At 44.3% G+C, this 143,333-nt stretch overlaps 6 protein-coding genes across 15 annotated transcripts; 2 read left to right on the top strand and 4 right to left on the bottom strand.

Annotated features, from left to right (window-relative positions):
- Window positions 1-30,022: 30,022 nt before the first annotated feature.
- On the bottom strand, window positions 30,023-41,250 carry ccr6a (chemokine (C-C motif) receptor 6a). Its single transcript, XM_085432743.1, has 2 exons — window positions 38,298-41,250; window positions 30,023-32,830 (listed from the first exon to the last, which is right to left on the bottom strand). The coding sequence occupies exon 2, from the start codon at window positions 32,778-32,780 to the stop codon at window positions 31,590-31,592; it is 1,191 nt and encodes a 396-aa protein (XP_085288869.1). The 5' UTR covers window positions 32,781-32,830; window positions 38,298-41,250; the 3' UTR covers window positions 30,023-31,589.
- A 55-nt stretch (window positions 41,251-41,305) lies between these two features.
- On the bottom strand, window positions 41,306-83,957 carry cep43 (centrosomal protein 43). Of its 4 annotated transcripts, XM_085432739.1 has the most exons (19): window positions 83,773-83,957; window positions 82,828-82,881; window positions 82,231-82,285; window positions 64,114-64,202; window positions 62,590-62,727; window positions 61,304-61,360; window positions 61,141-61,211; window positions 60,978-61,039; window positions 60,812-60,873; window positions 60,628-60,690; window positions 59,854-59,901; window positions 58,854-59,011; window positions 58,278-58,352; window positions 57,009-57,077; window positions 56,153-56,262; window positions 55,834-55,899; window positions 53,032-53,065; window positions 41,549-41,636; window positions 41,306-41,474 (listed from the first exon to the last, which is right to left on the bottom strand). In XM_085432739.1, the coding sequence occupies exons 1-19, from the start codon at window positions 83,854-83,856 to the stop codon at window positions 41,394-41,396; spliced, it is 1,464 nt and encodes a 487-aa protein (XP_085288865.1). In that variant the 5' UTR covers window positions 83,857-83,957; the 3' UTR covers window positions 41,306-41,393. The 4 variants fall into 4 exon arrangements, with proteins under 4 accessions (XP_085288865.1, XP_085288866.1, XP_085288867.1 ...); XM_085432740.1 differs by lacking the exon at window positions 59,854-59,901; XM_085432741.1 differs by lacking the exon at window positions 58,278-58,352 and having other exon boundaries at window positions 83,773-83,956.
- Window positions 73,675-76,135, bottom strand: LOC146692601 (uncharacterized). Its single transcript, XM_085432744.1, has 2 exons — window positions 75,127-76,135; window positions 73,675-74,238 (listed from the first exon to the last, which is right to left on the bottom strand). The coding sequence occupies exons 1-2, from the start codon at window positions 75,384-75,386 to the stop codon at window positions 73,968-73,970; spliced, it is 531 nt and encodes a 176-aa protein (XP_085288870.1). The 5' UTR covers window positions 75,387-76,135; the 3' UTR covers window positions 73,675-73,967.
- A 635-nt stretch (window positions 83,958-84,592) lies between the features above and the next one.
- On the top strand, window positions 84,593-105,287 carry mboat2b (membrane bound O-acyltransferase domain containing 2b). Of its 2 annotated transcripts, none has more exons than XM_085432737.1 (14): window positions 84,593-84,658; window positions 87,006-87,304; window positions 89,166-89,311; window positions 90,095-90,172; window positions 90,598-90,693; window positions 90,778-90,833; window positions 90,908-90,962; window positions 100,903-101,086; window positions 101,286-101,478; window positions 101,654-101,757; window positions 102,921-102,985; window positions 103,076-103,208; window positions 103,357-103,508; window positions 103,765-105,287. In XM_085432737.1, the coding sequence occupies exons 2-14, from the start codon at window positions 87,215-87,217 to the stop codon at window positions 103,934-103,936; spliced, it is 1,524 nt and encodes a 507-aa protein (XP_085288863.1). In that variant the 5' UTR covers window positions 84,593-84,658; window positions 87,006-87,214; the 3' UTR covers window positions 103,937-105,287. The 2 variants fall into 2 exon arrangements, with proteins under 2 accessions (XP_085288863.1, XP_085288864.1); XM_085432738.1 differs by lacking the exon at window positions 84,593-84,658 and adding an exon at window positions 88,956-89,052 and having other exon boundaries at window positions 87,262-87,304.
- Window positions 105,288-111,103: 5,816 nt separating this feature from the next.
- Window positions 111,104-131,139, top strand: kidins220b (kinase D-interacting substrate 220b). Of its 6 annotated transcripts, XM_085432735.1 has the most exons (30): window positions 111,104-111,141; window positions 112,883-113,038; window positions 113,334-113,432; window positions 113,570-113,668; window positions 113,761-113,859; window positions 113,997-114,098; window positions 114,420-114,518; window positions 114,622-114,819; window positions 114,900-114,998; window positions 115,379-115,477; window positions 115,558-115,656; window positions 116,114-116,291; window positions 119,599-119,763; window positions 119,860-120,039; window positions 120,128-120,293; window positions 120,374-120,525; window positions 120,621-120,910; window positions 121,246-121,386; window positions 121,644-121,881; window positions 122,239-122,330; window positions 122,601-122,745; window positions 122,917-123,079; window positions 123,154-123,332; window positions 123,453-123,688; window positions 124,264-124,389; window positions 124,867-124,896; window positions 126,315-126,452; window positions 126,528-126,626; window positions 128,276-128,506; window positions 128,587-131,139. In XM_085432735.1, the coding sequence occupies exons 2-30, from the start codon at window positions 112,907-112,909 to the stop codon at window positions 129,778-129,780; spliced, it is 5,268 nt and encodes a 1,755-aa protein (XP_085288861.1). In that variant the 5' UTR covers window positions 111,104-111,141; window positions 112,883-112,906; the 3' UTR covers window positions 129,781-131,139. The 6 variants fall into 6 exon arrangements, with proteins under 6 accessions (XP_085288861.1, XP_085288858.1, XP_085288856.1 ...); XM_085432732.1 differs by lacking the exon at window positions 124,867-124,896 and having other exon boundaries at window positions 122,242-122,330; XM_085432730.1 differs by lacking the exon at window positions 124,867-124,896.
- A 5,329-nt stretch (window positions 131,140-136,468) lies between these two features.
- Window positions 136,469-138,499, bottom strand: sox11b (SRY-box transcription factor 11b). Its single transcript, XM_085432729.1, has one exon. The coding sequence runs from the start codon at window positions 138,311-138,313 to the stop codon at window positions 137,057-137,059; it is 1,257 nt and encodes a 418-aa protein (XP_085288855.1). The 5' UTR covers window positions 138,314-138,499; the 3' UTR covers window positions 136,469-137,056.
- Between the last annotated feature and the right edge of the window lie 4,834 nt (window positions 138,500-143,333).

The following is a 143,333-nucleotide window of genomic DNA, read 5'->3' as shown; positions in this document are numbered from 1 at the left end:
TAACCCACTTAACAAACAAACAAACAAACAAAACAGTATGTAAAATCAAAACAGATAAAATCTGAACAGTAGATAAAATCAGTAGTTAATGTAAGTTTTGAAATTTAAGCTTAACTAATTAACAAACAAACAAAACAGTATATAAAATCAAAACAGATAAAATCAGAAATAGATAAGATCAGTAGTTAATGTAAGTTTTGAAATTTAAGCTTAAAAGTTTGGAACAAATTATGGGAAAAAGTAGGAGTTTAATGAGTTTAGAATAAACCTGCAATGATACTTGTCTCTGTGACGCTGAATACTTTATTACTCTTATGATCTATAGTTGGTTGCAAATGTGAAGTTGTTTTAACTTAAAGACTTTTTCTTCTAGGATACAGGCTCTGGGTGGAGCTGGGAGCTAAACAAGCAAAACATTTAATTGCTGACTAATGTTTTTACACAGGGTTACAGCTTGGAGTGAAGCTGCTCCAAGGGACAAACCCTGGAGATTGTTTTAGGGAGACTGTGCAACATTCTTGTACATGTCTCATTGGGGAGTTGACACATGGCGAAAGCCGTGTGGCAAGAGGAGTGTCATTTTTTAATTTGTAGAGACAATATACCCTGATAGCCAGTGTGAGAACTAGTAGAACAGTAAAGTTAAGACTTAGGAAGACAGGCAGGTAGGGATGGGTATTGATAAGATTTTAACGATTCCGATTCCATTTTCGATTCTGTTTAACGATTCGATTCTTTATCGATTCTCTTATCGATTCTTATTTTTAAAAAAGGAGAACACTAAGGTCGATTAGCTTAGAACTTTGTTTTTTATCTTCTCTTTGAACAAGATAGAAATTTAGGAGTAACATGGCCTTACAAACCCAACAGTGAGATCTTAAGAGATCCAGCCTACGGCTCTTCAATGGGGTGTCACAGGGTCCCCAGGAAGAAAAATGTAAATGTAAAATAATAAAATAAATATTCTCCTGTAGCAATAACAAAGTGTAACATAAATTATTCTGTAGCAATTACACAAGAATATCCAGTAATGTCCTGCCTACAATTAAACACATTCACTTACCAAAGTGAAATCGGGGCATCTGCTGTGGCAAATGGGTGCAAGCCTTTGACCACAAACTCAGTCACTGCTCGTTGACATTCGTCTATCCTGGCCTGAAAGGAGATGCTACCGGTAGACTGCAGTGAGAACTGCCAGCATCTGAGCCAGACTCTGTCTGTCTCTCTCGTCATGGTCACCTAAATGCACAGTAATGGCAGGTTTTGTAATAAGGCAGATCGCGCTAACATAATATGCACTGTTAGTTGATTATTTACCTGCCGCATTAACGGGAGAGGACGTGTAAACGTTACCGCTGCTGCTGGGTTGAGATTCACGAGTCCGGAGCGGAATTAACAACACGACATTCATTTAAGGTTATCACGTGTTTTGTGAGCAAATGCTTTTGCATATTCGTAGTGTTTCCTCCCTTAAATGAAATATCTACTTTGCAAGTATTGCAAGTTGCCCTGTTGTCATCCGTTCTCGTAAAGTATAACCAAGCTTTTGAGCATTTGAGCCGCTGGCGCCGTGTTTCCTGCCAGGTAAATGACGCTCCGCAACGTGGTGACGTCATTCGGGGCGACTGGAATCGATAAGGGAATCGTTTGCAAAAATGGCAAACGATTCCAAGGAATTGAAACAGTGGGAACCGGTTCTCAACAAGAACCGGGTTTCGATACCCATCCCTACAGGCAGGACATGGTTAGACTGTATAGAATTAGTTAGGATATACATGAGGACTACTCCAACAGAGAACGGTCTGACTCTTTGAGATTACATATGTTAGAGCATTTAGAGTTCTAGTCTTCTATAGTGATGATAGAAAAGCAGAAGAGAGCATATTAGCAGATTAGATGCTTGAAATGTTTAAAAATAAAGAAGTCTTGAGAACAAATGATCTGCCAGATGATTCTGTTTCTCCGCAGGAGCAGAGTCTGAAGTCTGGAGATTGGATGTTGATAAGGCCATGGAGAGGAAGTGCTGATCCAGTCCGCGATGGAAAGGTCATATCAATGTTTACCTCAAATATTGTATGATAAGTAGGGCTGGGTATCGTCACTGATTTCTAGAATCGATTCAATTCCGATTCACAAGGTCCCGAATCGATTCGATCCACGATTCGATTTAATTCGATTTAATTCGATTTAATTCGATTCGATTCGATTTAAATCTGGGAAATTTTGACAGTCAGAAATATTATAATTCAAATCAGTACATTTACATATTTTTGTATCAATAAAAAGGAAGCTGACACACGCAAGACTTTATCAAAGGTGTGAGCATCACAGCAGATGCCTTTGTGTCAAAGTAGCTGAAGATAAAACACAGAAAAACATGAAGGTGATTTTCCTGGCCTGGGATTTTATAAAAATATTCTGCAGTACATCAAAAATGAAAGAAAACCATTAACCCTTTAAGACCTACCATAGAACCAAGTCCGCCAGAGCTTATATTATATTTTTACATGCTGTGGAGCCATTTTTGGGAGCATTTCAAGTTGCTATACATCAATACAACCATTATAGCCCAGATGTTAATAATATGTATTCATTAAGTGCATAGTAATTACATAAATTGCAAAAAAGTGCAATAAACTACAAAAAAATTGAAAATCGTTTTTGATTTTTTAACATATATTTGTAGTTAGAGAAATTTAAGAGGCTTATCCCTCAAAACTGTAAATACAAAAAAGTTGCACAAAATAGTTTCCCACCACAGGAAATTTATTTTGAGTGTCTTCATAGTTTTATTTTTGAAATACACCAATTTTTATACACTGCAGGAAAAACAAAAATAAATATTATACTGCAAATTTGCAAAAAAGCAGCATATGCATCAAAATAAACTATTTCCAGCAGTGCAATATGAGTCCTAAGCATCCCAGAAACGACACAGAAAGTCATAAAGTCAAAGATAACTTTTAAAAAGAGCAGTATAGGCCCTGAGGCCCTGATCGCAAAAAAGACTACATTTCCGCGAAAATGACGTCACTTCCGGTTTCGGCCAGGTAATGGCGGAAATGCAAAAGTTCGCGCTGACGTCTATTCCAACGTAGGAAGTGTTTTGATCAGCTGATCGGACCGGCAAAGCGTGTTTCTGGAATATTATGTTTTTGTTCCTGCAAGCGCTTTTTATGCAGTTTTTGCAGAGCTTTATGTGGAAGGAAACCGTGACCTAGGACAAGCTGATGGCACAATATGTAAGTAAAAAATTTTTTGCGCTAGCTTACGTGGTTGCAGTGCTACCGGGATTTAAAAATAGTTACGCATAACAGAGCGTTCCCGCTCCGATCGGCTCTAAAGGGTTAATCAGCATATGAACATTACCTCTGAAGTTACAGCGGTTTTATTAGAGACACGGTTAAGCGTTTTGCATTTTGAATAATTTTAAAAAGTTTACATTTGTTCAGTATTGAACAGCAGAAATGAGGTTTTCTTTTCGGAAGAATGTAAAAGGGAAAAAAACAGTGGCTGACAGCGCTGTAAACTACGGTAGACTGGTGCGTAACAAGCAAGCGAATAATGAAGAAAGGGAAACTGTTCTTGAAGTACAGAGAGAGAGGGGGGGGGGGAGGGAGGGAGAGAGAGAGAGCGAGAGAGAGAGAGCTGTGCATCGCGGTGGAAGCAAAACAGTAAAAGTCAGAGTGAATTCATGACGATTTTATGTGAATCGTTTGGATCTTCTTTTGCTGCTGGTTCGGTCAATATTGTTTGGAGAGAGATCTGTCATGATCCTGGGTCGTTGACCCAGCGTTTTGTGTTTCTTTTTGGGTTCATCTTGTGTTTGGTGTTTATTCTGATTCTGTATTAATTCTTTGGGTTGGTTGTCGTGTTTATTATCCCTACCTGTGTCTCCCCTCTGTGCTCCGTTCAGGTCCCTGTGTTTTTGTTGCAAAACAGTCTGGGTGTTTCCGGTTTTACTTTGTAGGTCTGCCTCTCATCATGTCCATTAGTATCAGCTGTGTCCACCCCTGCATGTCATCTCCTCATTACCTAGTGTGTATTTATAGTGTGTGTTGGCTTCTGTTCATCGTCGGATCGTCTGTGTTTCTCGGTGTAACTACGTCTCTCTGCATTGTCCGCTCCCCGTTTCATGCTTAGGTTTGTTATTTAGTTTTCCCAGTCTAGGTTTTTTCAGTTATTCGTCTTGTCTCACTACCTGTTCAGTCGCTCCACTTCTGCAAATAAAACTTCATTCTCATCACCAGTCAACTGCCTGCATTTTGGGTTCTTTTCCTCCTACACCACACGGCTCACGCCGGCAGCCGTGACAGCACGATCCGACCATACTATGGACCCCGCAGGCTCCGCCCGTGAGGAAGATATTCTCCGCGTACAGTGTCTGATGAGCCGAATAACCCGCGCCACGGACCCACGGACAATTTCTGTTGGACTAAACGCTATTAAGGCGATCGTCGAAGGAAATCCTTTCCTTCGTGAGCTTTCCTGCTATGGAGATTTCATGGGAGAATTAAGCCGAGGCCAGGAGGCGTGGCGGGCTCGGGAGCGGTCAGAGCGCGTTGATTCCCGGAAGGCCTCGCTGCAGTCGCAGCCGATGGAGATCTCTGCAACGCAGCAGCAGACTTTACCACGGAGAGCTGTTTCCGTGCCGGTGCCAAGGAATTCTTCAGCCTCCGCGTCCCGCTCTGATCACTACACACCTGCCTCTTTCCTCGCGGCTATGTGGTCAGACGATGAGGAGCCAGCTTCCTTTTCCCCATCACCACTAGCCTCCTCTGTCGTCTTCTCCGCCTCCCGCAAGAAACGGCGTATGCGCCGCCAGCGCTCCTCTCCTCAGCTGGACTCTGAGATTATGACACAGCCAGCTGTGGTGAGTGGTAAAGACTGTCTTTCTGCTTTCTCCGAACTGCAAAGTGTTACCCCAGAGACTGAATCCAAAGTTTCTATGGGCTCAGGATCAGATATCACTGTCTCAGTTAATGCTGAAGCGGCAAAATTAAAGACTGTGGTTTCAGAGACCATTTTTTCCAGTCCCAGGGATTTAAGGGGCTCTCTTCATGCACCCTCTGAATCCAGGGATGCTTTAAAGGGTACGGTTAATACTGACTCCAGGATTGGAGATGCTAGCCCTGTTTTTCAAGGGACTGCGACCCCCTCCGGGGCCTCCCCAGAAGCTGAGCCACCTTCCTCAGCTGATTCTGGACCCCTGGAGGTTAAGGAGCCAGGGCAGGTCGTTCAGGAGCAGTCGCCTTTCCCACTGTTAGCACAGCCGTTAGCTCAGTCTCCAGCATCAGCTGCTCACTTGCCCTTAGCTCAGTTACCAGCTCAGGTTGCAGGTCAGCTATTAGTTCCACCACCTGTTCAGCCATCACCTTCACCTACTCCTCCTGTACATGCAAGCCAACCCATAACGGACAGTTCAACAACTTCTTACTCTAAGCAGAGAGACAAACCCAATAACAATGGAAACATTCCTCAAGAGCTGGCCAGTTCTGAGACTGAGACACACTCCAGGGCCTCCCCAGAGGCTTGGTTTCGGCCCCCAGCTGACTCTGGACCCCTGGAGGTTAAGAAGCCAGCTGAGGACTGCACCGGACTGTCGCTGCCTGAGCTGAGTCACTGCTCAGTGCAGCTGCAGTCTGCTTTATGTTTGCCAGAGGCCCGTGTGCCTGCTGGTTCTGTTGCGTCCCTGCCAGAGGCCCGTGTGCCTGCTGGTTCTGTTGCGTCCCTGCCAGAGGCCCGTGTGCCTGCTGGTTCTGTTGCGTTCCTGCCAGAGGCCCGTGGGCCTGCTGGTTCTGTTCCGTCTCTGCCAGAGGTCTCCGCACCTGCTGGTTCTGTTCTGTGTGTGCCAGGGGCTCCAGTGCCCACTGGTTCTGAGACTGTTTTTTCTGGGGGGCCGGAGGAGCCCGTCCAGCGTCCTGCCTCGTCAGCTGGGGGGCCCGAGGAGCCCGTCCAGCCCCAAGACTCGTCAGCTGGGGGGCCCGAGGAGCCCGTCCAGCCCCAAGACTCGTCAGCTGGAGGGCCCAAGGGGCCCGTCCAGCGTCCTGCCTCGTCAGCTGGAGGGCCCGAGGAGCCCGTCCAGCCGCCAGCTGCAGCCTCATCATCCTCGCCAGCTGCAGCTTCATCCACGCCGCGGGCAGCAGCAGCTTCTTCCACGCCTGCAGCGCTACAGTCTCCGGCTTCCACGCCGTCGCCTGCTGCAGCCTCATCATCCTCGCCAGCTGCAGCCTCCCTGTCTTCACCCACATCGCCTGGTCCAGCTTCAGCCTCCTCATCAGCTGCTGCCTAGCCTGGTCCAGCTTCTGCTTCTGCTTCAGCCTCGCCTGGTCCAGCTTCTGCTTCTGCTTCAGCCTCGCCTGGTCCAGCTTCTGCTTCTGCTTCAGCCTCGCCTGGTCCTGCTTCTGCTTCTGCTTCAGCCTCGCCTGGTCCAGCTTCTGCTTCTGCTTCAGCCTCGCCTGGTCCAGCCTCCGCTTCTGCTTCAGTCTCGCCTGGTCCAGCCTCCACATCCTCATCATCCTCATCAGCCTCGCCTGGTCCAGCCTCCGCATCCTCATCATCCTCATCAGCCTCGCCTGGTCCAGCCTCCGCATCCTCATCATCCTCATCAGCTTCGTCTGGTCCAGCCTCCGCTTCCGCCTCGTCTGGTCCAGCCTCCGCTTCGCCTGGGGCTGCAGGGGCCACGCAGCCTTCAGGTCCCCTACTACCGCCTCCTCATCGTCGGTCATCTGCCGGGCCGCTTGTTGGGCATCTCCGCCACCGTGGACGCCCTCCTGAGCACCCCCCTGAACGCCGCCACTGCCTTCCGCGTGGCCGGCCCCCTTCTCCCATCACTCGCGAACAAGACCCCGAGATACTTGAACTCCTCCACTTGTGGCAGGAACTCATCCCTGACCCGGAGTGGGCACTCCACCCTTTTCCGGCTGAGAACCATGGCCTCAGATTTGGAGGTGCTGATCCTCATTCCCACTGCTTCACACTCGGCTGCGAACCGTTCCAGTGCGAGCTGGAGGCCTTCACCCGATGAAGCCAACAGAACCACATCTTCTGCAAAAATCAGAGATGAGATTCTGAGGCCACCAAAGCGAAAGCCCTCCGCCACTTGGCTGCGCCTAGAAATCCTGTCCATAAAAATTATGAACAGAACCGGAGACAAAGGGCAGCCCTGGCGAAGCCCATCACCCACCGGGAACGAGTCCGACTTATTGCCGGCAATGCGAACCAAGCTCTTGCAACGGTTGTATAGGGATCGAATGGCCCGTAGCAATGGGCCAGACACCCCATATTCCCGCAACACCTCCCACAGGACACCCCGAGGGACACGGTCGAATGCCTTCTCCAAGTCCACAAAACACATGTAGACTGGTTGGGCAAACTCCCATGCACCCTCAAGTATCCTGGAGAGGATAAAGAGCTGGTCCAGTGTTCCTCCTGTATCCGAGGTTCGACTAACGGACGAACTCTCCTTTCCAGCACCCTGGCATAGACTTTCCCAGGGAGGCTGAGGAGTGTGATCCCCCTGTAGTTGGAACACACCCTCCGGTCCCCTTTCTTAAAGATGGGGACCACCACCCCGGTCTGCCAGTCCACAGGTACTGCCCCTGATCTCCACGCAACATTGCAGAGGCGTGTCAACCAGGACAGCCCTACAACGTCCAGAGCCTTCAGGAACTCGGGGCGGACCTCATCAACACCAGGGGCTCTGCCACCAAGGAGTTGTTTAACTGCCTCAGTGACCTCGCCCCCGGAAATTGGCGGGTCATTCCCCTCATCCCCAGACTCTGCTTCCTCCTCGGAAGACGTGTCAGTGGGATTAAGGAGGTCCTCGAAGTATTCCTTCCACCGCCTGACAATTTTCTCAGTCGACGTCAGCAGCGCTCCGCCAGCACTATACACAGTGCAGGTAGAGCACCGCTTTCCCCTCCTGAGACGTCTGACGGTTTGCCAGAATCTCTTCGAGGCAGTCCGAAAGTCTTTTTCCATGGCCTCTCCGAACTCACCCACACCCGAGTTTTTGCTTCAGCCACTGCCCGAGCCGCATTCCGCTTGGCCTGTCGATACCTGTCGGCTGCCTCCGGAGTCCCACAGGCTAACCAAGCCCGATAGGACTCCTTCTTCAGCCTGGTGGCTCCCTTCACCTCTGGTGTCCACCATTTGGTTCAGGGATTACCACCACGGCAGGCACCCACCACCTTGCGGCCGCAGCTCAATGCAGCAGCTTCGGCAATGGAGACTCTGAACATGGTCCATTCGGACTCAATGTCCCCAGTCTCCCTCGGAATGCTGTCGAAGCTCTGCCGGAGGTGTGCGTTGAAGATCTCGCGGACTGGGGCCTCTGCTAGACGTTCCCAGCACACCCTCACTACGCGTTTAGGTGCACCAGGTCTGTCCAGCGTCCTCCCCCGCCACCTGATCCAACTCACCACCAGGTGGTGATCAGTTGACAGCTCAGCCCCTCTCTTTACCCGAGTGTCCAGAACATATGGTCGCAGGTCTGCTGATACGATTACAAAATCGATCATCGACCTACGGCCTAGAGCGTCCTGGTGCCATGTGCACTTATGGACACTCTTATGTTCGAACAGGGTGTTCGTTATGGCCAAACTGTGGTTAGCACAGAAGTCCAATAACAGAGCACCGCTCGGGTTCAGATCAGGGAGGCCGTTCCTCCCAATCACGCCCCTCCAGGTCTCGCTGTCGTTACCCATGTGAGCATTGAAGTCTCCCAGCAGGACAACAGAGTCTCCAGGTGGAGCACCCTCCAGCACCCCCCCCCCCAGGGACTCTAAGAAGGCTGGGTACTCTGAACTGCCACTCGGCGCATAAGCACAGATGACAGTCAGGACCCGTTCCCTGACCCTAAGGCGCAGGGAACAAACCCTCTCGTCCACCGGGAAAAACCCCAACGTACCGGCAGCAAGCCGAGGGGATATTAGGATACCCACCCCAGCCCGCCGCCTCTCACCAGGGACAACTCCAGACTGAGACAGAGTCCAGCCCCTCTCCAGGAGACTGGTTCCAGAGCCCAAGCCATGTGTAGAGGTGAGCCCGACTATATCTAGCCGGTACCTCTCAACCTCACGCACTAACTCAGGCTCCTTCCCCACCAGAGAGGTGACATTCCATGTCCCTATTGCCAGTCTTGGCAGCGGGGGGTCAGTCCGCCAGGGCCTCCGCTCCTGGCCGCCACCCGGCACACAATGCACCCGACCCCTATGGCGCCTCCTGCGGGTGGTGCCCGGCCTCTCGGCCTGGGGCTCGGTCACTCAGGCACAGCTGGCGGCCGGCGGAGCTCACGGGCGCGTCACTGCAACTCCCCCTGGCTTCTGCTCCGCGGCTGCTGAGTGAACCCTCATCTGGGACTCTCCTCAGCTCTTACTGGAACAGTGGCGCGGCTGCCCCTCTGTTGGTCTTCCATGGTTTCTTGTGTTCTGGGGGCCTCTGGATGTCTGGAGTTTTGATCTCCTCCATACCTGCTTCACACCCTGGAGGACGGGGCTGTGGCCCCCCCACACTCCCTAGCAGATCGTTACATGGAGAAACCTTTGGAATGCAAGCATGCTGATCCACACAGGTATGCACACAGGTGTACACATGGGTATTCACAGACGCGGACTACAGCTTTCTTGGCTGCTGCCTCAAAGCACATTGTGCGCTGTCTATCTTGCGTGCTGCACAATATCGTTTATTATTTAGTATCTACTGATATCTACTGCTAGCTAGTTTATTGTGATGGTGCTGTTTTTTTTATTATGTTGCTCTTTGTTGTTTGCTTTCTCTTCTGTTTTTTTTCTCCATACAGGTGACCCAGGTGTTTTGTTTTTTTGTTTGTTTGTTTTTTTCTTTCTTCCCCCCCTTCTCACCGTCTCTTCTCCCCTTTGGTTTTCTTTCTCTCCCTCTCTTCCCATATGGAAAAGAAATAGTAAAAACATATATGATTTACTCATGAAAGTGGCCAATTTCTCATTACTTTCATATTTTTTTTTAGTAAGTATACAAAACATACAAGTTTCATTGTATAATTTTTCAAGGGATCTTATATGTGTTTTCACTCTTGTATGCTTTTCGTACAAGTTTCATACAAGACAGATAAAAACTTTATAAGATTTATATATATCTTTTCCATGTGGGTTTCTTTCATTCTTTCTCCCTGTCCTATCCCCCAGTCATGTCTGTCCCGTTTGTAGCAACTGAAAATAAAATAAATTCATAATTATAATAAAGGTCAATCAAATGGACCAATATGGCAAGGCCATGATGATCCACTTGGTAAAATAAATCCGCTTGGCATCTTTCTTGGCCTTAAGACAACAATTCTGATGGCTAAAGATCCAAAAGGGACACAAAAAAACAAACAAAAACAAAACAAAAAAAACACAGCGCTGTAAACAACGGTAGACTGGTGGGTAATATGCAAATGAATAATGCACAAAACAGATTTGAGACGGGAAACTGTTCCTGTGTGTGGGGGGGCGGGGGGGGGGGAGGGGGAGGAGAGGGAGAGAGAGAGATGAAGTGTGATTTTTTATAAAAGTCAGAGGGAATTCATGACGACATTGATCAAATGTGAAGCGTAGTTTGCTGCTTCTTTTGCTGCTGGCTCGGCGAATTTTGGTTGGAGAGAGTCAAAACCTGCAGCTCAGAATCTAGCGCAAAAAAGACGTAAACACCCGGAACCGACGCATCGGAATCGCTAAGCTCCGACAGTGTGTCCGTGTACAGGCCGTCGGGTGAGAAAGCCGAGAAAGACAAAGCTCTGTGTTTACGTCTTTGTGTGGAATCCGTTAATGAATTGATATCGCTTTATTCAAGCTACTCACCTCTCTCTTCCACCTGCACTTTCAACTGGACCACGGCCAATCAGAGAGGTCCCGCCCCTGACTATCTCTGATTGATTTAGTCCACTATAGGGGCATAATGTGTGTCTGCTGTTGACCAGTTTGGGTTTTTTTTGTTACCCGAATTTATTTATTTTTTTTATTTTTTTTGCGACCAAATTGGTCGCACTCTAGAGCCCTGAGTGTATATTTATTTTTATATATATTCTTATATATATTTTTTGTTTACTTGCACTGCTGTAACTGGAGCCTCGCTGTCTCGTCTCTCTATATCTCTCTATACTGTATGTAGCGGAGATGACAATAAAGTTTACTTTGACTTCAGCAGCAAGCAGGTGCACCGAGGGCTCTCGCGCTCACTTTTCACGTATAGAATTTTGAAAAAAAAACATTGGTGCAAATTATAAGTCTGTATCATAATGTCTGGTGTTTTCGTGTTTGTTTTTATTTTGTTTTATTTTGCGGGTTGGTTATTAGATGCTGCTCCAGCCAGCCAGAGAATCCCCCGCCGCCCCGCCCTCTCGTCTCTGGGCCACAAGCAGCAGGCGCACCTCGCAAATGGAGGGCGCCCTTAGTCCCAGCAAATGGGCGATAGAAAACTGATAAGTGCCTATGCCATTCCCAATATGCGCTGGCATGATGTCAGGGAAGCATGAGTATGAGCTTTTTTTTTTTCTTGCCGATTCCCGTGATGCCGGCTCCCCACCACAATGCCCGTGTCACCCGTATCAAAAAACGCTAATGCAAACACCCATTGTAAAATCCCCCTATGGTGCATCATAAACCCTAAGGCATTGAGTGTGTATGTGTATGTATGTGCACGTGTGTGTCTGTGCGTGTAAATGGGGTTGCATTTGTGTGACTTCCTGCTCCCAAAAGGGTCATCTCCCCCACCCTGTATATGGCTTAACCCCTTTAATGGTCTCACCATACACAAACACAGGTGAGCACATAAAGGGCAGGAAGTAAAACATCCTCACTAAATAAGAAAAAAAAGAACCCTCACATAGGATGTCCCTGTAGTTAAACAGTATAACCTCCCCCACCATTCAACACACTGGGGAGGACAATAGAATCACAAAAATGTTTTTGATCATACAGTTTAAGGCAAGGCTTACAAATTTAAGTACAATAATCAGGGCTGCACATAAGTGGTCCACAGGTGCGCATTCGCTGTCAAAATAAAAGACGCGCACCAGATAAGAAGTTTGTGTACATAAGATTTTCTGGATGAGGACGGACATTTGTTCAGAACTCTTAAAGATGTCGAAGAAGCAAGCTCCGTAAGCAATTACTTTGGTGTTCCTCCACCGCAAAAGAAGCGCAGAAATTCTGAGAATATGCGCTTCTTTTGTGGTTCGGACTCCTTCTGATGTTTCTTCGGAGGTGGGGGAACACCAAACACCTGCGGACCACTTATGTGCAGCCCTGACAATAATGGCAACATTTAACCATTTCAACCTAACAGTAATTTAATAATTGGAGGTGAATTTAATTCAGTATTAGACCCATACTTAGATAAATCCCTCTCCAAAAAGACCACAATGTGTAAAGGTAGCAGCTTATTAGAATGTACATGGATAAAATGAGCATTTGTGATGTCTGGAGAACTTTAAATCCTTCAGGAGGAGAGTACTCTTTCCACTCTTCTGCACATAATGTTTACTCTAGGATTGATTATTTTCTGATAGATGGAAAAATGCTCCCCAGTGTCCATAATGCAACCTATCACAACATCATTATTTCTGATCATTGTCCTGTCACCTGGTCTGTTACACTTGGTAACTTCACTAAAACACATAGGAGCTGGAGATGTGACCCACAATTGCTGAATGATTCAAAATTTCAATAATATAGAAATTCTCAGACCTCTATTTTTTGACATAAACATAAACTACACCTGATTTATTATGGGAACCATTTAAAGCCTATATTTAAAGTATAACATCGTATCAGGCCTCACAGAATAAAAATAATAAACCAGAACAGGTAAAATTAGAAAAAAATTATTCATGATTTGGACACTGACAATGCAAGGGTTCCCTCTTTAGATGAATACAACACTATTTGTGCATTAAAATACAAACTAAATCAGATACTATCCAGTAACATTAATAGAGCGTTCACCTTTGTAAGACAGAAGTATTTTGAATTTGGGGACAAGCTACATAAGCTACTAGCTAGACAGCTAAAGAAGTTAGAAAATGACAGCATGATTCACAAAATTAGATCGTTCAATGGAAACCTTGTCACTTCACACAAAGACATCAATGATAGCTTTAGACAGTTTTATGAATCTCTTTATACTACTCATTCCACTGCCAGGCCTAAAGACATGCAGGACTTTCTAGACAAATGTGACCTCCCTGTGTTGGATCAGGTGGATTGCAAGATCCCTAATGCCAAGATTTCAACTGAAGAAATCTAAATCTATTGGTTTATTAAAAAAATGGTAATGGAACCCCTGGCACAGACAATTCGTACTTATCCTGATATACATGGTTACGACACAACATATACCTCTAATACTATATCGCTCTATGGTGATGACATTTTACTATACATAACAAAACCCCAAACTTCTGTCCCAGCAATTCTCTCTGTTTTTGACAAATTTGGCTTGTAAACGTCAAAATTTGGCTTTTTTGACGTTTACAGGATCAACTGGCCCAGGAATTCGCATGATAAGGTGGGGCCAGGTTTCACAATGAACACACCCGAAACTCTGGCTGATTGGGTCCCACACCCAATTTCACACCTTGGCTCAGGCGATTAGAGGATCATCAGGGGGTCCTTTTGTCCCTCTGTGGGGGGTCACTCCCACTAGGTTTATATCTGGGACTCTCCACCATTTGACCTTAGAACTGAAGAAGCTTCTCGGATGAGAGGTGAAACGTCTTCAAGCAACTTAAAGTCCAGACGCTTTTCTTTGCAAGCTCCTTTGACCATATCTGTGAGTTCAATAAGGATGGTCTTTCTCCTGCAATATCTGCACTTGGTACAAAATATCCCAGTGTTTCATTATTATGCCGTTTATTTGGAATTACAAAACACATAGAATAAAAAAAAGAACATCTCTCTAAACACAGATCTCTTGGAGGACTTGCTCTACCTAATTTTATACATTATTACTAGGCAACAAATTTAAGAATAATTTCTCTCTTGCTGGATGATACAGCCTTACTCCCCAAAGGCCTGCAGATGGGGAATTTGTAAATTAAAAGACTTATATTCAAAGGATACCTTCATGTTGCGGAACCTGCTATACATTTCCCAGAGGTGGGTAGTAACGAGTTACATTTACTCCGTTACTTTTACTTGAGTACATTTGTGAAAAAGAAACGGTACTTTTACTCCGCTGCATAAATTCGACTCGTTAGTTTTTAAAAAATAATTAGTTTAACACATTAGATAACATGCCGCCAGTGGAGTTTCTGGTAACTTTTTTACCAATCAGATGTGGCCATGCAGTCACATGACCAGTTTGAAACTGTGGCAGGCAGAGCCGCCCAAGCGTTTCAAAGTAGCGGACACACAGAAAGAAGAAACACATGAAAACATGGCATAGCCAATTGTCTACGCTAGAGCTGAAGAGGATGAACACCCTTGGCCTCATATACAAAGAATGTTTCGCATAAAAGCAGTAGCCTACAAAAGAACAGCTATGTCTTCAGTGAGAGCTAAAACAAACCAACTTTTCAGTGTGAAAAAAACTCCGCTTGTGTAACTTGAGGAAAGTTTTCTCTAAATATCTTTTTAGCTGTGGTTAGCTGGATGTCAGTCTTATGTTACAGCAGCTGTGTCGAGCTTGATCTGCGAGTCATATTTTCGGCGCTACGTTGTAGTGAGATAAGTTTGTGGGTGTTTTGTGGAGCTTTGGCTGTCCTTTTAACTGCTCACTGGTTAGCTAGCGTAAGCTATAAGCTAACAGCTAGCCTGGTTAATGACGCTAGAGTTCAACGCGCATGCAAACAGCTTGTCTCTACTGCTTTAACTGTTAAAACAGAAGGCAATACTGTGGCTGACAGGGTTTATTATGTGAAACAGCAGCTTGTTTAGTTTAAACAGTCTGCATTAAGCTGGGCAAACACTGCGATTTTTTTCAGTCACGTTATTCAGCTCCTGCTCAAACTGTACAATTGAATCGCAGGGGTTAAAAGTTCATAGGTCACGATGCAGGGTCTCACACTATACGGCCTGATGCTCTGATGCAACTTGAGTGCTCAAACTGTGTGTCCATAACATGAAGCTTATCATACAAAATCTGTCTCTCGCTCTCCCTCTCTATGTCTTACACACACACACACCCTTTGCTAAATTACTAATGAAAAACATTGAGCAGACAGCTGCAATTGAGCAGCAGTGTCCATCCAACTCTTTTCATGGTTGTTGTAGTCGTGACAATTTTGTGAGGCCACATTGAAAAGCCTCGGATACGGAAGCGTGGTACGGAAGTGTAGAGCTGCAACCCAGGCAAAAGAAAAATAGAAAAGTATATTGTTCTAACAATATACTTTTCAAGTTTGTACAATATACTATCATGTTAGTACAATATACCTTTCACGTTTGAACAATATAATATCACGTTATTACAATATACATAATTATCACGTTCGTACAATATAAATATTATATAGGCTACATCGCAGTTCCAGTCACGCTTCCGTCACCGTCTTTCTCGTCTTTTCCCAGAGTAACAGCCAAACAGGAGGATCCATTGGCTAGCACTGCTTAGCCTTGCACGCATTCTTATTTTAAATTTAATCTGGAATTCATTGCAAACTGTTTGTGCGGGTTATGAATGACAGGATTTTGTTTTTCTACAAGAGTTAGTAAAAAACATCTCCAGTGTGATCACATCTTCTTGCCAAACATCTGCAGCTTGACAGTGTATACAGCACTATAATAACCAGACCTAATTCTTTTGAAAACCATACATCTTTCCACAGGTCTCAACTTCATCAGACATCACCTAGACTAAGAGCTGGATGAGGCCAGCACAAACAGCGGCCTAACCGACTAAGATGATGGATCCATGGGGTCAGGAAAGCCAGAAGCAGGGCTGGAGAGGTACCTTTCATGTCCATTCACTGGAGGTGTGGATCTATTGCATGGCGTTCCTCACATCAAGAAGCTGTCGATCAAAATCGACAGCTCTTCATGCATCTGGAGCTTGTGAAGGACTTCTCAGTCATGCAGGACTCCTGTTCACTGCTAAACAGTTACAGCTTCACAGAAAGAACCTCGAGAGCAAACTGCTGCTGAAGCTTAACCATCACCTCACTGAGTGAAGAAATGGCACATTTTTGCTAAATATGCAGAAATAAATGCACACCCATACAATTTATGGTAAACTGAGCTCCCTTGTATGTACATATGTTGAAGATGCCTCATTCTAATGTTTTCTCTGAGGCTGCTGTGCCATTTGGAGCAAAAATGAATACAAAGTTTACAGCATATCTTGTCACTGGAAATTCTTTGCATTGTTTATGTGTTTATATTATTTACTGTAGGTATTGGTTAAAAAAAAATTATGTTGTGAAAAACTGAAATCTGGAAGTTAGAATTGTTGTACCTTGTTTTGTTGATCTTTTTACATATATTCCTGTTGAAAATACAATTTTTTTTTATATTTATTTATTTTTGTTTGTCTGATAGCATTTATTTAAAAAATAAATCAGTTACTCGCTACTTGAGTAGTCTTTTCACCAAGTACTTTTTTAATCTTACTTGAGTAACTTTTCACTTTTACTTGAGTAATAATATTTTAAAGTAATGCTACTCTTACTTGAGTACAATTTTTGGATACTCGACCCACCTCTGATATTTCCATAGGTAAAGCCACAGTTCTTACACAAGATAATATGGTGTTAAAAAGCATGGTCATTATTTGGCACAAAGTCAGGTGCCTGGAAGGATATGATAATTGTTTCTCCCTTCTTACTCCCATTCATGAAAATTCTGACTTCTTACCTGGTCTTTGGGCTGGTTTTGGACTCGGCATCCAATTCTATTTGGGAGAAGAAGTTTAAACTCTTACATAGGCTTTATATTACACCCGAGAAGAGGCACACAATGTTTCCAGCTTTGTGAAATCTCTGAAACAAATGTCAGTCTGCTGTTGGTTCTTTTTTTCCCCCATTGTCTGTGGACCTGTCCTGTTATTCTACAGTTTTGGAGATCACTCATAGACAAGTTATACATCATATTTAATTGCTGACTGCATCTGGGTCCAAGGACTTGCTTGTTAGGACTAAATGATGAGCTACCTGCCAACTTCCACAGAAAAGATCAGTGTAACCCGGATCAGAGTGCAATCTGTTTTACTAGATTTTAGTCATTTCCTACACTCTTCCTGCCATTGAACATTCCATGGTGTCCTGGGTGTGCATTCCTGGAATGCACACCAAGCCTTTGCAGCCTGCTAAAGATCACACATCCTATCACTACACAATTGATTATACACCTCTAAGCATATATGGTTAAATATTTCTAAGCATAAATGACAATCAACAATACAAAACCTAACAACCATCTTTAAGTACAGCTGACTCTGACATTATGTTCATGAACTGTTTATCTTCTACAGACATTTCTGCACGCTCATTACACTGGTTCTCCACAAAATCTTGATTATACTGTTTAACCAGCATTTCTTCTAAACTACTTATAGAAATGCGGTTTACCTGGACAAAACTAGCATCATGCTCATCCTTTTCACTACCCTGATTGAGTGGCCCATTGACAACCCAACCAAGCTGATTTAGCACAGCATAGGGTCCATTACCCTCACTGTTAATGATTCTCCAAGGTTCTAGTGCTTTGGAGAATTTACACCAATAAGCAGCCCAATGCCAGCATTTATCAGTGTCAACTCAACATCTTTTAAGTAAGGCCATTTTCTTAAGTCTTCTTCTTTAGTGACTGGAATAGCCTTTTGAGTGTACACATCAGGCAACCTCAAATACTCATTCTGTTTTAAAGCAGCTACTTCCATACCAAAAAGTTTATAGCTACTTACTGGCCTTTCCTGACCCATAGTCTTTAACATGATTTCCACTTTCTTTCCAGATGCATTTAACTGCATCATCAACGCCTCAGTGCAAAAAGTTGCAGAGCTGCCAGGATCAAGAAAGGCATATGTCTCAACAACCTTCATCCCATTTTCCAACTTCACTTTTACTGGAATAACTGACAAGGCACATTCATTAGCCCCGGCCCCAGTATGGCTACCAAAGTTCAAAGAAACAAGAGCATTTGAGACTAATGATTCTTTACAGACAGCTTTAGTTGCTTGCCACTGCCGTTGTTTTGAGTCTATGTGGAGAACAGTAGGGTGATTTTTATTACAGGTGTGGCACGTCAAACGATGTGGACAAGATTTACTTATATGGCCTCTCTGTAAGCAACCAAAGCATAAACCTTTACTCTTAAGGAATGTCACCGTTTCTTTGTTGGCTTTTAGTTTGAATGAGTCACATACGTCCAAAAAATGATTTTGGTTACAAAACAAGCACCGAGTTTGATCCAACCCTTTATCTTCATGGCTTATTTGAATACGTTCCAGTTTGTGTTTGTCATTGTTCTGTTCTGAAACTACAGCAACAGAAGTAGCAAAGCTACTGCTTTTAGTTTTAAACGGTGCCTTTGAAGCCATCTTTTCTTTTGTGTTTTGACTCTCTCCAAAAACAGGATCTAATGCAGCTCTTGTTTGCTTTTCAAGAAAATCAAGAAGATCTTTAAATCTTGCTCTGCGATTGCACTTTTCTGTTATATCAATGACTATTATTCGCCATTTATCACGAAGTCTAAAAGGCAACTTTGAAACAAGAATCCTCATATTGGTTGAATTTTCCAGCTCATCAAGAAACCCGGCTTCATCCATTGTGTTGAAGCAGCTTCTTAGAAAGAATGTGTAAGCACGTAATGCCTATCCTGCATGTTATCAGTCTTAGTTTCTATTCCTTGCTCAAACGCCTTAAGAAAGGATCTAAAATGCAAAGGATCACCACCAAAAACAGGAATTTCTTCTGCTGGAAGCAGTGACAACCTCTGTTGTTTTACAAGCATCTCAGTAATCTCATTTTTCTTTCTCATGATCTCTGTTAGGGCACTGCTGTGGACATCAACCTGTGAAGAGATTGGCCTTGGGCTTTCCCCTTCTGGCTTAACCTTAGCAGGTGCATGTGTCTCTAGGGGCATTGGCAAAGGTGAATGAACTAAAGGGGCTTTCTTTGTTCTTGAAGCCTTTTTGAACTGTAGCAGCAGGTATGAACTCAGTAGATGTTCCAGAAGGAGCTGTAATCCTGCCTTCTGATTCAACCTCAGGTGAAAATTTGCATTTTTGCATCTTGCCAAAACCAACTTAGTTCTTAGAGCCAATGCTTCTTTTCTTGCTTTTAATTGAACTTCTTCCAGTTCGAGCGCATGTTTTTCTTCCAGTGCGTCCACCTCCACTTTCAAAGCGGCTCTTTCCAACTCAGCTTCCATCAGCGCCATTGAAGCTGCACGCGAGCTTTTACTCCTTAAACTTAAGGCTGCAGTAACATTACTGGGCGCTTTACTAGAGCCCTTGCTGACAGGTTTAGCAACTCGTTCAGAAATCATGTCGCTCATTTCTTACTTGTGAGACACTGTCAGGCTGCGCAATGTCACTGTCATGAGATGCTACCTTTGATTCAACATTAGAGGCTGCAACTTCATCCTTTTGTGGATCACGGTCTGCATTTATCCAAGTGTCGATTTCATGCAGAAATTCTTTAAAACCGATCAGCTTAGGTTCATACCAATCGCTGTGATCTGTTTCCTTTTCATCATCGTTCAGCAATTTTTGAACTGAAGTCTGTAAGTCCATAAACTCTCCCAAGTAATCATTAAATGTTTTCATGTGTTCATCTATGGAAGCTTTTGATTCTCCAGCATCAATGAGAGCATTAATGTCATTTCGTTTTTTTGTCAGAACGCCAAGTTTCGCTCTGCATTTTTTAATCAAATTAAAAAGCTCTCTTTCTTGTTCCTCCATTTTAACCACAAAATTCGTTTCACAAGGTCAAAAAGATAATTGCTTAATATAAATGTTTCAGAATGTGACAGGTGAGACCTGGAGACTTGGGACCGCCCCTGGTGGGCGGAGCGGGTCTTTGCTCCTTTCATAAGCGCAGGTGTGGGCAGTTGGGTATTCCTCTGTAAACCTGAAGCTGCGAGTGCTTGGTCCGAGTTGGGCAAGTTGGTGTTTTTTAACGCCTGTCTATGAAAGTCTGATACGGGTCCTCCCCTAAACTTCTGTTAGAACGGTGGGAAACATTGCTCCCGTGAGAACGGTATATTGGACTTCATCGCCACTGACCCACATTTATTAGGGTGTGACACGAACTTGTGGACAGAGTACCGAGCTGCTGCTTTGCCAGGTGGATTTCTGGCTGCGGGCAAAGGACCCGACACATCAGTGTGTTTTAATTTGTTTTAACCTGGTGTAAGTCGACAGACTGACTGCTGCGGCTGTCGATGGTTTTGGTTTTTTGTTTTAATCTTTTCTGTATCAGTAGGCACCACAGATATTGATTCTTTTAGTATTTTAACCCCTTTTTATATATATATATATATACATACATATATATATATATATATATATATACACACATATATATATTAGGGGTGCAACGATATTCGTATCGATATTGAACCGTTCGATACAGTGCTTTCGGTTCGGTGCGCATATGTATCGAACAATACAACATTTGTAATTTATTTTATCAATTTTCCTTCTGACGATGCTGTCTGTGTTGAGCGCTCAGTGAATCTGTGTTCGACTACTCCGCCTAGGCTGCACTGTCGAGCGCAGATCCACTGAGCGCTCAACACAGACAGCATAGTCAGAAGGAAGAGCGCAGGGCAAGCTAGCGAGACAGAAGTTAAGCTCTACTTGCAACAGGCAAATTGAACCTCATTCAGATCTGGCGTTTGGAATTATTTTGGTTTTCATGTGACGTATGACCCTGAAGGTAAGCGAGTCATGGACTAAAGTAAAACAGTATGTTGGATGTGCCATGCAATGCTCAGTTACATTGGTGTGAACTAGTGTGTTAGCGCAGTTAGCTCGTTAACGTGTTGGCCGTCTAGCCCCATGCACGGAGCGATCGGCGGTAGCTCGTTAACGGAGATTTGCCGTGTTGTGGCGTTAAGGTCATTTCAACGAGATTAACCTGAAAGCACTAGTGGGAACACAACGAATATGACTGCACATTTACGCCGACATCATCCTAGTGCAAAGACAAGTGGAAGCAGACAAAAAAAAGCAAGCATGCTACTAACTTTAGCCGAGTCATTTAGACAGCTGTTAGCACATGATTCTCCTTATGCTGCTGAGAATATACCCCAGAAGAAGCGGATAGTATAGCTTTTATTTTGGAAAGAGCCATTTCTCTGTAATAAACTCTCTTTTCCAAAGATGAGTGATTCCTCAATCAGATACAGGGCTCGCAATATCGCTAGCCCGACGTCCTGGAGCTAGCGATTTTTTTCAGTCGGGCTACCAAAATCTTTCTCTTCCCTGCCCGTCGGGCTATTGTAGGAAAAATATATGTCAATGCTTTTGCATTCTTTCAGAAATGTAGCTGGGTAATTATGTCATTGGCATCGGTGAGCCACTGTCAATATGTGACATATTGAAGTCGCGTTTGAATTTGCGCTTGTTTTTTTGCTTTCACTTTGCAATCGTGCGAACTGTGTATAGAGAGCGACAGCACTGATCTGTGAGTGATGATAATTTGTGCACCAATTCCTCTGACATCGTCTTATTAATCGTTAGCTTACTATGCAAACATGACAAGTGAAATCTCCCGCAGCAAGCTTAAACATGTGAGAGGTTGATCGCGCAGAGAATCGCTGAGCTTATGTGAGTGAGCGTGTAAAAGCATTTCAGTTCTGCTGAGCCAAATAAGACAGGTCAGGGTGAAGAAGTGACAGCCAAAGAAAAGCTTACCACAAAACGGAGAAGTTATGACAAATCAGACTATAAGGCAAAAAGAAAGTGCAGCTTTATGGTTTCATGGACAAAAGAATTTCTGTGGCTGCGATATGATGAGCTAAATAACCAGGGCTGCACATAAGTGGTCCGCAGGTGCGCATTCGCTGTCACAATAAAAAACACGCACAAGGGTTAGGGTTAAATTTAAAAACTGTACTTTTGAGTTAAAATATATATTTATAATTTTAATAAATGACAAATTAAAAATGCATGAACATTTTTTTGTATCGAAAAAATATCGAACCGTGACACCAAAGTATCGAACCGAACCGAACCGTGAATTTTGTGTATCGTTGCACCCCTAATATATATATATATATATATATATATATATACATACATATATATATATATATATATATATATATATATATATATATGTATGTATGTATGTATGTATATATATATATATATATATACATACATATATATATATATATATATACATATATATACTAGGGGTGCAACGATATATACATATATATATATATATATATATATATATATATATATATATATATATACATACATACATACATATATATACATACATATATACATATACAGAAACTGCTGAAACAATGGTTCACCAGGGCAGTGGGGATGTACATTACTACTGGACGCTTGACCTGTTAACCTCTAAACCAGACCAGATAAGCCATAAAATGTTGACCACAGCTGAGGAGAGATTAGCTGAGGGCTATCATAGACAGGTGCCAGATGAAATGCATATCACACTTAGTTTTAAAACTACACCAGGACCTGATGAGGCCTACACTGAAAAAGTAATGAAATTAGGTCCTCAAAGAATTACTGTAAATGCAATATACACTGATGAAAAACAAATGGCAGGATGCAGTGCGATAATTTCTGAAGCAGCTCAACAACGTTTTAAGGGAAAGGTGCCACATGTTTTGTTAAGTGTAGCACAGCTGAGTGAAGAGATTTGGCATTCTTAGTGGAGCAGGGAGAGCACACTGAGTGGCAGCAAGCTGCAGGGGAATGGGAGGCAGATATGCACAACAGTATCTTCCGTAAGAAACTGGGATGGGTGACACATGCAACACCACAGATACACTTACAGGGAAGTGAGAATGAAACAGCAGAATGATATATGGTAGATTTAAATGATCACCCTGAGCTCAAACAGATCCCAGACATTTTGTGGTCAAAAGGGAAGACTGATGTAGGGTTAATGATAACAGCAAACCCAGTAGTAATTACAGCCTAAAACCTCATATAGACCCAGAGTGAAACAATATCCCCTCAAACCAGATGCAGAAGTAGGGATCAAGCCTGTAGTAGAAGACATGATTAAAGCAGGAATACTGGTAGAAGCCCCAAATGCAGCATGTAACATGCTCATTTTTCCAGTTTAAAAAGCAGATTCCCAGTCGTGGTGCCTGGTTCAAGACTTAAGGGCTGTAAATCAAGCTGTAGAGAGTATTGCACCATGTGTCCCAGACCCCCATACCTTGCTAAATCAGATAAAACCAGGCATGACATATTTCACAGTGGTAGATCTGAGTAATGCTTTCTTTTCCATACCAGTGCATGAGAATTCACAAGATTGGTTTGGATTTACACACCAAGGTAAAAAATACACCTACACTAGATTACCACAAGGTTTCTGTGACAGCCCTACCCTTTTTATGCAGGCAATTACTAATTGTTTGTCTGATTTCAAAATACTATCCCATTCACAGATACTAGTTTACGTGGATGATATTTTGATAGCGTCTGACTAAGAACAAAATTGTAAAACCACATCTATGGCGCTGCTGACACATCTAACAAAAACAGGGAATAAAGCGTCACTTTAAAAGTCACAGTGGATACAAAAGGAGGTGAAATTCTTAGGTCACCAGCTCAGTTCAGCAGGGAAAAGCATACACCCAGAGAGGAAAGCAGCTATTAGCAGCTCCTAGGCCAGTGACAAAGAAACACGATGCAGTTTCTAGGATTGTCTAATTATTGTCGTTCCTGGGTGACTAACTTTGCCGAAGTGACTCAACCACTGTTAGATATGGTGTATAGCCAGTCTTTAGCAATGTCAGATAGTCTGAGCTGGAAGCCAGAGGGAGAGCAGGCATTTTGCATGTTGAAACAACTGTCGACAAGTTCGACTGTGTTAGGATTGCCTGATTATAATAAGCCGTTTGTCCAAACAGTTGACTGTAAAGGACGTTTCATGACTTCAATGTTAGCACAAGACAGCGGGGGAAGAATGAAGCCAGTAGCCTACTATTCTAAAAGATTAGATCCAGTTGCTTGCGCTTTGCGTGTGTGAGGTCAGTATGTGCAGCGGCTCAAGCTGTACAATGTTGTGGGGAAATAGTTCTATTTCATCCTTTGACACTGCTAGTTCCATACAAGGTAGATGTTTTACTGCTGCACACTAAAATGACGTTTCTGTCACCTGCAAGACACTTGTCTTTAATGTCACTGCTACTCTCACAACCACACATAACCATAAAGCGGTGCACAACTTTGAATCCGTCAACCCTTCTGCCGACGGAGGATGAGGGCACTCCTCATGAGTGTAGAGAGCACGTGGAGAAGGAGTGTAAACCAAGAAATGACTTAACAGACATGCCACTTGTTGGGGGAAAGGTTTGGTTTGTTGACGGTTCAAGTTTTGCAACAGCAGAGGGACAGACTAAAACAGGTTTTGCTGTAGTAGATAGTGAGAAAGTTATCCGTGTAAGACAGTTAGCATGTTCCATGTCTGCTCAAGCAGCAGAAATAGTAGCTTTAACGGAAGCGTGTAAAGCTGCCAAGAAACAAAATGTGACAATATACACTGATAGCCAATATGCATTTGCTACATTACATTTCTTTGCAGTGCAGTGGGCAAGACGAGGTATGACAACCTTGACAGGGAAACCTGTAGAACATGCCAAGCTCCTGCAAAATTTGCTGGAGGCAGTATTATTGCCCAGCAGAATTGTTGTTTGTAAATGTGCAGCACATGCCCGAGGGAATGATCCAGTCACATTAGGGAATGCTTTTGCAGATAAGATTGCAAAAGAGGCAGCTTTAGGAGCACATGGTGTTCACATTTTAGTAGTACAACACCAGCAGACAATCCCTATTACACAATGGAAGAGACAGGCAGGACATGGGTAGACTGTATAGAATTAGTTAAAATGTATATGAGAATTACTCCGACAGAGAATGGTGTGACACCCTTTGAGATTATATATGGTAGACCATTCAGAAAAAGTCCAGGTACAAAGGGTGCGCGACTTTTAGTGTCGTTTTGGTGTCAAACTTGTGAAGAAACCAACAGATCCTGAACCCAACTTAGCATGGCTGGGTATGTGCTGTTCACCTTCTTGGGCCTGTTGACCCTGTGTGGGCTGACAGGAGCACACTGGGACAAAGGAAACCACACCCAGTACCCACATGGGTTTTCAACAATTACTGGTGGGAGTTTATGAACACAACCGCTTACATAAACAACAAGACTAATTGTTATGTTTGTGCACACATGCCACTGTCTACACATTCTTCTGGGCTATAGCCGTATAGTATCACTGAGAGCGAGACAGTTTGTTTGCTTGTTTTAGCCACACACCCAGGAGGAAAACGTACTTGGAATAGACTATTTATAGTGATAATGGCCCACACATTGTAAATGAAGTGATTGGGTACATGGCAATCTCACCCTAAACTCTGGCTGATTGGGACCCACACCCATTTTCACACCTTGGCTCAGGCGATTAGAGGATCATCAGGGGGTCCTTTTGTCCCTCTTTGGGGGGATACTCCCACTAGGTTTAAATCTGGGACTCCCCACCATTTGACCTTAGAACTGAAGAAGCTTCTCGGATGAGAGGTGAAACGTCTTCAAGCAACTTAAATGGTAAATGGCCTGTATTTATATAGCGCTTTACTAGTCCCTAAGGACCCCAAAGCGCTTTACATATCCAGTCATTCACACACTGGTGATGGCAAGCTACATTGTAACCACAGCCACCCTGGGGCGCACTGACAGAGGCGAGGCTGCCAGACACTGGCGCCACCGGGCCCTCTGACCACCACCAGTAGGCAACGGGTGAAGTGTCTTGCCCAAGGACACAACGACCGAGACTGTCCAAGCCGGGGCTCGAACCGACAACCTTCCGATTACAAGGCGAACTCCCAACTCTTGAGCCACGATCGCCCCGAACTTAAAGAAGTCCAAACGCTTTTCTTTACAAGCTCCTTTGACTACGATGACCTGGATGACTGAGAACCTTCACAGACATACTTGGAATACTGCCAACTTCTCAACTCCCCTGAACCTGAATGGAAAGGTAGAGTCACCAGTAGCTGGTCCTCCTTGCATCGCAAGGAGGAGTATGCAAATTGATAGGTGAAACATGTAGTACGTTTTTACCAGATGGATATACAACTGGAGGAGACATTTATGAAGCACTGCAGAACTTAACCACACTGCAGAAATACATGATGAATCGCACACCGGGAGGAGATGCACCACAAAGCTGGATAGCTTGGTTAATGTCTGGACCATGGAGGCATCTTCTTTTGAAAATGTTAACTCCTGTTTTTGGACTGTTAACATTGATTTACTTATGTATAGGATGCATTTTACTTTGTATAAGATCAATGCTAACTAAAATGATTTCTAATACATTTGTTAACTATGTACTTTTGCAACAATATGAAATAAATGACATGACAGAAGCCTGTGTATAAATGACGCCTGCACTGAAAATGTCAAGCAAGTGGTGTATGGATAAGAATATATTACACAGAAATAATCTGGCATGACAAAACAGGAGGGAAATGTTAGAGTGAATTGTTAAATGTTGAAAATTTTATGCTTACCATCTCTACATTGTTTCACACTGTATGATCAAAGACATCCCTTTGTTTCTGACCCCCTCCCCAGCGTGTTGAATGGTGTGGGAGGCTGTAGTGTTTTATTATAGGCACATCCTATGTGAGGGTTCTGTTTTCTTATTTAGTGAGGATGTTTTACTTCCTGCCCTTTATGACCTCACCTGTGTTTGTGTATGGTTAGACTGTTAAAGAGGGGTTAAGCCACGTACAGGGTGGGAGAGATGACCCTTTTCTGAGCAGGAAGTCACACAAACGCACCCCCAAACACTAACACACACACTCACGAGCACACACACACACAGTGCCTTATCGTTTATAACCATGGGGGGGGGGGGGGGGGGGGTTTACAATGGGTGGTGCTTGTGTGTACTGTAACTGCTTTAAATAAAAAGGCGGCAAGCAGAGACCTGGGTCGGAGTCATCTGCGGTTGGATTCAGAGTGCTTTTCTGAGACACCGACCGGGGTTTCCCTTGCGCAAGTTAAAACCGATCAGTCGCTGTTTGTCTTGCTTTGTTAACGGGAATACGTTTCTGAACCAGCAGGGCTGCTGAAGCGCAGACCCAACAAGAACTGTGCCAGTAAAGCTCAGATATTTTTGTAAAATCCAGTTGGGAGCTATGAGAATGTTGTGTATTGATTTTACTTTTCTTGTTGTTACTTCTAGTGTGGTATAGGTCTTTAAAATGTGCTAACGCTACCAGTGTGATGCTAGCTGCTATGTGCAGGATGGAGGAAAGTATTCAAATACAGGAACTTGTTCTGGTTTTATTGAAGCAGTCAGGTTTTAGTAGAAGCAGCCTATCTCAGGATTCAAAATGTTTGTAAATGAAGTTATATTTGGTTGTTAAAAGGAAAAGTGATAATAAATAGTTATTATCACCATTTGTGTTTATTAAATCTTCATTTAAAAAAAAACACAACTTAACTGCAATCTGAAGTTTGCTGACACCTAGCAGTGAAAATGTTACACATTGTACCATGAAGAGTAGAAAACATCACTTCAAATATACCATACCCGTTTGTATCATTATACTGTGACAGTGGACTGATGAAAATTCATGCCCAGAAACAAATCAGTACATGAAGGTTGTGACTTTAACACTCCTGTGTTGGACAGTCTGTGTTTTTCACTCATGCATCGGTGTAAGGAAGAGGACTCCCTTACTGCATTTATTTATATTGTATTGTCTGTATAGCACTTTAGAGCACACCTTTCACTTTATTAAAAGCACCTTATCAAGCAATTTATGAGCATTGCACTTTAAGCATGGATTTGCACACAAGAAGTTTAAATATTTATTGACTATTTATGGGGAATTTTAAAATCAGTTGGTGGCCTTATTTCAGATCCTGCACAGCTGCTCCTCGTCAAGGAATGTGGTGGTTGTCTGTCAGGAGAGAAGAATGGTGATTGAGATTGTGATTAAGGTTTACCAATAAGGAAAACTAATGCAAATGTGTGTGTGAAATCTAGGGAAAAGTGTTGCAAATAAGTGTTTGTAAGTTAATGATTACTCACCTTTCTTGCCTGTGTCCTCTTCAAGGTGTTTGGGCAAATGTTTCCCCAGGGGTCCAGACACCATTTAAAGGTTCCGGGAGAGACCATTGGTAAAGAGAGTGTGGTGAATCTTTTTGTGCTTGGGTTTCTGGGTTTTTATAATATTGGGTTTGGTGTAACATTAAAGTGTGAAGTATTTATTAATATGTAAATGTGAAAATGTATTTATGTATTTATTTATTCTTATTGATATATTGTATACTGTGGTGGAAGGTTGGGATTTAAGAATTTACCTGAGAGTGGAATAATGGTTAAGTCTGTGACAGCTGAACATATTTAAGGCTGCCAGTTGTCATTAGAGGATGGATTTTTGTGTTGTGAAGAAGCTCGACAAGTTAATTGTTTTAAGGAGAGCCATATAGCAAATAAATACTTTGTTCCACTACACTTGCCTTGGTCTGTCTCACTGTGTTTCCAGCCGCTAAGGGCTGCCCTGTTACAATCGGTCTGATTTAATACGCTCACATATCCACAGTTTGTCCTCAGTGTGGTCATATCATTCATGTGCGTCCTTCTGATTCATGCGTGTGAACTCAAGTCACAGACATGGTTTTATTATTTACCAAAAGGCAGGACAGATGACAGAACACTGACACTGAGACTTCGGTATGTGGAGTCCAGAGGTCCAGTTAGTGAAGAGACACGCTCCAATTTCCACTGTCAGATAGAGGCTAAAACATGCATTGCACACAGTGAATTCACCGCCCAGTGTTACACTGTCAGCAGAGCTGTCAGCAGCAATTTAAGTGTGATATCGTAGCAGAATTAACACTGTCACTCTCCGTCAATGGTCTAATTGGAATATTTCCATTTTTTTTCTTCTCGTTTTTTTTTTCTTTTTTCCCATGTCTTTTTTATGCCGCTCACCCTTGTCCTTGGTTTCTTTCTTCTTATTTTCTTTCACTGCTTCCATCACCTACTTCCAGACTCATCCACAAACAACATCCTTTATTTCGACATATACGTAAAGCATGATCACGGACAGTCATGCGCTCAACGGCAGCACATTTACATCAATCACACAGTGCACACAGATGTATAGGATACACACACTTAAGTCAAGCGTACTCATATTAGTAAATATGCACACACATAATCAGACTCATTTTTTTTCTCTCCTTCTCTCTATTTACGAACAAGTGATGTATTCTCTCCACCTGTCTAAGCGACACACACAGTGGCCTCTATACCTCGGGGAGTGGTGGGGGGAGATAGGCCTCCATAAGGCTATCTCCCCCCACCACTCCCCCTGCCAGTGGCAGACGCCCTCAGACATCGGTGCATTGGTGGTTCTTGGTGTCTGGGGATGGGCGTCCAGGTACACACCGGCTCACTCCTGGTGGCTGCTAGTTGGGGCCTGGAGCCTGGGGCTCACTCGGGGCCCTTTGGGGGGTGGGGTGCCCTCGGCCTCTGGGCCTGGGGCTCGGTCACTCTGGCACAGCTGGCTGCCGGCGGAGCTCACAGGCACGTCACTGCAACACTGCATTATACAATAAAATAATGTGATTAATACATAAGTAAAAGAAATTCCTATACAGCCATAATCCTGTTTTTGTGGAGTCTAATTCTGCAAAGAGTCTGAACATTGAGGTCATGCCGTAACTCAGCTGAGTGCAACAAAGTACTCCTTTAAAAGTATTTTGTTGCACTCCTTTAAAAGGAAATCAGTAAACGTCCTTTAAACACCAGAGCTTTAAATCCCATTAAAGCCACAGAGACGTTAAAATAAAAACTCAGACTCGTAGAAATAGACGAAATAAACTGCATTTATTCTGAAAGGCACAAATCTGACAACTGAGCTGTAATGTTACATTCAAAGGATACATTGGGTGTCATAAAAATAAACCCAGGCACGAACAGTTAAAAAAAAAGAATGAGAGGAATTGCAACAAATAAGAGTTGGATATGAAGAAAAGCAGAGTTTTTGAAATGTTTGAGCCTTGAGACAAAATTAAAACTGAAAACCTGTATTTCATCAGGGCTTAAATGAGGATGTGAAAACCTCTGAAAAGTTTCAATTCTTAATCCTGGAAATCACCTGTGAGCAGATTAGGATTACACATTCACGTCAATGCAGACTACTTGCACAGTTCTGATATAAATGAAATGACAAACAGCAAATTAACATTAAAAAAAAATTCTTAGGTACAAAATTTTAAAAAGGGATTGAAAACATGCCTGTAATGTGGGTGATGGAGCCTATCAGCTGTTATTTGTTGGTAGGTTTTAATGGTCAATGTCCAGTTAGTCTGCTGAGGAACCTTCTAACAGGTCAGGGGTCAGGTTTAGGCTCATCCCTTATATGGATATATTTTACTGTGTGACACACTTACATGACAGAATCACTGTAACATTGATCATCTGGCTGGAACACAACCAAACTCTAAGCCTGACCCCTGACCCTGATGACCAGTACTCCACGCAATGCCAGCCATCTTTTATTAATCTGCATTGATGGGTGGTGGCTGGCAGCGATATGAGTAAAAACAGCTCATTAAAAGTTTTCACAAAGCAATCACAGACATTGTCACCAGACAAGGAGCTAGAAGGTGTTGGTCTGATGACGAGTTTACTACAATGAGCTGATCAGGTGTGTTGGGGATTGGACAATCCCCCTCACTCTTAATTTGAAAATTCATGTGCTCGCTGTCGGGGTTCCTGGTACAGATGGTCCGATTAGAGTGGGTTTAGTTCTGGTTCTGCTCTTGAGGGTCTCTCTAACCAGAAAGTGCAGCAGGTGGAGAACTGGTTCATGAGCAGAACCAGGACCAGGGGGCGTAGTTCAGCTGTGGGAGGAGGGACTCACTGGAGAGGCAGCTGATTATTGCTGCCTATGCAGGTCACATAGCTATTTTACCTGAGCACAGGAATATTTCAGGTGTGCAGGACTACACATCAGAGCCTGTTGCATCCTTTCTGGACCTTCAGAAGACAGGAAACACTCAGCCTGTTGGGAAGTTTCCAGTCGCTATCAGTCTTTTCAGGAACACATCAGTCAGAGAAACTCTTCAAGGTTATTTTTATCCTCGCTTAGAGCTCATCATCTGCAGCTGCAGGAGATGTTGAGCTCTGGGCTTCAATTGTGTAATACAGACAGCAGGAGGCTCTGCAGGAGACTCGTCTTCAGTCAAATGCAGGAGTTGGAATATTTCTCAATTAAAATGATGAAGTACAACAAGATGTGCAGCATGGTGTTAGATCTTTTTATCTTCAAAATATTTCACTCTGGATTAAGAATCTCGTCGGTAAAACAGAAGTGAGTCAGGAGAGGTGAGTTAGAGACTTGGAGCTTCAGAGATCAACACATGGATGTCTTCACATGGTGAAAGAAGCGCCACTGTTGCTGGACCCATCCATCGATCGACGAGAGGAGGACATGTAGAAGTCAGAGGTGACTCTGGAGAAGCGGCGTGGGGCCATGTACTTCTTTCCAAGACACCACAGGTCCCTGAAGATCCTCTTGAAGTGGTTCCTGAAGTTCACCCCTACGAAGGCGTACAGCACTGGGTTCAGGCAGCAGTGCATGTAAGCAATGGTCTGGAACACCGTCTTGGCCATCTCCAACATGTCCGCCTCACCACACGAGACCTCCTGAAACAGGCTGACCGTGTCATACAGCAGCACTATGTTGTAAGGCAGGTGGCAGATGATAAAAACGGCCACAACCACCAGCACCACCCGTACTGCTCTGTGCCGCTGGAAGTTTTTGGCCTTCAGCAGGGTGATGATGATGGCACTGTAGCAGAAGATCATGATGAAGAGTGGCAGAAAAAAACCCACGCTGATCTGGGTGCTGGGGATGCCCACCTTCACCGCAGCGGCTGTTTCTGAGTCTTTAAACTTGAACTCACAAACATGCGTTTGGTTATTAGGATCACTCAAGTGTGATGGCTCGTACCAGTTGTAGAAGTAGAAGCTGGGGACGGACACAAGTATAGCGAAGATCCAGACGATGGTACAGATGACGCGGCTGTATGACAGTGAGCGCAGTCTGAAACTACGCCGAGCCTGGACAATGGCGATGTAGCGGTCAGTGCTGATGCAGGCAAGCAGCAGCATGCCACTGTACAAGTTCACACTATAGGAGCCACGCAGCAGCTTGCAGGCCACCTGCCCCATCGGCCACGACCACTGCTCGTTGTAGACGATGAATGGCAGCGCCAACACGAACAGCAGGTCAGCGATGGCCACGTTGAACAGGTAGATGTCAGTCATGGACTTGGTCCTCTTATAGAAGGCGTAGGTAACAATGACCAGGCTGTTTCCCACAAAGCCCAGGATGCAGATGATAGAGTGGATGTACGGGCCAATCACCTTCGCCGCACTCTGGTTGTTGGGAAATGAACAAAATCCACCGTAATCTAGGTAATCAATGACATTATTGTCATCATTGGACGTCGACATAGGGTATGCTTGGTTTGACATATTTGTGGTGTATGACTGGTTGGACATATTCGTGGTGTATGATTGGTTGGACATATTCGTGGTGTATGATTGGTTGGACATCTCCGTGGGGTATGATCGGTTGGACACCAAATCCTCTGCAGAGTAGATCACTGTAAAGCAAGCAGAGAGAAAACATCAAACTACAGCACATGTGTCTGATGGACTCACAGTGAAACAAAGACAATGGCAAGAGGAAGACCAGAGAACACATGATGAAGAAGCTGTGTGAATGCTATAGCATCTTCAGTTCGCACATTAATCAGCTCTGTATTTTCATAAAAAATTAAATGAAATCCACATGTTATTCAACTACATCTCTGCAAACACTTAACAGCTAAGGGCTGGTTCAGGTGCAGGGTCACCTGAACCAGCCCTAACTACAGGGAGTGCAGAATTATTAGGCAAGTTGTATTTGTGAGGAATAATTTTATTATTGAACAACAACCATGTTCTCAATGAACCCAAAAAACTCATTAATATCAAAGCTGAATGTTTTTGGAAGTAGTTTTTAGTTAGTTTTTAGTTTTAGCTATTTTAGGGGGATATCTGTGTGTGCAGGTGACTATTACTGTGCATAATTATTAGGCAACTTAACAAAAACAAATATATACCCATTTCAATTATTTATTTTTACCAGTGAAACCAATATAACATCTCCACATTCACAAATATACATTTCTGACATTCAAAAACAAAACAAAAACAAATCAGCGACCAATATAGCCACCTTTCTTTGCAAGGACATTCAAAAGCCTGCCATCCATGGATTCTGTCAGTGTTTTGATCTGTTCACCATCAACATTGCGTGCAGCAGCAACCACAGCCTCCCAGACACTGTTCAGAGAGGTGTACTGTTTTCCCTCCTTGTAAATCTCACATTTGATGATGGACCACAGGTTCTCAATGGGGTTCAGATCAGGTGAACAAGGTGGCCATGTCATTAGTTTTTCTTCTTTTATACCCTTTCTTGCCAGCCACGCTGTGGAGTACTTGGACGCGTGTGATGGAGCATTGTCCTGCATGGAAATCATGTTTTTCTTGAAGGATGCAGACTTCTTCCTGTACCACTGCTTGAAGAAGGTGTCTTCCAGAAACCGGCAGTAGGACTGGGAGTTGAGCTTGACTCCATCCTCAACCCGAAAAGGCCCCACAAGCTCATCTTTGATGATACCAGCCCAAACCAGTACTCCACCTCCACCTTGCTGGCGTCTGAGTCGGACTGAAGCTCTCTGCCCTTTACCAATCCAGCAACGGGCCCATCCATCTGGCCCATCAAGACTCACTCTCATTTCATCAGTCCATAAAACCTTAGAAAAACCAGTCTTGAGATATTTCTTGGCCCAGTCTTGACGTTTCAGCTTGTGTGTCTTGTTCAGTGGTGGTCGTCTTTCAGCCTTTCTTACCTTGGCCATGTCTCTGAGTATTGCACACCTTGTGCTTTTGGGCACTCCAGTGATGTTGCAGCTCTGAAATATGGCCAAACTGGTGGCAAGTGGCATCTTGGCAGCTGCACGCTTGACTTTTCTCAGTTCATGGGCAGTTATTTTGCGCCTTGGTTTTTCCACACGCTTCTTGCGACCCTGTTGACTATTTTGAATGAAACGCTTGATTGTTCGATGATCACGCTTCAGAAGCTTTGCAATTTTGAGAGTGATGCATCCCTCTGCAAGATATCTCACTATTTTTGACTTTTCTGAGCCTGTCAAGTCCTTCTTTTGACCCATTTTGCCAAAGGAAAGGACGTTGCCTAATAATTATGCACACCTGATATAGGGTGTTGATGTCATTAGACCACACCCCTTCTCATTACAGAGATGCACATCACCTAATATGCTTAATTGGTAGTAGGCTTTCGAGCCTATACAGCTTGGAGTAAGACAACATGCATGAAGAGGATGATGTGGACAAAATACTCATTTGCCTAATAATTCTGCACTCCCTGTATATGCTTTAGCAAAAAGGAAAATTTGAAGCCTAAGGAAGAACAAGTATTATACAAGTAATAAATGCAAGAACTAGTTTTTCAGCATCACTCTGAGACAGGATATTTCTAATGGTAATGCACAAGAGAATTTAATTCTTCTTCTTGTTTTTCAGCTCCTTTCTCTAGCCATGTGATCATGTGCATTCATCTTCTCCTATCCAAGCATCCTCCTTTGTCACACCAACCCTCTGCATCTCCTCCTTCACTAAATCCATGGACCTCCTCTGAGGTCTTCCTCTTCTCCTCCTGCCTGGGAGCTCCATCTTCATCATCTTTTTTCCAATATATCCAGTCTCCCTCTGCACATGTTCAAACTATCCATCACAGCAAGTCTCACTACTGTTTTCAAACCCACCCTTTAATTCTAGCCTGCTCTTCCTTCTCTCTTTCTCATGCATGTATGATGTGAATAAGTATTGGTCGCAGCATTGAAACCTGTGGGTCTCCATGACTAACACTGTGTGTGATGACAACTCTGTTTTTTGGAGTCTATCAGAGAGAAACGACTCAAACCAGCGCAGTGTTTCTTTTTAACACCAGCGTTTTATTGCAGTGAAACTCTAGGAGCACTAAGATGAGTTCACTGTCCAAGGCTGTGAGACAGTGGAAAGCAGCCTGAGCTGGAAATCCACAGAACTGCCTGTGGATCCCAGACACGTCATCCTAAATTACCAACTCCAAGAACTAAGTGCCACACTATTACCATAACTTTAACCTGAAGCAGGCATGTTTCCGGCTGATGAAACAGCATTTCAAAATACCACAGTGACTCTTCTTATTCATTAATTTAAACACTGTTTTTGGTGACTTTGATGCAAACACAGTGACAAAGCTTCACAGTGGGTGTAAGCTTATTTCTTTGAAACGTCCCATTGTCCACTTGAATGCTCTAAATGTTCCCATTTTCCCATAATCTCCCTCTTAAGAATCTGAAGAATGAGTTTTATCTCATTTTCATGTTGCCGTTGCTGTTCTCTGCATGTGTTATGTTCATGTTCCTGCACTGTGATGTGATCATTGTTGTGTCATTGTAAACTAGGCAGAACTCTGCGAGGCTCCTGGCCCTCGTTTGGGTTCTGAGCTCAATGTGAGGCTGATGGTAAGTGTTGGTTACAGCACAGACTGAGGTGTCTGTCAGTGAGATGTTTTTGGAAACAGCTTCTGAGGAAAGTCTGGATTGATTTGTAAAGAGAAAACAGACAGTGTCAGTCACAGAAAGCTTTGAGATGTTAATGAGTGACACACTTTACAGCCTCCAGATTTCAGCGCTTGCTCTTGATCTGACTCATCCCCGCTGAGCTACGAGTCCTGAAACCTAAACGGGACTTTGACATGTTAAACGTGTGAAAGTGGTGCAGAGACCGGTTACATTGAGCTGCTGCTGCTCGTAAACTCAGATGAAGACATGCTTGTTGCAGTGCCAATGGTGTGCGCGTCACGCCATTTCAGGTGTTTGAGCTTTTGCAGGAAGTTTGCAGAAAAGAGGTCAGAAACAGCGAGTGACCCACTTCGTGCATGCATGGTTTCCCCCCTGGTTACTTCCCCCACAATCCGCAGCCAACAAACACCTACCCCTCTTATGTTCTTCTTCACATATTCACATTTTTACCTTCATATCAAATGGACTGATTCTGATTCTTATATAGCGCTTTTCTACTCTCCCGGAGTACTCAAAGCGCTCTATACAACATGCCACATTCACCCAATCACACCCATTCTCACAAGCACTGACACTAAACTGAGTGCTGTCTAACTACATTTGCACACATTCATATGGATGGATGCATCGGAGAGCGGCAAAGATTAAAGTCGAGCCGAAAGAGCCAGGTGTGTCTAACTGACAGGCTCAGGTGTGTTTTTTTATCGATGTGCTTCCTGTAAATAAGAGAACTTCCTCCTAACCTTTAGCTGCAGTTAGTCATCAATAAATGTCCAAATGTCACTAAATGCTCTATGAATGCAAGGCACGAGTCAAGTTCATTTCATGTTACCAGCTGTAATCACCCAGTGTGAGCAAAAGTAATGAAAAGTAACTTTTATTTATCATCTTTTTAATGTAATTTCATTTTTCATTTTTATTTGATGTATTTTCATTTTTATATCTTTATATTTTTACCTTTGTGTAATTTATTTATTCTGCAGTTTGCTGTATTTTATTGTATTCTTCTTATTTGATTTTTATACCTTTAGTTTTCTTTTAAACTTCATTTTGTTTAATAGTCTGGTTTATTTTGTATTGTCTTCTTTTCTTTATTATAATTCTTTATCATTTGCATAGGTTAAATTAATATAACTGTATTTATTTATTGTGTTTTTAAGCTTTTGTTCTGATTTGGTATAAATAAAAAGTATAAATAAAACTAAACTGAATATAGTCTCATGTAGTCTACAGTTTTTATTTTTATCTTTATTATTTTCTTATGTTAAATTAATGCAATTATATTTATTTGAAAGTCTTGCTTTTATATTTTTATTGTGTTTTTAATTGATTTTTGATTTGACAGGTGTGTTTGTGCCTTAAATAAAGTTCAGTCAGTCCATTAATCACAGGACGGGAAATGTAATAGATTATTTGGAGTATGCGGGCAGGTGTGCTCAATGCTGGCCTGAGATCAGCTGCTGGTTTTCAGGAAGTTAATTCACAAACACCTGAGCAGGTGACAGAAAGACACAAACGAGAAGTGGCCGTTTCCCACCACTCGCACGTCCGATGTTTGGGGCAGCGTGGTGGATGAAATCGTCTGAGGTCTTCTGGACCTTTCGCTTCCCCGCAGGTGACATTTGAAATACAGGAAGTCTGAGGGGACAAATTAGAGCCGAGGGCCCTGGGAGCAGAAGTGCAGAGCAGGAACCCGAGGTGTTTGAGGAACTATTTATTTCTCCTTTAAGATCAGTTTAACCTGCACGACACAGATGCCGCATCGCCGTTCCACCAAGGCTCATGGGAAGATTTCTATTCTGCTTGTGGAGAAATGTGAGCTGGCAGTTCATGACAGCTTGGAGCTTGCCTGGGCTCGCACGTTTATACTTAGAGTCCTTCTGAGAGTAGCCACTCACCCACATTTGGGTAGGCCAGAGGTTATTGAGCGTTTCTGACAAGTGGAAAAGTTCAGGCTCCAGAAAACGTGTTAAATTGATTCTAACGGTTTTTATTTCTTTGTTTTTCAAAGTTTAAAAATCAGATAAAGTATAAACATGATATTTTCTGCTTTGATGTTTCTGTTGACAATCATTAACCTGCATCTGACGGCAACCTCTTCTTCCAGCAAGCACAAACTTTATCCTGCAGTGATTTAACGACAATGTTTCTGAGCTGCAGAGATGCTGCACAGCTGATGGACTCAGTTTCTCTTTGATTAAACTTTGTTCTTGATGCAGTAAAGAGGAATTTACTGTGTGGTTTCTGTGCTCATGCGAGCAGCTGACAGAACGTGCCATTCAGAGGGAAACGTTGTCTTATCGATTCGATCAACAGAAAACGCCTCACTGCACCACACCTGATCTTATCTAAAAAATATCACACATTACATCATTTAACAGAGTTTAACCTCAAACTTTCTCTCATGCTGTATTGAAAAGCAGGAAAAACACACCTGAAGGTTCAAAGTGCCACCTCTGAGCTTCAGCCTCTGTTTCCAGCCTGAAATGTTGACACAGCCTGCAGAGCAATGTGGAGAAGCTGGGGTCTGACCGTTCAAGTCAGCGCTACAGCAAAAACTCCAGTCAGAGAAAACTCACAGGTGTGGCGGTGGATGATGAAGCTGGCTGCTGAGGCCACACAGGTGAAGACAAGGATGAGGAGGGCGATGATGCAGCTGCACAGCATCCAACAAACACTAAGCGCTGCAATTAAAGAGAACTACAAAGCAGTGAGAAACCCCAGTGCGAGCCTTCCTCTTTACCCTGCCCTCTGTGTGTGTGTGTGTGTGTGTGTGTGTGTGTGTGTGTGTGTGTGTGTGTGTGTGCCCGGCTCAGCACACATTACTGTGATGTCAGCTCTTCGTCTCAGCTTCCTCTCACAGTTTGATAAAAGAAATAAAATAAAAGTCAGAATTGTTCCATTTTTCTGCTCAAGGTCTTGTCACTTCGTCTTTACTCACACTGAACTTTATTTATATCTCCTGTGGAGACAGAGCATTATAACATTTGGGGGTCGCTGCTGTAAGATTAAAGGCTGTGTGTGTGTGTGTGTTTGCTGATAAAAATCATTTTTGTATTATCTGTTGTGTCGGTTTCCTGTTGTGGTTCCTCTCGTGCTGTGGGGGGTTAAAAGTGCCATAGCAGCATTACACATGATTTATTGTTTGTAGTTTTGCTTCGCCTCAGATGACTCTCAGACCATCAGTGACGTTCAGACTCTCAGCTTTAATATAGTTCTGCATGGACCGCTCAGCATTACAGACGTGTCAGAAACATGTAGTAACACAGTCTATGGCATCATTACATGTTTAGATTTTCTGTAAAATTACAGTGTAATTATATTTACATACAAACACATGCTGTAAGTAAGCTTTGCCCGTGTATAAACTAAGAACATCATTATAAGCTTGCATAGGCCTGCAGGTTTATTCTTTATTGGGAGGGAGAACAGTCATTACCATGTTCATATCTGTAAAAGAAAAGCTGACCTCCCTCACGCACAGCAGCAGAGTGAATATTCAATAGAGATGTAAAAAGGAAGATTCCCTCCGTAATGCGGCACACACCCTGAGGACAGACCTGCAGAGCCTGGAGAAATAGTTTGTTGCTTTATAAGAAAGCCCTCCTCAAAGCCAGAACATCTTACTATTCATCACTGATTGAAGAAAATAAGAACAACCCGAGGTTTCTCTTCAGCACTGTAGCCAGGCTGACAAAAAGTGAAAAAAAAAATGACTCATAATCATCTCAGATGTAACATTACCTACAACTACTTTCAGTACCATTGATATTCATTTAGAGTCTTTCATTTAGAGGCAGTATCAACAGAATGCATAGCATACATTTTCGCTATGAATATGACACCCAACTTTATCTATCCATGAAGCCAGATAACACACACCAATAAGTTAAACTGCAGTGATGAGTATGTCTTAAAGACATAAAGACCCTGATGGCCGCTAACTTTCTGCTTCTTAATTCAGATAAAACTGAGGTTATTGTACTCGGCCCTGAATATCTTGGAAATATGGTATCTAACCAGATTCTTACTCTTGATGGCATTACCTTGGCCTCCAGTAACACTGTGAGGAACCTTGGAGTCATTTTTGACCAGGACATGTCCTTCAATGAACATATTAAACAAATATGTAAGACTGCGTTCTTCCATTTGTGTAATACCTCTAAAATTAGAAATATCCTGTCTCAGAGTGACGCTGAAAAACTAGTTCATGCATTTATTACTTTTAGGATACTTGTTGTTCCTAGAGTATTTAAAAGTAGAATGGGAGGCAGAGCCTTTTCAGGCCTCTCTTCTGTGGAACCAGCTTCCAGTTTGGGTTTAGGATACAGACACTATCTCTACTTTTAAGATTAGGCTTCATACTTTCCTTTTTGCTAAAGTATATAGTTAGAGCTGGATCAGGTGACCATGAGTTATGTTGCAATAGGTGTGGGATTCCCATGATGCACTGGGTGTTTCTTCTTCTCTCACTATGTGTTAATAGACCTCTCTGCACTGAATCATACTTATTAATCTCTGGCTCTCTTCCACAGCATGTCTTTTATCCTGTTCTCACCCCAATCGTTCGTGGCAGATGGCCGCCCCTACCTGAGCCTGGTTCTGCCCGAGGTTTCTTCCTGTTAAAAGAAAGTTTTTCTTTCCCAGTGTTGCCAAAGTGTACAGGGGGTCATATGATTGTTGGGTTTTTCTCTGTATATGTTACTGTAGGGTCTACCTTACAATATCAAGTGCTGTGAGGCGACTGTTGCTGTGATTTGGTGCTGTATAAATAAAACGGAATCGAAATATTCTGTGGACTGAAGAGACAAAAGCTGAACTTTGTGAAGCATTTGAGTCCTGCGTCAAACTAACAGCATTTCATAAAGACATCACAGCAACAGTCAAACATGGTGGTGGTAGTGTGATGGTCTGCTAACACTGCAGCTTCAGGACAAACCATGAATTCTGCCTTCGACCATTTTCTGGTACAGAGCGGAATTCATGGTTCTGATGGCCATCATCATTTCCTGCCCTAAAGCTTACTGGGTAAAGACTAGTGGGCCAAAATTTGTCCACAGCGATGTTAAACACTCATTGAATAATAATAACAATGGATTGGATTTATATAGCGCTTTTCAAGGCACCCAATGCCACTATTCATTCACTCTCACATTCACATGAATGTGAGAGTTGTAGCCACAGCTGCCCTGGGGCAGATTGACAGAAGCGAGGCTGCCATATCGCGCCATCGGCCCCTCTGGCCAACACCAGTAGGCAGCAGGGTAAAGTGTCTTGCCCAAGGACACAATGACCAGGACGGAGAGCCCGGGGATCGAACCAGCGACCTTCCGGTTACAGATGCGCTTCCCAACCCCCTGAGCAACGGTCATGATAGCACGCACGCACGCACGCACGCACACACACACACACACACACACACTAAAACCCAGGGAGGATGTATTGATTTATGAACACAGAGCTTTATTCTTCACTGAGACTGTACAAGCTTAAATATCAGGATATAAAGAAGAGGTGCATGATGGGAGGCTCAGCTCACGTCCTCCATGTAGTCGGCTCCATGACTCTGACTGAGCTGGGAGATGCTGACGTCCTGAGTGGATTCATCCACCTGTGGACAGAGACAGAAATGAGCCTGAGGCTGCAAGTGGAGCTACAGGTGGAGCTGCAGGGGCATGGTCTCACCTTGTCGCTGTGGTCGGGGCCCTCAATGGAAACCTCCTCGATCTCCTCGCCGATGCTCAGCTCGCTCTTGGAGAACTCAGAGCGGTGACTAAACAAATAGAAGAAAAAAAAGTGAGACAATCCTCCACCTGCTCAGCCTGACCGCAGGACAGATATCACTTTAATGCAAAACATGACAGTGGCTCTGTGGCACTGCGGTCAGCAACACATCTGTCCTCTGTTCCTTCGAGCTGAATCTGAACAGCTGCTGTAAAGGTGTGGAAGGTTTCAACTACTTTCTATTTCTATTTATTTATTTATTTATATAGCACTTTTAATTACAACAGTGGTGTTGACCAAAGTGCTGTACAAACATACAAATTACACAATAAAATAGCAATATCAATTAACATCAATACCAAACAGCTAATAACAAATAAATAAGTAACTAACTCTCATGCAGAATTAAAAGCCAGTGAGTAGAAATGTGTTTTAAGATAGGATTTAAAAAGGTTGAGGGTAGGAACCAGTCTAATGTGGAGAGGCAAATCAATCCTCAATTTAGATGCCACGACTGCAAATGTACAATCACCTCCAAAAACCAACCTCGACCTTGGTGTGCCCAAGAGCAAAATATTATCCGATCTAAGAGTTCTAGGGGGCGTATAAGGCTGCAGTAGGTCTGACAGATACCCTGGGGCCTGTCCATTCAGTGCTTCATAAGTTACCAAGGTTTTTGTTTATTGATTCTAAAACGTACATGGAGCCAGTGAAGCGAGGCAACCACCGGGGAGATATGTTCATTTCTCTTCGTTCGTGTCAAAAGACAAGCAGCAGCATTCTGGAACAGCTGGAGCCTTGAAAGACAAGTCTGACTAATGCCAGAATATAAAGAATTACAGTAGTCCAGTTGGGATAGGATGAAAACATGAATTGCCCGTTCTAGGTTTTTAAAGGACAAAAAAAAGATCTCACCTTGGATAAAAGCCTCAGTTTAAAGAAAGACCGCTGTACAACTAAGATAATCTATTTCTCAAAGGTGAACTTATTGTCAAATATAACCCCCAAATTTTTAGCATGCGATTTGATAAAAGGTTTTAAACTGCGAAAATTAAAATGTGAGGTTCTAGAATTGCAACTTGGTCCAAAAACGATCACTTCAGTTTTATTTTCGTTGAAATTAAGGAAATTAGAGGCCATCCAGGCCTCAACTTCGACGAGACACTGAAATAAAGGTTCTAGCGAGGCAGAACTGTTTCTCTTTAGCTAAAGATAGATCTGAGTGTCGTCAGCATAGGAGTGAAGACTAATGTTACTGTAACTGTCCCTGAGACAGTTAAAATAAAGTTGGTTATTTCATGTTTCTGTGATAGATTCATGCTTAATTTAGTTCTTTTATTTACAAGATAAGATGATAAAAGTGTAACATTAATTAAAAAACATGTCTAAAATATGTGATTACAAAATATGGGTTTGTTAAATATGTAAAGTGCTGTAAAGTTTGTATGAGGTAAAGTTTGTAATTGTCACATGACCAGAGTTTGGTTGAGAGCACAACCATGGCATTGTGGAGCTAGCATGGATACATGGCTACAGATGCATCTACAGCCTCAGCGTTAATGTTATTCTGCATGTGGTCCAAGAGGCGCACACGGTATGGTTTCATGTATATTGTTTGTATAATGTTGCATACGTGTTCTACACTGGTAATGAGAGGACATTTTTTGTGATATCCATTATTGTGCATTTTTCTGTTCTGCTTGCACAAGACTGTTTATGGACACTGATATGAGAGACTGAAAAGCTCAAAACATTTATGTTGTAAACTTTGTGTTTCTTCAGTTTTCACGGTGTCTGAAGACAATAAGAGTGAGAGAGAGAGAGAAATAAATTTCCGAAGACATCAGTATGATGCGTGGCCATTCTTTGTTGGACCCCTGTAGTTACAGTGAAAACGTACCGCCAACGTGGCTGGAAGTTCGACGTTAGAAGCAATGCATGTTCCAGAATAAGAAAAGAAGAAACGTTCTTGACAGCGCAGTGTGTGTGGTTCGAGAACACAGCGGAAAAGAGGCTTGCAAACTTAAAAAGAGGAAACACCATTATTGGCGCTTTGGACGGCAACGACCACGACTTCACCAATAGAGGGCGACATTGACCATCATAAACTACAGCTCTGCAAATCTCTGCCGCTGCACACAGCAAGAACTGTAAAATCCCTGGCGGTCTTCAAGGAAAAGATAACGGCTCTTCAGTCAGCGCCAGGTTGGGCTGTGATATATCCACAACTTCATGGAGAGGTTTGGAGTTTGGAGAGGTCTATTAAAATAATAATTTATTTTGTTTAAGAAAGGTACTGAGTTAAAGGTAACCAACCTGTCATTATAGCCAAAGTGTTCCCTTTTATTTTACAAGTGGTGTTGTTTAAAGTGTTCTAAAAATGTTTAAGAGTTCAACTTAAAAGAAGAATAACAAGGGGTGTAGTTAAGCAAATTGTTGCAAGAATCAGATTGTACTGAGAATTGTATATTTGCCAGGATCGCATGTACATATAGCAACAACTTGTTTATGCAGCAGGTTTGCTGAAACATGTACAATGTCAGTAAACACAGAAAAATCACATATTGAAGAATGCAGAGAACAAATTGATTCCCTTAAGGAAGAGCTAAGTAGATTGAATGAACAATTGAAATTACACACTGATGATGTCGAAAGAGAGAAATTGGAGTTACTCATAGGTGATATTCATGCTAAAATAGAAATCAAGCAGATAATGTTGAAGAAGCCTGCCTCTAATACTTCAAGACTAGAGCCCAGGAAATCCTCAAGGGAGCGAAAGTTAACGCCCAAAATGCTAGAACTTAAGCAACAAGAGTTTTCTCAGAAGGAGAGTAAATTTATCAAACTATATGAAAGCTGGAAAGAACAAGTTAAAGCTACACGTTCCAAACTTAAAGATGAGTGCTCTGACCAGGAATTAGCTGACATGATGGATACTGTCGAAGGGCTAGAGTCACAAGTGAAAAATACATACGAAGATATGAGATCGCAGTCAGCCCCTTCTACTGAGACTAGAAGAAAAATTGATTCCTGCACAGCAGTAACAGCGGACTTGATGAGAATACTTAAAGTACGTATGAGTGAAGTGGGGCAAGAAGAGTTTGATGCTAAGGCAGAAAATGCGAGACTTCACATGGTGCTAGACAGAGAATATGCTCAGTCAATATTTGGGACTACAATCTCCCGACCTTCTGTACGTAGCTGCCGCTCAAGCTGTTTATCGGAGCAGCAAAGCATCAATGTAAAAAAGGCAGAGTGTGCTGCACAGCTTGCCGCGAAGCAGGCCGAGATAGAGATGGAGGAGGCTATTGCTACACAAAGGCAAGAGCTTAAAAGACTAGAAAATCAGCGAGATCTTCAGGAAATAACTGCAAAGCTAAAGGCTTATTCTCAAGCAGATTCAAGTGAAGCCTGTGGAGAAGACAAAAGCGCACACAGTGCGGTAGTCAGTTGTCCTCCATTAGCTCCTGAAGAAATCATACCAGAGCAAACCTACAAGAATAATAACAATGAACAACCAAACAATAATAACAATGAGTCATTGTTAATGCAAGCCTTGCATGACACAATGGTCCTCACCAGACTTCCTGCACCTGAGCCCCCAGTCTTCTCAGGGGACCCACTTAAGTTCTTAGAGTGGAGCACTAGTTTCAAAGCTTTGATAGAGCGGCGATGCACAAATCCAGCTGACAGGTTGTTCTACCTACGCAAATACATCAGTGGAGAAGCACGGTCTGTATTGGAGGGAAGCTTTTACAGAAAGGATGACGAAGCATATGACCAAGCTTGGGAAGCTTTGAATGCTCGGTATGGCCACCCCTTTATAATTCAGCGTGCATTTAGGGAAAAACTGAACAACTGGCCAAAGATTGGTTCAAGAGAGTCACTTAAACTGAGACAATTTAGTGATTTTCTGACAGCCTGCAGCAATGCTATGCCATACATCAAAGAACTGCAGGTGTTAAATGACTGTGAAGAGAATCAAAAATTGCTCCAAAAACTTCCTGACTGGGTGACTTCTCGTTGGAATCGTCGCGTCACAGTGCAGTTACAGCAAAAAGAAGAATATCCAAGCTTCAAACAATTTGCTGATTTTGTTGCACAAGAAGCGGAAGTTGCATGCAATCCTGTAACATCATTTCATGCCTTGAAACACACTGAAGAAAGGTCAGCTAGAGACATAAAGCGTCCAAAAGCTAATGCATACATCACAAATGTGAAAGCATCAGAGAGAACAACCACAGGATACAGGCACATGTATTTGCTGTAGAGAAAGCCATTCTATTCACAAATGCCAGATCTTTGCTAAAATGTCCGTGGAGAACAAAAGAAAGTTCATACTTGACAATAACCTGTGCTTTGGTTGTCTCAGAAGAGGACACAATTCAAAAGACTGTAAGCGCAAGGCGACTTGCGGAGTTTGTAAAAAAACATCATCCAACAGCTCTTCACGAAGACCGTCCAAAGACTCCAGTGAACACATCATCACATAGAATGCAGGCAGAAGAAAACGTATCTGCACTTTCTTGTTGCATGGACAGAGGAGATGGTGGGAGCACATCCATGATCGTGCCTGTGTGGGTTTCTTCAACCACCACTCCAGAGAGAGAGACCTTAGTGTATGCTCTATTAGATACACAGAGTAGCAACACTTTTGTAGATCAAGGGGTATGTGAGGAGATGGGGATGAGTTTAGAGCCAGTGAAGTTAAAGCTAACCACTATGATAGGAAGAGATTCCATTGTTCAGAGCGAAAGAGTTAGTGGGCTCAGAGTTAGAGGGTTTTCCTCCAAAAGCTTTATCAACTTGCCACTTGCCTATACCAGAGACTTCATCCCACTTGAACGTTCACACATTCCCACCTCTGAAACTGCCAAAAGATGGGAACATCTAATCAGAATAGCACAGGAGATGCCTGAGTTAATGGATTGCAAGGTCGGGCTGTTAATAGGCTACGACTGTCCTAGAGCACTGGCACCACGGCAAGTAATCGCGGGAGGTGACGAAGAGCCATATGCAATCAAGACAGACCTGGGCTGGAGCATTGTTGGCAGTTCACAAAAAATGGCAACATCAGCAGAAGTGACAGGCCTGTGCCATCGCTTATCTGTTAAGGAACTTCCACCCTTGACACCAGCCACCATCATCAGAGTGCTTGAGTCAGACTTCAAAGACACAGCTCCTGGAGAAAAGAGCATATCACAAGATGACATACAGTTCATGCAACTGCTAAATGAGAAAATACACCAGAATGCTGATGGGCACCTAGAGATGCCACTTCCCTTTAAGGCACGCCCTCAGCTGCCAGAAAATAAGCGTCTGGCTCTGGTGTGACTTAAGCACCTGAAAGGGAAGTTTGAGAAAAATCCCAAATTTAAGGACGATTATGTAAGGTTCATGGACAATGTCTTCAAGGAAGGTGATGCTGAAAGAGCTGAAGATGATCCCAGAGAAGGAAATATGTGGTATATTCCACATCAAGGCGTCTATCACCCGAGAAAACCGGAAAAAATCAGGGTTGTGTTTGACTGCTCTGCAAAGTACAGTGGCACAGCTCTGAATGATCACCTCTTGACTGGACCTGATCTCATCAACAGTTTGACTGGAGTACTCTGCCGATTTCGCCAACACCCAATTGCAATCATCTGTGATGTAGAGAAGATGTTTCACAGATTTCATGTAAACAGAGAGGACAGAAATTACTTGCGATTCCTGTGGTGGGAAAACGGTGAAACAAACACAGAGCCAAAATAATATCGCATGAAAGTCCATCTTTTCGGGGCCGCATCCTCACCAGGCTGCGCAAATTATGCAATGAAGTATCTTGCGAGCCAAAATGAAAGGGAACATCCCACAGCAGCCAACTTCATCAGAAGTAGTTTCTATGTTGATGATGGGCTAATCAGTGTAAAAACTGTGAATGCAGCCATTGAACTAGTGAGAGATGTGCGGAAGGTGTGTGCAAAGGCAAGACTAAGGCTCCACAAGTTCATATCCAACAATAGAGAAGTCCTGGAGTCAATTCCACATAGTGAACGAGCTAGTGGAGCCCAGGATGTGGACATCAGCCATCATGAACTCCCAGTTCAGACTGTGTTGGGAGTAAGGTGGAGTGTAAGCAGTGACACCTTCTCCTTTAAAGTTGCCCTGGAGGAGAAACCAGTAACACGACGGGGAATTCTGTCCATTATAGCCTCTGTGTTTGACCCATTAGGCTTCTTGGCTCCTTTCCTTCTAATAGGAAAGAAAATTCTACAGGAAATGTGTCTAAAGAGCATTGGATGGGATGAGCCACTGCCTGGTGAATTGAAGCCACAATGGGAGAGTTGGGTCACTGATCTGAAGAACCTGCAGAGACTCCAAATCCCAAGATGCTTTGTACCTGAAAGCCTTGGGAAAGTCCAGAGAATAGAACTCCACCACTTTTCAGATGCGAGCAATCGTGGGTATGGTCAGTGCTCATATGTTCGGGTGATGAGTGAAGACCAAGTGCATTGCTCCCTAGTCATGGGCAAAGCAAGAGTTGCACCCACAAAAGTTGTAACCATACCAAGGCTGGAATTAACAGCAGCAGTGGTGTCCTCAGCAGTCAGCAGAATGCTAAAAGAGGAACTGGAGCTCAAAATTGACCAAGAGTATTTCTGGACTGATTCACAGGTGGTTTTGGGCTACATTAACAACGAAGCTCGCAGATTTCACGTTTTTGTTGCTAATAGAGTGCAAAGAATCAGAGAAGCAATTGATCCTGCACAGTGGCACTATGTTGACACCAATCAAAATCCAGCGGATCACGCTTCCAGAGGCCTCACAGTAGCGGAACTCATCAGTTCAAATTGGCTCATTGGACCTCATTTCCTGTGGGAAAGAGAGCTTGTCACACCAGACTCAACTCCAGACCTTCTGGTAGGTGATCCAGAGGTCAAAACGACACAAATACTACAAACAAAGGTAGTAGAGGACAGGAACTTCTTGGAGAGACTCAAAAGGTTCTCAAAATGGCATACAGCAGTAAATCTAGTTGCTAGGATTCAGCAACTAGCCAAAAGAGCCAATGCAACAAAGGGTATAAATGTGGAAGACAGGAGAAAAGCATCTTCATGTGCTTATAAAATTAGCACAAGAAGATGCTTTCAAGGAGGAAATCCAAGCACTGAACCATGGTAAATTACCACAGAGCCATCCTTTGTTCCAACTTGACCCAATATTGCAAGACGGTGTTCTCAGGGTAGGAGGGCGGTTAAGGAAGGCTTCCTTACCGCTTGACATGAGGCATCCAATAATCCTACCCAAACATGGCATAATTACACACCTGATTTTAGATCAGTGCCATGAGAAAACCCAACATCAAGGCAGAGGACAGACACTTAATGAGCTGAGAGCAAATGGTTTCTGGGTTGTTGGTGGGAGCAAAGTTGTGGCTAATCACATTAAGCAATGTGTTACATGCAGGAGAGCTCGCAGGCCAACAGAAACACAAAGGATGGCTGATTTACCGGCCACTCGTGTTGACCCCTCACCACCATTTTCCTATTGCGGGATGGATTGCTTTGGACCTTTCCATACAAAGCAAAACCGCAAGGACTATAAGAGGTACGGTCTTATATTCTCTTGTTTGTCCTCTAGATCAGTCCACATAGAAATGTTGGAAGATCTCACGACAGATGCCTTCATAAATGCTTTGCGGTGTTTTATAGCTATTCGTGGAGCCATCAGACAAATCAGATCTGATCAAGGAACAAACTTTGTGGGGGCAAAAAATGAACTGACAGAGGCCTTAAAGGAAGTAGATAAGGACAGACTGTCTGCTTACCTGGCCAGGAAACAGTGTGACTTTGTCATGAATGTGCCTGACGCCAGTCACATGGGAGGTGTTTGGGAACGGCAGATAAGGACAGTCAGGGGTGTCTTAACCAAGGTCCTTTCACAGAGTGCTGGAAGATTAGATGATGCTTCTTTGAGAACATTCTTCTATGAAGCCATGGCAATTGTTAATAGCCGTCCTCTCACCACCGACAGCATCAGTGATCCCAAAGCCTTAGAGCCACTCACCCCAAACCATTTACTCACCATGAAAACCTCTGTACCACTGCCTCCACCTGGAAAATTTGTGCCAGAAGATCTGTATGCCAGGAAAAGGTGGCGCAGAGTTCAATATTTGGCAGAGCAATTCTGGAGTAGATGGAGGAATGAGTACCTCTCAAACATCACACTAAGACAACGCTGGCACTCTCCAAGACGAAATGTTAGAATAGGCGACATTGTCATTGTGAAAGACGAAGGAATCCCTCGCAGTGAATGGAAGCTTGGGAGAGTACTGGATGTTTGCAAAGATGAAGATGGTCTGGTTCGGAAAGCCAGAATACAACTAGGAAATAGAAAACTATCGAAAGAGGGTGAAAGGCTCAATAAACCATCCACTCTTGAACGCCCTATACATAAATTAGTGGTCCTAATAGAAAGTAACTAGAATGTTCCAGTGGAACTTCTGTAAGTGTGTATGGGATGGTTAAAGTATTAGGATTGACTTGCAAGTTTGTCACAATTAAGTACTGTTTGGTTCTGTAAATTCCTAGATTTATTCAAATTATTTACAGATTTCATAAATCATAGTAATTTGGTGGGAGTGTAACTGTCCCTGAGACAGTTAAAATAAAGTTGGTTATTTCATGTTTCTGTGATAGATTCATGCTTAATTTAGTTCTTTTATTTACAAGATAAGATGATAAAAGTGTAACATTAATTAAAAAACATGTCTAAAATATGTGATTACAAAATATGGGTTTGTTAAATATGTAAAGTGCTGTAAAGTTTGTATGAGGTAAAGTTTGTAATTGTCACATGACCAGAGTTTGGTTGAGAGCACAACCATGGCATTGTGGAGCTAGCATGGATACATGGCTACAGATGCATCTACAGCCTCAGCGTTAATGTTATTCTGCATGTGGTCCAAGAGGCGCACACGGTATGGTTTCATGTATATTGTTTGTATAATGTTGCATACGTGTTCTACACTGGTAATGAGAGGACATTTTTTGTGATATCCATTATTGTGCATTTTTCTGTTCTGCTTGCACAAGACTGTTTATGGACACTGATATGAGAGACTGAAAAGCTCAAAACATTTATGTTGTAAACTTTGTGTTTCTTCAGTTTTCACGGTGTCTGAAGACAATAAGAGTGAGAGAGAGAGAGAAATAAATTTCCAAAGACATCAGTATGATGCGTGGCCATTCTTTGTTGGACCCCTGTAGTTACAATTACATTTCATGAAAATAAGACCCAGAGGCAACATATAGATAGAGAATAGAATTGGCCCCAGTACACAAACCTGGGGAACACCACAAGTAAAGGGGGCTGTGGAAGAAATAAAATCTCCAACCTTCACTGAGAAAGTCCTATCACAGAGGTATGAGATCTGAACCACTCTAATGGAGTACCTTTGATGCCGCAGTGCTCCAACCGAGAGATTAAGATGTTGTGGTCAACAGTATCAAATGCAGCGGTCAAATCCAAAAGCAAAAGCACAGCTGAGACAGTGGCTATTAAAAGTTCTTAACGATCTTTTACAAGTGCTGTTTCAGTGCTATGAAAAGCTTTAAAACCAGACTGAAACCTCTTGAGAACATTGTGACCATATAGAAAAGATTGCAGCTGAACAAATACAACCTTTTCTAAAATTTTTCACAGAAATGGGAGCTTTGAAATAGGCCCGAAGTTTGCAAGAACAGAGGAATCAAGATTAGGTTTTTTTAAGCACAAGCTGGCACAACACCTGATTTAAGACTATTAAGGCTATTAAAAATGTCAGAACTGACAACCTTTTTTTAAGAAATGTGTTGGAACAACATCATTTGGACAAGATGTCTTTATGCCATTACAAAGTTCTTCCACCTGATCAAAACACACAGGCTCAAACTGATCAAAATCAGATGAATATTGCAAAAATGTCATGTGAAGGCAGGGCGGTCATAAATCGAAGATGTTTTATCTTATTTATAAAAAAAAAAATGCAAAAATCTTTCACAAGTTTGTGTGGAACTATTTATGTGGGAAGCAGGAGAAATATTCAGGGCAGAGTCAATGGTTGAGAAAATAAGCCTGGGGTTGTTGAAGGTATTCTCAATAATACTGGCAAAAAACTTTGATTTTTCTGCTTTTACAATGTCCTGGTATTAGACAGGACATTAGACAGGCTGTCTCTCAGCATCAGGAAAGACACCTGCAACCCATCTTTTTTCCACTTACGTTCAGCCTACCTGCACTCTCATTTGGCTGAATGAAAAAAGTTTTAAACGGGGCAATCTAATCAAGAACAATTTTGCATTTATAATTAAAAGCTGATGCAATCTGCTCTTGACACTTTTTTAAAAGCAATAGAAAATTGTCCTGTTGCAGATGGTTTAAATACAGGGTGTTGGAATAAAAAATGTAGTATGGCAATAGGATAAAAGTATGTCAAACACAACGGGACAGTGGTCAGAAAAAAAAACACGTCACATATTTCCATGTTTGAGACTGGTAGACCTAGAGACAGCACAAGATCCAGAGAGTGACCCTGTTTATGGGTTGGTCCCGACACAAACTGGGTAAAAAAGTCTCTGGCCAGTGGATTTGAAGAACAGCACACATGAATATTAAAATCACCAACAATTAATATTTGGGACATTTCCTACTAAAAAATTTGAAAAGCCTTTGATAAAATCTTTATGGTATTTTGGAGGTCTGTAGACTGCTGTGACAAGTGTCGGTCGAGGATGCCCCACTTCAAACCACAGAAGTTCAAAACTTGAATAAAAGTCAGTTAAAACCTGTTTGGATGCGAGCTTACTTTGTGCAGAAACATTTAAAAATCCCTGAAATCTGGGAGCAGCAAAAACGTTGCAAAAATCACAGCTGTGACGTCAAACACTGATTTAATCCATCATGCACATCAGTGGTTACCATGCAAGAAAAAACACAAACTACTTTTCCTGTCAATGTCTAAACTCTGGTCTAACACGCTTTTATGAAACATAACTTCATTTTGCCACTAGATGGTGCTATGACTGCCGTTAGCTGTGTTCGGGGTTGGACTTTCATCAGACATCTGGAGCAGGCTGGATTTCTCAGTGAAAGATCAAATAAAGTACTAAAGTAAGTACAAACACGATGCCGTAGAAAAAACGCTCTGATGTAATAATAATAATAATAACAATAATAATAATAATACTACTAATAATAATGATGATGATGATGATGATGATGATGATGATGATGATGATGATGATGCGTGGAGCAGATCCAGCAGCACCTTCGAAGTGTGAGTGCTCGACTCACAGATATCACAGGAACATCAGACCCTCTGAATCCTCGTGAATAAAAAGGACGTGAATAAAAAACAAGTGTGTGTGTGTGTGTGTGTGTGTGTGAGTGTGAGAGAGAGAAACTCACACACTGGTACGTACCTGTTGAAGTCGTCGTCGTACTCGACCTCGTCATCTGAGGGAAAAAAGTGAAAACCTCATTAATCGTCTGACTTCATCCAGTTCAGAGTCAGGGTGGTTGAGGACCTATTTGTTTGTTTGCGTTTTATTTATGTTTCTGTCATTGAGCAAGAAGAACATACAGCTAGCTGTATGCGCTGCTGCTGCTCACTTCCTGTTCCTGCGGTGGACACTTGTGTAAACAGGAAGTTGTCAGTACCAGCTAAAGGTGTGCGAGCTCAGGCTCATCTGAACTTCATCAGTAAATTGTTTTTTTAATCTTGCACCTGTATGATGTCACAGAAGGGGGGGGGGGGGGGGCAGTTATCAGGAAAACATTTTGTGAAGGGGAAGGAGCTAAAGCAGTTAGTTTCAGACAGAGTATCAGACAAAGAAAGCAGCATCTGATTGATTAAAGGAGTACACCATGGGACTTCCGTTGACGCCATGATCTAGTCAAGCAGCATAAGGAACGAGCTCCATCCAGATTAATACAATACTCCTAACTACAGTTTTTAAAACTGCAGTTTTTAAAAATGCAATTTCCATTCTAACCAACATGGCATCGTCCCTGAGAGGCAAGGGATCCAGCAAACAGGATCAAAATAAAGATAAAGGCGAGCATTTGACGCAATTAACTCTGTCCTTGAATGCAGATGCTAATGCTACTGCTAGCACTTGGGATGCAGATACGAGGATACTAGCAGAACTAGAGAAGATAAGAAAAGATAACAAAGATGGGCATATGGAAACACAGCAAGCTCTGACAAGACTGGAGGCATCTGTCAAGAATCTGAGAGAAGATATGACAAAGCTGGAAAACAGAACAACGGAGATGGAGGAGCGTATCGGTGACAGCGAAGACTCCACCAGGTGCCATAAACGAGCCCTCCGGTACTTCTTGCATAGAGAAATGGATCTCACTGCACGATGCGAGGACATGCAATATAGACTAAGATTGGAATAGAGCGAGCACACAGAGCCCTCGCCGCTAAGCCCAAGAACCCTGTCAGCACCGCGCTCGCTGGTGGTCAGATTCTGGGACTTCTCTGTGAAAGAGACCATCCTACAACAAGCCTGGGATCAGAAGCGAGTCTTATATATGGGCACACAGATATATTTTGACCATGATTTTTCCCCGGAACTGCAAAAGAGGAGAGCACTGGTACGAGATGCAGTAAAGCAATTAAATCTGAAAAACATAAGAGCCAAGTGTGTGTTTCCAGCAAAACAGAGACTGTTCAAGGATGGTGGTGAGAAGACGTTCTCAAGTTTGATGGATGCCCTGCTGACGCTTCAAGAGCTGGGGATACAAGTGCGAGTCGACCAGACGGAGTGCATGGAAGCGGAGCTATCCCGGTGCCGATGGTCAGCTGAGGGAACTAGGGCAGGTATGACCCTCTCCATTGCAGAAAATGAAAAATGTCTTTATGGAGCACTGAGATATTACTCTTGCCGAGTTCATTTTAGTTTTTCTTGGACATAAATGTTAGGAAAAGGTAACCAAATTTTGCTTGTTCAGTGGATGGAATGTGCACACACAAGTAGATACCAAATCCCCACTTATATAGCCGCAATGAACCGATCTGCGAGCGGGCAACAGTGACGACGTAACACATTGTGTTTTCCCCCCTCGGAGGACTCGTCACCACCCTCCGCCCTGGATACACCGGGGTCTGGATTACTCAGGTTGTTCTGAATTCAGTCGGGTACGTGGAAGCTACTGTTCTTAATGTTCTTTATTTGTTTACTTCTGAATGTTTTTCAGAAGTAAACAAACTCACTCACTCTTATGGGGAGGATTGAATGTATAAGGATGAATATTCTTATTAATTATAAATCACCACTCTTTCACAGATTTCTTAAGACCTTGTTTATAGAAATTTTAATATTATTGAGAATAAAAATAATTCAATTCAATTCAATTTTATTTATACAGCGCCAAATCACAACAGTCGCTTCAAGGCGCTTACAGTCACCTCAAGGCGCTTCCACACCTATTATTCCTATTTCAGAACCAACCCATTTTGATCCCACAGTCTGCATTCAAATTATTACAAAGCATTACATCTAAATTTATTTTGCAGAATAAAGGACCAAGGGTCAGACTCAAAATGTTAATGGAAAAGAAAAAGGGGGCCTCAAATTGCCTAACTTCAGAATGTACTACTGGGCAGCTCAATTAAAATCAATGGCTGCCTGGATTATTCATAATTCAGAAATGCAGTTGGTATCTATGGAAGAGTATTCATTACCAGGTATCTCCCTTCGGAGTCTCCCATTTCTCAACCCACAATCACGGGAAAAAATTTTTTAATAACTAATCCATGGGTCAAGCATACTGTAAAGATTTGGAACCAAGTGTTAAAAATGCTAAAAGGGAATTTGACCATGTCTTGAGCTGTTCCCATAAATGGAAATGTTGAGTTCCTTCCATCATTGTCAGATCGGAGTTTTGAGAGGTGGGCGGAGAAAGAACTGATTACAGTCAATCAGCTGTTTGAAAAGAATACTCTTAAAAGTTTTGCCCAACTAAGGGCTAAATATGCTTTATCCCCAGGGGACCATTAGAGATATTTGTAGTTAACAGACTACATTACCAAACATAAAGATTGGGACAATATTAGAAGAGAACCAATCGGGTTAGAAAAACATTTTATAAAAAGGAGTTTTGACCTTGTTCGGGTGTTTGTCCAGTCATATATTGTTAACGTGTTTTATATATGTTTCATGTACTCTGTGTTATGTGATCTGAACCTGATGCGTGTCAGCCCTGAATCCTACCTAAGTGCAGAGATCCACTTCTGTCACTTGGAGCCTTGAAGCCTCTGTCTTTGTCCTGAGATGCTCCTGCAGAGAAATCACGAGTTCCATTTTATCTGTCAGCACCAACAGCGTGACTGAGACTGCTCCAGATCAAACAGGAAGGTCCACATCACCAGACCACACAACCATCCAACCACACGAACATCCAAACACACAACCATACCAGTTGGAGTCCAGAGAACGGCCATGTTCAGGATCACAATCAGTTTGTTAAAGATCAGGTGACCTCACAGAAACACACTCGACCCAAACTCGCTCCGAGAGAAATCAAACTGACCGTTCCTGCTGAGGTTTGGCTCCGACATGCTGCTTTGTCCTTTTCCTCCTCCTCCTTGACCCTCCAGCGACCCTCCTTGACTCCCCCTGGATCCGGACACCTCCCCCTTCCTGTGAAGAGGAGACCGCAAAGACTGAAGACCCTGACAGACAGTCCAGCAAGTCAAATTAATCAGACACCCCCCACTCCACCCCAGATTAGACATCCTCTCTTCCACCTAACCAGAGCAGACAGCATCAAACAGCAGATTGAACATGGACCAGAAACAGCGAGAGAAGAGGAGGGTTGTAAAGCGGCTGGTCTATCAGCTCCGCCTACAGCTGCACAGTTCAGACTGCTGGTTCCCATGCTGTGGGGCATGGCCCTTCACCAGGTCAGGAGATAAACCTTAGGGGTCGTAATATGAACACTCAGAAATTTTTCGTAGATTTTACATTTTCTGCACAGATCAAACACTCCTGTTAAGTCAGCAAGAGTCTGACTGAAAACCGAAAGGGGTGCACTTGATTTATGACAAAGAGAAGCCAGCAACAGCTTCAAGGCAAAAATAAATATAGAAAACATGGTGTTTAATCAGTTTATCCTGTCTTTATGATTTCTACAGTCATCCCTGAAACTCAAAGCTGACCTATTAATGAAGCCTATAAATCATTTGACTATGTAAGGAGATCCCCTTTCTCTGACATCAGACAGTTCCAGGAATATAAAAACGGTTTATCAAAACACTTTCGTGCTCACGAGAGGAACCAAAATGTCAGAGCAGAGAGGAAAGCCTAGAGGTTTGATGCTGACCTGCTTCACCTGGAAGGATTCATCAGTGGCCAATCACATGAAGAGAGGTGCACCTGCAGCTCACCTGAGCTCAGAGGGATCAGAGAGAGGCTCGTCTCGCTCGCCCTCTGAGTCAGCAGCCAGCACAGACAGGCTAAAGCCAGGAGAAAGAGGAAGAGGAGAAAAGAAGGAAAGAAAGGAGTCAGTGAACATCAAAGTCTGAGCTTCTATTGAGGAGGACGTAATCAGCCATGAAAACTGTTAAACGCCCTCAGAGTCATGAGCAGAGGAGGAAGAGAAGCTTGGAGCTCCCCCGTGACCCACTTTCTCCACAAACGTCAATAAAGTTTTACATCGCCACCATCAAACTGTAATCTGAGCTGAGTACAGCTTAGTCCACGGGACTGGCGTCAACAGGGATGCTAATTTAACTCACGCGTAATGAGGCAGACAGGCGAGCAGCTCCGAGTTTACCTTCCCCAACACGTGACACGAGGCACAGCAGGGCGGGCACAGGTAAGAGCAGGGAGATCTTCGGCAAGTGTTTCTGTGGTCGCTCCGTCAGGCGGTGCTTACACGAGTGTTATTCCTGTATCTCTGTGTCCATCTGTGGGTGTGACGCCCCCTGCTATTAATGGGCAGCAGCGTGCAGAGCCCGTCACGTAGACAGGGAGCAGGGAGATCAATAACATCTGCTCATTGCTGATCGATCACTGATCTAAAAACTGTTTGATCAGACTGACATGGTTTCAGGTGCTGCCCAGACTCCGGCTGCTCCACTTTCATCACAAACGCTAAGCTGAGACCTGCGTCACGCTCTACAGGAGGTCACCCACATAGAGCTTGGCCACACCCACATAAAACAGTCACACACACAAAGACAGCTCGGTCACACCCACAGAGGGCTCAGTCACAGCCACAGAGGGCTCAATCCACACCCAGTCCATCTAGGGAACACCAACACCGTGATCCTGCTCCACATTCAAACCCCAGCTCACAGCTCTGAACGCCTCCTGACAAGCTGTTAGAAACACAGAATCGCTCCCACCATGGAGGAAACTCTCCAGCCAATCATCATCATCCTGGATAAATCTGAATGTTTGCATTCGTCAGTGAAACAGCCCAGAGCACAGAGACACTTCAGTGAAAATCTGCTCATTAAGAACAAATACAAATAAATTATAAATAATAATAATAATAATAATAATAATAATAACAACAACAACAACGATTCTTTACGCAGTCTGTAGTGAAGTGTGTCTGTGTTGGTCTCTGCGCATCTGTTTCACTAAAGTTCTTTAAATAAAGAACGTACAGCTCCTCTGATTGGGCATGATGGGACGTGCACACTCACTCGCTCAGACTTTTGCCTCGTCTCATGGAGGACACGTTGGAGCCAGAGAGACTCTCCTCCAACACAGGGACGGCACTACCGCAGGAGGAGTAGGAGGAGAAGGAGGAGAAGGAGGAGAGGAAGGACAGGGAGCACGTTCAGACACAGCACAGGTGTGAACAGCACAGACAGGTAAAGTTCTATGGTGTTATTTTTGTGCAACTATTTGCCACTATTTCAAAATAGTGGCACAAATATAACCCCATAAAATTCAGGTGTGAGATGAAAGAGAGAAAGCTGGAACAATTTCTTTTAAATGCAGAAAATTCAGTTTTCTATTACAACATGTTTGCATGTATCAAAATGTTCAGATTGTTTGCAACATTTATTTTATTGAAACAATTTGTAGGAAAGAAAATCTTAAAATTATTTTCCTTTTTTGGATTCAGCAAATATTTTCTGGAAATTTTCCTTTTATTTTGGAGGGGAGGGTAAATGTGAGGGGGAAGGATAACTACTGTGGTTTGAAGCTGAAAGGAAATACGTTTGACCCACAAATTCACACTGACTCAGAGGTCAAAGGTCAGCCAAGCTCACCAGCCATAGGTCTTCTGCGGTTTGGGCAAGGGGTCGTCAAAGAAAGAATCTCCTTCATCGAGGTCTTCCTCCTCCTCCAGGTCCAGGTGCTCCCTCTTGTCGGCAGAGATCTCCTCCTTCTGCTGGAAATCTCCTTTACTCAGAGAGCGTTCTGAGTCCTAAGCAGCGACATGACAAGTTCAGATCACACCGTGCACCCCAGACTGGAGGTGAGCAGGTGATGAAGACGCGGTAAAGAGGAAGATGTGGAGGCCGATTAAAGCTGTAGTAACGAGGTCACAGTGTTTCAGAGCAGAAAAGTTAGATTTGATCATAATCAGCTGCAGGTCTCAAACAAAAGCTGATGTTCAGCAGCCGGGAACTTCCTGTATGTTTCACAATACAAGCTTTTAAAGAGGCAGCAACACAAGTTAGAAAAATGTTCACGTCTTCATTCAGAAATAAACAAATCTATTTAATCAGTAAAACTAAAGATGTGTACTCTTTTGCAGCTTTTATTCTTAAAGATGCGAACAGGAAGAAGCCATTTTATCACATAAACACAGAATAAACTAGGTTTATGGTGGCAGTGATAGTGTCTGGTGAATTCAGATGCTGTCGCTCACAGGCTTAGTGTACTGCCCCTCAGCAGGCTTCCTGAAGTCCGCCAATCAAGAGAAATACAGCAGTGAGGGGAAGGAGGTAAAACGTATTTTCCCATAATCGGATAACTGATTATTCTGAACTACGACTGATGCAAAAGTACTCTGGAAAGTTGGGGATGTTTGAATATTAAAAGATTTAAAGTTAGAGCCTTTCATTTTATTTCCTAACCAGAAGAGCTGTGATCATTATAGCTGATGTCTTATGAGATGAACATAAGTCATAACATGAATAGCTTCCTGTTTCTGAGCTGTGACAGAGGAGGCCAGAGAGGAGCGTTAGTCAGAAGTGCTGCTGTTTATGGTGATGGTTAGCAATAGCACAAAGTGAGTCTCTCATCTGCTCCTCATTGTGTTACCTGGGCTGCTGTCTGACTTTGTCCTCTGAGGCCTTTATACCTGGGGATCTGTGCAGGACAGGATAGCAGCTATCAGCTAACAGGCTAACATCAGTGCTACACGGCTATCAGCTAACAGGTTATATCAGCTCTACATGGCTATCAGGATAGTATTACAGCTAAATGGTTATCAGCAGAGCTATCAGGCTAATATCAGCACTACACAGCTATCAGCTAAAAGGCTAACATCAGTGCTAATATCAGCTCTTAACATTACAGCTAAATGGTTATCAGCAGAGCTAACAGGCCATCATCTTCACTACATGGCAGTTAACAAGCTGAAATCAGTGCTAGCATTAACTCAATGCAGCTACCAGCAGAACTAACAGGCTAACATCAGCATCTTCATCTTGGTGCCAGCAGCTGTAACTGTGTTAGAACACAAATTAAACTGTTCTAATTCTATTTTGTGAACTATTTATCCCACAGTTTTCCTTCTATCGTGTACACATGTGCTAAAGTCTGCTGCAACCTGACCTTTAGTGAACTGTTTACTTTTAGGTTTGTTTCTGTATGTGTTTTAAATATTCTTTTAAATATTCTTTCCTTATCCAACTCAATTTTATTTTATTTAGCTAGCACCAAATTACAGCAACTGTCACCTCAAGGCGGTCGCGTTTGGGAAAAAAACAAAAATACAAACCCAGAATCGCTGTGATGTCACCAGCTTTAAATACAGGGAGATGAAGTAAAGCGGAATGACCTTTGACCGGTCAGATGACAGAGCAAACGTACCTTACTGACTTTCTGCTCAGGTAACTGGCTATGAGTCACACCCATATCAGAGTCCTGAAGCACCTGAACAAAGATGAGACCTTGTGAGACTCGGAGTTTCTGAAGAGCATTTTCTCGGATTTATACTCTAAATGTTTCACATTAACTCATAAAATGTGATCAGAAACCAAAAATTGAGTCTCACCACACTCCTGCACTGAGAGAAGAGCCGCCGGTACATCCCGAGGAACTGCTGGAAGTCTATAGCTGTAAACGTATTGATCAAATCAACCAGATCAATCAGACACAGATCAGTCAGAGCGCCATCAGAGTTTCTCATCAGTGTGATTGGTTTAAAATCGTTTTCTTACTTGTAGAGAAGTCTTTGTCTGAGGCTCTGAGCTCATCAGTGACGAACCTCTCCAACAAGTTCCTGTAGATCACACAAACAGATTAACCTTCATCATCATCGTCATCATCCTCAGACTCTTTCCGTGTCCCTCTTCACTGTCTGAAACAGGAAGTAAAACCTACTTGTTCACAGCGGGGAACAAATCAGTAAAGATGTTTTTCAGATTTTCTCTCAGCACTGAGCCGCTGTGGTCCTGCCGGGGGTCAAAGACAAAAGATCAATACTTGCAGCCTGTGGTTGGACAATAGCTGATGACATCACACACAGGTACAGTGTGGGGCTCACCTTGTCGTAAAAGTCAAACTTCTTATTGGCATTTGTGATCTGTTTCTGAGTCAGCTCCTACAACGAGGGGAAGGAAGGAAGTAGTTTATTTGCTGATAAGGATCAGATGTGACACGTGTGAACCTGTGACCTCACGCTAAACCTCTCTGAGCACGCTCAGTGATCAAAGAGCTGAAGCAAGATATTGGCTGAGATTAGATTGCAGCTCACAGAAAACAAACCACAGATTAAACCAAACCGGTGCAAGCAAACACACACACACAAAACACACGCCTTATATATACACACAGACACACATTGAACAGAAACCTTGGGGGGTTAAGGGATAACTCTGGATTATTTAATCTCACACTCAAATTGGCCTCTGAGTGATGCCACGGATGGAAAAATGTTCAGAGACCACGCCCACACCAACCCATAAATGCCCCTAACAGCAGGACGGGTTGACGAACTGACCAATCGAGCTCCAGAAATAGCACGGAGCCCCCCCCCTCCTCTCCACGCTCCTCCTGACTCATCCATCTGTGGCGTCAGTGTTCAGTTGGAAGTGAGTTAAATGAATCATTTTAAGTCAGATTCTCATGTTTGTGTCAGCTAAGCCGTTTCTTTCAGAAGGATCAAACGTGTGCAGCCTAATTTTACATTTTGGTCCATTTCAGTTCTCATAGTCGCTCTGATCTTCTGTATTGTTCTTCATGTTAGCTCCACCTGACTGTCAGGGGTGAAGCCCTGCCCACCTGCTGCTTCAAATAATCCTTACTGATCACCTCATTGTTTACTTGCATGTAACCACCAATGTGATTGGTTAGCTTCTGTCATCCACAGACTTTTTTAGCATTTAAACGAATAAAAGTCCAAATGTCTTCAAACTACACAAAAATTAAACAAACTTGATGTGGATCATACAAAGCTGCCGTGTCAGAGTCCAGAGCTGAACAGAAGACTTCATGCACGTTACTATCAGTACTAGTGTCAGTAGCAGTACTGTAATACCAGTACTGTGGGCTGGTTGCGTGTGCTGCAGAGTTCGGAGCAGAAACTAGGACACCCTGAGATCAACAGGAAACCAAAACCCTCCATCTACTGACATCATGACCCAGAATAACCCACACAGACACACGCACCGGCACACAAACACACCAACACACACACACACACAGTGAAGGAGAAGTCCGCTCATCTTGGGAATGCTCCCTCCTTGGTCTCCCTGCTCTCACACGCACACATTCCATCAATAACTCTTCATCACTTCACTGACATCATCATCCTCAGGAGGTTTGTCTCACCTCAGCCAAGGAGGCCGTTTTGTCCCGGTGGCGCCCCCTCCTGACAAGCTCCAGCAGCAGTGGAGACTTCCTGTTCAGGTCCAAGTCGGAGAGGCCGAGCTCCCTGGAGACCTGATCCCGCCCATCCAGACAGCTCGCCTGGACAAACACAGCAGCAGGAAGCAAATAAAGCTTTATCAATAAAACTAAACCAGAACTCGTCCAGCCGGCACAGGCCTCACGCTCAGCAACAGCATAAACATCCTTTATTGGCTGATACTGGCTTCTTTGTTTAAAAAAAAAAAAAAAAAAAAAACCACACAGACAAAACTTTATTTAAACGCTGAGCAGACATGGAGCGGACACTTAAAGGTCGTGTTGCATTTGTCAGCAATAATGTTTGCATTATTGCAGTCCGTTCACCCTCATCAGTGAGCCATCGGCACCCTTACTCGCTGACAGCGTACAGGTTGAAGTCTGAACTCGCGAGTAGGCTGAATGTATCACCCCTGAGCCTCCCAACGACACCGGCGCTGTCTGCACACCTGTCAGCAGGCCTCCCTTGCCCTGCAGCTTCTCATTGAACCCTTCATCTAAAACAGAAACAAAGTTCTTACTGTTGTCACCATGCAGGGTGGGCGGCGTGAACACGCTAGTTTGCAACTGTGAGAACTTGAAAACAAGGCGACACAGGAGCCTGAAATTGACTCCATCAGTGTATCTACTAAAAATCTCAGAGGAGTTCAAATCTTAGTGTCCTCAGAGGTCAGAGATCAAGTGTTCTGAAAACGACAGCAGGAAGCTCCTGCTGAGTAAAGTCAGGCCTAACAGAGTTTAATCTCAGCATACCAGTAAAATCATCATCATCAGCCGATCTGACAGTCATTACTGTTACCGATGGCTCTCTGCACGTCTAGCTCCATCTGTGCTGGTCCTTGAAACACCTCTGCTGTAAGGTTGTATGAGGGGATGCAGAGGTGGAGGTGCAGCTGGATGCTTCTCTGCTTGGGCCGAGCAGTTTGTTCTAACGTGGGAGAATCGCATCGTCCTCGAGGGTTTGTGAGCTTTCCAGAGTTTGTAACTAAACAGAGAACAGAAACCGTCACACAGTCGAGGGGAAGCCAACCAGTGATCTAAGCTTCAAACCCACAAACCACGAGAAGGAAAATTGAGTCAGTTTGTGGTCGCGAGCGCGCCTCAGCGAGTCCTCGGCTACAGGAGGAGGAAACCGCTCGCTGTGTGGCGTTGAGCTTCAAGTGTTGAACACGGCGTTCAGGAGCTGCTTCGGTCCTTTGTTATTTACACATCATCGCTCACATTTTCTTTCCAGTCACAAGCCGCCATCATCACGCCTCTGATTTATCGATACACTGGAATATGTATTATTATGGATCCTCTACTGATACCACAGCTCTCATAGCTCAAACACTCAAACAGCAAATACAGCTGCACTTTCTTCACAGCTTCATGACACCTGAAAGCAGCATGAGGAGTCAGCGGCAATGACGAGGAGGAAGAGGTGGAGGAGAAGCTTCTGGTACTCACAGAGTTGATCTCTGGCTCGAAGACGGCGAGGCTGAAGTCCAGGTTAAAGACCTGCAGGAAGTCCACGATCAGACTCGCCACCAGACGACCTGCAAGGGCATGATATCATCACTATCACCATAATCAAGATGCATCACAGGGAAAACTTCTCTCTCAGCAGCTGAGATCATCTGATGCTGTGTTCAGAGACAATCTACCAATCCTTATCACTCATCAATCACTTCACGTATTGATTGATTACCTGGCGTGTCACTACTCATGATCTGTAAGACTGATCAAACACTAAAATCTGATTGATGTGACTTTGCTCGCATTGTCCTGACACTAATTTTAATGAAGCTTTTTTCTTCTCATTGTTTAACATCATTTAATTCCTGAAGGCCACAGGAAGCATCAGCATCTCATCACTTATTCACACAATTTAATCCCAAAAGGTGAAAAACATCCTGCTGGAGATGTCCAAACTCTTCACATGCCTCTGAAGCAGGGAACACTGTGATGAGCACTGTGATGTCACTAGGAAACCAGAAAACCATTTTTGGTCAGACGAACACGTCCTGACCTCCAACTCTCTGCTCGGCTTTCACACCACTGAACGTGGTCACTACTCATGCCACAGACCAACCAGGACTCAGCTGCAGGCCTCCAGTTTGACCCCAGTGGTTTAAACGAGCGTATGTCTGTGTGCATGTATGTGTATGTGTGAGCATGTCTGTGGCGTCCTGCTGCTGTGTGTTTGTGTGACACCCTCAAGGGCCAAAGAGATCAAAGCTCTGATCTTCATCATCATCAATGTGACTGCTGCTAAATAAAGGACAGAAAATCACATACCAACAGGAAGTCACATAATGCAGGAGTGACCCAGAATCTCAGGGTGTGAGTTGGAGTTAGCTCTGATTGGTGGATTCCTGTTAATGGAGCACACCTTATAAAAATACTGACACCATGTAAACGTCACAATGAACACCTAAAATCCAGGTGAACTCCTGCTCGTCAACTCTGTCTGCTCCCTGCAGTGGTCTGAGATAAGACCAGCTGACAGCTGTAGCCACAGTGCCCCCCTGTGGGGCACATAGGAGCTGCAACGCCTGCTGACCGAGGTCATTGCAGCCTTAACCTTTGCTGTCACAGCTCCAAAGAACGCCAACTGGTCTGTTCAAGAAAACCGGACTTACCATACACAAAGAAATGTATAACAATCATATCTTGTTGTATAAGGACTGCACTGCTTCAGCCAAATCTACATACTATTCTATGTATTCTATTAAACTATGGTTTAATCAGTTCTAGTGAAGGTAACTCCAGGTCTCTCGTTTCATTGTTTAGTAAAATTACAAAACCTCCGGACTGCTGATTTTTGCAACTCTCATATCTTTTTTCACTCATAAAATCGCTGATATCCACCAACAACTTAAATCTGTAGGAGCTTCTAGCTGTGAAGTAGACTTTCTGTTTTCCTCTTCCCTCCATAGCTGATGTACCAAATCTTACTCAAAAATCAAAATCAACCACTTGTCAGCTCGACCCTCTTCCCACTGTGTTAGTTAAAGCTTGTCTCCCTTCATTGGCTCCTCCTATAACTAGTATTATCCACTCTTCCCTTAACACTGGAATCATTCCTCCATCCCTGAAAACTGCTTCTGTCACTATAATTCTCAAAAAGTCTGGTGCAGATCCCAATAATTTTGATAATCTCCGCCCTATATCAAACCTCCCCTTTATTTTGAAATTTCAGTCTGGTTTCCGCCCCAATCATAGTACAGAAACGGCTTTGTTAAGGATTACTAATGACCTTCTGATGGCAGCTGATTCTGGTCTTTTAACCATCCTCATCCTTCTCGATCTTAGTGCGGCATTTGACACAATTTCTCATGGTATCCTCCTGAGCAGATTAGCATCCATTGGCATTAGTCACACCCCCCTTGCCTGGTTCACCTCATAGCTCTCAGACCGCACTCAGTTTATCCAACTTAAATCACACTCTTCAAGTTTCTTTCCCGTTTCTGCTGGTGTGCCCCAGGATTCAGTATTAGGGCCCTTTTTCATTATCTACATGCTCCCTCTTGGCCAAATATTCCAAAAATATAATATCAATTTTCATTGTTATGCTGATGACACCCAGCTCTGCATTTCCTCCAAACCTAATTCATCCCTTCCACCTACCTCCCTCTTATGGAGATCAGATCATGGTTCTCCTCCAATTTTCTCAAACTTAGCAGTAATAAAACAGTTTTACTCACTGGCACAGCCTCTATCTTAACCAAATCTAACAGTTTCTCCATTAAAAATTCCCCCATCCTTCCTTCCCCGCAGGTAAAGAGTTTGGGTGTCATACTTGACAGTCCTCTCTCATTTCATAACCCGATCTGCATACTTTTCACTTACGTAACATTAACCAGCTTCATCCCATCCTTAGTCAAAGCTGTGTCCCAGATGTAACACAGGCACTTTTATTAACATACAGCGTAGATGTACATTAAAAAATTACTCAAAAATAAATTATCAGCATTTATTAATAGTGCTCCATAAATAAAAGAAAACAATGTTGTTTTTGTGATAACAAAAATCTCACAATTGTGCAATCAAAATGTAAACTAACAGACGCTGAGTATAATAACAAAGAGACAGATTTCACAGCTGCTCTGTTCCCAAGTTCTACAGCGTGACTGAAAGCCTGGAGTTTGAAATCCTCTGTGTAACCGTGTCTTTTAACAGGAGCCATTTGAGGTCCCAATACGCACACAATACGGTAACATTACGTTGAAGCACAGTACGTATTACTCCGCAACAGTGGCGGTCCTAGCCTGTTTGGCGCTCTGGGCGAACACTCCCCACTTTTCTTGTCCATCTTCCATTGGTTTTAATTTTGCACTCCAGTATGAACACCCATCCCTCAACTCGAGGATCACCACAACATAATCTAACACACCTACACCTTAGTTCAGCGTTCCCCAACCTTTTTTGCACCACGGACCGGTTTATGCCCGACAATATTTTCACGGACCGGCCTTTAAGGTGTCGCGGATAAATACAACAACATAAAACTAGCACCGGCACCGAAAAAAAAGAAGATTTATTCATAACACACGTGAAAAGACCCAGGAAAACCAAGTTAACAATAAAAATGATAACAAAATAACGCCAAAAACTGATAAAAACCCTGAAAACCATGCATTTCACACCCGAGCCTCAACTCTCGCGGCCCGGTACCAAACGACTCGGCCCGGGGGTTGGGGACCGCTGCCTTAGTTCACAGATTCACTTTGTCTAGGGTGCATTTCTGAGATTTCACACAACCCAGGATTCAAATCGTGAATAGATAATGGGCTTGGATTTACAACATTATAAATTAAATGTGCTCTATTTGGAAGCAGCAGGGCCCCCTCCCCTTTCGATGGGTTGTGTGTAAGACTTTAAATCATCAAACTGTAAATTTTAAATTGTTATTGATCCCTTTACCCCTGGTCCTAAAGTGTATATTTATTTTCTTACTATTCTTATATTTATTGTTTGTTTACTTGCACTGCTGTAACTGGAGCCTCGTCGTCTCGTCTCTCTGTATACTGGACTGTATTTAGAGGAGATGACAATAAAGTTTACTTTGACTTCAGCAGCGAGCAGGCGCACCACTTTTCGTGTATAGAATTTCGAAAAAACATGGGTGCAAATTATAAGTCTGTATTATAATGTCTGGTATTTTCGTGTTTGTTGGTTTGTTTTTATTTTGTTTTATTTTGCGAGTTGGTTATTAGATGCTGCTCCAGCCAGTCAGAGAATCCCCCGCCGCCCCGCCCTCAACTCCCTGTGCCGCAGGCGCACATCGCAGACGAGGGCGACCTTACTCCCAGCAAATGGGCGATAGAAAACCGATCGGTGCCTATGCCATTCCCAATATGCGCTGGCATGACGTCGGGGCAGCATAAGTACGAGCATTTTTTTTTTTTGCCGATGCCCGTGATGCCGCCCCCACCACGATGCCGCCCCGGGCAACCGCCCGTGTCGCCCGTATCTAAAACCGCTACTGCTCCGAGGGGCTCCAGACTACGGTAGCCGTAATGCTCCAACATCATCCATCAAGCGATGCGGCTTCGTAGTTCGTAGCTTACCAAAGTCGTACTAAAACATTTTTTGACAGATTGCTGAGCGCCGTGTACCACATAAAATCGGTTCACGGTCATTAAGAACAACCAGAATTCATACATAACGTGCACTGTCAACTTTTGAGAAAGCTGTTAGCGCGGTTAGCTCGTTAACACGTTGATGCGTCCAGCCCCACGCACAGGGCGATCCGCGGTAACGGAGATTTGCTGTGTCCGTCTTGTTGTTGCCTGCAGGTGAAGCGATGGGGGAGGGGGACTTGTGTTCAGTGAAGGAGAGGCGAGGCCGAGTAGAGACAAAAGAGAGGCAAACTTGCGGCTCCACAAGTATAATTATAACGCAACATATACCATATCGATATAAACGATGCTGTCACATCTTATATCTCGTATAAAAATATATCGATATTTAAAAAAAATAAAAAAACCTCGATATATCGCCCAGTCCTACTGCTGCCATCCTTGTCCATAGTCTTATTACTTCCTGGATCGATTATTGCAACTCTCTCTTATTTGGTCTCCCTAATAAGTCCCTCCATAAACTTCAACTTCTTCAGAATTCTGCAGCTCGGGTCATAACTCTTACGGTGTGTTCACACCGAACGCGATGGACGCGAATAGAGCGTCAGGTTTACATGTAAAGTCAATGGAAAGGCGCGATGACGCGCGATTGCGGGTCCCGCGAAAATTCGGAAGCAGATTTGCGTCGCGAAAACGCCAAAACGCGTGAAACGCGCGTCAGTGTAGCGCGTCAGTGTAGTGCGTCTGGCGCGTTTGACTCGCGAATAAAACCACGCGCGTGAGTTTTTGTGTTGCATTTTGTGCATACGCGCGTTTCGCGTCTACCGCTCGAGTTGGAAAAATCTGAACTCCAGCGTCAAATCGCGCCGCGACAACCAATCAGGAGCCTGGTGACGTGGCTGTTACCTAGGTCAAAGGGGCAGATCCAGCCAAAGCCTTTCATACTTCAATGGAGGGGAAGGCTAATCAATGCGGTAGCAAACAACTCGGAGCTGTACGACACCAGCTGCTTTCAGTACCGAGACAGGAATAAAAAGGACCGAGCTTGGAGGAAGATATGTGAAGAGATCGGGCAACCTGGTAAGTTCATTCATTTCTCTTTTGAAAGTTTTCACTGACCCGGGGAAGCCGCACAAAAGCTAGCAAGCCACCGCTATTTTCCCACTGACGTACAAATACCGTTCTGCTTTTATGCATGTTGTCATTTAGGAATATATTTTATTGTTTATTAATAAACAGCACACAGTGGTCCCGCTGTTCATCCGTCACTGCTTTGCTTTTTCGCTGATTTTTTATTGCACAGTACAGCATTGCATTCTGCAGCCTGATTGACAAATCTCCTGCGCTTGCCAAATTTATCACGTTTGGTTTTGATAACCATCGCGTCCAATAGAAAAAACAGCACAAAAACACCCATAACTATGAGCCTCATTCGGAAATAGACACCTGCACCGTGAGGGAAAAAGGCGCACGAAAGTGGCGGGCAGATGAAGACAAACCGCGGCATAATAATACTTTTACGTTTTGCAATCTACAAAGGTTTGCACTTTGAGAATCAATTGTTTGAACTGTGACCAGGGGCTAGTTATTCTGAGAACCCCTGCAATAAATGAGGGACCACTGTCTACTCTACGATTATTATATCCAACCTGTTAACATTTAATACTGTATTGATAGAACCAACTGATTCTGCAGCAGAGCATCCCCAGTCCCTGAGCTCCTGCTGCTGCACCCACAGATATGTACAGCAAGCACTGATACCTTTTTAGTCGGTGGGATTCCCTTGTGATCACCTTTACTAAATATCTACAACCAATCTGATTATATCCTGTTATTGTTTTTTTTTTTTGTTTTTTTCAATGTTGAAATTAAAATCTAGTAGCAGCCTTCTCATTTCTTTGTGTTTTGTGCTGTTTTACAGGCCCACAGAGGAGGACGGCTCCGAGGCAGATGAGGGACGGGTCCCAGGACGGTCCATCGGCGGTGGAGCTGGCCATCCTGGAGTCCCTGAAGAGGCCACACCAGTCTCCAATGGAGCATTTCCTCCTCAGCCTTGTTCCTGCTCTGGAGAGCAGCTGGTCCTTTTTATTCCTGTCTCTCTGTAAATTCTTATATTTTATATATTTATGTTTAATGTTTTTCTGTTTGAGACTTTTAATATTCCATCCATCCATCCATCTTCATCCGCTTATCCGAGGTCGGGTCGCGGGGGTAGCAGCCTAAGCAAAGAGGTCCAGACCTCCCTCTCCCCAGCCACCTCCTCCAGCTTGTCCGGGGGAATACCAAGGCGTTCCCAGGCCAGCCGAGAGATATAATCTCTCCAGCGTGTCCTGGGTCTGCCCCGGGGCCTCCTCCCGGTGGGACATGCCTGGAACACCTCGCCCAGGAGGCGCCCAGGGGGCATCCTTGCCAGATGCCCGAACCACCTCAGCTGGCTCCTTTCGATGTGGAGCAGCAGCTGCTCTACTCTAAGCCCCTCCCGGATGGCCGAACTTCTCACCCTATCTCTAAGGGAGAGGCCAGCCACCCTTCGGAGGAAGCTCATTTCTGCCGCTTGTATCCGCGATCTCGTTCTTTCGGTCACTACCCACAGCTCGTGGCCATAGGTGAGGGTAGGGACGTAGATCGACCGGTAAATTGAGAGCTTCGCTTTTACACTCAGCTCCCTCTTCACCACGACTGACCGGTGCAGTGTCCGCATTACTGCAGCCGCAGCCCCAATCCGTCTGTCGATCTCCAGCTCCCTTCTCCCATCACTCGCGAACAAGACCCCGAGATACTTGAACTCCTCCACTTGGGGCAGGAACTCATCCCCGACCCGGAGTGGGCACTCCACCCTTTTCCGGCTGAGAACCATGGCCTCAGATTTGGAGGTGCTGATCCTCATTCCCGCTGCGTTACACTCGGCTGCGAACCGCTCCAGTGCGAGCTGGAGGCCCTCACCCGATGAAGCCAACAGAACCACATCATCCGCAAAAATCAGAGATGAGATTCTGAGGCCACCAAAGCGAAAGCCCTCCGCCACTTGGCTGCGCCTAGAAATCCTGTCCATAAAAATTATGAACAGAACCGGAGACAAAGGGCAGCCCTGGCGGAGCCCATCACCCACCGGGAACGAGTCCGACTTATTGCCGGCAATGCGAACCAAGCTCTTGCAACGGTTGTATAGGGATTGAATGGCCCGTAGCAATGGGCCAGACACCCCATACTCGCGCAACACCTCCCACAGGACGCCCCGAGGGACACGGTCGAATGCCTTCTCCAGGTCCACAAAACACATGTAGACTGGTTGGGCAAACTCCCATGCACCCTCAAGTATCCTCGAGAGGACAAAGAGCTGGTCCAGTGTTCCGCGACCAGGACGAAAACCGCATTGTTCCTCCTGTATCCGAGGTTCGACTAGCGGACGAACCCTCCTCTCCAGCACCCTGGCATAGACTTTCCCGGGGAGGCTGAGGAGTGTGATCCCCCTGTAGTTGGAACACACCCTCCGGTCCCCCTTCTTGAAGATGGGGACCACCACCCCGGTCTGCCAGTCCACAGGTACTGCCCCTGATCTCCACGCAACATTGCAGAGACGTGTCAACCAAGACAGCCCTACAACGTCCAGAGCCTTCAGGAACTCGGGGCGGACCTCATCGACACCAGGGGCTCTGCCACCAAGGAGTTGTTTAACTGCCTCAGTGACCTCGCCCCCGGAAATTGGTGGGTCACACCCCTCATCCCCAGACTCTGCTTCCTCCCCGGAAGACGTGTCAGTGGGATTAAGGAGGTCCTCGAAGTATTCCTTCCACCGCCCGACAATTTTCTCAGTCGACGTCAACAGCGCTCCGCCAGCACTATACACAGTGCAGGTAGAGCACCGCTTTCCCCTCCTGAGACGCCTGACGGTTTGCCAGAATCTCTTCGAGGCAGTCCGAAAGTCTTTTTCCATGGCCTCTCCGAACTCCTCCCACACCCGAGTTTTTGCTTCAGCCACTGCCCGAGCCGCATTCCGCTTGGCCTGTCGATACCTGTCGGCTGCCTCCGGAGTCCCACAGGCTAACCAAGCCCGATAGGCCTCCTTCTTTAGCCTGGTGGCTCCCTTCACCTCTGGTGTCCACCATTTGGTTCGGGGATTACCACCACGGCAGGCACCGACCACCTTGCGGCCGCAGCTCAATGCAGCAGCTTCGGCAATGGAGACACTGAACATGGTCCATTCGGACTCAATGTCCCCAGTCTCCCTCGGAATGCTGTTGAAGCTCTGCCGGAGGTGTGCGTTGAAGATCTCGCGGACTGGGGCCTCTGCTAGACGTTCCCAGCACACCCTCACTACGCGTTTAGGTGCACCAGGTCTGTCCAGCGTCCTCCCCCGCCACCTGATCCAACTCACCACCAGGTGGTGATCAGTTGACAGCTCAGCCCCTCTCTTCACCCGAGTGTCCAGAACATATGGTCGCAGGTCTGGTGATACGATTACAAAATCGATCATCGACCTACGGCCTAGAGCATCCTGGTGCCACGTGCACTTATGGACACTCTTATGTTCGAACAGGGTGTTCGTTATGGCCAAACTGTGATTAGCACAGAAGTCCAATAACAAAGCACCGCTCGGGTTCAGATCAGGGAGGCCGTTCCTCCCAATCACGCCCCTCCAGGTCTCGCTGTCGTTACCCACGTGAGCATTGAAGTCTCCCAGCAGGACAACAGAGTCTCCAGGTGGAGCACCTTCCAGCACCCCCCCCAGGGACTCTAAGAAGGCTGGGTACTCCGAACTGCCACTCGGTGCATAAGCGCAGATGACAGTCAGGACCCGTTCCCCGACCCTAAGGCGCAGGGAACAAACCCTCTCGTCCACCGGGAAAAACCCCAACGTACCGGCAGCAAGCCGAGGGGATATAAGAATACCCACCCCAGCCCGCCGCCTCTCACCAGGGGCAACTCCAGACTGAGACAGAGTCCAGCCCCTCTCCAGGAGACTGGTTCCAGAGCCCAGACAATGCGTAGAGGTGAGCCCAACTATATCTAGCCGGTACCTCTCAACCTCACGCACCAACTCAGGCTCCTTCCCCACCAGAGAGGTGACATTCCATGTCCCTATTGCCAGTCTTGGCAGCCGGGGGTCGGTCCGCCAGGGCCTCCGCTCCTGGCCGCCACCCGGCTCACAATGCACCCGACCCCTATGGCGCCTCCTGCGGGTGGTGGGCCTGCGGGAGGATGGGCCCATGTCTCCTCTTCGGGCTGTGCCCGGCCGGGCCCCATGGACTAAGGCCCGGCCACCAGACGCTCGCCCTCGGGCACCCTCCCCGGGCCTGGCTCCAGGGCGGGGCCCCGGTAACCCTATCCCGGGCAGGGTAAACTGTTCCCTCGATATTCTTTTCAACTTTTAATATTATTTCAAATAAATGTTTATAATGACTAATGTCTCAGTTCTACTACACAGCAAATGTTGGCACACAACTTGACACATGTAGAATTTATTTCATATTATACTAATGACAAAATATACTGATACAGTGGGATGCAGAAGTTTGGGCAACCTTGTTAATAGACATTATTTTCCTGTATAAATCGTTGGTTGTTACAATAAAAAATGTCAGTTAAATATACAGGAGACACACACAGTGATATTTGAGAAGTGAAAAGAAGTTTACTGGATTTACAGAAAGTGTGCAATAATTGTTTAAACAAAATCAAGCAGGTGCATCAATTTGGGCACCACAAAAAAGAAATGAAATGAATATTTAGTGTATATCAATGTGTGTGTCTCCTATATGATATATGGGGTGCCTTTGTCTGGATGTGCTTCCCATCCAGAGCTGCACAGCACAGAGGAAAGTTCCAGCGCTCCTGGAATCCCTCTGTGATGGACCGCCAGTCTCCAGGTGAAGGCACAGCCATGAAGTCGTCCACTAGACAGTCCCAGATGGACGTCGCTGCCTGGGGGGTGATCTGGCTCACCGTGGACACACCGACTCTGAAACTGAACGCGATGGTCCTGAAGGAGTCCCCGGTGACAAGGAACCTGGACAAAATTGTTCAAAATCAGTATTATGTGTACTGCAGTTACAAAATACATTATTCAAATTCCAAAATACTTTTGTGATGTCAGATATAAATCACAAAACTTAAATCTTACATAAAACATTTTGTAATTATAAGGATAATTACAAAATGTATATTAGATAATATCTAAAACAGTTGTGTTTTGTTTTAACTTTAACATATCATAATTTGATTGGTAGCAACTTTCACAACTACAGTGAGCCAATCACTCATAATTCCTAAACATGTCAATCAGGTAGGAATGAAGTGAGACATTAATAGAAATAAAGAGTTGTGTGTTGACATGTAGCCCTTTCCTTGCTTAAATCATTAATATTTTTGAAAAATTAATCTGTGATAAGACAGCTTATCAAGATAGAACCATGTAACTAGAGATGAACCAAACTGTTCACAGTTTTATCTAACTCTGTTTTAATAAAGGCTGTGACCCCTGCTATAGAGTCTGACAGCTGCAGGGATTATATACAAATATTCAACTATCCCAGAATTAAACCAGGTCTAAATAAAAAGGAGTGAGTATCACTACAAAGGTTAACTCAGTGGTCCTAATGCTACAGTTTGATATCAGCAAACACCGAGCGCATACATTGATGTGACACCACAGCCATGCTATCATGCAAACACTGATAACAGCATAAATCGAATTAAATCGGGACTTGATGAGACCTTCTGAGTATCACTAGAAATATTATAAAGAGTCGTCTCTGTACCACAGTTTGCTTTCAGTAAACACCGACAGCATTCACTGTTAGCATAGCACATCCATGTTAGCAGTGTATAACTGGATGGATTAGCATATTAGCACAGATATCAATAAAGGACTACCGTATTAAATAGTTTTACTAACCTCAGGCAGACGGACAGGCGCTCTGCAGGTGGGATTGAGCGTCTGTAGTTGGTGTCTAGGCGGGCGATGCTGGGACCGACGAGGGAAAGCAGGTCCTCAAACTGGCCGACGGTGATAGCGCTGGAATCGGCCGTCATCCAGGCGCAGCTCCTGGAGCAAGTCATGAAACTCACCAAACTGCTCATGCCTCTGGAGGACCTGATGGACCCAGGTACGGCGAGGACGTCTTTTACGCTGCTGCTCTGCTCTCCACAGTACATAGAGAAGGGAGACTCTCTCTTCAAGCGCTAGCTCGATAGCTGCCATCTTGCAAAGATACCGGTCTGGCACAACTCCCTCCCACATTCCTCCCACATTTCCGGTTCACGCGCGTCAAAATATTTTGACGCGCGATGGATTTTTCTTGGACACGCGTTGAGACGCGAATGTACACGCGTCAAATTAGGGGCGTTTGGGGCGTTTTATTCGCGTCCATCGCGTTCGGTGTGAACACACCGTTACTCCCTTAAGAGACCATATTACCCCAATTCTTCAACAGTTTCACTGGTTGCCCATAGAAGCCAGGATAAACTTTAAAATCTTAGTTCTCACATTTAAGTGTATTCATAACCTCATCTTACCCTCCTTATCTCTGTGATCTGCTTCATATCCCCACTCTTACCCGCTCACTCAGATCTTCATCTGCCACTCATCTTGTTGTTCCTTCTACTCGCCTTATCACTATGGGGCACAGAGCTTTCAGTCGCTCTGCTCCTCGGCTCTGGAACTCACTTCCTTCAGCCGTAAGAAATATAGATTCCCTTCCCTTATTTAAGTCACAACTCAAAACCTACTTGTTTAAACTGGCTTACTCGCTTTAATACAGATTTTACTTGCTGTCAAATCGTGTTTTTTTTATTTTATTTGTTGTTTGTGGTTGTATTTTGTGTTTTTTGTATTTTAATTTATTATAATCTATTTTAATCTACTGTTTTATTGATGTCTTCTTCTCTTTGTAAGGTGACCTTGGGTTTTAGAAATAAAATGTATTATTAATATTATTATTACTTGTTGCCATTGTAACAAATACTGCAGTCTGATGATCAATGACATCAGGATAAGAAAGAAACGCATGGTGAACCTGCGGATGCTCCGCCATGGTGCTCACAGGCGGTTTCACTCTTAGTGCAAGCTGCTGGATCAGTGAGGGATTCTTTAGAGCATGTTTGAAATTATTTAAACCTTTATGAACTCTCTCGCTGATGAGTCTTTCTGTTGGACTAATTTTAGTAAAACTGTAAAATAACAGCCATGAAGCAGTGTGACCTTCATGTTTGTCAGCTTCACTATCCAAGGCAGCAACAGCACTGAACCAAGGTATGAAGGATATAGGCATAATTGATGTGTGGCGAAACCTCCATCCAGGCCAGAGGGACTTCTCCTTTTTTTCACCAGTACATAATACACACTCTAGAATTGATATGTTTCTTGTACCACAAAATATGATGGCAACAGTGATAGATTGCTCCTACTTAGCAGCTACTTTTTCAGACCATAATCCCATTAAACTTTCCTGGGCTACCAATATGTCGCAAAGTGTAACCTACAGGTGGAGGTTTAAAAATTATATGCTAGGAGACTCTGATTTTATTTCATATATGAACACTAATATTGAAATATTCCTAGATGCCAATTCAAACTCCTCTTCACATACCAATATTTGGGAAGCCCTCAAAGCCTATATGAGAGGTATGGTTATGTCATACGGTGCCAATAAGGTTAAAAAGGTCAGAGAGAAGATAACTAAATTGGAGATTGACATTAAAAACTTGGAACAGGAATATATTGCTACCAAAAAGGAAGAATACCTCAATATATTAACAAAAATAAGGTTGCAATATGATAATTTATGCACCAGCAGAGCAGAAGCAGCCATGGCCAGAACTAGATATCACTACTACGAATTTGGAAACAAAACAAGTAAACTACTGGCCTGGCAAATTAAGAAAGAAACATCTGATAAATTTATACGGACAATATTAACGGAAGATGATAAACTTCTTGATGAATCAGCACTCATAAATGCAGAGTTTAAACGGTTCTATGAAGATCTGTATAAATCTGAGCAAGGGGTCGACATAGAGCTGGGCGATAGAACGATAACGATATGTATCGCGATATAACTTTTACTCGATAGAGAAATTAAGCTATCGCGATAGACCTCGCCGCTCTTGTCCTCCTAAAAAAAAAAAAAAAAAAAAGGTCAGCCAATCCAAATTAAGCAGCGCAGAGCCGAACCAATCACAGCCGCAGCGTCACGTCGCGTGACTTGTTACGTACAGCACAAGTGCCAAGCCGCACGTGTGTTTGTTTGGGAAACAGCCAGCGGGTAATGGAGCCAGCGCGTAATGGAGGAAATGAGTGTGCCGACTAGAAAAATCAACCGAGCGTGACCGAAGAGAAAACAGATGATGGTTCCAATGCCGGAGAGATTGTCGAACGGAAGAGCCATAGAAGTTCCGTAGTGTGAAGGTATTTCGGCTATTTCAAGTCTGACAAAAACAGAGTAGCGTGCACTGTAAATTGTGCCAAAAGCAAGTCTGGAAATACAATAAACTGGTGCATGCGTCACACTGTGCGCCACGTTATTGTTTCGGTGAAATGAATTTCTACAATACTGTTACTGTTAATTCTACTCTCTGCAGTGTTTAAATGCTTACATATACACACAGTTACTGTCCGTCCACACATATGACTCGGTTCTGCTTCTATGCCCCAGCTTTGTTTACTTTTTCCCGCCGAGGCTTCTAGACTTCTGATTGGCCAACATTTCTGCACGGTTAGGAATCTAGCGCCACCTGCTGCTTTGGCATGTTCATAGCAGCGTTTTCCTTCATTTCTGCCTTTATGTGTGGACGGGATTATTTTTTAAAACGAAAACGGAAAATCTCCGTTTTCAAAAATACCCGTGTACGTGTGGACGTAGCCTCAGTCTCTGACTGGAAGCGCTAATTCGTCATTCGGCTTTTGTCAGACTAAAGTAACTGTTAAAACTGTTTGAAAAGCTAAGCTATACAACAAGGAGAGATTGAGAATTTCCTTTTAGTTCTCAGTTTATTTGATATTGACAAAGGTTAGTCAGTTTTGTCTGTTCTTCTGTAAAACAAACTAAGATTTATTTTTAGAATTAATATTTTGTTTCTAAGTGGAATTGACAATTTAGTCTGTTTCGTTTGTTCTATTTTGAAACTTAAACGCTTTAGCGGCTGCCTTTTGTGTAGTTTGCAATATTTGCCTTTATTTATCTGAAAAAGTCTCATGTTCCTTAAGTACATCTACCCTGTTGAACTTATTATGGGAAATAAATATTTAAATAAAAACAAGCTGCTGATTATTTCACATTTTACTTGTGAGCAACGGCACATTTAAATCTTACAAATATAGTTATTTGGCTTATATCGTGATAGATATCGTTATCACCTGAAATGAAAAAAACATATCGTGATATGAAAAAATCTCATATCGCCCAGCTCTAGGTCGACAGTACTGCTGCAAAAAGATTTATAGATGGAATAACTCTTCCTAAATTACATAATGAGGACAAAGAACTGCTTGATGCAGATATATCTGAGATGGAGGTTCTTCAAGCCCTCAAGTGTTTACAAAATAATAAGACCCCTGGACCAGATGGATTTCCAGTTGATTATTATAAGGCTTTTTCTAATAAATTATTGACACCACTTACAAATATGATTAAAGAAGCTTTAGAAAATAATAAATTACCAGAATCATTGGAAATTGCAACAATCACATTATTGCCAAAACCGGGCAAGGACAAACAGAGATGTGACTCTTACCCTCAGCCTTTTAAATGCAGATTATAAAATATTATCTAAAATAATTGCACTTAGATTGGAGGACATTATGCCTAAGATAATAAATGCCAACTAAACAGGCTTCATTAAAAACAGACATGAAGCAGATAATGTGCGGCGTTTGCTCCATATACTGAATACTGCTTAAAAAAACCAAGACCCACTGCTAATAATCTCCATGGACGCTAATAAAGCATTTGACAGGATTGAGCCAAACTTTCTATTTCAGGCAATGGAAGCCATGGGCTTCGGAGAAAAGTTCACCCGCTATGTTAGGACACTTTTTAATGCCCCCAGAGCCAATATCATAACAAATAATGTGCTTTCTGGCACTTTCTCTTTAACTAGAGGTTGCAGACAAGGTTGTCCAAATTCCCCCTTGCTCTTTGCGATTGCGATCGAACCACTAGCAGTTGCCATCCATACTAATGCCTCCATATCTGGAATCAAATTCGGCACAAGTGAACATAAACTTTCTCTATACGCAGATGACCTCCTACTGTATATAACGGACCCTCTTAAATCAATTCCCTCTTTAATGAAGTGTCTTAAAGAATACAGCGCAGCCTCAGGATACAAGTTAAACTATACCAAAAGTGAGATTATGTTATTAAATATACAAGATAGCCGTATTAGAGCTCTTACTGACCCATTACAGTGGTGTAATAATGGATTTACGTATTTGGGTATACAAATTGGTAAATCCGAGGATCAAATATTCAAATTAAATCATATCAAACTGTTGGAGCAAACCAAACTTAATATTCAGAGATGGATGGATTTTCCATTATCTCTTATAGGGAGAATTAATGTTGTTAAAATGAACATTTTGCCTAAGTTTATCTACTTATTTCAATGTCTCCCTACAAATGTTCCTAAAAGTTTCTTCAAAGAGCTTAACAAACTCATAACGTCTTTCATATGGCAAAAGAAAAATCCAAGAGTCAAACTCTCCTCACTACAGGCCCCATATTCAAGGGGAGGACTTAATTTACCAAACTTTAGGAACTATTATCTTGCCTCCCAGTACCGATCAATTTGGATCTGGCTACATGCAGAGAGGAGTGAGGTTCGATGGGTTCCAATAGAACAACATGAGGTGAACCCCATACCATTAAAAGATGTTCCATTTTTAGGTACAAAAAAAATGTCTATCCAAGCTCACAAACAATTTGATAATATTAAACACCTTCTGTGCCTGGCAGGAATCCCACTCACTTCTGAAAATAAATATCTCTTTTCTTAGAAGGACACCCCTATGGGGCAACCCTGATCTCTCTTATCATATTGCTGACCCAATATTGCGGGGATGGAAAGACAGAAATATTCGAACTGTTGCCAACTTATACAATAATGATACATTTATTGACTTTCAACAACTAAAGGAAAAATTCAAACTCCCAGGACAAAATTTCTTCAAATTCCTACAAATAAGAGATTGGGTCAAAGAGAAATCCAAAGGATTATTCCCCGAGATTCCTAAAGAAACTCCTCTTGAAACGCATCTTTGCACCAAACCATGGAAGTCAATAAAAGGAATAGCATCTTCTATATACACTATTATCAATGAAAAGTTACCTGACTATAATAAAGCGTCTTTAAAAAGAAAATGGGAGACAGACCTGGGCTATGTCTATGAAGAGGTAGAATGGCACCATTTATTGGAACAGGCACAGACCATGTTAATTTCTACAAATCACAGGCAAATGCAATTTAATATATTTCATAGGATATATTATACCCCTTATAGGTTACATAAAATTGATATTAATTACTCCCCCAAATGTTTGAGATGTAAGGTGACAGATGGTGATCTCCTCCACATGCTGTGGAATTGCCCAGTGATAGAAGAGTTCTGGAGACGGGCCATTGAAATAATCTCAAGGGTAATGGGGATCCAAATCGAACTGGACCCAAAACTATGGATTTTAGGTGACACAGGTTCTATAAATGTGAATTATCACAAGAAATTTTTTATTTTACTTGCGAGTGCTGCAGTGAAAAAATGTATTCTGCTACATTGGAAATCTGAAAACTCTCCAACACTGAGACACTAGATTAATGAGCTAGCGTCCTACTGCACACCTGAGAAGATATTGCATAGTGTAAAAGGGAAATATGGAACCTTCGAAAAAATTTGGGGCCCCTTCCTGTCAGTACTACCGTCTTTGGACCTAACAGATCATAGAGATGACGCAAATCCCCCTGGGTCTGCCTTGAGTTGATCCCCGGTTAGGCCCTTCTGACTTGATTTCCTGAATGCTGTAGTTTTATCTTGTGGGATGTTGATTCCTGTGTATGAGAGTTTCTATAGATAGGTGTAAATATGGGCTGTCTGGATACACGAATGTGATGAGGTTGAGAGCCATACAGGGGTAAAGGGGTGGGGGGATGGTGGGAGGGGTTCACATGATGTTTTCTGTTTTGCTCAATTTTTTATTTTATTTTTTTTGAATTCTTTGTTCTTTGTTTGTTTGTGTGTTTGTTTTAAATTTCCGTAATTACCAATATTGTCATTATTATTATTATTATTATTATGCCTGTATTTTCTGTGTTTGGTTTTCAGATGTTTGAGGTTATCCATGAAAGGCATAGATACAAGAGTGTGCACCTGGGAGTGCTTCTGTGGTCAGTTGTGAGTTTTCTGTTTGTTTGTTTTTTTGTTTTTGTTTTCTTTCTTGCTTTGTGTGTATGTTTGTTTTTTTGTTCGTTTCCAATTTAAAAATGAAAATAAAGCTTAGAAAAAAAAATTTGTTGTTTGTGGTTGTATTTTGTGTTTTTTGTATTTTAATTTATTATAATCTATTTTAATCTACTGTTTTATTGATGTCTTCTTCTCTTTGTAAGGTGACCTTGGGTTTTAGAAAGGCGCCCTCAAATAAAATTTATTATTAATATTATTATTATTACTTGTTGCCATTGTAACAAATACTGCAGTCTGATGATCAATGACATCAGGATAAGAAAGAAACGCATGGTGACCTGCGGATGCTCCGCCATGGTGCTCACGGGCGGTTTCACTCTTAGTGCAAGCTGCTGGATCAGTGAGGGATTCTTTAGAGCATGTTTGAAATTATTTAAACCTTTATGAACTCTCTCGCTGATGAGTCTTTCTGTTGGACTAATTTTAGTAAAACTGTAAAATAACAGCCATGAAGCAGTATGACCTTCATCACTGCTAACCTGCTCGTGAAATGTTGCTGCTCAGCGAAACCGGCTGCAGGCAGGAAGAGGAAGTTGAGGAACTCACCGTCTTTGGTGTTGAGACATTTTTTCAGGCTCTCGTTGACCAGCGGACTTTTATTCTGAGGAGAAACATCAGCGAGAGCTCAGAACAGGTCAAAGCTGTCAGTCACACATCAAGACCATCATTGACCCCTCCCAACTTCCTGACTCCTCCCACCTCATTGTTCACTTTTCCAGACTACAAACTTAGATTTTAATCTAAACACACCATGAACCTGCTGTCTCACGTATTCCTGAATTTGAATACTTTATTAATGACGTAGTAATAGTCGCTCCAAGACACTAAAAACTGGAACTGACTAAACTAAAGTTAAAATATAGCAAAATAGCTCTTATTATAAATATTCCAGTATGCTACACAAATTAAATATATTTGGTTAAGATTGCCCTTGTTATGTGCAGATATTTTAGTGTGTGCTGTGTATTAGATGGAGGAGTTGTTCAGTGCTACATTACGTATAATCTCATGCTCTCGTTGTGACTGGCCAGCATGTCACAGAGTGAGTGGGAGGTATTGTCCGGCATTGTCCTGATCTTGGACTATGACGGACAGCACTGACTGATCAACACTGTGCTTGGAACTTCTGTGTGAATCACTCACCTCCAGTTTGTCCTGCTCCTCCATTGCCAGGAACACCGCCGCTCTCATCTCCGCCTGCAGGAACATGTCATCAATACAGGTAGTTATTGAAACCTATCAGTAAATTCATACATGTCATTCATGACAGATATTTCAAACTAAAAGGGTTTCCTAAATATTATTTCATTTCCATTCATCAGTTTTCTTCCAGTCATCGTATTCAGGGTCGTGGGGGGTGGAGCCTCTCCCAGAGGTGGGACACACCTGGACCAACCAGCGTGTTGCAGGACTAACAGCGTTTCATTCATTTGCTGTATTTCACATTATTTTTATATGAGCTCTCGGCGCAAATCTTCCTGGTTCCTGGATCAGATTTTAGGCTGACGGGTTCCAACTGTGCTGAAGTTAGCACGCACGAAACTAGACCTGCACAATCCACACAGCGCTTAGTTTAGATATAAGTCACAAACTGATCAGATATCAGTCACAAACTGATCAGATATCAGTCACAAACTGATCAGATATCAATAAGAGTGGTTTCAGGTTTGGAGGTAAGTCTTTCTCAGCACCTGACGCTGTCGAGTCACATGACAAAAACAGGGCGTGAAAGGAAATAAAAAAGGAAAACTATTTCTATTTGTTCTGTGAGGTTTCTTCTTCCTGGCTGTGAGCTTTGAGGTTCTATGCTGAGCCGCAGTTACACGTTATTAGTAATAAAATGTCTCATCTACTCTCACGGATGTTTAAACCGGTTTCAAAGGTTAGATCCTGCTTGATCGACAACAGCAGCAACAGAGCTCACACAGCTGCTGAACCTCTACACTCAGTCAGAACTTCATCTCTCCTCTCAGGTTAAATAAAATAAACCTGAAACAGTCTCTGAGCAGCCGGTTAGCAGTCGTTAGCTGCGAGTAGCTGTAGCCTATCCCGCCGTCAGGGCGTCTCACGTTAAACGTGACCTTTCACCTTCAGCTTGTTCAGAGCTCCGCTGTTCTCAAGATTCTGGATCAGCAGGTCCCGCAGTTCCGTGTCGTCCTCGGCTGCTGACATTTTTCTGTCTGAAGCTTAAGGTGCTAACGTAGCTAACTGCTGCTGCCAGGACAACACGCCAAAACAACCTGACGCAACTTCCGCCCTTTATTCTTCTGTTGCTCTTTAGCCGATCTGTACGCAGTTCAGCCTGAATGCCATCTTCTGGCTTGCAGTCGGAACTACAGCTGGATAATTTACCAGTTTAACAAACGGCGTTCACGGTCCGTGAGAGGGATTCAGCCTCACGTTTTTCATGTTATTTCTACTTTTATTATTTTTTACATTTAAGCCTTCAGTGTGGGACGGACAGATTTCGCAGGTCTTTCCTCCCCACTGCTGTCAGACTGTACAACAAAGACTCCAACTGATCAAACACACACATCCACACATGTGCAATAACACTAAGTGCAATTCTCTTTTCTTGCATCGTTGTATTTTTACTCAGTTGTATATAGAATTTGTATTCTATTTTTATCCTATTGTATATTTTATTCTATTTTATTCTACTGTATATAGTATTCTATTCTATTCTGTACAGTTGTGTACTGTATTTATTCTTATTATATTCTAATTTTTGCTACATAACTTTTGCACTGTCCACTTCCTGCTGTGACAAAACAAATTTCACACGTGTGGGACTAATAAAGGTTATTTTATCTTATGATTTCTAAGTTTCTGAGCTAGTTTGTGACCTTGTATTTATTATCTCTCCAGACGGAGTCTGTCTTCACATTAAATTAATAACTGCAATCGTTGCACGTCTGCTACAAAAAGCTTCAGAGGGGCCGAAAAATAAAACAGAAGACTCATAAGATCCCCGGTGAGTAGAAATACTGCACTGTACTGCAGGGCCGTGCAGAGAGGTTTAAAGGGGCGGGTGCTCGAAGTTAAAAGGGGGCACATTGAACCAGGCTGAATAACAACAACACACATTCATCAAGAATCTAATATAGGAAGGGCAGGGCTGTGTTGATCTGAGACTGTAGACATTAAAAAGTCCATAGGAGAGATGGTAGCTGATTAAACAAGTGTCATGAGATAATAACAAAATGCAAAGATTGGTGACAGCGCTTGGAACCATAAGGCAACAAAAAACTGTGAGAAATAATTTAGGCTCTGCCTGTGAATCACTCTTTGCTTCTCTTCTTCCTTCCATCCCATCATTTCATATATCACTCTCCACTTGCTGTCTACCTGAGAACAAGGCACAACTTGCTATTGCAATAAACTATAATCTAATTATCCACACCTAACAACTCTTGCACTTAATCTTTAATAAAATGATGACAGAAAAATGTTATAGCACTGCCTTTAGTAGCCTCACACAGCTCCTGCTGTTTCCTCCTCATGTCCTTACCAGGCATGTCTGGACAATGTTATATCATGAGTAAATCCATCTAAATAAAACACACACATGCACGCACACACAGTGACATTTTAGACCTTCTTCAGAATACTGTATATACTATGGGCATCATGGTGCTGATCCAGAATCCTTACATTATTATTTATTACTAGAGCTACAATAATAAAGCAATGAGGAGGGGGAAGTAATAAATATGAAATAATGTATTTATGATGATTCCATTTGTTTCACTATCCACTCTGTGCAGGGGCAAAGCTTATTACATTTTTAAACTGTAGAGATACAATCATTTTACTGCTGTAAAATCCAAATTTTGTCTTATTTAAAATATAAATCTAATATAATCTGCTTCTTAATGTATGTTCTTTAAAATACAGCGTGTTTTTTAACCTGTTAGCAGTCCTACAAATTTTAGGCAAAATTTGTAGGACTGCTAAGGGGTTAATATATTATAATTATAATAATGCATAATTATGTGGACATGCATACTAGATCGTTTTTTAGTGAAATATAATCCCTCCAGAAAGGCAGGAAAAGCCCTGTAACTTACTTTAAAACTAAATATGTTTCTTAATACTTTAAAACTAAATATGTTCCCTAAAACGGTGACAGAGCTACAGACCCATGACAGCCTTACACAGGTAGCCAGCAGCTATGACCAGCACTACTTGTGCAGTTAATAAAAGGACAGGTAATGTTTGTCGCGCTGTTGCACACACAGCACGCTCATTTGTTTCAGTTCGTCAGTTGCCACAAGACAACTTACCAACGTGTACGTAATAAGCTAATACTCCTGTGTGCTACACACTACAGTGTACGCTGTACACCTACTTACTGGTTTTGTCGCATCAGTCTGTGTCTCTGAGTTAACTTGTGTTTCTCCTACAGCTCCGGACCGCTAAAAATACGCGTGCTCTTTGTGAGCTCGTTCCCGGCTCGTAACCAGCGCGTTCTGCCGTCAAGGGCGATCATTGGTTAAATGTGATCATGTGACTGATGCAAGCCAGATCCTTTTATTTAGCAAAACTGTGATTAATAGTTAAATATCATTGTTGAGGGGTACAGACAGGACTCCGCACGCACGCACACATAAATTTTTTTTTTTAAAAGTTGCCTCAACAAAAGGGCACTTTGGGCACCCACCAGGAAAGGGGCGAGTGCTCAAGCCCCTCTAGCCCCCCCCCCCCCCCCCCCCCCCCCTCTGCACGTGCCTGCTGTACTGCACAGAATACTGCATGCAAAAGGGTTACCAGAAATGACCAAAAAGCACCAATGAACGCCACAGTAAATCATTCCTACCTGTGGCCATCTCTCCTCCTTCTAATACAATGTAAACACTACAATAGTTACATCCTTTTGGCACACACTCTTTCTTACTCTGTAATTTTCTGTCAATTTGTTAATATTTATTTATAATCACATATGTCAACCCTGAATATTTATTACTTGGTGACTTGTATTGTATACATTATGCTATTTCTCATATCTTAACATACTGTATTGATAAATAGTCTAGTTTGTTTTTGTTAATGCTACTGTACTGACACAACTGTAACCCATATAATTTCCCTAGGGATTAATAAAGTATTCTGATTCTGATCAAATCAGGAATGGCTCTCATATACAGTAAAACACCTTCAGTCCCTCAATTTTGAGTGCGACCGACAGACTTTTTTTTAATGAATGAATTTATTAATTTATTAGTTATTGATTCCTGTTTTGCCAGTTTTATCCTTGAAGACTTAAACGATTAAAAAAGACTTTGCCTTCAGATGCGGTGAGCTGTGTGTGTGTTCTTTAGCCAGATGCCAACAGATGTTTCTGAGACTGATCTGAAGAGAAAGCAGCAGGAGGAGGAGGCAGACGGAGGGGGAGAGGAGGAGGAGCAGAAAGCAGAGAAGCACGCGCAGACGCACGGGCACGGACCTCCGGTGGATCACGGAGCCTCCGCCGCCTCTGCGCAGCTGCAGCCGGTATCAGAAGCAGTACGGTCGGCCTAACATCGGAACTATGGCCGACGACGGAGCTCCATCCACGGCCTGCACAGGCTCCAGCCTTCTGCAGCCGCTCAGCGAGCTCACCGACCTGCCGCTGGACCAGGTAAGAGCCGCCGGACCTCGGCGGCCGCCGCTCCGGAGGTCCGACACGGGGGTACAAAGAGAGGCGAGGACGGGGAAGGGAGGAGGGCTTTGTCCGTAAAAGTAAAGGGCGGAGGCCTCGTGCAGACTCCTGCAGCTGTGATGGATGAGAGGCTTCATGCTGCTCATTCACGTAAGGAGGAGGAGGAAGGGGATGTAGCTGTGCGGACTGTTCCTATTGTGATGATGATGAAGGGGAAAGGCATGTCGGTGGTGGTGGGGGAAGGGGAGGGGGGGTGATCTCTCACCCGTGATGCTCCTGAGGCTCCACCTTTCCTCTTAGGTTTCGTCTGCGCTGGGGTCAGGTGTGGAGCTTCTCTGACGCAGGTGTGGCTCAGGTGATAACCAGGCACAGCCATGACCTCCACGTCAGCTCCTGATTGGTCATTCCTCAGTCCAGAGCTCAGAGGGGGTGGAGCAGCTACTCATTCAGCAGATGGTAGATCAGAGTGTGGTTGTGTGGACCTTCACCAGGTGATCCTGGTGAGCTGCTGCACACACCTACCCTCTGACTGGCTGACAGCCAGGCCTCTGGAGCCGGTTCAGGTGACCAGCTGCCTCAGTTTACTAGTTTTACAGGGAAGTACTGATGATACCAGTATCTCCTGTGGGCTGATGTCATTGTGTGTGAGTCTTCAGAGAAAAATCCTGTTTCTACACCACACAGCAAGTTTCACGCCTCTGAGTGGAGGCTCTGGTGTCACTTCCCTCCAAGGCAGGAAGTGGGCACTGCCAGAGGTGCTCCGAGAAGGAGGCCGGGGGGTGCGACCCTCACCAAGGTCGCTCCTTCTCAAACAGCACATTTCATCTTCTGCTCGACCGTCTCTGATTTTCATAAATATTTATCGTCCATAGTGTGAACACACGGCCGCTGTAACCTTTAAACAGTTTGTAGATACTCTAACAGTACAACAGAGAGTATTACAGAGAACTGTTTGAAAACTGCTGCATCAGCAAACTTTCAGGCCTTTTTCACACATTCAAACATGAAAATCTCAAACCTGTAAAAGATCAAAGCCAGAGATCTCGCTGCTCCTTATTCCCATCGTCCTGACTCAGATGTGTACTTTGGGACAGGCACAGTAAAACCTGCCTGAGTATCATTTAGGTAGTTTCAAGGCGTCTTGTAACGTCTTATATTTCAGGACACTCTGATAAAAACTTCACACTGTAAGAAAATACCTCGTGACAGTGACTCAGTGATGAGTACTTCGACTTCACAGTGTTGCAAAAAAACACAAGAGAACTTTGAAAGTCAAATTCTGAGTTTTGAAGTACAAAGAGACACAAAGTACTGCAGGTGGTGATATCATTGCTCTGTTTACAAACACTCACAATACCACACACAATACTACAAAAAACTGACAGCGCTATTGATACTCTGACATTACTACAGATATTAGTCAGATAGCACTCTGATGTTATTTTCTTAGTATTCTGGTATTAGTCTGTAGTAGACGGTGACTGGACAATAACATGGGTGTTACTGTGCTAATGATGATGAAGATCCTCCTCCTCGCCTTCTTGCAGGAGGAGCTGCTTGGAGAAAAGGGCAGCCATTTTGTGCTTGTGTTGGTTCTGAAAGAGTCATGTGACACCTCTCTCACACCCAGGAGGGGGCGGTGGCGCTCAGGTTTGGTCCCCTCAGCAGGAGGAAGGCAGGATTAGCCAATGAGCATGCAGCACCCCTCTGTGAAGGTGTTAGAGAAGGTGAGGGGTCAGCCTGAGGGAGGCGGAGCAGTCTAACGGTGGGCGGGTCTGCCCTCTCTCACCTGGATGTACTGAAGCACCAATGAGGTGCTGTCTGTTTGCTTCACCTGCAGGTGAACTTCGTAGCGTGCCAGCTCTGCGCTCTGATCTCCGCCTTCTGGTTTCGTCTCTTCCTCCATCCCAGTAAGACCAGTCCCATCATCCGGCACGTGGTGGCCACGCTGCTGGGACTCTATTTTGCCATGTTCTGCTTCGGCTGGTAAGACCAACTACGACTCAGGATCAGTAAAACTGAGCTCTCCAAAGTCTGACTTATCCTAAAATTGAACTCTGATAGAGGTCACACGTGCATCGCTCATCTCACCTGTAATGGAAAAATTACACAATAATGATTGTCAGGAGCAGAAAACATCAGATGTGGCTGGACTAAATAAGAATCCGCTGTTAGAGCAGCTTTGCATGACTCGCAGTCATAATAATCCTTCTTTCATTTTCTCGCCGTCTGAAACAACTTTTAGCTCCTCTCCCCCTTTAAGAAAGCTTTCTTCTGATTCGGTCTGTGTGTCAGATGACCCTAAAACAAACTCTCTATGACATCATCCAGATCCCAGAGGGAAAAATGCTGTGACTGACTGAGTGTTGAGGGCAGCCTGAGCGTTGGCTCACAGAGATTACTGTTTGTACACCAAGCTGATTATGTTTAATGTGAGCATCCGTCACAGGCGCAGCAGGGGCAGGGATAGCTCAGTAGGTAGTAGGTAGGTAAAGTGGTCGCCCCATGATCGGAAGGTCGGCGGTTCGAATCCACTTAACGGCTACCCTGAGGTACCCTTGAGCAAGGTACCGTCCCTACACACTGCTCCCCGGGCGCCTGCTTAGTAGGCTGCCCACTGCTTCACTGAGTGAATGGGTCAAATGCAGAGAAAAACAAGTAATTTCCCCATGGGGATCAATAAAGTATCCATTATTATTATTAGACACATCACGTGTTCTGGTCAGCTGGTGTCTGGAGATGACGCTCTGTGTTCTCCTTGTTTTACAGGTATGCTCTCCACTTCCTGGTTCAGAGCGGACTCACCTACGGCATCATGATCCTCACCGGAGTCGAACACATGCACAAGTGAGCGTCACACACGACATGCATTAAAACGCTGCTAACAAGCCATTAACAAGCTCAGGGTTAATGAGGAAACCTTTTATCACCTTTGATGTCAGGAGAGCAGCTCACAGTCGGACCTCTGTTATTTCCAGCTCTGTGAACATTAGGTCATGCATACTGGCACAAAAGGACTTCCACAGATTCTGATGTTGTAAAAGTAACAATGTGCTCCTTTCAGCCAAACAAACATGACTGCACCAGGTGTTCTGTCCTCAAAAGGATGCAAACTTCAGACTGGTGAAGGTCTTAAACCCGTGGAGCTTCACATGAGCTACAGCCAGAAACCTGAGTGAGCCAGATCATCACAGAGGTCCTCAGACCTCAGTGAGGCCGTCAGGACCGCCGACCCCAAGTTGAATAACAGCCTGTTCTCTGTGTTTTTCCAGGTACTGCCTAGTGGTGGCGCTCACATACCTGAGTCTGTGTCAGATCACTCGAGTGTACGTCTTTGACTACGGCATGTACACCGCCGATTTCACAGGGTAACGCCTCCGCTCTGTGGCCCATTCACTCCTAAACGCCTCTCCGTGTCCAGGCTCTAATCTCTGCCTCTGCCCTCTCTGCAGCCCCATGATGGTCATCACTCAGAAGATCACCAGTCTGGCGTTTGAGATCCATGACGGTGAGCTGCACTCTCAGACAGGCTGTTTTCCGTAAATCCTGCAGGTTTTACTGTCCACTCTGTGTTTCTGACAGGAATGGCTCGGAAGGAGGAACATCTGACGGCGGGACAGAAGATTCTGGCAATAAGGTTTGTTCATGGTAGAAACATTATTTACTGGAACAGAAATCACTGTGTTTAGGCAGGAGGGTGGAGCTTAAGACAAAATCCATGCCTCCATGGTAGACACTTGTCAATCAAAGGTATCTCCGCCCTAATACTTCTCCCTAAAAGTAATGCAACTTCCTGCTGTACTTCTGTTCATGCAAAACAGGTTTAGTATGAAAAAATAGCTTCACCTAAACTAAAAACAAAAAATACTCGGCTGAGTCACTTTTACTGGATCAGTCCTTCAAAACTCATGACATAGCGGAACCCTTTGAATGGTCTTCTTCCTGCTCTTAGTAGATCTTTGCATGAACAATCCTCATTCTGTGGCCTTCATTTTTCATCACGTTATCGGCAGTGTTGGAGTTCAAAATTGTTGATTCTGCTCGTCTGGACGTTTCGTCACTCATCCAGGTGACTTCTTCAGTCTCAGCTGACTGCATGTTTCCTCAACCTTACAAACAGTACATTTACACAATAACTGAAATTAGCCACTAAATGAACAATCAGCTGTGAGGTCAGTTCCTTGATCATTAATCAATCAATGGTAGGCAGCTCTGAACAGCACATCCAGAACACCTTGGATTTTATTGAGAAGGTGAGAGATGTCATTATGGAGGCAGATGAAACAATGGTCTCATACAATGTTACATTTCTCTTCACTTGTGTTCCAGTCACTGAAGCGTTGGAGGTAGTTCGTAAGACATTACAGGATGACCCCAACCTTAGCAACAGGACCACTCTCAGCATTGACCAAGTGTGTTTACTTTTGGAACTGTGTCTTAATTCCACCTATTTCGCATACAAGGGTCAGTACTACAGTCAGAAACATGGGTGTGCCATGATTTCCCCAGTTTCACCCACTGTGGCCAACGTGTACATGGAAGAAGTGGGAATGAGGGCTCTTTTATCCTACTATGGAACATCACCAAGTCATTGGTTCAGGTATGTGGATGAAACCTGGGTGAAAATCAAATCTCAGCACGGGACGTACCACAATTCATGGATCACATTAACTCGATGGACCAACACATCAAATTCACAAGGGAGGAAGAGCTGCCATGATTAGTCGACTAGTCACGATTACGTCGACTATCAAAATCGTTGCCAAGTAATTTAATAGTCGATGCATCAATTTAAGCTTTTTAAGATCCTGCAAGACACAGGAATAAGTAGTAGGATTTAAGAGTGTAATAACGGACTGAAACAGAAGATGGCAGCAATGCATCTACAAGGATGCCAGCTGCCGTTAAACGCCAAAGAAGAAGAAGAAGCAGTCTCCGGTATCATAGCTGTGTCCAGATTCAGGGACTGCATATCTTCGGAAGCCACATTTGTAGGCAGATTATGTGACAGCGATGCAACGAAGGCTGTCACAATTTGAAGACTCCTCCAAATGCGACCTTAAGCACTTTGGCAAAATTACGTTCATCTGTTTTATAATGTCTAATAAGCCTCATAATAAGCACAGTCACTACATGACTGAAACACAAGCTTAATCTCTCTATCAATAAAAATAGTATACACGTATGCTTGAATAAAAACAAACAGGTGATATAGAACACTTTTATTTTTATTTTAGCATACACTCAAAAATTACAATAGACAGCTGCACTTTTGTAGGCCGAGTACGTAAAGGTGACGCGACAAAGGCTGTCCCAATTCAAAGACTCCTCCAAATGCGGTTGACAAATGCGTCCTGCTTTTCCCCAGATTTGAAGGATGGGTCAGGTGTATCCTTCGTAGCCCAACCTATCTCAGAATTCACAGTGTGGCCCAGCCAATTTCCAGTTTCCAACAATGGTGGCAGCTACTTAGTTTGAATATCACTCTTATTGCTCCTTCTGGGTCACAAAATAAACTTTTAAGATCAAGTCTGGACTTAAAGAAGTCCAGACGCTTTTCTTTGCAAGCTCCTTTGACTACGATGACCTGGATGATTGATTAGAGGATTAGAGGATCATCAGGGGGTCCTTTTGTCCCTCTGTGGGGGGTCACTCCCACTAGGTTTATATCTGGGACTCTCCACCATTTGACCTTAGAACTGAAGAAGCTTCTCGGATGAGAGGTGAAACGTCTTCAAGTAACTTAAAGAAGTCCAGACGCTTTTCTTTGCAAGCTCCTTTGACGACAATTTGCATATTAATGATCATAAACCAACCTCACAGCAAATTGTTCAATCAGTGGGCTGGTTTCAATTATTGCGCAAATCTACTGTTTATAAGATTAGGGAAACCTGCAGTCAACTGAGATTGAAGAAGTCGCTTGGATAAATGACGAAATGTTTCCCCCACTAAAAACGTTACATCCAGATGAACAGAATCACCTTTTGGGATTTACCTCCCTGGGTGATTTAGCATGCATCAAGACAGTGTTAGAGTTGTCACTCAAAAAACTAATCTATTGCACATTACTTGTTACTTATATTAAAAGTAGTGTTGTATGTTACTTAATTACTCACTGAAGAAAGTAATTTCTTACACAACCTGTTACATTACCTCCATGTCACTCCAACCTGAAGCACAGTCTGATAATTATCAATGAACAGTGTACACCTGAAGCTACAGTCGCACACTGACACAGATCTCTGTGCTAATGAGGACACACACACTCTTGAAGTTTGAATAAAAGCAAAGTTAAAACGAGCCAAACAGACTTCAGAGCAGTCGTCATGGTGATTCTGCTTTAGAAACATGAACAAGTAGAACTGCCTTTGTTAACCTATTGAAGTTCAGGGTCTGGCTGCTAGACTGGGGTCTGCATATACTCCACTCTTTCATCACTCTTAGGTTCTTGGCTAGCTTAGCATTAGCATGCTGTCTGTGCAGATGTTAGCTAAATATCAGACATGATAAATGGATATGTACTTTAGAGAGCTTTTCTAACTGAGGTTTTTACTACAAGTCTCACTATGCCAATCACATTAGCTCTTTGTTCTGTGTTCTGGTTCTCCTTTACTGTCTCCCCTTCATTGGCTCCATTAAAAATCCAGAATTTAAATCCTGCTCCTCACATTCAAGGTCTTGAATAATCAGGCCCCATCTTATCTTAACGACCTTATAGTATCATATCGTTAGAGCACTTCACTTTCACACTGCAGGCTTACTTGTTGTTCCTAGAGTATTTAAAAGTAGAATGGGAGGCAGAGCCTTCAGTTTTCAGGCCCCTCTTCTGTGGAACCAGCTTCCAGTTTGGATTCAGGAGACAGACAATATCTCTACTTTTAGGATTAGCCTTCAAACTTTCCTTTTTGCTAAAGCATATAGTTCGGGCTGGATCAGGTGACCCTGAATCCTCCCTTAGTTATGCTGCAATAGGTGAAGGTAGCTGGGGAATTCCCATGATGCACTGGGTGTTTCTTCTTAACTCACGTCACTCATGTGTTCGTACACCTCTCGCATTAAATCATTGGTTCAATAAAAAGAGATTAGTACAAGAAACTGAACATTATTTATTGACATACAGAATTTAATGAAACCATTTTGCATGTACTCTGATGGCCCACCACAGCAGAACAGAATCCCAGCAGTGATAGAAATTAGGGCGTGTGAAAACAGATCTTTCATATACAACTTGTTCATTTATTATTAATCTCTGGCTCTCTTCCACAGTGTGTCTTTTGTCCTGTGTTCCTCCCCTCACCCAAACCAGTCACAGCAGATGGCCGCCCCTCCCTGAGCCTGGTTCTGCTGGAGGTTTCTTCCTGTTAAAATGTAGTTTTTCCTTCCCACTGTCACCAGAGTGCTTTCTCATCGGGGCTCATGTGATTGTTGGGGTTTTCTCTGTTTTCTTTGTATTCTTGTAGGGTCTAAGTTACTGTAAAAAGCACCTTGAGGCAACTGTAGTTGTAATTTGGCGTTGTATAGATAAAACTGAATTGAAAATTGTTGGGACTTCCGGTTGAGCTTTGATGGAGTAGGACGCGAGTCTGGGAGCTCCCGCCGATTTCGATTAAATTGTTATTTATTCGCGCGTTTTGGCCGTATTTTCAGTCCTGTTTTGGTTTGTGGATTGTCTTGTTGAGAAGTTTTACTCGGGCCGGCGTAAAATGGCAGCAAAAAATGTTAAAACCCGCAGTACTATTCAGACACAACTGAGGCCTAGTTTGCAAACCGCGACCACACCCTCGAGTGAGCCGTCGTCTCCTGCAAAGCCCCCCACATGTCAAGCTAATCCTGATATTGAGGCTCTCAAGGTCGAGTTGCTGGCTTCGCTGAGGAAAGATATCGCCGACATCTTTAAAAAGGAACTTCAGGATACTCTGGGTGATGCTTTGTCTACCATTAAGTTCGACCTGCAGGCGGTGAAGACGCAGCTGGCGATCGATAAAGCTGCAAATGACGCTACCATGTCTGAGCTAAAAGGTACGGTGAAGGAGATGGAGCACGCACTTACTGTCTGCTCTGATGATATAGCTGAGATGAAAAACACTATCAAGGGTCTCACAGCTCATGTAGCCAAGCTGGAAAGTAAGTGTGAAGATTTGGAGTCCAGATCGCGGCGCAACAATGTTAGGATAGTGGGAGTACCGGAGGGCCCTGACACGTGCACCACTGCCGCCGTAGCTTCCTTGCTAAAAGAAGCATTTGATCTGGGGAAGGAGCCGCTTTTGGATCGTTCGCACAGGACCCTCCAACCCGCACCTAAGCCTGGCGACCGTCCACGAGCCATTGTATGCAGGTTTCATTACCACACTGACTGTGTCGACATTTTACGACGTGCTAGAGAACGCCGACAGATTAAAGTTGGAGATCGGACCATCTCAGTCTTCCCCGACTACACCGCCAGGGTGGCACGGGCTCGTGCTGCATTCAACACGGTCAGGCAGCAACTCCGTGGCATTGACGGTGTTCGGTATGGCCTGCTTCATCCAGCGCGACTCCGCATCACATATAAGGGTGTCGAGAAGGACTTTGTTTCGGCAGAGGAGGCCAGTGATTATGTCAAAACTTTGATTTCTGGGTGAGCCTCGTTAGCTCCTCAGTTTGATACTGTAATGCTGCTAAGGGTTCACGGTCTCCTTAGGTTTAACGCCACCTGTGCATTGTTTTCTTAGGCCATTGTGCTGGTTATTGTACTGTTGGTGTGCTGGTTCCTTTTATTTTCATTGTTATTTATTGAAACTGGATCATATAATATACTCTTGAACTTCGGACCAGTCCGGCACAATCTTCTCCAAGCTTGCTGCATTGATTTGCATAGGACTGAGTTGTTTTTCGTTTCTGTTAAATTTTTATTTATTTATTTTTTTGTTTGGTTGTTTTTGTTTTAATTGTTTATCTATTTATGTATGTTGTTTTTGTTTTTTGTTTTTTTAAATTTTATGCACTTTCGGTGATTTGTTGGAAAGTTCTCCTTCTGAGGAAGTCATATTTTGTACTGTGAGATCTTTTTTTGGTTGGTTGGTTTCCTTTTTATTTTTTCCCTTTTTAAAAAAAACATGTTTACTGTTACGCGCACACTGTTATGCTGTAGAGAAGTTGGTGAGAGGTTATTTTTCCCTCTCTCGCTTTTATTTTTATTTAGACAACAATTAGTCCAGTCACTTCGGTGAATCATTTTTGCTACTTTGGGGGTACACTGCTGTCTCCTTTGTTCTGTTCTGTGGAGACTTGGGGGTGTATTTGTGTTCAGGGTTGGGTTGGGGGGGGGGCTGTCCCATTTCGGCTCTTCATGGCCACTGGCATTTTGGTTTGGTCTTTTTCCTCTTCCTTTTTGTAAATGGTTAATGGAAATATAGACCCCAGCATTGCTGGGTCAGGTATGCCTCTTAGATTCATTAGTTGGAATATCAGAGGTATGGGTAACCCTGTTAAGAGATCTAAGGTTTTTACTCACTTGAAACGTCTAAATTCTGACATAGCATTTTTACAGGAGACTCATCTTCGCATTAAGGATCATTATAGGTTATATTGCCCTTGGGTAGGTCAGGTCTTTCACTCAAATTTTAATTCGAAGGCTAGAGGAGTGGCCATTCTCATTAATAAGAAAGTTCAATTCACTTTGACCAATGTTGTCGCTGATAGGAACGGTAGATACATCATTGTTGCTGGTACCCTAATGCAGAAAAAGGTTTTGTTGGTAAATGTATATGCCCCGAATTTTGATGATGCTGAATTCGCTAATAGATTGCTGAGTAACATCCCCTTTCTGAATACACATTTGCTTATCCTTGGTGGTGATCTGAATTGTGTTTTTGATCCAATTTTGGATCGATCTAGTCCTCGTAATTTGACTCAATCATCTATGTCTAAAACATTCTCAGATTTTATGAAACAGAATGATCTTGTTGATCCATGGAGATTTCGCAACCCTTCAATCAAAAAATTTTCATTCTTCTCTCAGGTCCACCAGTCTTATTCCAGGATTGATTATTTTTTCATCGACAGAACTCTTAATTCATGTGTTAATTCTTCCGACTATTCTGGTATTGTAATATCTGATCATTCTCCTCTGCTATTGGATGTTCATCTTTCTACCCATAAACGTAGCCCTCCACTTTGGAGATTTAACTCTCTCCTTCTGGCGGATAAAGAATTTTGTGAATTTATTTCAGGCTCTATTGAGGAGTTCTTGTCCTTCAATCAGGATGATTCTGTCTCATATTCTCTGCTATGGGAGACTCTTAAATGCTACCTGAGAGGTCAAGTTATTTCTTACTCTGTCCGTGCTAATAAAAAGATTAATGCCAGGCTTAAAGAACTTATAGCTGCAATTAGTAACCTTGATCAAAGTTATACACTGAACCCTTCTCCAGAATTACTGAAGCAGCGCCTTGATTTGCAAGCAGAATTTGATCTTATGTCAACCAAAGAGGCTGAGCACTTATTACTACGCAGTCGTGGCTCATATTACGAATATGGTGACAAGGCTAGTCGCTTGTTGGCACATCAGTTACGACGTCAGGCCTCCTCGCGTGTGATCCCCATTATTAAACACTCTGATGACAATATTACTACAGATCCCTTGGAAATTAATTCTACCTTTAAAACATTTTACTCTTTGTTGTACAGGTCCGAATTTCCCACGGATAAAGCTAAAATGAATGCATTTCTTCATAATCTTTCAAACCCTGTTATTGGTGCTAATGATGCGGGGCAATTGGACTCCCCATTATCTGTTGAAGAAGTATTAAAAGCTATTACAGCTATGCAGTCTAATAAAGCCCCGGGCCCGGATGGGTTTCCAATTGAATTCTATAAAACATTTATTGGTAAATTGGCACCATTGCTTTTGTCTGTGTTTAACGAATCCTTGGAAACCGGTTCATTACCACCTACTTTCACACAAGCAACCATAGCGCTCCTTCTCAAAAATGACAAGGACCCAACCTCCTGTGGTTCCTACAGGCCATTATCTCTGCTTAATGCCGATGCAAAGGTATTGGCTAAAGTAATTTCATCTCGCCTTGAGGATGTGCTTCCTCGAATTATATCTGAAGAGCAGAATGGCTTTATAAAGGGACGGCAATTGTTTTTTAATACCCGTACACTCTTTAATGTTATTTACTCAAAGCGTCTATCTGAACTTCCTGAACTTGTGATTTCTTTAGATGCTGAAAAGGCTTTCGATAGGGTGGAGTGGGAGTACTTGTTTGCAGTTTTAGAGAAATTTGGTTTTGGTGATAAATTTATTTCCTGGATTCGGCTTCTTTATTCGTCCCCTAAAGCCAGTGTTCATACTAATGATGTTTACTCTGATTATTTTGCGCTGGGTCGTGGTTGTCGTCAAGGTTGCCCTTTGTCTCCCTTACTCTTTGCCATTGCCATCGAGCCTCTGTCTATTACATTGCGATCTTCTTCTGTATTCAGGGGAATCATCCGTAATGGAATTACACATAAAGTATCATTGTATGCGGATGACTTGTTATTATATATGACTGACCCCGCATGCTCCATCCCTGCTGTTTTAAGTATTCTGGAGAACTTCAGTTCGTTTTCAGGTTATAAATTGAATTTGGGGAAAAGTGAGTGTTTTCCTGTTAATACGGCAGCACGTCAACTTCAACAGTCCGATCTACCCTTTCGTCTCAGTCCGTCTGGGTTTAAGTACTTAGGGATTAACGTGACTCGCTCTCTAGCTGGCCTTAAATCAGCAAATTTGTCTCCTCTTATATCTAGGGTCACATCTGATATTCAAAGATGGGGTAATCTCCCCCTTTCTTTAATCGGTAAGATTAACGTTGTTAAAATGAACATCTTACCAAAATTTTTATTTTTATTTCAGTCAATTCCCTTATTTTTGCCGAAACATTTTTTTGTTTCACTGGACAAGATTATTGGTTCTTTCATTTGGGGAGGGAAGCCACCTAGGGTCTCTAAAACTTTGCTGCAGCGATGCAGATTTAGTGGAGGACTTGCATTACCTAATTTTTTAGTCTATTACTGGGCCGCTCACATCCATAAACTTTGCTACTGGCTAAAATCTTCTGGTTCCTCGTGGTGTAAATTGGAGCTATCATCATGTAAGGGCTCTTCTTTACCGGCTTTGCTCTATTCCTCTTTACCCGTGAGACCCTCTCTGTACACTGATAATCAGGTGGTTCTTAACACACTCAAAATCTGGTTTCAGTTTAGACGTCACTTTAATTTTGTAATGCCGTCTTCCTCGGGTCCTCTAAGCGAAAACCATTTGTTTCCCCCTTCACTTTTGGACTCGACATTTTCAGTGTGGTGTGACAAGGGTATAAAACAGTTCAAACATTTATATGTGGATGGTGTTTTCGATAGTTTTCCCAACTTGTCTTCTCGTTACAATCTCCCTGTTACCCATTTGTTTCGCTATTTTCAAATTCGAAATTTTGTTGCTAAGTGTTTCCCAAATTTCCCCTCTTTACCTCCAGAACAGCAGTGGGAAACTACGTTATCATTTGTTCCTCATCACAGAGGAACCATTTCGAAACTCTATGATGCTATTCTGTCTTTTAGTAACCACTCTAATGTTAAGCTTAAGCGTACATGGGAAGAAGAACTGGGATTTCGAATACATGAGGAGTCTTGGGAACGGGCTATAACGAGGATACGATCTTCCACCTCCTGTGCTCGTCTTGGACTTATTCAATTTAAGGTCATACACAGGGTGCATTTCTCTAAGTCTAGACTTTCTGAATTGTATCCAGAAGTGGAAAATAAATGTGATAAATGCCATGGTTCTCCTTGTCACCTTAGCCACATGTTTTTTCTGTGCCCTGAGCTACAAGGTTTCTGGACAAGGTATTTTGCTATTATGTCAACTGTTCTTGGGGTAACTCTTCATCCTTGTCCTCTGATTGCTGTGTTTGGGATTCCTGCTCGCTCACTTACACTTGATTCCACACAAAGGGATATTATAGCCTTCACATCCCTATTAGCGAGACGTCTAATATTGTTGCATTGGAAGTCTGCTAAGTATCCTACTATTTCCCGGTGGCTTAAAGATGTCATGTTTTTTTTAAAACTTGAAAAAATTAAATATACGTTGAGAGGTTGCACAGCCAAATTTTTTCACAAGTGGCAACCCTTTATCTCTTATTTTGCTAGTCTAGAGGTATTGCCTGTTTAAATCTACTTTTGTTACTGTTATATTCCTCTAATATGTTTGATGGTTGTGTTGATCTGTGTGGGACTGGGGGGGGGGGGGGGGGGCGTTGTGTTTTGTTTTTTTGTTTTTTTTGTTGTTTTTTTCATATATATATATATATATATATGTTAATTTACTTAGGAAAATTAAGAAAGGTTGATTGTATTTCGGTAACTGCAAGTACTGTTTTCTTTTTTCAATAAAAATATTTTCAAAAAAAAAAAAAAAAAAAAACTGAATTGAAAATTGAATAGTTCTCCATGCCTTCTTTCGGAGCACGGCTGTTTCCATAGCATACAACATTCACAGGAGTTGCCAATAGAAAGCATTGTGGTGAAATGGTCTTAACCCTCTATTTATTTAGGAGAATGCCCAGTCTGCTGGAGTACTTCAGCTACAACTGTAACTTCATGGGGATCCTGGCTGGCCCCACCTGCTCCTACAACGACTACATCGGCTTCATCGAGGGAGCCCCTCGACGCTGCAGAGACTACAAGGATGAAAGGAAGTCCAGCAGCAAGCTGAGGCACAGTGAGCCCTCCCCAAACGTAGGTCGCATGACTAAGGTATACCTGTATTTACAGTATGAGCAGTCGCCCCCGCTTGACATTAAACAGAAAGCAGGTTTAAGACATTTACCGTTGAGACGTTTAAACTGAGGAGCGTAATCCATTTCTTCTTTTGTTCATGATTGCTGACTGAATTTAAGACATACTGAACCTGAATGAATACTATGTTTCTCCACAGATGGAGGTCGTACGTAAGGTCACCACCTCCTTCTTCTGCCTGCTGGTGTTTCTGTCAGTGTGTAAGGTTTTCCCAGTGGAGCGAAACATCGACGACAACTTCATTGCCAACACACCTTTCTATGCTCAAGTGGTTTACCTGTACCTGTCCATGCTGACTACCAGACCCAAGTACTACTTCGTCTGGACGCTTGGTGGGTGGCTGAAATCTGCTTTGTGCAAATAAACTTTCATGTGCTGCTTTAGAGAAATTGGATTAAAATCAAAATCTAACCGATCATTTGTGCTGAAATGAAAATGCTGGGTTCACTGTTAGCACAAACACACTGTTCATACCTAAATTTCTGACCAGTCACATCTGTGCTACAGCTGACGCCATCAACAACGCCGCCGGTTTTGGCTTCAATGGTTACGACAGTGACGGCTCTGCTCGCTGGGACCTCATCTCCAATCTGAGGATCCTGAAGATTGAGGTCAGGACCATCACAGACCTGGACAAGTTTACGAGTAGGGATGGGTATCGTTTAGGTTTTATCCGATATCGATGCCAAACCGGTACTTTTGAAATGGTGCCGGTGCTTAAACGGTGCTCAAACCGGTGGTTAAATTTGAATTTGAATTTGAATTTGAATTTGAAAGAATGGAGAACACAAAATTGGTCCAAAAACCTCTCATTTTCAGCTGTTTTTTTGTAAAAAGATAACAATGTTAGCCTTTTTTTATGGCATCACTCTTGGCTGGAAGCAGTGCTTAATCAATGGAAAAAACACAAACTTTGTCCAAAAACCTCTCATGTTTAACTGTTTTCCACTTTTTCTTTGGTCATTTTAGCCTTTTTGGCCAGGGTGAAGGGAGTATCTGCCATCAAACAAGAAGACAGCCGCATGTAGCTATGATGATGTTTGCTAGTTCACCTTACATGCATTAATTTGATAACGCTGTTAGCCTACTCAGCGTAAATTACACACGGACAACATTAAGCTACTCACGCAGAGAAGAACGGCTGCTGCTGCCATCATCATCCGTCATCATTTCTGCTACACTGGCAGGGCTAGGGGCCAGGACTCTATTCTTCGGGTTCTTGGGGGATGTTGCTAACTCAGGGTCCGATAACAGGCACCACACCCGCAGTAGATGTGCACGGTGTGAGGTCTCACAGCAAGCTATCAAATACGGCGCATTTCTCGGCTTTTAAAAAAAAAACGCTATGCGTCGCCAGGTGTTTCATCGGATTCGAGGTGTTACCTCCTTTGCACAGTATCACAGTATCAGCTTAAAGTACTTGTTGCAGGCTGCTGAGTTTGCATCTTTTGCTGTGAAGTACAGCCAGACTTTTGACCGCTTTGCCTTGGTCATTTTTAATCTGTAGCTCTGTTCTAAAAGAACGTACGTACCTGGACCCGCCTACTATCCTCGGAAACGTAAAATGATTGGCTAGAATCTAAAGTGTATCACAGCTCAGGAAAAAAAAGCACCAAAATAAAGCACCGAAATGTGCACTGCTTTTCGGTCTGGTTACTACCGTTTATGTCAGAACCGGTGCCATAATGGCACCGGATACCGGTACCCATCCCTATTTACGAGTCACTAAAATGGTTTGATAACATCAGTCTAATGGATCTCTGTCTGCTTCCAGTTTGCCACCAGCTTCAAAGTTTTCCTGGACAACTGGAACATTCAGACAGCACACTGGCTCAAAAGGTCACACTCAGTTACCTGATCTGGAATCTGTACCTGGCATGTGTAAAAATGACTGTTTGTGACCTCTGACCCCTTATCTCTGATTGACAGGGTGTGTTATGAGCGATGTCCCTACCATCCGACAGCAGCCACCTTCATCCTGTCAGCCATGTGGCACGGAGCCTATCCAGGATATTACCTCACCTTCCTCACAGGGATCGTCATCACGCTGGCAGCCAGAGCGGTGAGCCGCTGTTAGCTATTAGCCGCTAGCTGTTAGCCATTATCATTTAGCAGTTAGCTGTTATCTGTTAACTGATGTTGCTGCTAAGCCTTTGAAATGAGACCTGTGTCCATTTTAGCAGTCATCCATGTTAACTTCTCATCCTCAGGTCAGACACAACGTTCGACCATACTTCCTGCACTCCTCTGTACACAAACTGGTCTATGATGTCATCACGTGGGCAGCCACTCAGATTGCCATCTGCTACACGGTGATACCTTTTGTCTTGCTGTCTGTGGGTCCATCCATGAAGTTCTACAGGTCAGTAAGTCAGAAAGGGTTGACCAAAGTTTAATCAAGATTCAATCCAGGTTTAATGCATGTTTAACACAGCTTTAACCCAGGTTTAAATCAGGTTTTACCAAGGTTTAATATAAGTTATTCCAGGTTTAACCCAGATATATTTCAGGTTTACTGCTGGTGCAGCCCAGGTTTAAACCTTGTTTAACCCAGGTTTAATTCATGTGTAACTTTGACTGCTCATAGCAGCATTTCTGAATTTTCATCTTCTCTGCAGTTCCTGGTACTTTAGCCTCCACATCGGCTGCATTCTGGTCGCATTCGTGCTGCCCGTCAAACGGAGGAATCTCCCTCTCAAAGACCAGCAGAAGAGCCCAGTGCAGGAATCGCTTCAGCGCCACCTAGAGGCTACAGACAGGACCTGCAGCCAGAAGGCGAAAACCACATGAGACAGAGGACAGAGAGCGATGATGTGACATCATGCATTACATGGACGTGTACAGAAAGTGGGCAGATGGAGCTTCCTGCTGGCTGGGTACAGAAACATGATGACGATTACTTGGAGTCATAGGGAGGGGTATGGAAACAGGCCCCGTGTTGTCTTCAAAAGGATTCGTGACTGCTCAGATTCAGACAGATGTGTGGTGATGGAGGATTCATGTGTATAAATACATACAGTGTAAGTTGACATGGAGCTGCTGTGTGGGAAGCTGAGCTGCCCCAAACTCTCATGATCACCTGTGTAGTGTTTCTTTGTGGTTAAACACCTGCTGACTGTTCATCTGCAAGGAAGAAGAACAAAGGAAGGACGGGAAGAGTGGCTGGATGAGTGAAGCATGCACAAATGGAAGTCAGGCAGGTTAAACCACAGCATGACAGTGTTCACAGGGGCCGATAAAGGTCCACTCAGCAGTCTTACCCGTTTGGGTTTTTGCAGGTGTTACCTGGAGAGGGTGGCATCACGTTTACATTAGCAGATGTCTGAATCAGGTGATTTATGTCATTTCATTCCAAGCAGTCAGGTGTTTGCAGATTTAGCTCGAAGATTAAATGAACTGAAAGATCAGTAAGGGTCATATGATCATCTTTCACGTTAAAGGAGAACCATTGAGCTAACCTGCAGCTCTACTCAGCTGTATTACCCTCCAATGATTCAAAAATAATAAAATAAAAAAAACAACAACTTTACTTTATTTAACTCTGGCTTCTCAGCTCAATAAACTCTTTTAGCTCCTCTCTCTTTAAAGTCATCCTTCTTTAAAATCCCACTTCCTTCTGATTGGCCAGCTTCTGAAAACCCACTGAGGGGCAGCACTCTGTACCTGTGAGCTGTGCTGCCCACAGGAGATGACCACATAAAGAAATCTAATATAATGACAAAAATATAGAACAGCGTTGAAGCTGAGTGCTAAGAGCAGGCTTGAGACTAGATTACTTTACGTTGGGTTACTTTAGATTACTCTGGATTACGTTCACATGCTAGTGTTATTACTTTGACCTTGGGCCATGTTTCGTATGAACACATGCTAATATTATATAAGAAAATAAAGAAAGTGCTTCGGGTTGGGTTCATCGTGGTTCTGTAGTCTGGTCTTCGGATCTAGGAGGACGTTCCGACAGGAAGTGCTATGCGTTTACTGCTGTGTGTTTTTGTAAACTGAGGAAAACACATTTCTGTTTCCTGTTGCCATATTTGTATCGTCAGTGTTGTTCCTGGTGGAGATGTTCTGGGACACAGACACCTCTCTGTGGGCTTCATGGTTTTGTAAATGTGAATTAAAGCTGATTTTTGACACCTGACCAAGTGAACATGTGTGATTGTTGCTGGGATGGGTGGAAGTTTGAGTCTGCACTTTAAACTTTGGCAGGCTGATAGGAATCAAACTAGAGAACAACTCTGTTAATAATTCCTCAAATATCAGGTCATAAAGTCGCTGGGTGATGTTTGTGGTTCAGAGATTTCACCAGCACAGCATTAAACCCACAAACATGCACGCACAAACACTTTATTTAAAGCTATCACTCAGTGGATTTCTATCAAATACACCAGATGTTCTGCTATCCTCACACACTCCGGCCTTTCAGCCTGAGCTTGCATTTTCCTGCTTCTTCCTTAATTCTGAGTTAACCAAATGTTCCAGTTACAGTATGTATAACCTCAGTAAGTATCTGGGTGCTTTACATAGTACAGTCATGACTGAAGGACAAACAGTCATAATAATGAATTGCACAGCCTGACATGCTCAAAATGTTAAACACTGAGATAAATGTGATTATGAGGCAAAGGTAAGGTTTATAGTGAGGCTGGACTCTGAGGAAGGAGAGAAGGACTTGTAGAGGCAGAGAGACCGAGCTGAAAAGGATGTGCAGCAGGTGAGAGTGACTCCCTCCCATGTGAAGGAGTTACTAACTATCCTCGACCAGCTTATAAAAGATGTGAGAACATCTTATTTTGCTGATTTGATTAACGACAAACACAATCCAAGGTTATTGTTTGATGCCATCAGCAGACTCGTCAGTCTGCTGTTCACGTCCTGTTCTTTGACTTTAAACCAGTTTCCTCGACAGATCTTCTCAATATAGTCTCACACATGGACGCTGTCATCCTGCCCAGCGGTCATTATCCCTCCTAAATTCATCAAAGGCGTTATGCCTCATCTCCCTCAGATTCTTTCTATTATGAATCAATCCTTTTTATCTGGCTGCCTTCCAGATTACAGCTAGCATCTTTGCTCTGCTGTAAAACCCTACTTAGATCCCACTGTTTCAGATACTCACAGGACAATTTCCAAACTCACATTTATTTCTGAAATCCTTGAGAAAGTCTGTCAGGTCGTTTATCGTTTAAATTCCAGTCCGGTTAGAGATAAACCCACAGCACTGAACCAGCTTTATTGACTAAGGGTATTCTAATACAATCAGATAAAGCTGAGCTTTCTATTTTAGTCCCGCTCGACTTATCTGATCCCCTGCTGATCTCAGTAGGCGCCCCCATTCTGGATGGGCCTGGACCCCCTGCCCTTGGTGGGGGTCCAGGCCCATCCAGACCGGGACCCACAGCAGTAGCACCACCAAGCCCCACAGAGCCCGGGGCTCTACTCCCACCCCATCATCCAATTATCTTCCGGACTACATACAATGGGGCAAAAAAGTATTTAGTCAGCCACCGATTGTGCAAGTTCCCCCACTTTAAATGATGACAGAGGTCAGTAATTTGCACCAGAGGTACACTTCAACTGTGAGAGACAGAATGTGAAAAAAAATCCATGAATCCACATGGTAGGATTTGTAAAGAATTTATTCGTAAATCAGGGTGGAAAATAAGTATTTGGTCACCTCAAACAAGGAAAATCTTTGGCTCTCACAGACCTGTAACGTCTTCTGTAAGAAGCTTTTCTGTCCCCCACTCGTTACCTGTATGAATGGCACCTGTTTGAACTCATCATCTGTATAAAAGACACCTGTCTGTCCACAGCCTCAAACAGTCAGACTCCAAACTCTGCCATGGCCAAGACCAAAGAGCTTTCGAAGGACACCAGGAAAAGTATTGTAGACCTGCACCAGACTGGGAAGAGTGAATCTACAATAGGCAAGCAGCTTGGTGTGAAAAAATCAACTGTGGGAGCAATCATCAGAAAATGGAAGACATACAAGACCACTGATAATCTCCCTCGATCTGGGGCTCCACGCAAGATCTCATCCCGTGGGGTCAAAATGATCATGAGAACGGTGAGCAAAGATCCCAGAACCACACGGGGGGACCTGGTGAATGACCTGCAGAGAGCTGGGACCAAAGTAACAAAGGTCACCATCAGTAACACACTACAACGGCAGGGAATCAAATCCCGCAGTGCCAGACGTGTTCCGCTGCTGAAGCCAGTGCATGTCCAGGCCCGTCTGAAGTTTGCCAGAGAGCACATGGATGATACAGCAGAGGATTGGGAGAATGTCATGTGGTCAGATGAAACCAAAGTAGAACTTTTTGGTATAAACTCAACTCGTCGTGTTTGGAGGAAGAAGAATACTGAGTTGCATCCCAAGAACACCATACCTACTGTGAAGCATGGGGGTGGAAACATCATGCTATGGGGCTGTTTTTCTGCCAAGGGGACAGGACGACTGATCCGTGTTAAGGACAGAATGAATGGGGCCATGTATCGTGAGATTTTGAGCCAAAACCTCCTTCCATCAGTGGGAACTTTGAAGATGAAACGAGGCTGGGTCTTCCAACATGACAATGATCCAAAACACACCGCCCGGGCAACAAAGGAGTGGCTCCGTAAGAAGCATTTGAAAGTCCTGGAGTGGCCTAGCCAGTCTCCAGACCTCAACCCCATAGAAAATCTGTGGCGGGAGTTGAAAGTCCGTGTTGCTCGGCGACAGCCCCAAAACATCACTGCTCTCGAGAAGATCTGCATGGAGGAATGGGCCAAAATACCAGCTACTGTGTGTGCAAACCTGGTAAAGACCTATAGTAAACGTTTGACCTCTGTTATTGCCAACAAAGGTTATGTTACAAAGTATTGAGTTGTATTTTTGTTATTGACCAAATACTTATTTTCCACCCTGATTTACAAATAAATTCTTTACAAATCCTACCATGTGGATTCATGGATTTTTTTTTTTTTCACATTCTGTCTCTCACAGTTGAAGTGTACCTCTGGTGCAAATTACTGACCTCTGTCATCATTTTAGGTGGGGGAACTTGCACAATCGGTGGCTGACTAAATACTTTTTTGCCCCACTGTAAGACAATAGACACCTAGGTTGAGTTCATTCTCCACCTCTCCTATATCTCTCCCTCACCTGCAGAGTGAACTCCTGAAGAACAGAGACCTGCAAGGATGTAACAACCTCCCCGCCATTTGAAGGGACCCTCAGTTCTGCAAATGCACCAGAGGCCCCCCATGCCAGGGCTGGGCCCCCATGCACACACCCATCCACAACCTCGGTGACACACCACCATCAGGACCCAAGCCCCTGAGGCCCAGCCAGAGCCCCAAGCCCCCAAACCTGACTACCAGTCCAGTAACCCATGTCCGCCAGCACAGACTCTCCCCAAGCTCTGCTGCAGTGTAAGTTCTCATCACTCGTATGTAGAGTCCCACAGGGCTCAGTCCCTGGACCAGTTCTGTTTTCTTTACATACATTACCCCTGGGTCACCTGTCTAATGGTTTTAATGGAATCTCCTACCACAGCTATACAGATGACACACAGCTATACTTTTCTGTAAAGCCCAGCAACCTCGACAGCGTCTCCTGACTCAACAAATGCTTCTTTGCCATTACTGAGTGTATATATTCAAATTTCCTCCATCTCAGTTCCAGTAAAACTGAGGTTCTAGTGCTCGGCCCAGACAGCTTCTCTAAGGAGGTTAGCCATTGCTTTGCCCCCTTGCCAATAACATGAAATCATATGCTAAAAACTTTGGAATCATCTTTGACTAACTTTTACTCTCACACCTCAGAGCTCATCCAGTCTTTTTTCCTTCACCTCAGAAATATTGAAAAAATTGCACCTTTACTGTCATTCAATCATCTGGAAGCTGTAGTTCACACTTTTCTCTCACCTTGATCATTTTTGATCGAAATATCTGTAGAAGCTGGCGAAGGCATGCCTTCACCAGCTTCTACAGATATTTCAGAATTCATGTTGCACAATTCATATTAATTTAAAATCTACTTTAAAATTCTGTTACCAACATATAAATGTCAACACGGACTCGCCCCTGCTTATCCAGCAGTCTCTGAAACCTTGTCACGGCAGCTGGCCTCTGACCCTCTAACCAGGGTCTCTTAACTGATTTTAAAACCAGAGAAGATTGTGCTTTTGTGGTTTTTGCAATCAGGATCACTGTTTTTCATTTTCTTTATACGCCTGCTAAAAACTCATTTTTATAGGTTAGCTGTGCCTTAATCTTTTCCACTTAATTTTCACCCATAGTTTGCAACCCTGCATAAATGCATGTGTGTATGTTGAAATATGTATATTTATCTTTAATGTGTGGCATTTACTGAAACTGTGAAGCACTCTGCAACTCTGTGTTTTGAAAAGTGCTACACAAATGCAACAGTTAACAGACTGGTGTAGAGTCAACTGTCTTTGAACGTGGACAAAACAAAAGAGATGATTGTCGACTTCAAGAGAGCACGGAGAGATCACTGTCCACTGAACATCGATGGATCCTCTGTGGAGGTCGTCAAGAGCACCAAATTCCTTGGCGTTCACCTGGTGGAAAACCTCTCCTGGTCCCTCAACACCAGCTCCATAACTAAAAAAGCCCAGCAGCATCTCTAATTCCTGCAGAAACTGAGAAAAGCCCATCTCCCACCATCCATTCTCACCACTTTCTACAGAGGGACTATCAAGAGCATCCTGAGCAGCTGCATCACTGTTTGGTACGGTAACTGCACCGTATTGGATTGCAATATCCTACAATGGATCGTGAGAACAGCTGAGAAGATCATTGGAGCCTCTCTTCCCTCCATCACAGACACCTATCGCACCCACTGCATCAGCAAAACCATCAGCATTGTGGAGGAACCTACACACCCCTCACACACACTCTTCACCCTGCTGCCTTCTGGCAAGAGGTACCAGAGCATTCGGGCCTTCACTGCCAGACTTTGAAACAGTTTCTTCCCCCAAGCCGTCAGACTCCTGAACACTCAGTGACTGGACTGACACACACAGGTATACCTTCATACATCAAGTTACTTTTGCAAAATGCTCAGTCATTTTGCACAACCCACTGTCATTGTTTTGCTTTTCTACTGTGCTGTCTTGTGTCTGTATTGCTGTGCTTTGTCTGGTGTTGCACTGTTTTTGTTTTATTCTTTTATTCTTTTGCAATTGTTCTGCAATTTTTGCACACTTGCACTGTATGTAGTCCTGTCTTTATTGTCTGTTATATTTAGCACCAAAGTCTTGGAGGAACACTGTCTCGCTTCACTGTGTACTGTACCACTGTACATGGTTGGAATGACAATAAAGCCACTTGATTTGACTTGAAGGAGGTTGGTCCAGACGACACTTGTGCAGGTATGGGGAGGTCTGGGAGAGAGGGTGGTGGACTTTTTAATAGTCTGTTTAAAAAGTACAGCACAATGCTGGAAATTGAGCGGATGATGGAAATGAAGAAGACGTGTACCAGTTCTGAGTTTCGAGAACATGGTGATGTGCAGAGCTGAAGGAAGTACAGCGTGATGAAAACACGGGAACCAGGTGTGTAAGTTAGGTTAAGCAGAGGTGAAGAAGAGAGTGCAGGCTGGGTGGAGATGGGGGTCGGGGGTGATGTGTGATGAAGACGCGTTGGAAGTGAAAAACACACTGGGCTTAGAGTGCGGGTGTTTTATTTTAAGTCATTTTAAACTAACAGGAAACTGCTGTCATGTGTGCTTTTATCGTAGCAGCCGAGAGCGGAAGCGGCGAGCTGGCTTTGGCACGCTTGACGGGCGGTGGACTGCGATTGGCTGCCTTGTCTCCGTGCCTCCTGCTGTTGTTCTGATCAGATCAAGATGGCTGCTGTTGTCGGGGATGGAGAGTGAGCTCAGGCTGACATCCGAACACAGGCCGAGGACACGCGCACCGACCCGCTGATCTACGGGAGCCAAACCCCGGACCGCCCGAACTCACTCTGATTCTCCGTTGAAGGTAGAGGGGCTCTGCTCCCGTCGCTCTCTCTGCAGCATCCTCCCTGCCATCGATCGCTGTTTGATTGACACGTCGCCGGATCGGTCAGAAAAATCAGATTAGGGTGATTCGGTTTGATTTCCGCCCCGACGGTAAAACATAAAATCTGAGTGCTACCGGTGTAATATGGGGCTTTTTGCTGGTTGGTTCGGGGGTGGTGGGAGGGGTGGGGGCTCCGGGCGGTGAATGGGTGAAGGTTATCCCGGTTACCGCGGGAGATAACGGCGCTGTTAAGGTGACATGGCGGCGGTGTTTCACCGGTAATGAGTCCGAGAGTCCGCTGCCCTCACCGGGACCAGCCGGGCCGGTCAGATACACCACTGCACGGAAACATGGCGGTTTCTTCATTTACAGTGTGGTTGTTATTATTAACACTGGACCCGAGAGAGTCAACATAATAACATAAATCATTAAATGACGTCATCAGGTACCTACTTATTCAGCTTACAATAAAACCTGATCAATCAATATAACTACAGACAAAAAAAAAAACTCCGCAGTTAATCGATCATTATTATTGTGACTGGATTAAAATTGTCTGATTTATCTACATGTATTTATTTATCTATTATTTATTTGTTGCTGGTCCTGAGCTGTAAACAGTGGGATTATCGAAGACGTCACTGTTAGCACATTAATGAATTCTGTGACATATTGGAGCTGCTCCTCAGACACAGTTATTGTCTGCTCTTCAGTATGAATCCATAAAGATTTCAGTATCTGTGACTCTGCTCATGCCGGCATCTCAATCTTTGTTCTGGGACTTTGAAGCAGCTCTGACCTTTTTCTGACTCTTCTGTGTGACCTCTGGCCTCTAGACAAACTGTCCAACAAGCTCCAGTTTTAAAATTTTATTTGGATGTTACAGATTAGCAGATCTGTGCCGTGCCCCTCAGTAGGCTTCCAGAAGCCAGCGAATGAGGAGAAATGGGTTTTAGTGTAAAAGAGGATGAGTTGAGGTGTAAAAGTGAGGATCCACGACTGGAGAAATCCTGGAACATATTCACCTGGGTTGTTTTTATCCCTCGGCTCCTGGCAGAAAGCTGTGGGCGTGTTTGTGGCTGATTAGAGGGAAACGCTCGCTCATGTGGACAGACCTCAGGCTGTCTGTTCATGGCGGTTTGTCCGTTAGATGATGACTTCCTGTTTTATCAGGCATAGAGCAGAGCCGCCAGCAGATCTCAGGTCAGCTTGTTTCAAAGGAAACTGTCTTCAGACACTGGCTGATGTCTGCACCACAGAAATGTCACAGAGATTTAAACAGGCTGCAGCTGCCTCTCACTAAACCTGCCAGCGCCTCCTGCAGGCTGCTCAGGTCCCGAAAACCAGGAGAAAAACTGACACTTCAGTGTGATTATTGACAAACAGGAAGTACTCAAGTACAGCTAATTGCTTTTATCAGTAATTAAAATCTTCTTTGTCTCATAAACTCAAACAACAACATGCAGAAACACGTCTTTGTCCTTTAAACAGAATTCAAATAAAAACTAATGATGAGGGAATGAGGCGGTGGTGGTGGTGGAGTGGGGGAGCTACGGGGGCAGCTTGATTTATACCACAGGACGGCATGTTTCTGCAGCAGGTTCAAAGGCTGCAGTTAGAGGAGCAACAGCTGAGTGAATCTAAGAGTTTCATCTCAGAAGTTCAGCTCAGTTTTACCCAGCAGGCCAAGCATTTCACTGCCGTGTTGTTGTGTCAGCAGGGGGCGCCGTGAGAGACCGCAGACATGGACACTACCACGTCCATCAAGATGACCACGCTGGCCATCCAGAACCTATTCAGCTACGTGGAGGAGGAGAACCTGTCCGCCCTGAAGGCTCACCTGGATCGCTTCAAGGAAGTGGATGGACGCAGTGACGTATGTAATTGCGCTGTGATGGTGGCAGCGCTCGCTTCACAGTCAGAAGACATTTTAGAGCATTTGAGCACAGATATCCCTCCTTTAACTGTATTTAATGACATTCATGTTCAGTGTCATTGTTTGTACTGTAGTTTTTCTTTGAATTCAGTTCATTAATGCTGTTGTATTATATTATTTTCATTTCTGGTCACTTTTTATTTGACTTTTATTCTTTAGTGATTTTTACCTTAGTGCTTGTTTTATTTTTCTGGTTTGTTTACCTGTTTGTTTGTGTACTTGCCTATGTGTGCAGAATGGTCAGACTCCTCTGATGCTGGCGGCCGAGCAGGGCAGTCTGGAGATCGTCCAGGAGCTCATCAGGAGAGGAGCCAATGTCAACCTGGATGATGTGGTGAGCGAAACGAGTGCTCTGTCACCAATGAGGAAAAAAAACCCTCCCCCATCCTCCGGTGCTATGGTTGCTAGGAGACAGGTGGGCAAGTTGGCCGGCTCCTGTTTCCATGGTAACCTTGTCTGTGTGTATTTTAGGACTGCTGGTCGGCTCTGATCTCCGCAGCCAAGGAGGGTCACGTGGAGGTGGTGAAGGAGCTGCTGGAGAACAGCGCCTACATCGAGCACAGGGATATGGTGGGAGCAAAGCCTCATGGGAAATGTCGTGCAGAGAATGGAGTAGCTAAACCGAGGGTTAACGTGTGTGTGTGTGTGTGTGTGTGTCCCAGGGTGGCTGGACAGCTCTCACATGGGCTGCTTATAAAGGTCGCGTGGAGGTTGCAAAACTGCTGCTGGAACACGGGGCCAACCCCAACACTACAGGACAGGTAACACACAGACAACACAGGTAACACACACGGACGAGAGAATTGATTTTGGCAGGAAGATTTTGTTGTGTTTTGGACGGTTTCAGTCCACAGTGTTTCAGTGATGGTGCTGACATGTCCTCCTGTGCCCCTCGCAGCAGTACAGTGTGTATCCGATCATCTGGGCCGCAGGTCGAGGACATGCTGACATCGTGAAGCTGCTCCTGCAAAATGGAGCCAAAGTCAACTGTTCAGACAAGGTGAGGGGGCGAGAGCCCAACAGAGAGCACACACACCTGCATGACCTGACCTGAAACAGCAAGAAACCACAGGAAACAGTGCAACACAACATCCGACTGACATCAAATAAATTAATCTCTGTGGGCTCGAGTGAATCGAGAGTAAGAAAGTAAAAACACCTGCACAGGAAACGTCCTGCAAAATAACACCAATACAACAATAAGTAGCATGATGGACAACAACAGGAAGTGACACAACACAGGAGCACACACCAAACACTATGCCATATTTCACAATAAAGCAGCTCAGAGAGGTGTGTGTGTTTCGTGTGTGTGTTACAGTACGGGACCACCCCTCTGATCTGGGCGGCGAGGAAAGGACACTTTGACTGCGTGATGCACCTGCTGGAGAACGGTGCTGACGTTGACCAGGAGGGGGCGGTACGACCTTAATCACCGTCACCACCTTCATCATCACCATCACTGCCGGCATGCCAGAATAATACGCGCCCACCTCTGTTAACTACTTCCTGTCTGTCCCCAGAACTCGATGACAGCACTGATCGTGGCGGTGAGGGGCGGGTACACGGAGGTGGTGAAGGAGCTGCTGAAGAGGAACCCCAACGTCAACATGACCGACAAGGACGGGAATACGGCACTGATGATCGCCGCCAAGGAGGGCTACACCGAGATCGTCCAGGATCTGCTGGATGCCGGCACCTATGTAAACATCCCTGACCGGGTGAGGCGCCAACAGGCATCGTCACATGACACACGCGGTTTCAATAACAGGGAAACTAAACGGCGTCCTGTATGTTCCAGAGCGGCGATACGGTACTGATCGGAGCCGTGAGGGGCGGGCACGTGGAGATCGTCAGAGCTCTGCTGCACAAATACGCTGACATCGACATCAGAGGGCAGGTGAGGTTTTGGAGACACATTTCCTTCATCACATTGGAAACAGTGAGTTCATTTCTTAGCTCATTAGATGTTTATGAACATGAAAAATCTTTCCCATTTCCCAATTTCACGCACGCTGCAGTCAGACTAACACAGATGATATTTTATAAATGTGTCATCATTACTTAATTCAGTTGCAGGTTTAGGTTTGATTGTTTTGGCACTTGGTGTCCTCCGCAGTTTTGTCTCTGTTTTGATTTGCTGGTGTCTTCAACATTCTGATGAGAAGGACGACTGCTGTTACTCTGCGAGCATTCAGTAAAGAAGAACTTGAGGATCGGAGCCAATCAGATGCAGCGTAAAGTGATGTTGCTAATGTTATCTCTCTGCTCCACCTCCAGGAGAATAAGACGGCTCTTTACTGGGCCGTGGAGAAAGGAAACGCCACCATGGTGAGAGACATCCTGCAGTGTAACCCCGACACAGAGACCTGCACCAAGGTGAGAGCCCAGCACACCTGAGAACACCTGTCTCAGAGTAGGGGGTGGGGTTCTGTGGTTAACCTGAGTTTTGCTTTCAGGATGGAGAGACTCCGCTGATCAAAGCCACAAAGATGAGGAACATCGAGATCGTGGAGCTACTACTTGACAAAGGAGCAAAGGTGTCTGCTGTGGACAAGGTGAGAGCCAGATAGACTAGGGGTGGCTGTGGCTCAGGTGATAGAGCAGATGACCTACTTATTGGAAGGTTGGTGGTTCGATCCTTGGCTTTCTACATGCCAAATATCCTTGGGCAAGATACTAACCCCAAGTTGCCCTCCGATGCGTTCATCGGAGTGTGTATGTTGGTTAGTTTGCACTTGAGTTTAGAAGTGCTTTTATGAATGGGTGAATGAATGAGGCATGTTGTATACAGCGCTTTGAGTACTCTGGGAGAGTAGAAAAGCGCTATATAAGAATCAGTCCATTTACCATTTACCAATCAGTCCATAGACACAAGCATCACGTGTATCTACCTGCCCTTCAAAGTAAAAGCAGGTTTAAATATTTAGCTTGTTTTTTAGTCTGTAGATTTGTCACAGAGTGAAATGAATGAACAGGTTACAGAGGACCTGATGCTGACACCTGTTTTCACAGAAAGGGGACACTCCTCTCCACATTGCCATCCGGGGGCGGAGCCGGCGCCTGGCCGAGCTCCTCCTCAGGAACCCCAAAGATGGTCGCCTGCTGTACCGCCCCAACAAGGCTGGAGAGACGCCGTACAACGTTGACTGCAGCCACCAGAAAAGCATCCTGACGCAGATTTTTGGAGCACGTACGTCTTTTTCTGTCTCACCTCATAGTGGGCCTGAACTGCACGCAAACGCAGTGTTATGGTTGATGTTTGCTCAGCTTTGAGTCTCTTCGTCACTCCTTCAACCTTTAAATGAACCTGGGCCGATCTCACTGCTGAAACTTAAGAGTGAATCAGGTGAAAGAAGCTGTAATTGGAAAGTATGAAGTAATGAGGCAGCTTTACATGGTGCTTTGTGTTTTTGTAGGCTGCGGCTGCTCAGGGAGCCAGACTGGATATCCTCAGCTTGTTACACATAACTGGATCAGTCTGCAGTCAGAGATCAGAGTGTTATGAAGAAATCAAAGCCTGGCCTCAGTGCACAGCTCACAGTGATAACATCCTCGGCTGAAACCAAACTTCTTAGTTTTTCTCATATTTAAAAGTTGTGAGACTGTTTCACTATGTGGATCATTCTAAACAGTATCCCTTATAAATGTAGACCTCAAAATAATCTGCAAAACTTTCTCAAAAAGATAAGAAGATAACCCCCCTTTTAATTCATCCTGACCAAAACCAGCTTCGTAAAAGGTAGGCACTCATCAACAAACACGCGTAGACTACTTAATTTAATAGACTACTCATGCAGTAAAAACATTGAAACCACAATAATGTCTCTAGATGCTGAAAAAGCGTTTCCAGTTAACTGGAAATTTTTATTTTCAACTTTGCACAAATTTGGTTTTGGAAACTCTTTCATAAACTGGCTAAAATTATTATATAATTCCCCAACAGCTTGCGTCAGAACAAATGACCAAACATCCTCCAGCTTCTGTCTCCTGAGGGGTACCTGGCAGGGATGCCCACTCTCCCCTTCACTGTTTGCAATTTTTATCAAACCACTAGCAGCAGCTGGTAGTTTGGTCCTGCCTTCGCTATTGTGGTTGATGTGGAGGTAGGGATTGGCTTAGGCATCTGGAGAGTCCTTAGGGACATGTCTGTGAAGGTTCTCAGTCATCCAGGTCATCGTAGTTTAAGGAGCTTGGAAAGAAAAGCGTCTGGACTTCTTTAAGTTGGTTGAAAACGTTTCACCTCTCATCGGAGAAGCTTCTTCAGTTCTAGGGTCAAAAGGTGGAGAGTCCCAGATTTAAGCCCTGTGGGAGTGACCCCCCCAAGGGGGACAATGGACCCCCTAATGATCCTCTACCTAATCACATGAGCCAATGTGTGAAAACGGATGTAGGTCACAATCAGCCAGAGTTTCGGGTGAGCTCATTGTGAAACCTAGCCCCACCCCATTAAGTGATTTCCTGAGGTCACATGGCCTGGGATGTGAGTGGGCGTTAAGGCGTCTGGGAAGGGATCTCAAAACTGGATTATAGATGGCAGAGAGTTGGTGTCGTAAACCCCCGCCTCTGTTCAAAGATGGTCGCTCACAGTGGACATAGATGGCTTCTTTCACTCCTCTTTCAAACCATCTGTCCTCTCTGTCCAAAATGTGAACATTGGCATCCTCGAAAGAGTGTCCTTTATCCTTAAGGTGCAGATGGACTGCTGAGTCTTGTCCTGTGGAGGTGGCTCTTCTGTGTTGTGCCATGCGCTTGTGAAGTGGCTGTTTGGTCTCTCCAACGTAGAGGTCTTGGCATTCCTCTCTTACTTAGGGACATTTTCCCTGGAGGGCTTAACCCGGGGGTTGTGGTCATGAAATGGTTAGGGGGTGTGGTGGCTCTTAGATGGTGTTTCCCTCGTGACTGCGTGCTGCAGGGCTGGGGGAGGGTCTGTGCTGGCAGACGTAGGTTACTGGCCTGGTAGCCTGGCTGCCCTGGGTGGGTCTGGGGCAGGCGTGGGGGCTTGGGGTTCTGGGGGTGCTCTGCCTCCGGGCTGGGGCCCTGGCTGGACCTTGGAGGCTTGGGTTACCACCACGGTGCAGGGGAGGCATTCCCCCTCTGTCCCCTTATGGCCACTTGTGCCTCAATTTTATTCCACACATCCACATTATCACCCTCTCATAACACATACATATAGGGCCTTGGGAACGGGCACGTTATACAGCGTCCAGAGGATGGTCTGTGTATTCAATGTCACCTCGGGGCTGTGCTGACACCTGCTGTTCTCTGGCAGGAAGCACCATGCCCTCCCGTGTTCTAAATGCACTTTAGAACAACACGCAGCAACACTACACATCAGCAGGTGAAGGGATGTATGGGGTCTTCACACACCCCTGTTCTCTGCTAGCCATCAGGGCGGAGGGGCTGGGAGGAGGTGTTGACCGTCCGATTGGGGTCCCGGATGCGGGGCCTCCCTGCTGCTACGGAGCCGGGGGCGGTCTGCTTGTCTCCATCCCGGGGGAAAGGGTAACATCTCCTGGGTCTAGTTGCTTTCTACGGGCGAAGGTACCTGGACCCGGGGTATAGAGTATGTTTGGGGAGTGTGATTGTGTGTACAGTGTCCATTTGTGTCTGTCTTCCCGTTGGGTGAGTGCTGAGTATTCGTATATGTGTGCATGAGGGTGGGAATGCAGGTTTGTGTCTCTGTGTGCCTGTTCGTCTGTGTTTATATGTCAGGTCGGGTCTTAGACTGCACCTCTCTGGGAACATCTCAGGCCCTCCAAGGTATGGAGGCCTATCTATCCTCACCACACTGCCTGATGTGTTTCAGTGCGTTGGTGGTTCTTGGTGTCCGGGGCTGGGTGCTCAAGTATGTACCAGCTCACTCCCGGTGGCTGCGTGGCGGGGCCTGGTGCCCGTGGCTTGGTCGGACCTCTTCCGGAAAATAAAATAAATAAATAATAACACCAAAGGTCGATCAAATGGACCAATACAGCAAGGCTGTGATGATCCACTTGGTAAAGTAAATCTATTGGGTATCCTTGTTGGCCTTCAGACAATTTTGATGGCTAAAGAACCAAATAGGACAGTCAAAAACAAAAAAAACAAAGATGAAGGAAAAACTTGTAGTTTATCTGCAATAAGAGCTGATTTATGGTTACTGAATGCAGAGTGAGTGAATGAACAGTAAAGTATCATCAGCATATTGACATATTTACACCCACTCACAGGAAATAATGTCATGAGTAGAAAATGAAGTTCAGAAGCTGCAGGCTTGAGTTCCCTCTGCACTCTCTGCTCATTCAGACTTGATGTTTGCTGTAAATTGATACAAAGAGTGAAATCAGCCACGCTGGGACTGCTCCGCAGGCTCGTGTTAATCGATCAGCTCATCTTACCAAAATCATTCTGACTCCAGAAATCTGATTACAATGCCACAGCAGATTACTTTTATCTGTTCTGTCCTCAGGGATCCTCAAATCAAAAGAATAAAAGACTCTCTGTGTCTCCACCCCCTCCAGGTCACCTGTCGCCCTCGGAGACGGACGGTGACATGCTGGGCTACGATCTGTACAGCTCGGCGCTCGCCGACATCCTGAGCGAGCCCACCATGCAGCCGCCCATCTGTGTGGGTCTGTACGCTCAGTGGGGCAGCGGCAAGTCCTTCCTGCTCAAGAAGCTGGAGGGTGAGTTCGTGTTCGCCACGCTCGCCAGGCTCACCACGCTCGTTACACTAAGGGTACACCTGGCCAACACGTACTGACACTCCTCTTTCTCCTCAGATGAGATGAAGACTTTTGCTGGGCAGCAGATTGAGCCGCTGTTTCAGTTCTCCTGGCTCGTTGTCTTCTTGTCCTTGCTGCTCTGTGGCTCCATCGCCATCATCCTCGGCTTCAGTGTGGACCCCAAGCTCGCCATGGCGGTCTCCCTCAGCCTGCTTGCCCTGCTTTACCTCTTCTTTGGTGAGAAACGCTTCGATGTTATGCCGCACGTTAACACATGACCTCCTGTACTGCCACCGGTGTTCACATAACCTTTTACATTCTGTAGTGGTGGTGTACTTTGGCGGCCGGAGGGAGGGAGATAACTGGACGTGGGCGTGGCTGCTGAGCACCCGCCTGGCGCGGCACATCGGGTACCTGGAGCTGCTGTTGAAGCTGATGTTCGTGAACCCGCCGGAGCTTCCGGAGCAGAGCACACGAGCGCTGCCCGTCAGGTAACGCCACCACATAGGGAGGTCATGATGTCACAGTAATGTCACGCTGATGTCATGATGATGTCACTTGTCTCCTGCAGGTTCCTGTTCACAGACTATAACCGGCTGTCCAGCGTTGGAGGAGAAACATCGATGGCCGAGATGATCGCCACGCTGTCGGACGCCTGCGAGCGAGAGTTCGGCTTCCTCGCCACACGACTCTTTAGAGTGTTTAAGACCGAGGAGACGCAAGGTATTGCATCACGTCCTGTCTGGCAGCCTGCGCTTCTTGAGGTCACCTGACCCAAGTCCAGTTTGGCTCAATCTCTTCTTCTTCGGTGCTCTCAGGTAAGAGGAAGTGGAAGAAGACGTGCTGCGTGCCGTCCTTCATCCTCTTCACCGTCGTGCTGGCCTGTCTCGTCACCGGCATGGCGCTGCTGGCCATCTTCAAGGTGGATGGCGAGAACCGGACAGTGAACGCGGTGCTGATCGCCATCGGCAGCGTGGTTGGCCTTGCTCTGCTGCTCAACTGCAGGACGTGGTGGCAGGTGACCGACTCGGTGCTGAACTCGCAGAGGAAGAGGCTCCACAGTGCCGCCAACAGGATGCACAAGCTGAAGAGCGAGGGCTTCATGAAGGTGAGGAGAGGACACAGTCTATGGAGCGGCGAGGGGGTCTCCTTGAGCCTGAGGGTCTTTAGTTTCAGTGTTTTTAATCCTCTGATATCTCTGGTGGAGGGAAACAAGAGGCGGGGGCAAGGGTGTAGCTCAGGAGTCTTCCTGGTTCTGAATGAGCCCTTGAACGTAATTGGCTGGTTCTGCACACAGGAAAAAGCTTCATGTAGCTTGTGTGCTGTGGTGAACTTTCAGAATAAGAGCATGGGGGTGGTCATTTGAGTTTGTTAGTGTGAGCTCAGAGACTGAAGAGTCTGTCTGAGCTGAATTCTGATGCTTCTGCACACTTTCTCCTGCAGGTCCTGAAGCACGAGGTGGAGCTGATGGCAAGGATGGCGAAGACGATCGACGGGTTCACGCAGCACCAGACGAGGCTGGCGGTGGTCATTGATGGGCTGGACTCCTGCGAACAGGACAAAGTTCTGCAGATGCTCGACACGGTGAGACGCTCGCACGGCTTCATTCAGTCAGTGTTTTTAAAGATAACGGAGCAGAAGCATGGACACAGTCTGACCTCATCGTCATCTTTAACGCAAACGTTAGCTGTGACATCACAGCCTTAGTCAAGCTGAATCGTGTTTTCATTAGATGAATGTGATCAGTCGGAACAGCTCAGCTCTCATCACGTGGGTCAGATTTACTTTGAAAGGGCAGAAAGTTGCCTCAGATGGTCAGTGTGGGCATGTCCCTCCTGCAGGTGCGTGTGCTGTTCTCCAAAGGGCCCTTCATCTCCATCTTTGCCAGTGACCCGCACATCATCATCAAGGCCATCAACCAGAACCTGAACAGCGTCCTACGCGACTCCAACATCAACGGGCACGACTACATGAGGAACATCGTGCACCTGCCTGTCTTTCTCAACAGCAGGGGCCTCTCCAGCGCCAGGAAGATGTGCACTGCCACGCCCACCAACGGAGACGTCACCACCGCCGATGGTATCCACACACACAATGACTACGTTATACGAGACTTGCAGTTACATCGCTTTTTATCGTAGCCGATTAATGAAGCGTGCAGGTGACATCAGCAGCCTGTTGTCACATCCTTCTGCTGTCACGTGACCGCGTCTGCTCTGAAATCATGTTCGATGAAGTCTCACAGAGATTCACTCAGATTCAGTCTGGACCTGAAAATAAACCTTCGGTTTTATTTTTCTTACTAAGATAAAAGTATGAATTAGAGGAGCAGGAGTGCAGAGGCTATTCTGTAATCCCAGAATATCTGCACACATCATACTCACCTCTGTCTGTGGTTACAGAACGACATAATGTTTACATCTGTTTGTGTGTCAGCAGGGTGGCATGAGGAGCTAGACAGGAAGCTGTCTCAGCACAGTCTGGGAGAATTAACCAAGTTTGGCAGCAAGACGACGCTCAACCGTCGGGTGAGTGTGTGTGTCTGTGTGTGTGTGTGTGTGTGTGTGTGTGTGTGTGTGTTAATCTAATGACTTGTAGGTGGTCTCATGTTTCCTCTGATTGAATTAAATCCAGCTGCTTTTCAGGTTTTAATTTGAAAAGGGTGTGATGTGATTAGATGTGATCAGGTCCGTTTATTGACTGTGTCAATGAGCTGCTGTTTCTTGATTGACAGCTTGTGTAAATATACTCTATCCCTTGTGCGTGTGGTCATGTGACCTGTGTGGTGCACTTTGCAGGAAACGTACCGGCGCCGCCAGGTGCAGCGCTCGGTGACGCGTCAGATGTCGTTCGACCTGACGAAGCTGATGGTGACGGAGGATTGGTTCAGCGACATCAGCCCACAGACGATGAGGAGGCTGCTGAACATTGTCTCCGTCACAGGTGACCTCCATCACCTTCATTATTAGCAGGACACAGTCTGACTGCCGTCAGCCCGTCTGCCACTTCCTGCTGATCTTGTTGGTTCATTCCAGTATTTTTCATTAAAAAAACATTTTTATTATTATTATCATAATAATAATGCAGTTTTTAACCCCGCCTGCTCCTGTCCAGGCCGTCTGCTACGAGCCAATCAGATCAGCTTTAACTGGGACCGCCTGGCGTCGTGGATCAACCTGACGGAGCAGTGGCCCTACAGGACGTCCTGGCTCATCCTGTACCTGGAGGAGACCGACGGAGTCCCTGACCATGCCACGCTCAAGACCATCTATGAGAGGTCAGAGGTCACCCTCCCTCCACAGGTGTAAAACGACACTGCGTCAGCTGATCAGTGTGTCCTCTCTCCCTAAGAGTGTCTAAGAACATCCCAACCACAAAGGACGTGGAGCCGCTGCTGGAGATCGACGGAGACGTGCGCAGCTTCGAGGTCTTCCTGTCATCACGGACACCTGTCCTTACAGCGAGGGACATTCGCACCTTCCTGCCTTGCACCGTCAACCTGGACCCCAAACTCCGTGAAATCATTGCAGGTACGAGTACTGCTCAGTACTGCTGAAAATACTGCTCAGTGTATTGCTGACTGTACTTCCTGTTGCTCTCATGAGCGTGGCGTGATTTGATGACATCATCAGTTTGAGATTCCTCCACAGATGTTCGCGCTGCCCGTGAGCAGATGAACATGGGCGGAGTCACGTACCCACCCCTGCCCCTGCAGGAAGCTCAGCCCCGCCCCACATCAGTCTACAGTCAGGTGTCGTCGACGTGCTCGCCCTCCGCGTCCTTCACCGGGCCTTTCAACCCACCGGCGGGGGGCGTGGTCTCCCCGCCACCTCACAGCAGCTACTACAGCGGCATGGCCAGCACACAGCATCCCTTCTACAACAGAGTGAGTAAAGGCCCCGCCCCTGCCCACACCTCATGATGTCATTGAATCCTGTAGGTGGCTGAGCAGCAGGTAGCGTAGCAATGTCATCGGTTCACGTGACGACTGTCCCGCCTCAGTCCCTTTCATCGTTTGTGTTGTTTTGCTTGATTTGATTTCATTTCCTGTTTCACTGAATCCCTGCTGTCTCACACAGCCCACCGATCAGCTGACAGGCTGCCGTCCAGCTCCGTAGAGTAAAAGGAGTCGACAGAAAGCTTCACAGAGAGTTGAATAAAGTTCAACTTTCAGCTAGCTTCAGCTAATGATGATTTTTTTATTTTGAATGCGTCAAAAGTTTTGACATCATAACAAAAAAAGCACAGAAATACAAACAGAAACGACAAAAAACACAAATGTTCATGAAACACATTGAAATAAAAATTCAAAGTTTTACATTCCTGTTTTATTCTTGTCAATTGTCTGCTGACGCTGACCGGGTGTCAGGCGGCAGGGATTCGCTCTTTGATTTGACAGGTTTTTTTATGTTTCATCACATCCACCGACATTATTTAAATTTTTCACCTCCTCCCCCTCAGCCATATTTTCCCCACCATCTTTACCAGCTGCCACGCCCACTCGTGGCTTCCTTCCCACCACACCTCCATCCACGACCACCTCCTAAAAGCTCCTTCAGCAGGGATGCCGCTGCTCCCGCCGCTCCTGTAAGTACGGCCGTAGCTGGAAGCTATGACTCAACATGAACGTTTTTAACAAGGTTCTATTTTTCTGATATTTCGTCTTAAAATGTGAAAAAATAATGAAACTTGTCTGTTTTCAGTTTTTGAATCTGAAACTTAAAATGTTTAGTTTTATTACCTGGTGAAGAAGAAACATAAAATATTTTAGAATAAAATCTTTTCGAAACTCCGCCCACCAGATGTTTGTTTGCTCAGAGGTTTTCCTCTAGAAATCTAGAAAGAGTCTAAGTCAGAGTTTTAGTTTTCTTTGCTTGTGGTCTGTGAAGGCTCCTCTGTTTTCCCCTCTTTTACTGCTGCTGTTATTCTCCTCTTTGGTTTCTGGAAACACTGAACCAGTGGCGGTTTCTTAAAACTGTGCCTTCAGTAGAAATCATTGTGCTGTCCTGTCGTTCATCTGTGTTTCCTCATGTTTTCATCCCCAAACTGTCTGTCTGTCTGCAGTCTAAGAGTTCTTCTTTGAAAAGGAAGCAGGTATTTAACCTTACCTAACATGACCCTCCTTGTCTCTTTCCCTCCTTCCTTCCTGAAGTGTCCACAGCAAGCGTCCGCGTGTTTTGGTGTTGATCGCTCTCGTTCAGCCAGCTGACAAATCGGCCTCAGAAGTTTTCTGTGAGGTTCTCAAGGATGTTTCAGACACAACAGGTTCCCACAGGAACACTTGAAACATAACAAGTGACTTTTTATGAAATACTTCGCTTCACAACTGAGCATGCTCTGTTTTTATTTAAGGAGCAAAATTTCTGATTTGTAGTTACAGTGAAATGAAAAACAGATCCAAGCATGAACATGAGCCAGTGATTGAGCCGTGACCGATCTGAACTTCAGCCGGACTTGAGCCGGATGCTGTGGACCAAAGGAGGAAGTGTTCCAACCACTACAACCCCCCAGCATGCACCTTGCCTCTACTAGCATGTGGCTTCAAAAAGTAGTAGTGGCATAGATCAAAAATTTGTTGTTTGATCTATTCAGAAACTTTAACTTGACTTTTGACCCCTCACTGCTAACCCACACAGCTGCTCACCACCCCAAACTCCCCCAGCCCCACCTCTGCATGGTGAAAAAATGTCCTGACTGTGAGTTAAAGGTGCTCACAAAGCTTTAAAACATCTGTTGGACAGTAATTTTCTGTACGTCATTGGGGACATTTCTGTGTTTCAGGCCACGTTTCAGCAAAAAGTTATCTTAAAATTAAAAATTGGCCTAAAAGAAACAGATGAGTCCTGTGCTAGCTGTGCTAAGTCACGTGACATGGTTATCCAGATCCAGATAAACTGTACATCAGAGGTAGTACAAAACATGGACGTAGCTTCTGGGTCCAAAAAATAAAGCAGTCACGTGTGCCTTAAACTGTTTTGGATTTTATGGCCGCCAGGAGGTGACACTGTAAAATTTCTTCTGGTTCTATAGAAGTCTGTGGGATGACCTCTGACATTTATAAATACCTTCCTTATGTTGCTTAGTCTCTCATATCGGGTCAAAACAAGGTTATTCAATAAATTTTGGTCATTCTGAGCATGAGAGAAAATTTTCCAATTATGCATGATGATTTTCAGAGCTGCTGCTCTTCCTCACATCTGATTTCTAAAGACCAAGTTAACAGTGGTGAAGCTGATCAGTGGGCGATCTCACAGTGGCTACATCCGTCTTTTACATGTCTGTCTGGTGTACTTTTACCTGAGTTAGCGTTTATGTTTTTAGTCTGGTGGAGTCACTGAAGAGAAATGTTGAGCTAAAAGCATTAAGCTCAGGTTGAGACTTTAACCTGCCAGGATTTGGATGAAGTTTCTATTCATCTCACAGCTGGATGTCACATCTGAAAATAATGACATTTGTTATTAAAATCTAAAAAATGTTGGATATTTTTCCCTGGGAAATATATCTGTGTTCAGGGCTCCGCCTCCGTTGCGTCTGCCACTCCGCCCGTCCTCCTAAGCTCCATGACCACAGAGGCTGTCTGTGAGCGCGTGCGGCATATGGAAGGCATCGACCAGAGCATGATAGGACAGTACACCGCCACCATCAGGAAGGTCAGTGACACAACTTCACAGGAAAGCAGAAAGCCAGGGACCTGAGACTGAAATACAAATGTTTTTCATTTTCAGGCAAACGTTAACGGCAGAGTTCTGTCTCAGTGTAACATCGACGAGCTGAAGAAGGAAATGAACATGAACTTTGGAGACTGGCAGCTCTTCAGGGCAACGGTCAGTCCAGGCAGTGAATGCATTAATAATAATAATAATAATAATAATAATAATAATAATAATAATAATAATAATAATAATAAACTTTATTTATAAAGCACACTTAAAAACCAAGGTTATTCCAAGGTGCTTAACAAGTAAGATAGAGAATAGGTGGAGGATAATAGAAATAGGATTAAAGTAAGTACTAAGTATGCAAGCAGATAACTCACTGATACATAGGAAAGCAACAGGTACAGAGCAAACAAGAATTTAAATGAGCATAAAAGTGCATGATATAAAAGAAATATTAACTAGAGGGAAAGGTAAGATTGAATAAGTGGGTTTTTAATCGTGATTTGAACAGTGCAATGGAATCAGATGCGCGGAGGTCGAGAGGAAGGGTGTTCCACAGTACCGGGGCAGCCAGAGCAAGCGCACGGTCACCCCGGGACTTCAGTCGAGATCTGGGTTGGGTCAGAAGTAGTTGAGTGGCAGATCTGAGTGTTCTAGCAGGAGTATGTGGTTTGAGAAGTTCACTAAGATAACTTGGCGCTAATTTATTAATAGTTTTGAAAGTAAGGAGTAATATTTTAAATTGAATACGGTACTTTATGGGCAGCCAATGCAGGCTAGCTAGGACAGGAGTAATATGGCAAAATTTCCTGGTACCAGTCAAAAGGCGGGCTGCTGCATTTTGGACTGTTTGCAGTCTAAGAAGAAGAGAAGAGGGAAGACCGTAGTACCAAGAGTTACAATAATCCAACCTGGAGGTCACAAAAGCGTGAATAAGCTTCTCCAGGTCCTCATAATGCCTAGCCTTAGAGATAAGGCGCAGTTGGTGGAAGCTAGATCTCACTACAGCAGACACTTGCTTATCGAGTTTGAGCGAGCTATCCAGCAGTACACCCAAGTTACTGACATAGTCACAAGAAAAGCTAGCAAAGGAACCCAGGGCAGCACAGAGTTGGGCACGAGGGATATTACTGTTGAACACCACAATCTCAGTCTTCTTATCGTTTAAAACGAGGGAATTACTCAGGAACCATTCTTTGACCTCCCGCATGCATTCTTGAAAGTAGTGCAGGGACACAGCAAGGTCGTCAGTAAGTTCAAAATAGATCTGTATGTCATCGGCATAACAGTGGAAGGCGATATTGTATTTTTCAAAGATTGCGTCTAGAGGGAGCAAATACAATGAGAAGAGAATAGGGCCTAAAACTGATCCTTGAGGCACACCACAACAGACCGGAGCAGAGGAAGAGGAGAAGGTGCCTAAGTGAACTGATAAGGATCTATCAGCGAGGTATGATTTAAACCAGTCGAGGGCAGTGCCTCTAATACCCAGTGTGCTCAAGTCTTAGTAATAAAATGTTATGGTCCACCGTATCAAAGGCCGAAGAGAGGTCCAGTAAAACTAGGACCATAGAGCGTCACTAATGCTAAGAATATCATTAGCATTACTGACTAATAGCGTAAAATTATCTCCATATAGGTGAATTTTCTAAAACAGAAACCCTGTAGCAGTGGAAAACCAAAAAATTGGGGTTTATTAAAACAGTTTTCAGTGACCTGCAGCAGCTTTTGGGTTCATTTCCACATAAAACACATCTTGGTTTACTGCTATGTAATGACTTAAAATAAGATCCACCTCCTCCTTCCTGCTGAAGGTTTTGGACATGCGTCACATTGAGAGCCAGGTGCTACATGAGGAAACTGCCAGCGAGCAAGGTAGCGTCATTGGCGGTCACATCGAGCCAGTAAGGCGAGTGATGGCTCCACCCCACGCTGGCGCCCCGAACACGGATGCATCACCAATGTACAGCTTCAACCTGAGCTTCGAGGAGCTGAGCACGGTGGGACTGGATGACCCGCAGCGACACGGAAACATGCCGTGGATGGTAACTATAGAACATGTGATCTGTGATGTCAGATGTGAGGGGTCTGATGCTGAAGAATGTTGTTTTCTGTCTGTCTTCAGGGTGGCGCTCACAGAACCGCCAGCATGACCAGTCTGAACTCGCAGGAGTCCTCCAATGACATCTCCAAGCTGACGGACAAGCAGCAGGCAGAGTACCGCGATGCCTACCAGGAATACATCGCCCAGATGGCCCAGCTGGAGTTGGGCGTCATCACTGGGGAGAAGCCCATCCAACCACAACCGGGACAGTTCATGACATCATCATCTGAGGATAAGAGCAAGGATGGCACCGAGCAGGATGGACGCAAATCCTTCAACAAGAGGAGCAGCAGCAAACCGGCAGCGGACAACACTGACTTTGCTTCCAATGGTGAGGCGCTAGATCCCATCAGAGAAGAAGACGAGAAGGGTGACCACGGGTCTTCCAAGTCAGTGCTCACCCGCAAGTCCTCAGCTGAAAGAGGCGGGCTGTTCCAGGGCGCTGCTGATCTCAAGCTGAAGGCCAGTGGTGGGTTGCGCTACCAGAAGCTGACCAGCGATGACGAGGAGTCTGAAGAGTCGGATCACGCCCCCCTGCTGAAAGATGGCAAGAAGGTGGTGGACCCCAAACTGCCCGGCGGTTCACTGGCGCTGAAAGGGAAGGACTACCTCTCTGATGCCATGCTGGACAAGAAAGACTCGTCTGACTCTGGCGTGAGGTCCAATGAGAGCTCGCCCAACCACTCGCTGCAGGACGAGGAGGCGGACCTGTCGCAGCTGGACAGGGCCAACCTGATTGAGCTGAATGAAGAGAGCCTAGCCCAGAAGCGTGGCCTTCCCAGCAGCCTCAGCGGCCTGCAGGACCCGGCGGTGGCGCGCATGTCCATCTGCTCCGAGGATCAGTGCAGCCTGCTGGCGAGCAGCCCGGAGGAGAGTTGGCCGTCGTCCAGGAGCTACAACCTGAACCGCACGCCAAGCAATGTCACCCTCAACAACAACACCAATGCCCAGCAGGCCAACCGCGCCCGCCAGCCCCCAGAGGGCTCCACCTCCTCCAACCCCTCCTCCTCCACCTCCTCCACCAGCGAGGTCATCATCCCCCCGAGCTCCGGGACCACCACAACCACCACAACTTCTACTCGGCCGGGGCCAAACAACGAGAACGTCAGAGTGGTTCACTTGAAGCGTGGCCTGAAGCCCGGAGACCCGCCGGAGATCTGCACTGTGTCCTCCGACACTGTCACCTTCGGCGAGGAGCGTGAGAGCATCCTGTGACCTCACAGCGAGGAGGGGAAGAGCGCCAAGGGTCCACTGAGAGTCGCCTTTCAACTTCTGCAACCAATCAGGACTCTAGAATGGTTTGACGAGTTTGACGAAGAAAAAAAACATTTGATCAGTGAAAAAGAAAAAAAGCTCAATTTGACTGAAAAATTATCAAAAATCTGAAATTAGGAAGAAAAAATATGTTTAGAAGTTTTGGACTTTAAATCTGAGCAGAAGAAGAAGAGTGGCTGCTGGAGGACCTCAATTTCAGTGTTAATGGTAGATGTTTGTGCATGCTCACCTGTAGTCCGTAGGTAACATGAAGCTTCGTAGAGACGTAACGTGAAGCTGCTGCATGTCGTTATTGTCCTGCTCTGATGTGATTGGGCGCTTCCGGCCTGTTTACATCGTGACAGAGTTCATTATTGATGCTTATCGTTCACGCCCCTGAAAGCGATCGCCACTGACATCGCATCCAATTGTTTAACAGCGAGAGAGGTGACTTCCTGCTGTCAGAACACCACAAACTAATTGGCCAATTAGAGACAGACACCTAACCTATTTAGGGTCAAACCAGCCAATGGGAATGATCTGGTGTTTCATCAGTTAGAGCAAGGTTTCCATGGTGATACAAATCACCAGCTTCCTGTGAGTCCAGAAACATCAGCAGAGCTTCCTGATTGTTTAGTAGAATATCCTTCAAGGACCAATCAGGAGAAAGAGTTGGAACAACACCTGCTCTAACTGATCAAACAGTGAACTAGCACCCTGAGAAATTACCTGGACAGGTGAGCGCAGACTTCCACTTCGCCCCCTGGTGATATTCAGCATTACAAATGGGTTATTCACCCATTGCTGAGGTGTACTGCAGTCAGTTATAATCAGAAAAAAACCTTGTTAACTATTTTGCAATGATCTTCGTGAACGAGTATTTAATCGGCTTTTTGTGTTTGGTGTCACACTGACGTGGTGCTCTTACAGTGAAGTGAATCTGTGATCATGTCGTTTGGTCTGAAAATCTTTGAAATCATGGATGAGTTTAACGTCCTCCAATCATCAGGAAAAAAATTCTGACCAATCAGCAGTGAACGTGAGCTTTGTCGGACATTTATGAACGACAGGAAATGAAAATGAAGATACCAAAATTATCCAGATATCTTAAGATTTCAGAATAAAATAACAAAAATAAATGTTTCCTTCAAAATAAATAATGAATAATATAGCTGTTTTCAGTGTTAGATTCTAAAAGCATGTTTCTGTAACGCTGTCGTTTGTGTCTCGCGCTCTCAGTGATCATGTGACCTGTCTCAGGACGAAGTTAATGGAAAAAATGTTTCTGTGAACTAAAAATAAAAAACCTGCATGTTGAAAGTATCAGAGTACATTTATTGAACAATGAACACAGTAGTGAGCATTTTAAATAAATAAATATTTTATTTTGTTCTGAACACTTTTTAGGAACTTTTACAGGAAATTGGACATAAAGAAGCAAAAACAAATATTTACAGTTTCTAAAAGACATTTTTTATTTTTGTGTGTTTATTTTTTTATTTCAGTATTTCATTTGGATTTTTTAACTTTTGGCCTTCCTTAGTTTAAAGGGAAAAATCCAAAAACTTATGCTAGGTTTCTTATTTTCATTTTACAGACCCTATACTTTTTTCATTTGAGTGGAAAAATATTTTTATTAGAATTAATGTTTAAAAATATTTTCATAAACTATTTACATTTCAATATTTTAAAAGTTTCAGCCGTTACTGGACAAAATGTCTGTCCCCACGAGTTTGAAGACATGTCTGAGACTCAAAATATGGTTTTAGTGTCAGGGTTACAGTTAGGTTAAGGTTAGGTTTAAGCTCAGGGTTAGAATTGGGCATTCATGTTGACTGTTAGGGTTAGTGCATAGGGGAAGTATTATCTCAATTAGATGTCCCCACAAAGATATAAAAACAAGTGTGTGTGTGTGTGTGTGTCCTGGTTTGGATGTTCCAGCTGGATCGGAATGCTGTTACCATGGGTGATAAGATGCCAAACATCTGCCTCTCCTGCAATCACATGACTCTGATCCGCCTGGACTATAGCAGGAAACAGCAACAATGAAACATGGTAAACATGTTGATGGTGAAGATGTGATGATGATGAAGGCTGTTCGTCCTTTGTCTGTGGAGCTGAAGGATAATTAAAGTTTTTAACAGTGCTTTATTTAAAACTGCAGTTCATCAGACAGTCTGAAGCTGATTAAATGTTAAATCAGAGACGTGTCAGCAGGGGGCAGAATTTGCTGCCATCACATAATTCCCACAGTGCTGAGCGGCCCATTGGATTGTGACACAGACCTGTTTTGACCTTTTATAAATGCCTCAGAGTCTGTCAGACACATGCAGGGGAGGGGGGATGTGAAGGAAATTTGAGCACCCGCCCTTTCAAACATCTCTGCACGGCCCTGGAGTCTGTACTGATACATCTCTGGGGCATGACTAGCATAGACTGCTAACTATTGTAACTATGGCGACGCTCCATGATCTGCCATTATTGCAAAAAATGGTCCACAGGAGTGACTGGAATGACACAACTCTCCCCTTCATTGACTCTAATTTGAGCCAACCAGGTAAAAGTGAGGGTATGATGTGAAATGTAGGAATGAACTGAACCAAATGAGCCTGCTGATGTTCATCAATTACTTCCTGTGAGGAAATAAATCTGTTGATGTCTCCACTTCACAAACAAATAAGCAAACAAACATTTGTGGCAAACAAATCTAAACCATTAGGATAATTTTAAAAAGTTGGACTTTAAAGACTTTATTTTCTTCACATATTTAATTTGACTTCTTTGGACTTCTTAAATTCAGATTTATATTTGGATTTAATTGGATTGGATATATATCGTGTATATATATATATATATATATATATATATATATATATATATATATATATATATATATATATATATATATATATATACACATTTCACTTTTTATTTCTAAATGCTGACTTTGTTCAATGTATTTTTTCTTCATTTACAATTTTTTTGACTTGTGAAGTTTCTTCTTCAGCTGCTCTTTTCTGAAACTGCAGGAGCAGAGTGGAAGATGGGAGTTGTTGTCCAGCAGGTGCCACAGATGAGCTGTTTGAAGATATTTGTTTTATTTAATTAAGTTTTATTTTGTATTCTTTTATTTTTTGAGTTATTGTTGTTAATTTATCAAACATCACAAATGTAAACACAGCTGATCAGTCAGTTGACGCTTAGATGTCCTCAATCAGCTTCAAAGAAGGTTAGAAGCATGATGGGAAATGTAGGAAGAAGTCTGGGTGACTTTGTCTGTGAAGGTTCTCAGTCATCCAGGTCATTGTAGTCAGTGATGGAGGAAAGAAAAGTGTCTGGACTTCTTTAAGTTGCTTGAAGACGTTTCACCTCTTATTTGAAAAAGCTTCTCGGATGAGAGGTGAAATGTCTTCAAGCAACTTAAAGAAGTCCAGATGCTTTTAAAACATGAAGCTCAAAAATGCACGTCAGTGAATGCATTGCTATGCAGATGAACTTGATGGCAGTCCCTGTGGGGTGTCAGTGAATGCATCGCGGCTGCTGCTCTGATGTTTCAGATAAAAGCGAGTGGTTGATAAGAGTGCGATTTCACGCTCTGGTGAAAATATGCAAACACAGCAGAGGAAGCCAATCAGAGCTGAGATCAGATCCCAGATGTTCGCCTCCACAACTCACCAGACACAAGGCCACACCTGCCAGCCTGACAGGGGCGCTGCAGTCACTGTGGTCTGTGATGGTACCGGCGTCGGCTCCTATGTGTTTGTTTCTCTTCATGTTTTACTGGTTACTTTTCGTTTGTCTCTGCTGTTCTTGCTTCAGACGTCAGTGATAAAAAAAACCTCCAGGCTGAATTTCATTAAACTTTTTGAGGAGGTGGAGTCGGCCCAAGGAAGACGAGCTTTACCTTTGATTTCACAAAGCTCTGATTTTTGCAGGAGAGGCGACACGTCTTCAAGAAACCTAAAGAAGTCTAGTTGGTTTTCTTTCAAGCTCCTTATACAATATTTATTTTGTGGTTAATTACTCACATGTTTGTTGGGAAGAGACAGTGTTTCTGGTGCCGACCTGCTTCACTGATCTATTATTGATATGATTCACTGCTCAGCCTCTCGGACTTTTGCTTCTTTCTGCTGCTAAAAGCACATTTTTAAATATATTTTTACTTCCCCAATGACCTCGTCCTCTCATTACCCAGAATGCCGCTGTGTTGGCCTCAATTATCCAGAGCAGAACCTTCAGATTTATCAGGCCGGTGGGGATCCGGCTGCCTTTAATCTGCTGCCAAACATCTGATCAGAGAGTAGTGGGGATAGAGAGGTGAGCAGTCTGACTGTTTCCTCTGATTTGACCATGAGCAGCGACATGCGCTGAAGTCAGCTCACTCCAAATCCCAGACGTTTCCCGACCTCTGTGATGTATGCACAGGTGAAAACCAAGGAGGATCTTCTCTAACAACCTAGAGGTGAAGGAAAGTATACTGCTCTCTGATTGACTGTTTATCAGGCCTTGATGTCAGAGTTAACAACCAGCAAACAACTGAACAAAGACAAACTATGCTCTGCAAACAACAGCCAATCAAAACCAACCTTCTCAGAAAAGACACCAGTAATGTGTCTGAAATCTGTGGTACTCTTGACCTTAGACATTACTGCACATAACACAATAATGTATCTGATACACTTGTGTCGTCACCATTATCATCATTATGTTGGTTCAGGATCAACACTGCTGACCAGTGGAGAAAATGTGGAGAAAAAAAGAAAACGATGGCTTGGTTTGTATGAAACTCAAAAGTGTTTTCTTTATTAATTTCTACAATATAACAAATAAAGTACCAAGCTGTTAACATTTGAGTGTTTGTGGATGTGAGTGGAAGAGTAATCTGCAGAGAACCTTAAAACTGGGCCAAACCGACCAGTGCGTGCAGTTTTTATGATCTTTCGAGCGTTGGCTTTAAAGTTATAGGGTGGTACTAGCTAAAATAACTGTCCAGAGGCATTACCATAATGTGTGACAAGACACACACACACCTGGTTAGCAGGTATTGAGCTCTCCATTTGCCATCTAAGCAAACTCCATCTTCATCCCTCCTCCTCTGTATATTTACTGATAACACATTTTCACAGTGCGTAATAAAAGCATGAACATGTTGCTGCTTAGGTCAGGCCAGTCCTCTAAAACAGGTTTGAATATAGATCATTGGGACTTCCTGCTTAAATAGAGGTTAGATAAAGGTCCATGTAAGGTCATCATTTTGAGACAGAGCTTTTTAGAAGTTCAGACCAAACATCAATAGGAGTTGGAAAAAGAACAAAAGCTGCAGTTCCTCTAGCGTCTAGCAGAGGTAGCAGTGAGTCAGTCAGTAGAAATAAATATGTTTCCACCTGATACAAAAACTCTTTTGGTATCTATAGCTAATTTAAAAATTCCGTTATTAGGGGTGTGGTCTCTGTGACGGACAGGTGAATGGTGATACAGGTGGCTGTAGCTGCTAGCTGTCTGCTAATTTCACCTGGACTAGACCTCTGGCCCATGTTTGTGCTGTTGGAGCCTTTTTGAACATTTTAATGACATCATGTGACCAATAATATGATTGCTGTGAGGTCATTGTACTAACAGATGGTCCAAGAAGACAGTACTCCAGTTTTGCATCTGATGGTACCAAACAGTCTCTGGCTGTAGTACAATAATCAAGAGTTGGCTGATAACAGACTGTCCTTTTTATTTTTTAAATAATTTTTTAAAAATTAAAAAAAAAATGATAAGACTGTCCACAGGCCAGTGAGTTGTGCTGTAGCGGCCATGTTTGTATAACATCTTTGGGACTGTTTAAGGGTCCTGGGAATACTGTAGGTCAGAGAAGGTCCTGTTTTTAAAGCTGCGTGAGGAAAAACCCTCACAGTGCCTCCGATGATGTCACTTTCTCTTTTCTGACTCCTTAAAAATCTTAACTTCTTGACTCTTTCATGATCAGTTTTGAAGTCCACTGATTGTTAACATGAGTCATGTGACCACTGAAAACATCATGCCCTGCTCTGCCTTGCTCTGATAAACTGGGAGGACTAGTTCACACTCTGGAAACGCCAGAAGAGGTCAGACATCACTGGGGTCATCAAAGTGTGGAAGCTTAATCTCATTTAATGTGATGCATGCCTGCAAACAGCCTCAGAAACACCAGACGTGAAAAAAATAAAGTTTCACTTACACAGACAGGCTTCAGATGTCTCAGGTGCAATTATGCTGTCCAGCTGAAACATATGGAAGAATCTATATATAGATATCTCTCTCTCTATCGTGTGATTAAAAATTTAAATCTCAAGAAATTCTAAATGATCACAGCATGAATTAAAAATTAAGTTACTGATCATTTAGAGAAAAAAAGTCCAAATGTTGCTATGGCCTCTCATTGTGTCTGTGACACAAATTGTGTTCACCGTACGAGGCTGTAACCATCGATGACTTCGCGTCTGTCCACAGCAGCAGCTCATTTTGCACAAATCTGCCCGACGTGGACTGAAAACGGAGTTTGACCTAACCAACAGTCAAAAACATGAACATTACAAACTGATGGAAGGTTTAATAAAGCAGCAGGGCTCTTAAAGGAGCCAATCAGATCCCAGGAAGATCAATAATGAGACAGAGGCGCTGATCAGTTTGCAGCTGATTTATTCAGCTTCACATACACACTCCATCATAACGCACAGAATCACTGGTTTTTGGATTTCCCTTTTTTCCTTCATATTGCACCAAAAATAATGAGCAAACAACAGCATGAAAAAGCAACAAACTTCTTGTTTCCCTCAAACCTTTTTACACACCAGTAGGTACAGACAGGCCTGAATGTGTGTAACCAGTAAAACAAGGGAGTAAAGCAAGGCAGGCCACACGGGTTTGAACCCTCACATAGGAGACCAGTGGAAGAGTCTGACATTCCCTTTGACTGTACAAAAATAGGCTTGAAAATATTTAATCTAGTTTCCTTAAAAAGATGAGGTATGCTCGGTTCGGTAATATCACAAATATCCACACCTGAACGGGAAAAAAAAAAAAGTCAGTCGGTGTCGTCCGGGTCCGACCCGAGCGGCAGAAACGAGTCCATAAAAGCCTATCGGTTCATCTGCTCACGAGCACCAAGTCCACGCCAGAACGCAGCCGGCCACAGCGCTTGGAGCCCGTGCAGCAGCAGCCGCGACACCCCGCTCCCTGACCGGAGCTCGAACGGGGGTGAAGGGTCAGACTAGCAGGTAAACACCAGGTCCGTGAAGTCGGCCTTCAGCCAGTCAGCGGCAATCATCTCGCTCAGCTCCGGCGTGCAGTAGTCCGGGAACTCGAAGTGGGACCCGAGGCTGCCCCCCTCCGTGCATCCGCAGGCGTCCAGGTCCTTATCCACAAGCGACAGGCTCAAGCTCCCCGAGGCCGAGCTAGACGACGAGTTCCACGGGTCAGAGCAGGACTGCAGGCCGCCCAGGAAGTTGGAGGTGAAATCCAGCGGCTCCACGGGGAGGTCATCCAGGTCTTCCCCGCAGCAGGAGGAGGCGGAGGTGCAGACGGAGCGGGAGGGGGAAGCTGGGGAGAGGGAGGCGGGGTGGACCGGCGTGCTATGCCGTGTGAAGCTGAAGTAGAGACGGCCAGAGGACGGGAGCGTGCTGGGTCCCACAGCGGAATCCCGGGGGGGCAGCTTGGTGATACTGTAGCAGGGCAGCTCTTCTTCCTCCTCCTCCTCTGAGGATGATGAGGATGAGTCGTCATTGTCCTCCTCCTCGCTGTCCGTATAGTCACGTTTGCTGAGTGTAATAGCGCTCGGCACGTACCGTAACCGGTGATCCGTCTGCCGGGCGCTGAGCTGATAGCGGGGGTTCAGTAGCTGGTACTCGGGGTCCGGCTGCTGGTGTTTCAGCTGGTACCGGGAGTTTAGTTGCTGGTGTGGGTTATCTCGGTCCTGTGGTTTCCGCTGGTGGCGGGAGTCCGTCTGCTGGTCTTGCGGGGGGAGACTGCCCGCTTTGACGGCCCCGCCCACCGACTTGCCGGCTCGGGGGAACTTCTTCGCCGCAGCAGGGGTCTTGTGAGACGGTGTGTCGTTTCTCTCCTGGTACTGACCGGCCGACCTCCCCTCGGTCCGGGGCTTCTTCTTGGGCCGGTACTTGTAGTTAGGGTAGTCGGCCATGTGCTGCAGCCGGAGGCGCTCCGCTTCCCGGATGAACGGAACCTTCTCGTTGTCGGTTAACATTTTCCAACGCTTCCCGAGCCACTTGGAGATCTCGGCGTTGTGCATGTCCGGAGACTGCTCCATGATCTTCCTCCGCTCGATTTTAGACCACACCATGAAGGCATTCATGGGCCGTTTGATGTGGCCCGAGGCGGTCTTACGCCGCTCCGGTTTCTGCGGCGAGGGGCTGCCGGCACAGGCCCCCACCGTCCGGCTCCGCTCCGGGGCAGCTGCTTCACGGTAGCCGGCGGTGAGCCTCGCCTCAGTGGGCTCCTTGTGCAGACCCATCGTCTGAAATAATCCCTGAAAGCCACCGGGCCGGACCGGCTGATCCCGCTGATGTTCCCGCGGTTTCCTTCAGTTTCTCAGTTTGTCTGTACTCGCGCCCCTCAGTCACGCTTAATGCATTTCGTGCGCGAGCTCTCAAACCGGCGTCTTTTTAACCGAAGTAGAAGTCGTTCCCGCCCTCAACCAATCAGCGTTGTTTTGCAAGAACACCTTCCCGCCTCCGCTTCTCCCTCAGCGAGTCACAGTGTAGAGCTCCTCCCCAGCGTGTTAGCTCACCCGCCTCAGGCCGTTACTCCAAATCATTCTCAATAGATCAATCAGTGAAAGTAATCAATGGTTGCGGCTCTCTATCGACAAAAGAGAAATATTCCCATTGTGTGTGTGTGTGTGTGTGTGTGTGTGTGTGTGTGTGTGTATGAGAGATGGTTCAGTGTGAACAAACTGGTGGTCACTTACATATTGAATAAAGCCTGGTTTATTTCACTGTTTAATAACAATCACAGCTGGATCTCATGTGTTTCTGATATTAAATGAGTGAAAAGCTCAGCGCTCAGGTAACAAGCCCTCTAAGGCTCCTTGAAGAGTCCTTAAGGACATCCCAGGAATCCTTTAGGAAGGCTGGGAGGTTCCTGGAGTCTTCAAGGAGTTCCAGTTATTCTGCTTAGATAATCTCAGTTCCTGATGTGGAGCTGGTTTGGCTTCTTCCAGAACCACAGTTGGACCCCAGGAGAACATTGAGCTCATCAGGAGAGACAGTCAGCATCAGAAACTGAGCAAACCGTGTTTGCTTACGTTACAGTTATGAAGGACTTCCTGTGCACGACCACAAACAAACACACACAGGAGCCCCACAGAGACACTGCCTCTCAGGGGGTCACAGGTCACTGTTGTTGCTGCACTGCTTTAATGCTCTCAGGTAAAAGAAGTCTGAAACCAAAACTGCTCCCCCTCAGCTGAACAACCGTCCTCACCCAGTGCCCTCAGCCCCCCCTCGCCCAGCACCAAGCCTTTCTAACTGCCCTACAGGAAATTTCCATCTGTAAGCAGCGTGTGAGGACAGTCAGGTAGACAACGCCCCCCCGGCCGCCCTGCAGAGATTCCCACTTGTACAGCAAATAAACATCCAGACATCAGCTGACACAGGTCCGAGTCCTTGGGAACATGTGTTTAAGGTCACATTTCAATAAAAAAAAATCACATAAAAAAACCTCCTTCTGTGGATAAAGTTCCTAAACCAGAAAAAAAAAGAAAAAAAAGAATTTACACACAACGTGACAAGAAACCAGGAGCAGTGCATATGAAGCTTTTGTAAGCACAGCTCGGCTGCTGCTGGGGGATTCAGGCCATTTAAAATGTAAATTAAAGCTTTTAGAGAGCCGTTAGGACCTTTTATCCCTCCGAATGAAATAATTAACCTGGTGTTTGTTGAAATGCAGGTACAGTCAGGGCTTCTACCTGCCAGCTGCTGTAACAGTTGACAGGTAGATTGTGGATGTTTATAAAGTGAACTTCTGGATAAAACAGTTAGTGCGCTGTCTGATTTAATGATTCCCGAATCCAGCTGGTAGCTGCCGATCCTGCACCAGCACACGGTCCACGTGTGTGTGTGAGTGTTTCTGTGTGTTTGTCTGTGTGTTTGTATGTGTCTGCAGCTCAGAGTTTCTACTGAAAAGATCTGAACTTTAAAGTTTTTAACCTTTTTAAGGTTTTGAAGACAACTGTTATAATTGTTAGAAATGAGTCACGATTTTGACTTTTATTTCATGTCTTTTAGTTTAATTCAATTACTTCAGCATATTTGTTTAACCTTCATACTGTGAACACTTTGAGAGGTCACAGGGGTCGGGTCCTGTGTTTTAGATCATCTTTGGTCAGCAGTTCATCGGTGCAGCAGAAATCTGCATGGACGTTCAAGTTTTACACCCCCAGGGTGCACCTTCAGGCTCCTGTCAGCACTAACCTAGCCCCGTCCCCCAGGGCATGAAGAAGGTGATCCAGGCCCCAGACATCCAGAGGCCCCAGAGTCTGAGAGCCCAAGGAGGACCATCGGAGGGGCATCCGTGCCACCCTCCTGGGAAGAGCTGAGGAGAGCCCCAGACAAGGGGTCACCCAGCAGCCACGGAGCAGAAGCCAGAGGGGGACCTCCATATCCAAGGCTGGACTGGGACAAAAAATCGGCCCGGGCATTTTGACTAGAGACCGGCCCACCAGGATAAAGATTGAAAATGTGATGTCATTCAGGGGTAAAACCGCAAAGGATTCTGGGAACTTGTGGCAAGAGGTACTAGCGCACGCAGGCTTTCAATTGAACTCAGTTACACAGCGCTTAAAAGAAACCCAAAAGATGGCAAGAAGCTGTTGTATTATTAACTGCAATAGCCGGTCGCATGACAGCCACGGGAAGCCGACGGGTAAAGGGATCGGTTGTTATCGGATTACGTCGTTGAAGAGAAATTGTTCGAGCCATGTTTCCGAAGTAACAAAGAGGCGACGGATGGCCTGGATATACCAAATATAGCGTCTCAGAACACTCCAGCTCACATGTTAGTCTGCTCCAAGCATTCCCACAAAGGTCAGAGTTTTGTAGTAGTTAATACGTAATTTTTCTTAACATAATTGGTGATATAGGTTACAAGCAAGTCTGGCGCTGAACAGAAATTGTCGCGCTATGCTCCTTTATTTATTGTGCATAAATAGTGAATTGTCCTGACACAATATTGCGTTTCGCTTCTGTTATTATGGTACATTGACAAAAACATATACTTTTATTCACAGGATAAAACAGTTGTTTTGTATCACTAATTGTCCATTGCGATTACAACATACAATATTATTGTCACTGCTACATTTCTGTAATGCTACCAGAAATTATTTCCACTACTAATTAATTAAATGGGAAATGGCCTGTATTTATATAGCGCTTTACTAGTCCCTAAGGACCCCAAAGCGCTTTACATATCCAGTCATCCACCCATTCACACACACATTCACACACTGGTGATGGCAAGCTACATTGTAGCCACAGCCACCCTGGGGCGCACTGACAGAGGCGAGGCTGCCGGACACTGGCGCCACCGGGCCCTCTGACCACCACCAGTAGGCAACGGGTGAAGTGTCTTGCCCAAGGACACAACGACCGAGACTGTCCAAGCCGGAGCTCGAACCGGCAACCTTCCGATTACAAGGCGACCTCCCAACTCTTGAGCCACGATCGCCCCCCTAATTACCGTTGAGCTCAAAGGTTATATTAATAAACGGTTAACAAATGTGTATGTCTGTGAAGGTTTTCAGTCATCCAGGTCATCGTAGTCAAAGGAGCTTGCAAAGAAAGGCGTCTGGACAGTGTTTTAGGTGTTTAGCAATGTTATAAGTGGCTGAGTTTATGCTACTGACTATGGGTCTGAGTGGGACAGCTTCCTTGTGGATTTTAGGAAGTCCGTAAATGCAGGGTATCGCATCCCCTGGGTAAAGGCGGTGATATGTAAGGCGGTCAATAATTTTGTCCTTTTCAAAGTCTTGAAGGCAAGCTATAACTTTCTTTTTGTAGCTGCTTGTGGGGTCTCGCTTTAAGGCTTCGTAGGTATTGTTGTCACTGAGGAGAGTAGTGATCTTTGTATGGTAATCTGTAGTGTTTAGGACCACGGTGCATCTTCCCTTATCAGCTGGTAAAACAGTGATGTTGTGGTCTTTGCTCAGGGAAGCGACGGCCTTCTTTTCCTGTATTGTGAGGTTGGATGGAGGGAGCGTGGCTGAGACTTTCATCCTGATTTGCTCTGCTTCTGTCTGTGATAATTTATTAATCCGTATGACAGATTCTGTGGCTGTGATGAGGTCCACTATGGGCAACTGTTGTGGAGAAATGGCAAAAATTGCTACCATCCTTGCTCCTCTTGTGGGGAACACCCCACACCACATCAAGAACTCCACCGACTTCACCGACAAGGTCCAGAAACTTACCCTGGATCCAGATGAAACCATGGTGTCCTTTGATGTAGTCTCTCTCTTAACTTGCATACCCACCACGGAGGCCGTGGAGACTGTCAGAAAACAACTACAAGAAGACAGCTCCTTAGAGGACAGGACCAACTTCACACCCGATCAGATCTGCACACTGTTAGACCTCTGCCTCACCACTACATATTTCAAGTACAACGAAGGCTTTTACAGACAAAAACATGGCTGTGCCATGGGCTCCCCCGTGTCACCTATTGTAGCCAACCTTTACATGGAGGAAGTTGAAAGGAAAGTGGAAAGTTCAAAGGAAGAGTACCCAGCCACTGGTACAGATATGTGGACGACACCTGGGTCAAAATCAAGACATAAGAAGTGGAATCCTTCACTGCGCACATTAACGTGGTGGATAAAAACATCAAGTTCACCAGGGAAGACACAAAGGACAACTGTTTGCCTTTCCTGGACTGCGCTGTGCACATTGAAGAGAACGGCAACCTCAACATCGAAGTTTACCGGAAGCCCACACACACGGACCAGTACCTCCTCTTTGACTCCCATCACCCTCTGGAACACAAACTTGGAGTAATTAGGACCCTACACCACCGGGCAGAACATGTTCCCTCTAAGCCTGAAGGAAAAAAGAAGGAACACACACATGTAAAGGAAGCACTCAAAACGTGCGGCTATCCTAAATGGGCGTTCTTAAAGTCAGCAAAGAGGCACAGAAAAGAAGTCCAGACACCAGCGAGGGAGGATAAGAAAGACAGACGCAACAACATTGTCATCCCCTATGTAGCCGGTGTATCAGAAAAACTCAGGAGAGTTTTCTCCAAGCATGACCCAGCAACACGCTCAGACAAAAACTGGTTCACCCGAAAGACAAAACGCCAAAACACAGACTTAACAATGTGGTGTATGCTGTACAGTGCAGCGAGGAATGCTCAGACCTCTACATTGGAGAGACCAAACAGCCACTTCACAAGCGCATGGCACAACACAGAAGAGCCACCTCCACAGGACAAGACTCAGCTGTCCATCTGCATCTTTCTTAAGGATAAAGGACACT

The sequence above is a fragment of the Copadichromis virginalis genome, linkage group LG15 (genome assembly GCF_057382275.1).
Source record: "Copadichromis virginalis isolate Kocher_CV1m ecotype Utaka linkage group LG15, C_Virginalis_male_GT1.1, whole genome shotgun sequence".
Taxonomy (NCBI): Eukaryota; Metazoa; Chordata; class Actinopteri; order Cichliformes; family Cichlidae; genus Copadichromis; species Copadichromis virginalis.
This window is presented reverse-complemented; position numbering and strand designations above follow the sequence as displayed.

Bases quoted from the DNA above. Each gene is read 5' to 3' on its own strand.
- ccr6a (XM_085432743.1), bottom strand. From the start codon at position 32,780: ATGTCCAACCAATCATACACCACGAATATGTCCAACCAATCATACACC.
- LOC146692601 (XM_085432744.1), bottom strand. From the start codon at position 75,386: ATGTACTGTGGAGAGCAGAGCAGCAGCGTAAAAGACGTCCTCGCCGTA. The intron at 74,239-75,126 runs GTTAGTAAAACT...AATTTTGTCCAG, and splicing joins CGCCTGTCCGTCTGCCTGAG to GTTCCTTGTCACCGGGGACT.
- cep43 (XM_085432739.1), bottom strand. From the start codon at position 83,856: ATGTCAGCAGCCGAGGACGACACGGAACTGCGGGACCTGCTGATCCAG. The intron at 61,361-62,589 runs GTGAGACAAACC...CCCTCGTTGTAG, and splicing joins AAACGGCCTCCTTGGCTGAG to GAGCTGACTCAGAAACAGAT. The intron at 57,078-58,277 runs GTGAGTGTGCAC...TCCTGGCTTTAG, and splicing joins CGAGGCAAAAGTCTGAGCGA to CCTGTCTGTGCTGGCTGCTG.
- mboat2b (XM_085432737.1), top strand. From the start codon at position 87,215: ATGGCCGACGACGGAGCTCCATCCACGGCCTGCACAGGCTCCAGCCTT. The intron at 90,834-90,907 runs GTGAGCTGCACT...TGTTTCTGACAG, and splicing joins GGCGTTTGAGATCCATGACG to GAATGGCTCGGAAGGAGGAA. The intron at 103,209-103,356 runs GTGAGCCGCTGT...TCTCATCCTCAG, and splicing joins TCACGCTGGCAGCCAGAGCG to GTCAGACACAACGTTCGACC.
- kidins220b (XM_085432735.1), top strand. From the start codon at position 112,907: ATGGACACTACCACGTCCATCAAGATGACCACGCTGGCCATCCAGAAC. The intron at 115,478-115,557 runs GTGAGAGCCCAG...TTTTGCTTTCAG, and splicing joins ACACAGAGACCTGCACCAAG to GATGGAGAGACTCCGCTGAT. The intron at 126,453-126,527 runs GTCAGTGACACA...TTTCATTTTCAG, and splicing joins ACACCGCCACCATCAGGAAG to GCAAACGTTAACGGCAGAGT.
- sox11b (XM_085432729.1), bottom strand. From the start codon at position 138,313: ATGGGTCTGCACAAGGAGCCCACTGAGGCGAGGCTCACCGCCGGCTAC.